The 119159-nt window shown below is 42.5% G+C and overlaps 1 protein-coding gene across 1 annotated transcript; it reads left to right on the top strand.

The window, feature by feature from the left end:
* The first annotated feature begins 39300 nt into the window (after window positions 1-39300).
* On the top strand, window positions 39301-115021 carry LOC143690475 (anoctamin-2). Its single transcript, XM_077168204.1, has 12 exons — window positions 39301-39327; window positions 41388-41462; window positions 51362-51557; window positions 69350-69461; window positions 71044-71101; window positions 71264-71364; window positions 82020-82165; window positions 100675-100827; window positions 101172-101224; window positions 103105-103286; window positions 112174-112279; window positions 114111-115021. The coding sequence occupies exons 1-12, from the start codon at window positions 39301-39303 to the stop codon at window positions 114378-114380; spliced, it is 1479 nt and encodes a 492-aa protein (XP_077024319.1). The 3' UTR covers window positions 114381-115021.
* The last annotated feature ends 4138 nt before the right edge of the window (window positions 115022-119159 follow it).

Raw genomic sequence — 119159 nt, 5'->3', positions numbered from 1 at the left:
TCCATTAATCTAGTGCGTATTATGCACTTAATAAATATTTGGGGAGGAAAAAAGGAATACAGGATGTTTATAGGAGGAGCTCTGGAAGTTCCTGCCATGGTACCCAGTTAGCACCACAAGGAGATGGGTGCATAAGAAAGATATTTTTTGATGCAGAAAATAAGGATAGTGGTCCTGTGGGAGTCAACAGATACAAAGAAGCTTTTCATTCCTTGGAAGTGAAGTGGGGAAGGCAGGAGGCAGCTCTGCCAGGGGAGGGGCAGGGAAGCTCTGCCTTTCCAGGGAGTGGCTCCAGGACTTGGTCCTGTGGGAATTTTCCCACCTGCTTGCTATGCAGAGGTTGTCCCTCCTCCTCTGGGGGACTGCCTGATACCAAAGCTGTCCCTTTTTAAAAAGGGATAGAATGATCTCTTCTGCTGCTTGAGGGGAGTGCTGCTCTAGGTGAAGGTCTAGGGAAATGGCTACCTCAGCAGTGGCCAGAACAGCCACTTCCAGCATGCCGTATATACTCTGTTGGACAGAGCGGGCAGTTGCTCTTCCCAGCCCTCAGTCCTCACCCTGTGGCCTCTTTTCTCTGTTCCCGTTGGATGGAGGTGGAACGGTGGGAGAGGGAAAGGAAATGAAGGAAATGCAATCTGGCCAGGAGGAGCGGGCTTCTCTGGACCCTGCTTGACCCTTCCTTCTCCATGTTCGTGGAGACTCAGGGCCATGCCAAGATTCTTGCTGGTACCCTAGAAGTCCCCCAATTTTTTGCCACTCTTCCCCAGTCCTCGGCTAAGGGAGACAGCTCCCAAACTTGACTACACTCAGCCAGGCCCTTCACCACAGTGGCTTAGCAAATACCTGAAACCTTCTTTGCTTGTCCTCCCACTGGCCAGTTCAGGAGTGGAGAGGGTTATATCCTGGATTAAATGTTCCTTAAGAGGAAGAGGGTATGCATTGCATTTCCCTGATATTTTTTAATTTAGAGATCTCTGCCAGTTCATCTATTTTTTTTTTTTTAAACATGGGCAGGCACCAGGAATCGAACCCGGGTCCTCGGGCATGGCAGGCAAGCATTCTTACCTGCTGAGCCACTGTGGCCCACCCTCATCTGTTTTTGAGGGTAGGAGAGAGACATTTGCATCTTTTCTCTGTTTCTTGAGTCCCCAATCTTATCCCCAATAAGATAATTTGGGTTCTTGCTTGAATTTCACTTTCCATCTCTAACCATGGGCCTCAGTAGAGAGAAGTACATGGAAGTTTTTTGATGATAATGGGGCAGGGGAAGGGCCATCTAGGGAGCCTCACAGTCCAGGAAGGGACATACTTGGGAAAAACACAGGGGTAGAGACCCAAGGGCAAAAGCATGTGAGAGCAGAGGCCACCCTTGGCAGTCATTGGGGACACTGGTAACACCTCCACAGCCCCCAGAGCTTACGGGGCGCTCTAGGGAAAGCATTCCTCTGGGCTGTCTCCCCAGCAGGTACAGAGGCCTCAGCATGGGAAAGAAAAAACATTGTCCTTTTGTCCCTCCATCTGCCTCAAAATGAGACCAAACTTCATCCATCCCACTCAGATGAATGTCTTTCTTATATGCTTGAAAATGATCTCAATCAGATTGTTAGTTTCTTGGAGGTGGAGAACTGGAGTCTATCATTTCATTCCTACCATATCTAGCACTGAGTTAGACACATAGCAGCAACTCAAGAAAGTCTTAATACATAGGGAAAGACTTTTATAGGCAACAGTTCTCTGTAGCCTGCTCCCATGTCTAACCGCTTTTACAGACACCAGGCCAGTGCCCAACACAGTGTTTGTTGACTTCCAAGACTTGGCCTGAGCTGGGGCAGGAAGTTCCCAGGACCTGAGAGCTGGGAAGCATATAAGGAGCTCTTAGCCCCATCCCCAGCCTGTGCCCCGGGCTGCCTTGAGCTCTGTTCTCTGCACTCAGACCACACCCCAAAAACTCATCCCCATCCTCACACTGACATTCAATATTCCCCCTTCTTTAGTCCTACCTTGTGAGAATAACTTGAGAGGGGAGAGGGAAAGAGAGAGAGAGAGGAGAGAATCAAGTCTTCAGTATTATTCTACCAGAAATATTCATCTATCTCTTAAAATCTCAGGCCATAATTTCCAGTGCACTTTTTGGCTCTGATGGGTATGGGAGTTGGGAAATTTTAAGAATCTAAAGCAGTGGGGTAGGAAACCTTGAAAGGGAAAGGCAGGTTTTAGGATGAAGAAGTTTAAGAACCATTCATCTAAATATCTCTCAATGTACCAGATTCCTCCCTTCTTCCTTAGAAAACAGCAAAGTCCATTGAAAAGAAAGATCTGAGATAATTTTTTTAAATTAGCTACTAAGTAAAGGAAGGATCCTCTTTTTCCATAATTTTCTCCAGTTATACCTCCCACCCCTCTAATTTCCAGCATGGTCTATGCTTAGTCTCTGGACCCATGATGAAAACTCTCCAAGACTGGCTGCTCTGCTGTCCTGGGGGCTTCACAAAGGGAAGGAGAGGTTTGTGTGCTGAGCAGGGAAATAAGCAGGAAGAAGGGCTTCAAGGACAGGATAGAAGAGCTTAATAAACAGCTTGTTGACTCAAAAAATAGCCACACAGGCCTGTAAGTAGTAGTGGGCTCCAGGGAGTAGGAAGAGGATAAGAAGCTGATAGGGATGGAAAAGTTTAGAAGTCGAGAGTCAGTTTCCTGGGTAGACGTGACCCCCAAGCAGTAGAACATTTGTTCCTTAACTTTTACTGGGACTTGCACTTTTAGCAATACTCCCAGGAATATGATGGGAAAACGAGCAAGGTCAGAGCTTATCAGCCATTGAGTCTTCTCTATGCCTGGCCCCCACTCCAAAAGCTGTCCTTAAAGCAATCCTCTGGGGACACCCTACTCTGCACTCATCCTTGTGGGAAATTAATTGAATACACCTCAGGCACTCTGCCTTGCACTCATTCTTTTGTCCAGTGACATTGGAGTCACTGAAGCGAAAGTCAGAAAATCCATACAATTCTTAGAAAATATGAAAGGGTAGAAGGCACCATCTTACTCCTCACCAGTCTTTCCCTCGCTGTACAGATGAGAACCTGGAGCTCAGATGGGGGAATGACATTATGAAATCACATGGCGGCAAGCTGACTCCACATCAAATCTTTTTCTGGTAGCTTTTAATTGTGGTAACATATATACAACTCTAAAATTCCCATCTTAACCACTTTCACGTGTACAATTCAATGATTTTAATAATATTCGCAATTTTGTGCTACCCTCCCCACTATCCATTACCAAAACACTTCCACCACACCAAACAGAAACTCTGTACCCATTAAGCAATAACGCCACCTTCCCTACTCCTACCTCAGCCCCTAATAACCTGCAATCTACTCTCTGTCTCTATGAATTTGCGTTCTCTAAGTATTTCATATAAGTGGAAACATAACACTCTGTCCTTTTTTGTCTGGTTTATTTCTCACAACTGATGTCTTCAGGGTTCATCCATAGTGTGTCATGTATTAGAATGTCATTCCATCTGACAGCTGAATTATATTCTATTGTACATATATATCCCATTTTGTTTATTCATCTGATGGATGCTTGGGTTGTTTCCACCTTTTGACTATTGTGAATAATACTGCTATGAACATTGGTGTACAAGTATTTTTTGTGTCCCTGCTTTCAATTCTTTGAGTATTTACCTAGGAATGGAATTGCAGGCTCATATGGTCATTCTGTGTTCAACTTTTTGAGGAACTGCCAAACTGTTTTACACAGTGACTATACCACTTTACATTCCCTCCAGAAGTGCATGAGGGCACCTATTTCTCCAAGTGCTGTCCATCACTTGCTACTGGGGTGCTGCTTGTTGTTCTGACCATGTTGGAGGTCTTTTTCCTACTTTTCTCTTTCCACATGGGGCAGAGGGCAGTGCTCTAGTGCAAAGCATTTTTGGGCAGTTTTTTGACAGGAACCACTAGCAGGGAGTGAGAGAAGCCACTACTGCTACTAGGACCTTGGAAAGGGACAAGTGACAAGGGTCTTCCTTCATTCTGGGCTTGCCTTACTGGAGCCTGGGCAGACGGCTCTGCCACTTTTCCCTGTGAAACATTTCTGTTTTTTGGAGGCTGGTGCTTAAAAGAGATTGACCCAGTCTGTCTCCTCTCTCCTTTTATCACCTGGGAATTCTCTCCCAGTAATATACCCATCACCAGAATTCCAGCAGGTGCCTACTCACACTTAGCCACAGCTTCTTGTCATTTGCAGGGATCTTATCTTTCACCATCAAATATCCCTGCATTTTTAGTCCCAGAGTTGGAGGGGACATTAAAGGGGATCCAGTGCAAAGGATATCTCTAGCAGGTGGCCATTTCATCACTGCTCACATTTTTCTGGGGGTACAAAATTCAGTACTTTCAAATGCAGTCTGTGCCCACTTTTGAGCAACAATTCCATAATTTCTACCAACGGGTCTTGGTGCTACCCTCTCGACCACACCAAAGAGGCCTGGCCACATTGCACATTTATTGGGTTTAAAGGCAACTTTCTTGCCTCACTTGAGTGTTTTCCATTCCTAGCAAAGCATTTGCATTTATTTCAACTGTTCCTCTCTTGACAATATTTCTAGAGCCTCTCCTATTCTGGCCACTTTCTCCCATCTATCACTGACCTTCTTCATAAGAAGGTCTCAGAGAAAAACTATAGAAGTGGTCTGACCAGGGTCAAGGTCAGTGGTATTTTTATTTTATTTTATTAATTAAAAAAATTAACTAATACAACATTTAGAAATCATTCCATTCTACATATGCAATCAGTAATTCTTAATATCATCACAGATGTATGATCATCATTTCTTAGTACATTTGCATCAATTTAGAAAAAGAAATAGCAAGACAACAGAAAAAGAAATAAAATGATAATATAGAGAAAAAAATAAAGATAAAAAATACAAAAATATATAAAAAACAAAAACAAAAAAAAGCACAATATTTTATTTATTTTAAATGTTACACATGTCGATGCAATCTAAGTTTTAGAGACTACATCACACTTCTGACTTATAGTAAACCCAGATTCAACAGAAACCCCTAATATTACTCATATGAGCTGCTTTTGACATGGCTTGCCTTTTCCCACGTGCTCTTCTCAACCTAGATGTTTAGGTGCTTACAGTTAGTTGTCAGGTACGAACTCAGCTTGTTAATTTCACCCAACCTTGTTAGGAAGGATTGCTAGGCAAGTCTAAATGGACTGTCATGCAGTATGCTAGCAACTTTTTCCAGATTGATGACATCTGCAGATTTTACAAGCTTGCCTACTCTGCCTTTATCAGAATCATCAATTAAAATGTTGACCAAAAAAGGCAAATGACAGTCTTTCATTATTTCATTAATCAAGACCCTTGGGTATAGTTACTCAACCATTTAGAAGGCCACCTAATTCCATGTAGTTCATAAGAGCCCCTCAGAGGGAATGATGTTCCACCCACCTCAGCAATGGGTTAGAGAAAATCCTTGGAACGTTCTAACTTCAACCCCCAGTGTTGGCCTTGATATGTCTCTTTACACAGGCTGTGGTCCACCCTGCCTGGACCTGCCAGCCGCTCCTTTGGCGGAGAGGGGTTTGATGATTTGGCTTCCTCACAGAGCCCAGAGATACCCCCACCACCCAGGTGGTGCCCTGATGATTTCAGTTCAAGCTTGAGCCTGCCTGGAGCCAACTCCTAGGCACCAGTCCAGCGCTCTAGTTGGACAGCCCTCCAGAATTCCTAGCATAAATTATCCTGTCACATCTGGTGGAGGATGGAAGGATAAGGATCCCAGCTCTGCAGCTTGTGTTCCAAACCAAGAGTCATTCTAAATTAGCATCAGGACATCTCCAAGGCCACCCTGGGAAACTAAATGTCAAAATCTGTCAGCTTCAATTACCTAAGAAGACACTTCCTTGGAACTGAGACTGAGAAGTAGAGCTTCTCAGGAGGCAGGCCCTATTCAGAGCCTGAGGAGTCTCATTGTCTAGGGAAGGGAAGGAGTATGTGCACGTTTTCACTTTCTTTGGGGTGGGTTTGCTTCCCTACTTATATCTGATCTTCACTCTTGCTTATCCAAATTCTCTTGATTTCTTTTCACTGCCTTTCCTTCCACGATGCTCACATGCCACTGATCTCTCTCCACTGCTTTCCCTCCATAATGTTCAGTGATGATGGACTGTGGGAGAAAGACCGTCATCTTGGGAGATTGTTACCCACCTGGAAGGGGGAACGCCAGAGAAGAGGACCCTATTTTCCATTGATGGTGCATGTGTTCTTTTTTCTTTCTGAGGCATGGAGTATCATTTGCAATGTGTGAATTTTAACTGGGGGTTATTGCCTTTCGTTAGGGGAGCTACATCTTCCCAGTGCTAGGAAAGCGCCTCCAATAGCCTAACAGGTGGTTCTGTGAGGGATGAAGTTGGGTGGCACTCTTTCTGACTTCTGCTCTCCACAGAAGGGAAGGCATAAGAAGTTCACCAACTCCTCCGGGGGCATGTAGGCAGCCCAGCAGAATCAGAATGTCCATTGCTCCCTGTCTGCAGTGTTGCCTTTTGCTGATGAGGGCAAAAAGGAGGGGCAGCAAGGATAATGGATGCTGTGAGCTTTCTCCTTCTTTGAAGAAGGGCCCCTGCCCCACATGGCAATTATATCTTTTTACTTTTTTAAACCTCCATACGTTAAGGACTGGATTCATATTCTCTTTACTTATATCCTGAACAGTGAGTGGCTCCATCCTCTTGGCTTTGAATGCTTACCCATGTGTATTTCCTATTTGTATTGTATACATATGGCTTCTGTATGAACATCAGTTGGCCCTGCAAGCCCGTTCTCCTTTCCAGTGAGTGCCAGGGGCCTTCTAGCACCACCCCACTCTTCCCTAAATGTTATTGACAGCGCCTTTTCCTTGTCTGGTATAATCCCCATAATCCTGAGATGCTTTCTTGGTCTCCCCTCTTGTGCCTAAAGCTCACATGTTTCCTTCTTTTTGGTTTGATTTCATCTTTGCATTAACTTTTTATATAGGCCGACCTTTTATTTTTAGCATTTTTACGTTCAAAATCTCAGGATGAAGGATATTTAAAAAGAGGTTATTAAATATTTTTTCTTTTTATAGAAAACAAAAAATTTTATTGCAGAAAAATGGAAACTACATATAAGTAAAAAAAATTGTGATGTGATCACTGTTAGCATTTTGGTATATTTATTTCTGAGCTTTGTGTGCTGTTTTGTGTTTCTCTGTGAGTAAATAAAATGGCATATACTGTATGTACATTTTGTGACCTGAGTTTTTTGCTGAATAATTGTTGTGAACAGGGAGCCATGCTTTGTCTTGCTTTGTGGCCTGGTGCTTCTGGAACCAACAGGGTGTGCTGTTCACCCCTGTCTAAAAAGCCTATTGTTGAGCCTGTTTGTTTCAAGTCCAAAAAACAGAATGCTCTTTTCCTTTCTCTCCATTTGTCCATGAGATCATCTTTCTATGCCTAGATGCCTTTCTAAAATTTATTTCTTCCTATGATAACAAGGTGCTTGAGTATCATCTTCTCCTTTCAAAGAGGTCTCTGGTGGCTCTTGCTAATGCCTCTTCTTCCCCCTCGCCCTCTTCAGCTTTGGAACTGGGAAAAGCATCGTGTCTGGTCCCCGGTGAGTATCTGGAGAAGTGGGTGAGGAATGAAGCAAGATGGTGCACAGAAGGGTTACCCTGGAAGATAGGATGTGGGTCCTGGCAGCCTGGGAGACCCCTGTCTTAAAGAGCTCCACTCCCTCCCCAGGGAGGGCTTCTTCTGGGAAGAGGTGGCCACTGCCACTGACAGAAGGCTGTGACCTGGGGAGGGAGGCTTGTGCCAGCCATTTTCTGTTTTTGAGACAATGCTGTTTGCTGCCAGAAGTGGTTAAGTTCCATCAATTCTGGTTAGCTGGGAGAGATTTTCCAGGGTTGTCTGTGGGAAGGGTTGACATGATTATATGGAGGCTGTGACTCCCTAAGGAAAGGGTGCTGGCTCCCTCAGGAAAGATTAGGATGACAACCTAGTTCACTCTTTGAGGGCTTGTGCTGAGATTCTCCTGTGGACCGGAAAAGACATATACCTTGCAGATTAATTTAGAATGTTACCAGCCCACAACAGTTGTGTTTTACTCTCCTTGTCTTTGCCCACTAGCTACTGCAAACTTACAGTTATCTACACTAGTAGTCAACATCCAAAGGCAACAGCTAATTCCCAGGAAGTTCTCCTCTACTTTTGGCATTTCTGTGTAAATATTGTTCTATCTTGCATGTGACTGGGGCAAATGCTCAAGAAATGTGACTTTGCTGAGGTCAGTGTGAACACAGGGCAGAGGACCTGTGGTTGGTGGGGAGACTCTGGGGGAAAGTGGGGGAAAATAGTTGTCCCTGGAGAAAACAGGAGATGGACAGTGAAGGCGGCACTGGGAAATTATATCTCGTTTCTTCTCCAAACCCTGCTTGGTCCTTTGACCTCCACCCTGCCTGCTCTTCCAGCTCAGCTCTATCAAGGGGCAGTTCTGAATATTGCCAGCAGATAACCATTAGGGCCTGGGTAATCCACAGGGCAAATATTGAATAAGAAGAAACTGTTGTTTCTGTTTTCCTGGCAGAAGAGTAGGACATCATCATTAGCCTAACAATGGCTTGTGCTACCACGGTGAACCTTTGAGGCCTGAATCGGGCCAGTTCCCGGTCTATTTACCATTAATCTCTTTAATCTAGTTTCCATTAAATTGAAATTTAGCAATCATTCAGATTCAACCGATACTTATTTTATGATGTGACCACTTCATGTGCCATGCATTGGGCTGGGGTTTTGCATAGTCATTTAAAGAGCCATGGGCTCAAAGTTTACCTTTGCATGTTCTATGGGGATGAGGTTTATTAAGCAAATGTGTGGTGTATGCAAGATTCTCAGGGGAGATTTTAAAGTTTTGAAGAGAATAAACTTCTTCCACCCTGCCAGAGTGTCAGAAATTCTCCCTTATGTGAGATTCTGGGTTTCTTAATCCAGGACACAGGGCAATACAGAGGAAAAGACCCAGGACAAAAAGTCAACAGAACTAGATTCCATTTCTGGTTCTGTGCTGGACTAGGCACTACATGGCCATCCAGGCCCAATTTTTCCACCTTGACCACAAAGAGAATACAAGCCCTCACCAAAAGCCTTGCTGAAGGTACTGAACAAGATATATAGGTTACCTCTCCTAGTGTGAAAAAGAGGAAAATGTGAATAAATATATAAGCATTTTTATTCAGATTATTCAAGCAATTAAGGCTATTTAGGCAGTTACCTATAGGGGTTGAGGAGCTAGGATGAGAATTGGGCAGTTGGGAGTCAGAGATGGGAAGGAGACTCCTCACCGTGGATATATTGTTCTTTTGGAACCATGTAAATGCATAGCCTATTTAAAAATTAAATTCATAAAACAAACCTTGCTGAAATTCAACCACAACATTATGTAGTGGTTCCGAACAGAAGGGAAGTCATAATGGCATGACCTGTTCTAAGATGATGTTGGCCCTTTCTGATCATTATTTCCCTAGGTGCTCCCAAATTAGCCTTAAAAATCTTAATTCTAGATTTTTGCCCAAGGTGGATGTTATTCCTCTCTGTGAGGTTAGTAGGCAGAGATTTTGATGAATTTGGGTCTTTGCTGCTTTCTTGAATTCCTCACCCCTGCGATCATGAGTGCACACAAGCACACTTTCTACTGAGAAATTATAACCTGAGCTGCAGGGCAACAATAGCATTTATTTGGGGTCAAACTGCAATTTGGGAGGCACAGATTCAGGTAGCAACCCACACTGCATCCCATCTTGGGACTTCCAAGCAAGGGTTTTTAAAGAGAGAGAAGATTAGTGTGATGGTTAGATTCATGTGTCAGCTTGGCCAGGTGATGGTGCCCAGTTGTCTGGTCAAGCAAGCAATGGCCTAACCATTACTGCAAGGACATTATGGAACTGGTTAATAAACCAGAAGGCTGGTTTATTAAATCATTAGACAGTTGATTGCATCTGTGGCTGATTGCATCTACGATCAACTAAGGAAGTGTCTTTGTCAATAAGAGAATCTAACCAGTGGGTTTTAATTCAATCAGTTGAAGACTTTTAAGGGAAAAGAAAGAACTTTCACTTCTTCTTTAGTTGGCCAGCCTTTCCTGTGTAATTCACTGACAACCTTCATTGGAGTTGCCAGTTAGTGGTCTGCCATATGGAATTTTGACTTGTACATCCCCATTTTGTGTAACTCACTTTATATAATCTCATATTTACAGATATCTCCTCTTGGTTCTGTTTCTCTAGAGAACCCAGATGAATACAGTTACATAAGTTGCTTATAAAGATTATGATGGTGCCTTGGGACTTTCCAAATGTCCTTCAACTTAGACAGTTTTCTGATTTCTTTATCTTGTGGTTGGTTCACGGTGACCTGATGTCCTCAGAAACATTGTTATTTTATATACCTTCGAAGCTTGTGATATCTGGCTGTGGCATGTGTAAGAGTAACTTCCTACATGTCCTCCCAACTCCATTTTAACTCTCTTAGCCATAGAAACTCCATTTGGCTTTGTTGCTTTTTTTAACACATAGGTGTGCATGACTCTACACCCCTTCCCTGCCACATTCCCACTCTTGTTGAGTGAGGAACCTCAAGGCGTCCTCCACCCTCCACCCAAACCTGACCTGAAAGAAAAGGAATCTAAGGCAATGCTTGTTCTAAGAACTTGATTCTTCAATTCAAGGACTTTACTTTACAGATCAAAGGTGTTCAGAAGGACTTCTGGGAAGATGGCAGAAAAGGATAGGCTGAGTTCATCCCTGCTACACAGAACAACTAGAGAAGTGACAGAAAAACTACTGGGACATCAGTTCCAGGGTGAAAGTGACCAGAGAGGGTCTTCTACACTATACAGGGAGGTCCTGGATGAAAACGTGGAGGAATTGGGGTAGAGAGAATGAGGTGAATGTGCTTGGTCATGACTGTACCAGGAACAAGAGTCAGTGTACAAGAAAGTGCCTGCCCCTACTAGGTTGAGAGATTAATCCCCTCAGCTCCAAAGCTAGGAGCTCCTGTGGGGAACCTGGAAGCCCGCAATTTTTTTTCCCTGAACACAAAAACTATCCAGATGGTGCCATAGAGCATACCGTTCTTCTTTCCATATGGAGGCCCTGAGCCCTCAGGACTGAATGAACAGGAAGACAGGGACAAGGAAATCAGCTGGACCCCCACCCTGTCCTCCACCCCACATCCTGCAGCATCCACACTGTGCCCTCCACCCTGTCCTCCACACTGTACCCTACAGCCTCCACACTGTACCATCATGCCCTGCCCCACATTGCCATGCCCTGAGCCACACATAGCCAGCAGGCATTTCCAAATTGGCTGTAGAAAAGGGTTGCTGAAATTCCCAGTCCCACAGCTCTAGGTCATTCCAAATAGGAGCCTGGCAACCACCAGATCTATTGGGTTCACAAGCAGAATCCTCACTAAGGTGCACACTGCGTATCCCCCATCCCCAGGGTTGATAGCTTTTAGCACACATTGAGACTGGATATTTTCAGCACACATCCAGTGCACCTGGCTGGAATTGCACCAGATCCTCTTCCAGCTTAGCCAGCTGCTGCAATCAGGGAGAGGTGGTCCCAAATGGAAGAAGAGGCCCAAGAGTGCCATCTTCTGGAAAAAAAATGGAAAGTGTAGTCTGGAAAACTGCTTATCTAGCTTCAAACAGATCCTTAAGTGGAGTTGCATCCCCTACATGAGGTCTGGGCCTTAGTTTGTCAGGAATTACTGACAAACCAAGTATAAAAGGAGACCTCCAATGCAAACACAAAACCTTAGGTGAGCAAGGGAAATTAACTTTCAAAATAACCCTATCAGGGTAACCACATGCCAATAGAAAATCACAAAGTATATAAAGATGCATGCAGAGGTGGCCTAGCTAAATGACCAAATTAGAACACCAGAGGAGACACAGAAGTTGGAATAACTACTCAAAGATGATCATACAAATCTCTGAAATGAATTCAGTAGATTGGCTAGTGACATAAAGCATGTCAAGAAGACACTAGAAGAGCATAAGGAAGAATTCAAAAGAATAAATAGAAAAATAGCAGATCTCACAGAGATGAAAGATATTTTAGAACAAATTAAAAATATCTAGAGATACAAAACAGCAGATTTGAAGAGGCAGAAGAAAGAATAAGCAAACTAGAGGACAGGACAACTGAATTTGAATGCAGAAAAGAAAAAAAATGGCCAAAAAAAAAAAAAAAACAGATGGGAAAATTGGAATTGGATCACAACATGAAATGCACAAATAAAAGAATCATCAGTGTCCCAGAAGGAGAAGAGAAGAATAAAGAGCTAGGAAGATTAGTTGAGGAGATAATGGGGGAAAACTTCCCAACCTTTATAAAAAGCTTACATATGCAAATAAAAGAATCCCAATGAAGCCCAAATAGAATAAATCCAAATAGGCATACTCCAAGACACAAACTAACCAGTCTGTCAAATGTTGAAGAGAAGCAGAAAGACCTGAAAGCAGCAAGAGAAAAATGACTCACTTTTTATGTAGGAAACCAGATAAGACTGAGTTCGAGAAGGCAGTGATACAATATATTTAAGATCCTGAAAGAGAAAGACTTCCAGCCAAGAATTCTGTACCCAGCCAAATTGTCCTTCAAAACTGAAGGAGAAATTAAAATTTTCACATACAGACAAAGGCTGAGAAAGTTTTTCAACAATAGTCTAGGCCTACAAGACATATTAAAGGAAGTTATGTCAGCTGAAAAAGAAAGACAACAGAGGGAGGTCTGGAGGATGGCATAGGACTGAAGAGTACCAGTACGTGTTATATAAAGGATAAATGATAGAAAGGAAAGAATATATATATCTGGCAAATAAAAGCCAAAGGATAAGATGGTCGATTCAAGAACTGCCTTTACAGTAAACTTTGAATGTTAATGGACTAAACCCACCAGTTAAAAGATACAGATTGGCACAACGGATTAAGAAATATGATCTATGTATGTGTTTCTTACAAGAGACTCATGTTATACCCAAGGATACAAAAATATTGAAAATAGAAGGATGGAAAAAGATGTTCCATGCAAGCTGTAATTAAAAGAAAACAGGAATAGCTATACTAATGTCAGACAGAATAGACTTTAAATATAAAGACATGATAAGAGATAAGTAAGGATACTACATGGTAATAAAAGAGACAATTCACCAAGAAGAAATAACAGTCAAATCTTTGATTTGATGTTTATGCTCCTAGAAAAGAGCTCCAAAGTACATGAGACAAACATTGGTCAAAACGAAGGGAGCAATAGATGTTTCAACAATAACAGTGGGAGACTTTGGTACACCACTATTGATAGAGATCAATAAGGAATAGAAAACTTACACAATTTGATAAATGAATTAAACCTAGCAGACATATATAGACCATTATACCCCAGAACACCAGGATATACATTCTGCTCTAGTGCCCATGGAGTGTTCTTCAGGATAGATTGTATGCTGGGGCACAAAACAGCTCTTTATAAGTTTAAAAAGATTGAAATTACTCAAAGCACTTTCTCTGATCACAGCAGAATGAATTTGGAAATCAATAACTAGCAAAGAACCAGAACTTTCGCAAATATATGGAGATTAAATAACACACTCTAAATAATCAGTGGGCCAAAGAAGAAATAGCTACAGAAACTGATAAGTATCTGGAGACAAAAGAAAATGAGAATGCAACATATCAGAACTTATGGGATGTGGCAAAAGCAGTGCTGAGAGGGAAATTTATTGCCATAAATGCCTATATTAAAAAGAAAGAGCAAAAATTGAGGACTTAACTGCTCACCTGGAGGAACTAAAGAAAGAATAGCAAACTAACCCCAGAGCAAATAGATGAGAAACAACAAAAATTAAAGCAGAAATAAATGAATTGGATAACAACAACAACAGCAAAACAATAGAATGAATAAAATCAAAAGTTTGTTCTTTGAGAAATCAGTAAAATCAATGAACCCATATCTAGGCTGACAAAGAGAAAAGGAGAGAGAATGCAAATAAACAAAATCAGAAATGAGAAGGGGATTAATATCATAGGACTCTGAAGAATTTAAAAAAATCATAAGAGGATACTATGAACAACTATATACACGCACATACTAGGCAGCTTAGATGAAATGGACAAATTCCCTAGAAACACAGAAACAGCTTACATGGACTCAAGAAGAAATAGAAGATTGCAACAAACCAATCACAAGGAAAGAGATCAATCAGTCATCAAAAATCTTCCTACAAAGTAAAACCCAGGGCCAGTTGGCTTCACAGGGGAATTTTGTCAAACATTCCAAAAGAACTAACACAAATCCTGCTCAAACTCTTCCAAAAATTTGAAGAACAAGGAACACTACCTACCTCATTCTATGAAGCTAACATCACTCTAATACCAGAATCAGATAAAGATGCTATAAGAAAGGAAAACTGCAGGACAATGTCCCTAATGCTTATAGATATAAAAATTCTCATCAAAATCCTAGCAAATCAAATCCAATGACACATTAAAAGAATTATACACTGTGGCCAAGTAGGGTTTATATCATGAATACAAGGTAGTTTAACACAAGAAAATCAATCAATGTAATACAACATATTAACAAATTAAAAGGGAAAAATCACATAATCATCTCAATTGATGCTGAAGAAGCATTCAATGAAATTCAGCATCCTTTTCTGATAAAAACACTTCAAAAGGTAGGAATTGAAGGAAACTTTCTCAGTAATATAAGAAAATAAGAAAAACCCATAGCCAGCATCATACTCAATGGTAAGAGACCGAAAACCTTCTCTCTAATATTGGGAATGAAACAAGGATGCCCTCTGTCACCAGTATTATTAAACATTGTACTAGAAGTTCTAGCTAAAGCAATAAGACAAGAAAAAGAAATAAAAGGCATCCAAATTGGAAAGAAAAAAGTAAAACTCTCATTATTTGCAGATGACATGATCCTATACTTGAAAATTCTGAGAAATCTATGACAAATCTTCTTTAGCTAAGAAACAAATCCTGCAAAGTGGTGGGATACAAGATTAATGTGCAAAAATCAGTAAATGTTTCTATACACAAGCAATGACCTGAGGAGACAATTAAGGGAAAAATCCTTTCAAAATAGCAACTAAAAGGATCAGAATAAACTTAACCAGGGATGTAAAGAACGTGTACACAGAAATCTGCAAAACATTGCTAAAAGAAATATCTAAATAGGTGGAAAGACATTCTTTGCTCATAGACAGGAAGGTTAAATGTAGTTAAGATGTTAATTCTACTCAAATTGATCTGCAGAGTCAAAGCAGTACCAATAAAATATCCAGCAACTTACTTTGAAGACTTGGAATAGCTAATTATCAAATTCATTGGGAAGGGAAAGAGACCTCCAACAGCTAAAATATCCTAAAAAAGAAGATTTTAAAACTTATTATAAAGCTGTAGTGGTCAAAACAGCGTAGTACTGGCACAAAGATAGAAGTACTGACCAATGGAATCAAATAGACAGTGCAGAGATAGACCACCAAATATATGGTCAACTGATTTTCAACAAGGCACCCAAATCTACTGAACTGGAACAGAATAGTCTCTTCAATAAGTGGACATGGAGAACTGGATATCAATAGCCAAAAGAATGAAAGAGCACCCTTACCTTACACCCTATATAAAAATTAACTCAAAGTGGATCAAAAACTTAAATATAAACACCAGTCCCATAAAACTCCTAGAAGAAAATATAGGGAAACTTCTTCAAGACCTAGTAATGGGAATTGGCTTCTTAAACTTGACACCCATAACACAAACATTAAAGACAAATAGATTAATAAGAACTCCTCAAAATCAAATGCTTCTGTGCCTCAAAGGACTTTGTTAAAAAGGTGAAGAGAAAGCCAACTTAATGGGAGAAAATATTTAGAAACCACATAACAAACAAAGGTTTGATAACTTATTTACCTAAAGAAATCATACAACTCAACAACAAAAGAACAACCAACCCAATTTAAAAAATATACGAAAAATATGAATAGACATTTTTCCAAAGAACAAATACAGATGGCTAAAAAGCACATGAAGAGATGCTCATCTTCATTAGCTATAAGGGAAATGCAAATCAAAATTACAGTGAGATATCACCTCACATCTGTAAGAATGGCTGCTATTAAAGAAATAGGAAACTACAAATATTAGAAAGGATGTGGAGAAATTAGAATACTTATTCACTACTGGTGGGAATAAGTACAGCTGCTGTGGAGAACAGTTTGGTGGCCCCTTAGAAAACTAAGTATCAAGTTGCCCTACAACCTCACAATACCTCTACTCATTATATACCTAGATAAGCTAAAAACAGTGGCACAAACAGACATTTGCACACCGATGTTCATAGTGGCATTATTCACAATTGCCAAAAGATGGAAACAACCCATGTGCCCATCAACAAACAAATGGGTAAACAAAATGTAGTATATACATACAATGGATTATTATACAGCAGTAAGATGAAATGAGATTCTGAAGCATATGACAACGTGGATGAGCCTTGAGGACATAATGCTGAGTGAAATAAGTCAGACACAAAAGAATGAATAGTGTATGATTTCACTGTTATGACCTTGGTAAAGATAAACTCAGAGGTTTATAATGTAGAGTATCTCTAGGGAACCTAGAAATACACAGAAGCTAGAGATGGGTGAACAGTTAACTAATGAATTTGAACTTAAATGTAAGGGAATGGATAGAAGTAAAGGCAGTTTATCAGTGGATTTATAAGTAATATTGCTATATTGAAGGTGAATATGATTGAAAGAGGTTGTGTAGAGCCATGTATCCCACGATTAACACTACAAATGTAAGTTCTTGCATGAACTACTTCAAAGGTATGAGTCTTGTGTACAAACTGTCAATAATAGAGGGATATGGGGGAAAACCACTATTGCATGCTATGGCCTATATTTAGCAGAAATGCTTCTACAGTATCACACAGCAATACCGGGGAAATAATTGGTGGGGAAGGACAAGAATGAAGGAGAGTTTTGGATTTTCTAATTGGTGAGGGTATATTTATCTGTTATTTTTCTCTTTGGAGCAGTGAAAATGGTCTAAAATTGAAGTGTTGATGATTATACAACTAAGTGAGGATAATGTGTGACATGCATTGTTTACTTTGGACGTTATCCATGATATCCAATAGATGGAGATGGCTGAAGGGTGCAAATACAAAGAAGCAGAATGGTGGACTGTGGTGCGTATGTATGATGGAATATCATGCAACTACAGAAAGGACTGAAGTTGTGAGGCATGCAATGTAGTCAGTGACCCTTGGGGACATTATGTGCTGTAAAATAAGCCAGAAATACGGAACAAATATTCTATGGTCTCTCTTAGAAAATACCTGTAAGACAATTGGGCCCTGGATTGTAGGCTCTCATAGCAGTCACACTTAGTCTGGAGCTGTAAATGTTATTTCTAGATCTTGAGATGCTGTACTGTATATATAGAACCTGGTATTTCCCTGAAACTTTGGGTACCAGTGTGACACCTAAGTCTCAGAGTTAGAGTTCTACACCTCTGAAAGTCAGCATTGCTACATATAGCTACTGTTAAAGAAACAGAAAAATAGATCAGGGTCTGATAAGAGATGAGAGTGAAACCAGTCTGGTTGGGACTAAGCTAAATCAGAGTACAGGGTAAAAATGATATTGCCTGTATTTCAGAGCTTTACCTACTGTATGAGACCAAAGAAAGAGAAATTTATTTTGTCCAAAATCTAAATTTTCTGTAGCACATAATCTAACTCAACCTGTCTTGATAGCTACTTTAGACAACCCAAACACATGGTGCCCAGAATGAGGGCTTATAATTCTGTACAGCTTAATGTAATACCTGGATACATCCCAGAGTATGTTCGGCAGATAATTAAAAAGTACTGGCAGAGTCCCTTGAGGGATTGGAGAAGAAATGTGGAACTATTAAACTTTCCCACTGCAGAAACTATTGATACCATCTCAAATATTAGGGATTTCTAAGCCAATAGGCCAAGCCTTTGATTTTGAGACTTGCTCTCATGAAAGTTACTTCTGTGGCAGAGAAGCTTAGTCTACCCATAATTATGCCTATGAATGGCTTCAGAAAACCTCTTACGTTGCTCAGATATGGCATCCCTTCTCTAAGCTCAACTCTGCATGTAAAATCATTACCTTCCCCACTATATGGAACAAGACATACAGGGGTGAAAATCTCCCTAGCAAAATGGGATGTGACTCCCAGGGATGAGCCTGGCCTTGGAACCCTGGGATTGGCAATGCTTTCCTGACCAAAAGGGGGAAAAGAAATGTAACAAAATAAGGTATCAGTGGCTAAGAAAGATCAAATAGACTGGAGAGACTATTTTGGAGGCTACTTTTATGCAAGCTTCAGCTAGATACTGCTAATTACCGTGTTGGGCCAAGCTCCAGCCAACACCATTCCTGTTAACCCTAAAGAATGAATACCTAAGGCTCTATCTGAGATTATAAAGAAGTCTCATGCACTAAGGTCATTTTCCAGAAACCTACAACCTCAGATGGTTCCTAGGCCAGATAAGTCCTGAAACCCAGAGGGGCCAGTCTCTTCACAAACATCAGTCAGTTCCATCCCCCTATCCCATATTGTCAATATCCTTATCCAACATGAAAATATCAGAATGAGCATAGCCCAAATACCACTAAAGATTGGGAGAAAGATCAAAGGAGAAGAAAGAGTTATAAGTAAGATTTAACAAATAAGTACGACTGCTGAATTATTATATTTATGCTTCTTTTAATATCCAGTGTCCTGGAGCAACTAGAAGGGAAAACCTGAAATTGGGGAATGGTAACCCATATCAAACTCTGAAATCTGTTCTATAACTAGTTATAATATGCTTTGAAATTTATTGCCTTTTGTATATATGTTACATTTCAAAATTAAAAATGTTAAAAAAAAAAAAAAGTGTTCAGAAACGCACAGACTGCAGTAAGTCTCATGGTCACCCCATCATCAGTGTGGCCTCCACTCACATGTGGCATGAACAGCCTCCCTGAGAATGCTCTGACAACACAACGTGCCTGCAAATGGACCACAATTATAGAGCTTGGCTTTGACTTTTTTCCAGTGTGTTAAAGTGGACATTTTTTTTGTATGTATATATTTTCTTGGGTCAGAGAATGGGGGCATGATTATGGGTTTAGCATTGACTCTCTGAGCACCTCCTGGCTCTGTGAAAAACCTAGAAAGCTATCAAGAATTTTGTGCAGTGGGAATCCAAGCATGGCCTGAAGAGTTCATTACTTAGAGACAGATGTAGAACTGAAGGGACAAGGTTTTCTAAAACCTTCAGGGGCTTCCCTTCTAGCTCCGGGCTGGCATGCAGCACTCAGAAGTGCCATGTGGAGGAAGTGTGGGGATATAGCATTTTGCACAATAGGCACCAGTGGGGGCATCTGAGGTTAGACAGGTGACTGCCAAGCTCTTTATGTCTTCTAGTTTGACCAACCAAAATGTTGCTGAAGGAGTTTGGTCCCACACTTAGAAAGCTAATGTGTGGGATGAGAAAACACAGTTCATTCGGAGACTTTCACAGAATGAGCAGGCTTGCAGCAATTAAAGTGGTGGAGCAGGAAACATTTCCAGGATAAGGGCTTTGGCAAAATATGTGCATAGTAAAGAAAATGGTTGACTCTGTTTCCAAGCTTTCGAGTACTGTTGATGTCCCTTGCTCTCTGTTTTTTTTCCTTTCAAGGGGTTATTTGCGGAATTGTATACATCCAGAGTTGAACTTCTAAACAAACACAAGCTGCAGCCATCACCAGAGAAGCTGGTGAGCATGTCCCTAGGGTGGCTTTGAGAAGTGTGACTCTCTTGCTCAGCTCTCTCTGACACACATATGCACACATATACACACACGAGTTCCTTCCTTTGCAATACAGAATGGTGACAGGTCTCCTTTCCACTCTAGAGCAACCCCTTTTGAGGATGAAGATGGCCTTGATGATCTTTTGGCTCTACATGTTCTTAATCAATTTAAAAATATTATTGTTAGTGGGCTAGAGGATGAGGCTGCGGGATAGGCCTGCACGATGTACACTTTCACATCCTTCTGCAGCACCTGCCCAGTGTCCCTGGGAACTCAGCAGATATACACAAATGTTGACAGTGACTTTGTATTTTTTTGGTGGAATGTGGAAAGGGTTCCCTGGCACAGGAGAAGAAGGGAGAGAGCTCTTCATAGCTTCCCTTCCTTGTAGTGATCCTCCTCCTCTGGAAGTGAACGTAGGCCTTCAAAGACCCCTTTCTGAGGGCAAGGGTTGTTCTGAGCAGGCAGGAACCAGCCACACATGACAGTGGTCTCCCCACAGTTGGGGAGCTGGGGTCAGTGTTGGAGATGGCATGGCAGTAGGAGACCCCAACCCCAGGCCACTGTCTGCCCCTATGGCATCCTATGGCATCCACAACACTTTGCCTTGATCTTAGTTTCCCATGGGTAAAGTAGGACAAGTAAAACTTGCCTTACATGGTTGATGGGGGAATTGTTTTAAACAATTTTTTTTACTTTGGAAAATTTCAAACATGCACAGAAATAGAGAAAAGAGTATAGTGAACCTTCATGTTCCCTCACCCAATGTCACTAATTATCAACCTATGGCCAGTCTTGTGCCATCTATACTTTGCCCATTCCTCCCTCCCTGTTATCCCCCTCTTCCCAATTCTGGACTATGGGAATTTAATGGAATGAGACCAGTATATGGAAGTGTACTTTCTGGAGTACCTAGTGCACAATAGATACCTAGAAACTGTATGGACTCCACTTGTGACTTTATAATAAAAAGTCACAAGTGACTTTTTATTATAAATAAACTTTTTTTTATAATAAAAAGTCACTTTTTTATAATAAAAAGTCACAATTATAAATAATATAATTATTTATAATTATAAATGTGAGTTTATAATAGTACTGAGCTTTATAACTATTACCTCTTGGTGCATCTGGGTGCTTTCTCTCTCTCCTACAGATAAGAAAACATAGTCTCAAGCCAAGTGACTTGTCTAAGGTCGCATGGTCACCAAGGAATGGAGCTGTGACTAGAGCCCGGGTCTCCCAATTCCCTCATGTGCGCTCTTACTTCTGTACTCTGTTGCCTCTGTGGAGGAATAGGAGACTTGGACAATATGGTGTGGGACCACAGTTGAAGGAGAACTTGTTTCTGGGCAGTAATTTCCATATATTCATGGATGCAACTTCCTGTAAAGGAGGAGCAAATCCAGTTCAATCCATCCAACACTTACTGCATTACTTTGCCCTTAACACCAGAAAGCAGAAGATGAGTAAGTTTCAACTGCTGCTCTCAGGGTACTCACCATCTTGGATGGTACCAAGACTGAGAAATGACTGAAGTGGAATGTGACGAGTTTATGGTGACACCGTGAACTGAGGGTATTTGGAGGAAGGTGGTTTGACTCCTATCTGCTGTCTCCATTAAAGATATCAATATTTTGCCAAAGTAGTTCTTGCATTTGTATAATTCTCAGAGTTGATTACTACATTTAAGTATATCTGTGTGATCTTTTCACAAAAGGAGAGTTCTCACTGGGTCAGTGAACAGATCGTAAGATTCAGGATGGTGATACCAGCAGAGGTACTGTCTACTAATCTACTAATCAATATTAACCACTAAGGAGCCTTCATTTAAGAATGTATCAGTGGTTAGCTTTTGGAGGCCATGGAGAGGAAAGGAGATGGTAGTAGTCACAAGTGGAGTTCAGAGAATCTTTTTTTTTTGAAGATAAAATCTGTTAATGAGAAATTTAAATAGTTTCCTGACTTGTGCAAGGTCACACTGCAAGCAGATTGTAAGGTTGAGTCTAGAACTGGGTTTCCAGAATGCTTCCTCTATGCAAATCAGGAGTGACACTCTTTTAACTGTAAGGTGGACTTCCCATAACTGCCTGATATTTTCTTCCCCAAACTCAAGAAGGGGTGAAAGAAGAGGACAGTGAAGACATTCCCTTTGGAGACAGCAAAATTTTAGGCTATTTTTTCTTCCCATCTGCCACTCTCTTCTCTCTTATCAGCTGTTACTGACTGCATAGGGAATAAAGATGGAAGGAAGGGAATGAAGGAGAGAGCAGGAGGGAGGGAAGTCTCCTCATTTCTACCAGGTATTTGTCATCCTGTAGTTTTTTCCCATCTGCTACTCTGCAGGGAAGTAATTTTCCTTTTTCTTTCCAAGCTTTGATCATCACTGTTCTGTCTCTGCATCAGATACAGTCAAAATGTACCACATCACCTACAATGTCTAATCTGACAGTGTGGGATCCCAGAGAGCCCTGGCTGCCCTTTGTCCAGGGCATAGGAACACATGTTGATGAAAGAAAGAAGGCAAGCTCTTGAGTTAAGCAAGGGATGCCATGGGGGCCAACTCCAGCCATTCCTGGGTATCAGTGTTTGGGATGACTTGAGCTCATTGGAAAAATCCCCTGGTGGAAAGTAACATGGAAGAAGGTGTCCCTGTCCCCTGCGGTGCAGAGCTGAAGCCTGGCTAGAGCAGCTGAGGCTGTAGATTCCTCAGTTGTCATCCCCCACAATGCAGTGAGCAGGGCCTGGAGTGCAAGGAGATAATGTATGGTGACTTCTTTGGGGGATGGGGGTCTTGGGCAGGCTGCCGAAGGGCTTACCCCAAGCAAACACACCACTCTGTCCCCCCTGCTCCAAGTGAGAAGAGGCAGGGCTTGGTCTCTTTTTGGGGCTCTGATTAGAACCCTTTCTGGGCACAGAGCTTCTCATGTCTGGGCTGGTCCTGCTAATGTGTCTGGTTTTTTCAGGAAGAGAAATATGAGAGGGAAGGTGTCTTACTTTTCCAGGGCTGCTGTAAAAAAAATCTCATGAATGAATAACAGAATAAAATAGGTTTATTGTCTCACAGTTCTGGAGGTCAGAAGTTTGAATCAAAGTGTCAGCAGGGCCATGTCCCCTTTGATGTCTCTAGGGCTCTGCAGTGACTGGCCATCCATGATATCATGATATCCCTTGGCTTGTGGTGTATTTCAATCTCTGCCTCCATCACATGGCTGTCTCTGACTCTCTCTTTCTGTTTTTGTTTATGTCTTACTGTTTCCAAATTTCCTTTGATGATGTGGACATAGTCATAAAGGATTAGGGTCCACCCTAATCTGGTTTGGCCTCATCTTTTCTGACCACATCTTCAAAGATCTTATTTACAAATAGGGTTGCATTCACAGGACTGGTGTTAGAACTTGGATGTATCTTTTTGGGGGACACGATTCAATTGATAACAGACACAAAAGGAAGAGGGAAACTAGAGAAATAATCATGGATGGCGATCCTTCTTGAGGCATAAGCTGGGGATTGAGAAATTGAGTGTAGAAAGCAAGGCTGCTGTCCTGATAGCCCAGCAGCAGAGACTGAGGTAGATGGTAATGGGCTAGAAGAGCCATGAAGATAAGTCCTCGCCTTGGGCCAGTAACAGTTTGAGAGTCAGAGTCAGGAGATAGGGTAAGTAGGTTCCAGCCGAACCCGCCCCCTCCCTGAAGCCTAATGAGTCTTGTACCCTCTGTGCATTATGAATATACTACATTCATGGAAAGAATAGAGGTGAAGGGCCTGTGGAAGGTCATCAATGAGAAGAATGATTGATTGGCTTATGGTTAAATCACCATTTGCTGACTGAAGAAAAAAATAATATCATAGGGAGCAGGAGAGGCTTCCAGTCCTGCTCAGAGGTAAAATGGGGTAAAGCAACTTTTCACAAACTGCAATGGAACTAGGTAATTTGCTACCAAAGAAATTCCATGATCAAATGAATTTATGAACGCTAGATTAAACAAAGATGGAGCAATCAATCTTGGATCACTACTTGAACTAGGCAGGATTGGTCCTCTGGGGCATGCCCAGACCACCAAGCATGTGTGTGTGCATGCATGCACTCACATGTACATACCTGCAAACACACCTGAATATTCCTGAACCTTTTTCAAAGATATAAAGTACTCCTCCACCATACTTCCATGGCATCCTGGGCCTGGCTATATCACAGCAATTTCTCACCTGCACTGTTCTGTTTAATTACTCATCTATCTTCTCATGACACCGAGAAGGTACAAAGACCACAGCATGGTCCCCAGGACACAGTAGATGCATATCTAACCATCATTAAATGCACAACTTCTAAAATGACTTGTCAGTACCTCTTCTCAATTGCCTGGGCTGGAGGTAGGAGGGCATGCATGTAGAACACACCACCACTGGCACCTGAGAGGCCTGACTCAACCAGACTATTAATGAATCTTAACTTTTCTTGAGTGTTAAACATAATTTCTCTGTGCTCAACACTCTCTAGGGAATAGAAAAGGGCTAAAGGCAAAGTCCATGGATGGAGAGTAAGATGAGATAAGTGAGAACCCAGCAACACAGTGGGTCTGTTGTCAGCCTCACAGGGTAGGAGTTTGGACTCTTGGTCTCAGGCCCCTGGTCCTTCTCTTCCTTGCCCATAAGATGGCAGGTCTGAGTAGGATTCATGGATTTGGTCCAACCCAACCTCCTATGCTGGACCTAAAAATGATGCTCCAAGTTCTCCCTCTGTGAGTACAGCCTTGTCCTGGGCCCTATGGGGTGATAAAAGAAAGAATGAAGCTGGGCAGAAACTACCTGGGTCTGCTGAGCTGATGCCCACACCTAGCCAAAGCTGAGCAGGTCAAGGACATAGACTTCTGCCATTATCCTTTGGCTCTGTCCAAGAGGCCCTCAGCAGAGCAGGACAAAGGTGACTCTTGGTCATAGAGAGTGCAAAAGCCAAAGAAAAGGCACAAAGGGTGGGGGCATGATCTCACTTAACCTGCATTCCAATCAAGAAGGAGTGATCCTTTTTATGGGTTATTTCATTTTTAAATTTCAGAACCAGTTGCTGAATAGTATGTGTTATGTTTTCTCTGGGTATGTCTACAGGAAGTGCCAGGGCCCAGCTTTGGAAATTATCTTATACTCCTGAAGCATAATTGAGAACTTCTCCTGTGACCCATGTTCCCAGGTTTGGGGAAGATCTAGGAAATGCTTCTCCACGTCTTATGTAATTTTCCTTGCTGGGCTTCCATCCCATTTGTTCTGGCCCATTGTTTTTAATGAAGAGGAAGAACAACTAACTTCTATTCTCTATTAGTTAACAAAATCTGAAACCAAACCAATAAATAAATAAATATCGCCTGCTAAGGGAGTTCATTGTTACCCAATGCCATGATGAGGGCTAACTTCAGTATCTTTTTGCCAGTTTATTGTTGTTACAAGTTGCTGAAAACGGTTTCTCATGGGTCCTAGTTCAAAGCAAGCATGATGTTAGTTGTATGCTGTGCATGGCGTCAGAGCCCATGCCATCTGTGGGTTGAGTCCAGAATGGGTGGTGGTTGTCAGCAGAACAGTGATCGATGTTCCTCTCCTTTTACTAGAACACATGGATATTGGCAAGAGATATTATTTATTCATTTGCATGGGAAATCTATTTCAGAGGCACAATCTTTAGATAAAATTTACCAACGCATTTCAAAGGGTCATTTTTTTTTCATATTGAGAAGCCTGCCACCTCTGCCTTTGAATGGAGGACAGTGGAGTGACCATCTCTTAGGGAGTAAAATTTAAATATTGTACCCTTTATAGTGCTCTAGAGGTAATGGGACATTTAAAAGCCCAATAAATTCGTGAAATGCAAGTTAACTGCATAAATTAAGCAAAATAATTAGATGATGTCTAGGTCTTCTCTGGCAAATGAAATAAATGGTGTGGAAATCAGACCTTCGGCTCTTGCCCTTCTTACCCCATGAGCTGCTGAGATAGTGCAGTGGATCTGAAATTCATCCCTGGAGTCAGTTTAATGAGTGTCTGCTCTAGCCCTATATTCAGCCGGAGGGTGGGGGGGCGGGGAGGAGAGGAAGTGTTGGCAGCTGACATGGCACATTCGGTGTTGACACTGTGCATGAGAATTGTCTCCAAGCTTGTTTCCACTCTGTGTGCTCCTCTCAGAGAATCTGTTCACACAGGGACAAGCCCCAGGAATATAGTCCTGGAACAAAAACAAGAGAGGGGTGAGTCCTGAGGAACAGTGTTTCCCAAATTGGGCTGATCTTTAGCATCTTCTGGGAGGCATTTTCACAAACAGATTTCTTCATACCCAAGATCCCAATTTAGTCTCTCTGGGGCAGGGCCAGCCAGCAATCTGTGCTTTTTAAAAGCCCCCTAAGCAGTACAGATTAGCAAGTGCAGAGACCAGCAGCATTGCCCTAGATATCCCTTCCAATCTCAACCTTCCACTGTGGCTGCCTCTGTTCTGTGGGGTCTCGACACCCATGGTGTGCTGAACTGCGTATCTCTTCTTTCCATTCTCTAGGACTTAGGACCTGCTTCCCCAGTCTCCCCTCCTACCCCTGATACAGTAAGGGGTCAGTATCCCCTTAGGAAGTCATCTTGGTTCAAAGGAGAATAGATTCCGAGAGGAGAGCAGAGTCACTGATTTCATGTTTATTTAGTAGGAAAAAGTTATGGAAAGTAGGAACACTGAGCTTGAAGAAAGAAGGAATAAGGGGATTTAATCTAGAACTTCAAGACTGTGCACAAATATTCTGCAGGGTGATTCTCCATTCTGTGGGCTAAAACATAAGGGCAGTATCCCCAAACTGAAGCTGGGGGCCTGCAGGTTAGACTAAGAAGTCATATGTGACCGAAAGGGATACAAACCACCAGTAGCAATTAACTGAGTATGGTTGCAAGATCTCTGTAACAGAGGTCTTCATAATTAGTACAGGACTGTTTGTGGGCTCCTTGTCTGGAGGGAGGAGGGTAGGTCCAAAGATGTCTGGGTACCACTCCCAGGCTAGCACACTTCCTTGTATCACTTTCTGTGAGACAAGCTATTCTTATTGGCACGTGCTTATGGGACCTTCATGTGAATGTTTTTTTTTTTTTCTTATGGTGTTGAATCTTCTGCATTTTCCTTATTCCCATTCTCACCCCCACACCTCCTGTCTGTTGGACTGGTGCCTACTGTGTGTAACCTGAGGTCATGGCACAAAATTGTTGTATGGGTTCTTCCTATGTGAAACTAGATTACCTGCCCAGGGATTGAATACTAGTTCCTAACAGTATGAGCATTGAGCGCAACTAAAATGAGCTGGGCTATCATTTCCAAACAGATATTCATCCACTGAGTTGTACATGCAAATGAATTCCATGGGCCAGGTTGATCAAAGCAGGGAGATTCAGTGGTGAATAAGACACAGACGCTTCTTGCTCTCACCCAGCTTGTGTTTTCCCAAAAGTGGTAAAGAGTAGATATATTTCAAGACCATTTCAGATAGTGATGAATGCTGTGACAGAATTGTAAGGGTTAGGGGATGGGCTATAGGAATTGGAAAAGATGTCATTGAAGGGGCAAAGCTTGGATTGAGACCTGAAGGATAAGGAAAGGATCCAAATGGTTAGAGAGGGAGGAAGGAGCCATACAAAGGTCTTGAGGTGGAAACTAGCTTGGTAGGGTCAAAGAAGAGCAAGAAAGCTGGTGAGGTTGAAATGGAGTAAGCAAGGGACTGAATGGTGGTAGACAAGGTCCCAGCCATAATTCTGCCAAGCCTTGGAGGCAATGGCCCAGTTTCCAAGTTATTCAGCTTAAGGTCTTTGTGCATGGTTCTAGATAAGGTTGTAAATCAGTGAGTCATTCATATCATACAGGAGGAGGATGCTGATGTCTTTCAGGCCAGCCTCCTCCTGGACTGAGGCCTGGAGAGTGTCAGTGTCTTGCCTGCTGAGGCTCTCACACCTTTTTTGTAGCAACCCATCTAAAGCTCATTTACTGCTACCACAATATAGAGGGGTTCCTCCACTGAGAAAGTGAGTGGAGAAGCACTGTCAATTCCAGCCAGTGGTACAGTAGAACAGTTGGGGTGAGGAATGGGAAAGAAGAGAGAGAAGCTCAGTCCAGTACTGGAGCCCAGGGAGGTCAAGGTAGCCAGCCAAGAAATAGGGTAAGTGAGGCAGCACACTAACTGGGGGGACAGAGAGAGAAGAGTAAGTGGCTGGACCTCAGGAGGGGAGAGGAAGCAGAGTCTATTTTTGTGTGTCCTGTTGGGAAACCCTAACAGTGGGAAAGATAAAGAATGTTCTCCATACCAGCCATAAATTCCACAGGATTCTGTCCTGGGCTTCGGGCTGCCTGTAGATTTAGCTACCTGAGTGGCCACCTGAGTACCCCATGCCATGTCTCTTTTCCAAGAGTCCCCTTCTAGACTGAGGCCCAATCCCTGAAAGGTTTTCTCTATCTCTGAAGGGCTCTGGGAGCCAGGTATGGGTAGCCCACAAGGCTGAGAGGCAGGGCACAGAGGCTTAGCCCTGGGCAGGCTGTGTGGGCTTGGGCTGTGGGACCACTTCCATTCTGGGGTCTGAGGTCATGGACATAGGGCATAAGCTCTGTGAAGAGTGGGATATGCATTCACATGCTGGTCTCACTCTTCTGATCAGGCCATGAAGGTTTCCTGGAGAAGGATATTTTAGGAGAGATAGAGAGAGAGAGAGTGAACAAGTCAGTAAAGGTTTCTGCACATAGGGTTTGTGAGAAGTCTTAGTAGGAACAGTCTGGCCCAGCAGAGGGAGGAGGGAGCATTGAGCAGCTGTGTCTGAGGGGAAAACAGAACCACAATGGTGGAAGGAGGTCAGGCAGGATGGTTGCATAGCTTTGGAGCAGGAAGAGCAGCATCTGGGTTTGGGCTGTAGGAATCATTGCCCAAAGAGTACTTGACGAGGAAACCTTATACGATGTATCTCAGTTAGGGTTACGGTCCCTGGTGATGGTAATGATAAATGATAAGGTTGATGATGATGGCAATGATGATGATGATACTAGGTAACAAGTATTGGATTGTGACTGTGTTGGGCACAGTTCTCAACATGTTATTTCATCTTCCTAGCAGCAATCTCCTACGGTTGGCACTTGTTTTCACTTGCCAAGGTTGCTGTAACAAAGTGCTACAGACTAGTTAGCTTAAACAGGTGTTTATTATCTGACAGTTCTGGAGGCTAGAAGTCCAAAATCAAGGTGTCATCAGGCTGTGCTTTCTCTGAAGCCTGTTGATTCAGATGGTGGCTTGACAGTGATCCTTAACTCAATCTCTGCCTCTTCCATCACATGGCTGTCTCTGTTTCTGCATTAGTCACCACTGTCTGCCCAAATATCCTCTCTATAAAGACACTGGTTAATCCTATTGGATTAGGACCCACCCTAATCCACTTTGGTTTCATCTTAACTAATAATATCTTGAAAGATCTTATTTACAAATGAGTTCACATTTGCAGGATCTGTGGCTAGGACACAATTCAATCCATGACACCACTATGTTTAACCCCTTTCTTTCTTTCTTTTTTTTTTGTTAACTTTTTTTATTAATTAAAAAAAAATTAACAAACAAAACATTTAAATATCATTCCATTCTACATATACAATCAGTAATTCTTAATATCATCACATAGTTGCATATTCATCATTTCTTAGTACATTTGCATCGATTTAGAAAAAGAAATAAAAAGACAACAGAAAAAGAAATAAAATGATAATAGAGAAAAAAAAGATTATACATACCATACCCCTTACCCCTCGCTTTCATTTACCACTATTTCAAACTGAATTTATTTTAACATTTGTTCCCCCTATTATTTATTTTTATTCCATATGTTCTACTCTTCTGTTGATATAGTAGCTAAAAGGAGCATCAGACATAAGGTTTTCACATTCACAGAGTCTCATTCTGAAAGCTATATCATTGTTCAATCATCATCAAGAAACATGGCTACTGGAACACAGCTCTACATTTTCAGGCAATTCCCTCCAGCCTCTCCACTACATCTTGAACAACAGGGTGATATCTACTTAATGCGTAAGAATAACCTCCAGGATAACCTCTTGACTCTGTTTGGAATCTCTCAGCCATTGACACTTTGTCTCATTTTACTCTTCCCCCTTTTGGTCCAGAAGGTTCTCTCAATCCCTTGATGTTAATTCTCAGCTCATTCTAGGGTTTTTCTCAGTCCTTTGATGCTGAGTCTCATCTCATTCCAGGATCTTTGTCCCATGTTGCCAGGAAGGTCCACACCCCTGGGAGTCATGTCCCAGGCAGAGAGGGGGAGGGTGGTGAGACTGTTCATCGTGTTGGCTGGAGAGAGAGGCCACATCTGAGCAACAAAAGAGGCTCTCTTGGGGGTGACTCTTAGGCCTAAATTTTAAGTAGACTTGACCTATCCTTTGTGGGGTTAAGTTTCATGTGAACAAACCCCAAGACTGGGGGCTCAGCCTATAGCTTTGGCTGTCCACACTGCTTGTGAGAATATCAAGAATTCAACTTGGGGAAGTTGAATTTCTCCCCACTCTCACCATTCCCCAAAGGGGGCTTGTAAATACTTTTTCATTCACTGATCAAATCATTCTGGGATTCATCGGGGAATCACTCTGGACAAACCAACAAAATGTCATGTGCTACCTGAGATTCCAAGTACTTATGACATTCAATCAAACTGTCTACATGAGTTATATTAGGAAATGCTCTAGTCAAAATCTAAATTTTGTAACAAATAAACATTTTTTGCTTTAGTCTCACACATAAGGTGACATTTTAAAGTATTAATTATCATCTTTTTCAGTACCCTGCAGTAATGACATTCCTTTGTTCTTCCTCATGCCAGAACATTTTTAAAATTTGTACATTGTACATTTCACTATTATTATACACTCTAGGCATTCCTAGATTATACCATCTCGATCTTTAACATCTATCTTTCTTTCTGATTTCATTTATGTCCCCATCCCTCCTCCCTCTATCATTCTCACATGCAGCTTCATTCAGTTTTAACCCCTTTCTTATAGATGAGGTGGCTGAGCAATGGAGAAGTTGGTCCCATGGCTGAGGTTGCAGAGTCAATGAGTATGTAAGTAGGGAATCAAACCAGTCTACTTCCTCCAGACTGGCCTGTGGGATACCCAGTCCTAGAAGAGAAGAAGGAAAAGGGAATGAGGAGAAGGATTGAAAGAAAATAAAGAGCAAATAATGTTTTCTCAAATGCAACTTTATGGCACCATTTCAAAAATTGCTGACCCCAACCCTTACTATTGTGCCCTTTTCCTTTGTTTTGTTTTTTTTACTTCCCCCCCACACAGAGGGCCAAGGTGGCCTGAAATCATGGGCCAAGAGTGAGCAATGTAACTCCCATCAGTTTATGGCTTTCATTCATCTTGTTGATAGCAGCCTGAATCCTCCTACCCATCTCTGTCCCCTAACACACACCATCCTGTGAGTGGCTAAATTTATGACATTGCCTGCCTGAGTTATTCATCTCTGCTTGAAACAGCACTGTGGTTTCCCTCACACCCAGGGCAATTTATGCATATGATGGGCCAGCTCATAAAAATGCATGAAGCTCATGAACCCAGAGACCCTCAGCCACAAATGAACAGACTTTCACCCCTTACCTTTTCTCAGAGCCCAGGAGCCCCTGGGATTTCCTTGATTCTGGTCCATGACAGGGTCCTAAGGACCTCTGATGGAAAAGTATTTTGCACATCTTCTCTTTGCCCCTCTCTTCCCAGTGTTCCATCCCTATTTAACCCACCCTTCTCCAAGTTTTCCTGATATTCATATTTCTTCCAACCATCATCACAGAGGCTTTCAGCTTAGGAACCTCAGGAGAAGTGCTTGGTCAACTTTAGATTCTCACAGAAGACATTGGGACAGACTTTTGCTATTTGACCCTTTCTCAGGCACAATTGAACCTGGGCCAAGACTTTTTTTAAAATCTTCTACCCAACCCCCTTTTAAGTCAATCTGTCAGTCTTACCCTTTCATGGAGCCCTTTGTCTGGGATCAACCCCACATCTGTGACACAGTGTAATCAGCCCTGGTTTACCAAAGTCATTGCTTGAAGGAGGTAGTCCCCCTAAGTGATTTCCTTCAGAAACCCCACAGACTTTGCCAGCCCTTCCAATTTCCAGTTCTCCCTGGTGTGTCACTGACCAAAGGGGTTTGGCTGCAGTCACCTCCTAGTCACAGAGGGCCTCCATCTGCTGCAGTAGTTGGATCCCTTACTCTAGGAAATCAAGGTAGACAGTGTATACCTGGCAACAGGCATGAAGAGCTGTCACTCTTATTCCCATATTAAGGTCTTAGCCTCAGTGAATTATCATGTGTTCAAATCATGCTTTCCTTGCCTCCTTGCAAGGAGGGGGATCCAAGTGAGGCTAGTTAAATGTCACCAAGATTGCTTCCAGAATTGAGTCCATGCTCCTGATAGGAGGCACATTAATTATACAAACATTTATTGAGCTTATACTATGTACCTGACACTGTTCTAGGTATCTGGGAAAAGAGATGCATAAAATATGACCTCTGTTCTCCAATAGCTAACAGTCGAATGAGCAGAAAAAGCTAGAAAATTTGTGGTTCCACAGACAGAAAAGTGTCTAGAAAGCTCAGGGCCTAGATGAAGATATCAGCAGGAAGAATGGAGAGGAGGGGCAGACTGAGAAGATGTTTAAGGAGGTAAACTCTATAGGCCTGTGGCTGATTGAAGAAGGTGAATATGTGGGAGGAAGGAACCTGAGTGAATACCTTGGTTTCAGGCTTTGCCTGCTCCAAGGATCATGGTTGAGTTCACTGAGTCAGCAGGTATGAGAGCAGTTTAAGGGTGAAAGATGATCCCTTCATTCAGGGATTTTTGAGCCTGCACATTTCACTGAAGACATCAGCTGGACAGTTGGACAAATGAGTTTGGAACTCAGAAGAGGTCTGGATTGGTGATGAGGATTTGAGGATCTTCAGCAGATGGGTAGTCACTATGATGTGAGCCAGGAAGAGGGCATGACATGGCAAGTGCTACTGTTCAACTCTGCTTCAACCCTGTGTCCCCTTCCTTCCTAAGAAAGCAGACTCTCCCCTCACTTCCAATTCACTTCCTTATCATCTTCTGTCTCGCTTTTGCTCCCATTATTTCTTTGAAACATCCTCACAGATGTCATGAGTGAGCTTAATGGAAAATTAAAGTAAATTTTAGGGGGCAAAGGAAGATGTTGAAATTCTCACATTATGATTCTGATTTTTCTCAATAAATAATGAAGTGAGGATGTATGATGATTGTGAGAGGAGAAGGAAGGAGGAGGCTTGTGAAGAGTAAGACCATTAGAAGACACTGCTTGGGATACAGTAGAGAAATGAGAAGTAAGGCCAAGTGGCTATGAGGGCACTACTGATGTTGCCAGTCATGAATATTTAGTGGCATCACCCTAGGCAGTGTGTCCTTTCCTCCAGCAGTTCTCAGCAGCCTGTATATACTCAGAGAGAAGTGGGATGGCTATCTTGATCCAATGCAAGGCATCATAGGAAGGGTCTGTTGGAAGAACTTAGACCCAGAGTTTGTGTGTGATGGTGAGGATAACCAGTGTGATAGGCCAGGAATCTGGGCTGGATCAAGCAGGAAACCTCCAGAAAGGAACTAACTGCTAGGAGAAAACAGAGTGGCCAAGGGCCTGGAAAGAAGAGCAGGACAGTGGTGGAAGCGTAGGAGGTAGAAAGATCTGGATGACTATGTCACTTAGGGCTTGTGAAGTAGGGTTGATGTTGAGGACATTAAAGATGAAGTAAGTGTTTGGGTCTGAGTTTTTTGGGATGGCAGCAGGAGTGGGGCTGGATAGAAAGGTGCTGAGTCTGGTGAAGTAGGGGACCTCTCAGAAGCTTTGCAGATAATATGCACAGGGAAGGTTGGGTGGTATGGCTGAATGACATGCACCTCAAATGAGTATCTTATCTAATAGACAGAAGAGCAGAGGCTTGGAAGTAATTGACAGAAACTAGACAGCATCTCAGCTTTTCTCCTCAAACAACATATGGATCTGAATGTAAATAAGCGGTTACTTTCAAACTTTACTACCATACGAATAAATCTGTTATGGTGTTCAAACATAATTAATGATTTACAGGCCTGTAAATATTATTTAGTATTAAATATCTACCAGCACAATGAGAAGGAGGGGTAAGGGTTATGGGATGTATGAGTTTTTTCTTTTTTCTTTTTTTTCCTTTTTCTGGAGTGATGCAAATGTTCTAAAAATGATCATGGTGATGAATACACAACTACATGCCGATACTGTGAACCATTAATTGTATACTGTGTATGGACTGTATGTGTTTGAAGATTTCTCAAGAAAAATATTTTTAAAAAATCTACCAGCAGGCCTTTATTATGCAATAATCAGCCAGCAGTAATCATGTCACTAGCTGAGAAGAAAAATCAGAGACCTGGTTTTAGCTATCTCTGGCCCAAATTAACTGACTAACCATGAGCAAGTCATCTTTTCTCATGCCTGAGGACTGATCTTGAAAATGAGAGACTGGAGTATTTGTTCTCTTAAGGTCCCTATCAGCCTAGCTATAGATGACTAACCCTCTGGCAACTGAAATCCTCATTGTGTTCTGATTTTTGGTTCTTCATGTGATGAGAGATGCGTTGTTAAGTCACCAAGTAGTCAGGAATTTGTGTTAACCTTCTTTCCTGCCTAGAATCCTATTGCTGTCTACAGACTCAACCTTCTTGCTACACAGAACCACTTGAAAGCTATACATTATATCTGTACGTTATTTATACATTATCCTATCTCAGCGCTTTTGCACATGGTACTTTCTCAAGAACACTCTCATCCCTCTTTTCAGCCTGGAAAACTCTTCCCAACCTTTAATCACAAATGCCTCCCTATCTTTGAGGTCTCCCCTGATTCCCCTAGGCAGGTAGTCACTCCCTCCTCAATACTCCCATGACATTTTGTGCATCACCTCATGTCATAACTTGTGTCCATCTGTCTCAATTTCTTCTACTAGTAGGGAGTTTCTCAAGGGCAAAGAATGTGAGCTATTCTTCTATATATCCCCAGCACCTGATGTTAGTACAAAGCTGGATACATGTTTGATGTTCAGTGACTGCTTCCTGTATAGAAGCAGGAGTAATAACAACTCACAATTATGCAGAACTTTATAATTTTTCCAAATACTTCATGGATGTGGCATACTCACAGAGCTCTCGGTAGGGTAGGTTTACAAATCTATTAGAGATGAAGATCGGAGCACGCAGAGAAATTAAATAGCAAATCTGAGGTTGCTTTATTAAAGAGGTAGAGACAGGGAATGTGAACCCCAATCCATTGTTTTTCCTTTCTTTGGCACTGGCTCTCAAATAAATATTTGGACATAGTCTCAACATATGACCATTCTACTAGAAGCCATTCTTCCCCTATGCGGTCCCTTTGGTTATTAGTTGGAGGTGGTGAGGCAAACGATCATGATGAAGCCACCTGTGTTGTTGACGATGCTTTGCTTCCAGCCCCTGTAGGCTTCTCAGAAGGAAGAGGACTGCAGCCTGCTTTCCTTTGAAACCCAAACCCAGTTTTGGCCCTAGGCATGATGCTTACTGAACACAAAGCATTTTTAATCTTCATGACCCTGTTCTCCTTAAGGCTCAGAGAATCTTCACTGACTTAGCATTGAGGTGACTGAGCATGTCTTCTCTATGTGACTGATCTAAGTAAATCCCAAATATAAAACTATGGGTTAAAAAACTAGGTGAATCTGTAAATATTGTCACCCTTTAAGGAGGTGGAGCATAACTTCCAACCCCTTAAATATGGTCTACACAAGAGTGATTTTTTTCCAAGCAATACAGGATGGAAAAGGCAGGGGTGGGGGTGGGGGGGCGGAAATAACCTTTACAGTGGGGAACCCAGGCAAACACAACCTGTACCAGATGACCAAGGTCAACTGCGTCAGTAGTAAGTCCTGTTGATAGTGTGTACCTTGATAACATGTGATAAAAATGATACTTTACCTCTGTGGTTCCTCCCCCAAACCCATGAGTCCCATCTAATCATGAGGAAAACTTCAGACAAGCCCATGTTGAGCACCTGACCAGTGTTCCTTAAAACGGACAAGGTCACCTCCAAGGAGGGAAATATGAGGTCTAGTGGAGGCTAAGGAGAACATTATAGGTGCAGGGTAGACAGGAAATCTCTGTAATGCTTTTGGAACTTTTCAGTAAATCCAGAATGTCTCAAACATAAAGTTTATTGAAGAAAAAAGAAAGAAACCAGAGGAAGGCACTCTCATGCTTTATTGGTGGAAATGCAAAATGGTACAGCCACTTTGGAAAATTATCTGACAGTTTCTTATACAGTTCAATATGACCCAACAGTTCTAGTAGGTATTTAACCAGGTGAGATGAAAACCTATGTTCACAACAAAATCAGTACACAAATGTTTGCAATAGCTTTACTCATAAATTGTCAAAACCAGAAACAATTCAAATGTCCTTCAAATAAAGAGTGGGTAAACAAACTCTAGTGCACCCACACAATGCACTACAGCTCATCAACAGAAAGGAACAAACCAATGATCCCGGCAATAACATGGATAGCTCTCAAGTGCGTTATGCTAACTGAAGGAACCAGAACTCATTCTGTGTGATTCCACTTATTTGACATTTTGTAAAAGGCAAAAAAAGAGATACAAACGACAGATCCTGCCAGAAGCTGGGAATGGGAGAAGATATGGACTACAAAGGGACATGGGGAAATTTGTGTGTGTGTGTGTGATGTAACTGTTCCTTATATTGATTGTGGTGGTGGATATGTGACTATATATGCTTATTAAAACTCACAGAGCTATATACTCATAAGAATGAAATTTATTGTACTTAAACTGTATGTTAATAAAAATAGAAACAAATGAATAAACTCTGGCATGATTGGCTACTTTGCAAAATTATTTTTCCAAGGAATTTGTTTAAATAGAATTCTTGCCTTTTGCATTTTCAGTAATTCCATTTCCAAATTTCAGTTTTCCAAAAGATTTTCAAGAGCATGTTTGTGGTTTGATATACTATCCCTGAACTACTTTCTGTTTGGAGACAGAGTCCAGGGACATGGACATGAGACAGCAGAGACAAAAAAGAAGCATATATAATAGGCAGCTCATGTCCTAATGGTGCAGACATTAGCCAAGGGCTTCATGATCACCCGCTTTTGATGTACTTGTGAAGCTGATTAGACCTGACTTTTAAGCGATGCCTTACAGCTCATACGCATTTACTTGCATGATCCGTGCAACACCTCTGCCAGGAAGGTGGGACAAGCATGGTCTCAGTTCTCTACTCTTTAAAAGGAGAGCAAGGTACTGCAGGATCCCTCCAACTTTTTTGTGCCAGGAACCCTCTTGGTGCTCTCCAGAGGTCGGCCACTGAATGCTCATGGTATCTTGCTGTGTTATACCTATTATGTGTATTTTCCAGATAAGAAATATACTTATTTTACAGATAAGGAAACTGAGCTTCTGGCAATTTCCCAAAGTCACATGCCTATTAAATACTAGAGCCAAGAGTTAAACTTAGCTGTTCAGATTATACTTCTCTTTCAGTTGCCCCATTTGCTGGTTATGTGACTTTTATGCAGTTTATTTAAATTAATTATATTTAGCCATGATCTTCATATCTTTAGCATACTAGTGAGCAGAAAGTTTTAATTGGCTTCCCTGCTGGATTCTTATAATCAAAGGCTGTGTTTGTTACTACTCACTGTCCTCTTTACTTGTAACTTTGGGAGCATGGAAGGGGATCTGTCATCTTTGTGTTTCTCCCTCAGCCTCTTGTATTTGGATAACGTCTGAACATAAGAAAACTGTGAGTTTGTTGGGAGCTATAACTTCTAGGAAAAATGACTCATCAATGCAAACAGGAGGGGACGTTTTTTCAACAAACATCAAAATTATTTTTCTTTAAAATAGTTGCTTTGAAAGGACATCCAATTCAGTTACTTTTCAATTATATTTTATTTTTATGCAAATTAGTAATGCTGCTCTTCTCATCACATTTAGCTCTGAAAAACTGTTCACTGTGTCCGTGGTGGCCTTCTTCTCACTGAGTCCCCAGAGTTGTCACTGCAGGTTGGTCCGAAGAGCACTCATCCCCCTTGATCTGGACAGAGGGAGCTGGACAGTGACCTGGCAGGAAACCTGAACCCAAACAATCTCAGATAGTCATCTGATATAATTGCACTTCTTTCCTTGAGACCCTTTCATCTTGTGCCATTTTCCTGCTCTTGGCTCATTCTTCCCTTCCCCTCTTTTCTTTCAGGATTGTCTAGTTCTGCTCGGAGGGCCACTCTGAGCCCGATCTCACCCTTCTGATTGCTATTTCTAAACCCCTCGCCTTGCTCTGTCCTCAGGGACTCCCACTGGAAAGGAACAACACATATGACCAGAGTTTTCTCTTCCCTACTCACCATGGATATTTCAGAACACACCTGATTTGCCAGAGTTTAGGGAAAAACCCACCTCTGGGCCAGAGAATAGGAAAAGAACCAGAGCGTCATCCATACCTTAACTGTAGTTTGAGAGGTCTCAGGAAGACCCCCCTGCAGCCAGGCAGCCCACACCCCTAACTGGGCATTTCTCATCCACCACCCACACATTTGCAGTTTTCTTCATCACAGTCTTACAGGAAAATGCCATTAGTGTGGGTGAAACTAAGAATGAAAACAAAGGAAATGTTACTCCCTCTTGGGGTTTGGCCTAATCTAGAAGAATATGAATGAGTCTTGTTCCAGTCCCATTAGACATGGATTTATATATTCCTAACTATTCCGAATGGTGACAACCTGGCATCCACATTGTTCTCATTCTAGGGTGGAAAATCTGCTGGGCTGGGAGTTTCAGGAACTGATCCTGCCACGAAAAAGTCCCTTGTTTACATCACCAGTAAATGAAAGTGCTAATGACTGAATGAATTCTACCTCCACGCTCAATTCCACCACCGCTTAGTATGCCAGCTCAACCCAGTGCTCAGCTCCAGGCATGCCATGAGAAAAATACATCCTTCCTTTCCTCAGTTCCCCACAGGCTAGAGATGGAGACACATAACCCTCCCTCCCAAACTGACGGGTGGTTCCTAAATCTTTGTGATGTGTGAGTGTCATCTCTGTCCCATTGGATGGGAGCCCCAAGGGCAGTGACCACAGCAACTTTCTTCCAGCTCCCCCCCATGCCTGGCACCAAGGTCTACACACAGTGGGGATAGAAGGTTTTTAGAAAGATGTTCCGCTGAATAAGGCCTGAAGCCTACAGTACAAGCTTTCAAAGGCTAGATGGCACTGTTGCTAGGGCCAAATCAGGTAGGTTCTGAAATATCAGTGGTGAAGAGAAGAAAATACGGGTGCCTGAGAGGTTCCCTCACTGATTCTTGATTCAGACACATTGCAGAAATGCAGGAGGACCCTACCTTCCACACATAGAGTGTGCTGCCATTTCCACAGCACTTTCACAAACATGGCTCTGAAGGGCTTCATGGCAGCCTTGTAAGGTAGGCAGGATCCCTTTTCAATCCTATTTTTATAGAATTGCAATTTGGAGAAATCAAGTGCCTGGACTAAAACTTTAAGGCAATTAGTTGACAGGGCCTTTTTTTTAAAAAAAACAAAACAAAACTTTTTTATTGCAAAATATAACAAATACACAGAAAAGTGAGAAATTTCAAAGTAGAGTTTAACAAGTAGTTATAAAGCAATTTCAAAGTATAGTATGGGTTGCAGTTCTACAATTTCAGATATTTCCTCTGGCTCTTCTAATACATTAGAAACTAAAAAGAAATATCCATATAGTGATTCAGTAGTCATATCATTTGTTATAAACCCTAAGTTCTCTATTACAACTCCTCCCTCTCATTTGATCATTCTCTCAATCTTCAGGGATATTTGGGCAATAACCCTTCAAATTTCATCATGTTGAAAAGGGGTGTTGATATTACAGGGTACGGAAATGCAACTGATTGACATTCTGGGAGTGACAGGTACCCCTAAGTTTCAGGGCTTATCTGGCATAGGAACAATTTGGAGGTTTTAAGTTTCTGAAAAATAAACTTAATAAGTAAAACTTTTATAAAGTCTTAGATAGAGCCCTGGATTTTCTTTAAGATTTTCAGGAATGCTATTGGTTGCACCTTGGCATATCATGGCAATTTGTAATATCTGGCTGAAGCTTACAGAAGAGTACCCTCCAAAATGACCTCTCTTCTCTATTTGAAACCTCTTAGCCACTGAAACCTTATTTTGTTACATTTCTTTTCCCCTTCTGGTCAATCCCATGATGCCAGGGACAGGCTCATCCCTGGGAGTTATGTCCCACCTTGCCAGGGAGACTTTCATCCCTGAAAGTCATGTCCCACATAGGGGGAGGATAATGAGTATATATGCAGGGTTGGGCTTATAGAGAGAGAGTTGGCAGAGATTTTAGCCACTGATACGTTGTTGGCATCACCTACCAATCAAGGGTTCTGAGTGCACGGGTAGTTCAGTGGTAGAATTCTCGCCTTCCATGCAGGAGATCCAGGTTCAATTCCCAGACCATGTATCTAAAAAAAAACCCAAACAAGGGTTCTCAGCACGCTGAAGGCTGAAGGAAGTTTTTGGTCAGTGACATGGCTCCCAGGAGAACTGCCTGGATGAAATGGACCCTGTCTGTGGCATGGTGGGGGAAATAGGTAGTGCCCTCTGCCAAAATAACTTAGTGTCGTTCACTTAACTTATGCCTCAAAATGCCTGCATTTGTGACAAGGAAAGCATGTACTTATTTTTGAGAAAACAAATGATACCACATGCAGGTTCTTTGAAAAACAGAAATCATGGGTAATTAATACAATTATTAGGATTTAAAATCAGTGGTTGATGTTTTATTTAAAGAATGATTTATTTATAAGACGCTGTTCTCTGGTTGGGTTGCATATGTCAGCTGCCTTTTGCTTTACCATGTTCACATGTTTCTTATTAAAACCAAACCAAATAAACAAAACTGTCCTGTGCAGTAGGCAGGGCAGGTGTCACTACTGGGTGCATTTTACAGATGAAAAAATTTAGGATCATAAATATTAAGAGATGCATCCACAATCACACAGCTGATAAGTGCTTGAACTAGAACTTCAGCCCAAAATGTCTTATCCTTTCACTATAGACTTTCCAGGCTATGTCAGTTTATCATGAACTCACAAAATTAGGAAGTATATTGCTGATTTGGAGGGTCAGGCATCAAAGACTAGAAAAATATCCATATAGAGTGACAGATGATTAACGATATGCAAATTTATGCAATGTTGATAGTAAATGAATAGGCAATATTGAGAACAGATGGATATCTGATATTTGTGCCCTCTGATTATCTCTTCTTTTCTGTTTCTCCCCAGGATGATGAAGATAAGCTGAACTGGAAAGATCGTTTCCCAGGCTACTTGATGAACTTCACCTCCATCTTGTTCATGGTAATTTCCTTGAGAGACCACCTGCCTGTGACTGTAGGCATGTAGATCCTATTGTGTGAATGCAGTGGGTGTTCTGGTCTCTTAAGCTATGACAATAAAGTGAGACCTATAAAGATGAGGTCACAGTTGTGTATAGAGGGGTAGGATCTTATCTGATGGGTTTTATGACACCATTGCTGGTGTCAGTCACCGGAAGAGAGGAATATGATTCCCTCCTACAGACCTTGAGATGTCAGTGACCTTCAATGAACTATAGAAAGGGGATCCATCTTTCCAGAAAGAATGGAGTAGAAGGGACTTCATCTTCTCAGCCTTGGCTACTGACATTTGAAGTTGGAATTTCTAGGGGATGGGTTATAAGATGTTTTGTTCCACATTGAGGGAGAAAAAAACTTGACCACTATCATCATCACTGTTAATTAAAGACAGGGACCGTGTCCTAGTCTGAAAAAAAAAAAGTCAAGGAAACTTAGACAGCATCTAATTCAACTCATTTTTACAGATGAAATGCAGAGTTTTGGGTACCTTGCCAGAATTTAGAAGTCTAAATTTGCTTTCCTCTCATTGCTTAACAAGACATGTAGAATTTATTCAAGAATATTTGGTGAATTAAGTGTGTCAAGCTGGAATGATGTGAAGTTTAATTAGCATTTCCAAGCCTCTTGAAATGTACATATTGTTCTCTCAGAACCAGTAGGAGGGTCAATTCATTCATTCAAGAAATATTTAATGAGTGTGCATTTGACACTATTTTTAGCACTGGAAAAACAGACCAGACAAAATAATAGTTTCCCTCAAGGAGTTTACAAACAATAGCTAGGTAAATAATCAAGTAAACTAGACTTCTACCTACACTAGTGGTGAGTTAGGACCTTAGACCACCCTGTCTTGCTGAAGAGAGCAAAAAATATTGGATAAGTTTATTTTTTCATTCTTCTTAAAGCTTCTTAAGGGAAAGTGGGAACCAAAGAAACAAGCATTAGTGCTGCTTTTACTTTGAGGGCACTTCCCATCTTGACAAATTTGGGCTTTGGTTTTGGTGGTTTTATGGGGGCAAGGAAGATAGAAATCAGGGTGGGGATTCTAACAACAAGTCCTCACCAAGTTAAATTGAGACTCCAGAGGCCTATATTCTCAGAATCAAGATGAAACAGAACTAAATCTACCTCCTCCTCACTTAGGGGACTGCAGAGAAAATTATTATGGTGCTAAGTAAAACAGGGAGAAAAAGGAAAAGAAAATACTGTCTCTGACAAGAAGTGACCACTGAATATTCCCCATTGTGGATTTATAGCTTGGCTCATTACATAAATGGATCAGAAAATCTCAAGCTGTGAAACTGGCCCAGGACTGTTAGTGCTTCCAAGCACACAGCAGAATATATACAAAATCTGTAGAAGGGCATATTTGTGCAATGTTTCAGAAATTCCCCCCAAATCATTTTTTTCAAGGGCAATGAAAAAGACACAGTCAAAAATAACAATTATACAAGAAGAGAAGGAACCTATGGGTATGTATAGCAAAGACTAAAGCATTGGAGCTCTCTCTCGTATCAGATTTGTAAAAGACCCAATAAATCCTCTAGAAATAAAATATGCATATAAATGGATATGTTTCACGATAAATTAGACACAGATGAAGAGGGAATTTGTGAACTGCAATACAGGTTAGAAGAAATGATCTGTAATACAATACATAAAATGTAAAAGATCGGAAATGTGGAGGAGAAATGAAGAGATTGGGAAATAGAGTGAAAAGATTTATTATATGCTTAATTGCATTACTGGTAAGAAAAGAAAGAGATTAGGTAGTGAATAACAGATAAATGACTGATAGTGAAAAAACTCAAAAGTATCTAGAAATTAAAAAACAAAAACCTTCGATAGAAAGGCGGTTAGAATGATAATTGATTTCTCATAGTACATTTGTAGTCAGAATGCAGTGAAATATTGTCTTCATTTGCAAAAAAGAAAGTAATTGCTAGCCCAGAATTCTGTACTCAAGAAAAGTATCATGTAGAAGTCAGGATAAAAGTAAAGATATTTATAGACAATTTACTGTTAACTGAATTGCTCACTAAAGGAAATTCTAAGGGTTTACTTCAGAAGTGATCCCTTATGGAAGATCATAGTTTTAGGAAGGAATGAGGAGCAATTCAAGTGGTAAATGTGTGGGAAAACCTGTATCAACCATGTATCAACCTGTGGAAACAATAATGGTACTGTCTCATGCAGTTAAAAGGTAAGATAGAGTTAAAATATATATGACAATAACAATATAAACTACATGAGCAAAAAATGGAGTTAAGGCGTTCTAAGGTCCTTATAATGTCCATTGGATAAGCTGATTCTAAAATTCACATGGAAATGCAAGGCCAAGAAGGTCAAGATTCTCTGTAAGAATAATGAGGGGTACTAAGTGGCTTTACCAAATATAAACTTATTATAAAGCTATAAAAGTAGGACAATGTGGTAAATTGTGGAAATAGATAATTAGGCCAATGGAACAGAATAGAAAACCAAGGATCAAAATCAGTGGCACTGCATATAAGTGGAGAAAAAGATGAACTTCTCAATCAATTTTTCTGGGGTAGTTGAGTGTCCATATAGAAAATAACGAACCTGGATCCTGTTTCACGCCATTCAGAAACATCGGTTCTAGGTGTGTGTTTGTGTGTGTGTGTGTGTGTCTACAGAATCCGGGAATTGAACCTGGGTCTCCTGTATGGAAGGTGAGCATTCTACTGCTGAACCACCAGTACACCCTTTCTAGGTGTGTTTTAAAGATCAGAATAATAGGCAAAAAAAAATAAAATGAACTTTTAAAATACTTAAGAAAAATATTTTATGACCTTGGGGTAAGGAAGAATTTCTAAAATAAGACACAGAAATGACAAACATAACAAAAGATTGGTACATTTGATCATATTAAAATTCAGAGTTTATGTTCATAAAAAAATGAGATAAAGACTGTGGGAGGATAAGTTGTCAGTGGTAGAATATATTTGTAACACCTATAACTTACAGAGGATTTGTATTAAAATTTATAAAGGACTACATACCAATGGAAAAAGACAGACAACCCAATAAAAAATAGGCATAAAAAACTTTCAAGCAATTCACAAAAGAAAAAATTCACATGGCCAATAAATCTGTGAAGAAGAACATGGTATCATTAGTAATCAAAGAAATTCTAAATTAAACCTCAATGAAATACCATTATACACCCAACAGATAGGCTGTAATTACAAAGTCTCTCAATCCCAAGCATTGATAAAGATGTAAATCAGAATAAACTCTCATACAGTTCTGGTGGGAGTGTAAATTGGAAAAAAAAAACACTTTGCAAACAGTTTGGCATTGTCTAATAAAACTGTAGGATTTTATTATTAAATAGTTTTGTCAGAAAAGTCCTTGTTAAGGAAATGGCATTTTAGGCAGGATCTGGAGGAGGTAAAGGAGCGCATCACTTTCTAGGGGGAACATTCTAGGCAGAAGGAATAGCAGGTGAAAAGGTCTTGACATTCTGGGATAGGTGGTGCCTGGTGTATTAGAGGAAAGGGAGCAGGTACAGTGTGGCTTGAGCATGAGGAAGAGGACGTAAGGTCAGAGATATATTGGGAAGCCAGTTTGTAGGACCTTAGAGGCCACTGGGTAAGGTAATTACCCCTGGTAGTGAGTTTTGAAGAGGAGTGACATGAACAGATATACATTTTAAAGGGATCATTCTGGCTGTAGTAGTGAGGGAGCGCTGGGTGCAAAGTAGGCATGGAAAGAGGGAGATCACACGCTTGTGCAATAACACGAGGTTAGAAGTGGTGATGGCTTGGGCCTGATGATAGTAAAAAGTGGCCAGATGCTGGTTCTGGTTTAAAGATGGATCTGAAAGCATCTGATATGTGGGGTAAAACAGAGGGAAGTCACCTATGACTCTAAGGCTTTTAGCTGGAGCAACCAAAGTAAGCTATCACTTACGAAGATGGGGAGGAATTCTGGAGTTGTCTCTATGATGGATATGAATCGAGTTCAGGGGAGAGACACAGGCTGGAGACCTATTCTCATAAAGAAGGCGTATGAAGTCATGAGATTGCATGAGATTGCTAACAGGGAACAGAGAGAGAAAAGGTCTAAGGACTGATCCCTGAGATACTCAAATGTGAAAGACTGGGAGGAAGAGAAGAAACCAGAAAGAAAGAGAGTGGGGCATCCTGGAAGCCAGGAAAGTATCCCAAATGGGGAGGGCTATCAATTCTGTGAGATGCCGTCAATAGGGCAGGTAGGGTGAGCACTGAAAACAGAAGCTTCTTTATTGTTTGAGATAAGTTATATCATCATCATCAATATCACCATCATCATCAACAAACAGATCACTAGACCACTACTGGATAAATTCCGGAAACTGGGTCAGTGATTCTGTTGACAATTTTTTTTTTAATTCCCTGGATACCTAAGATGAGACGAGAGGGTGGAATTTTTAAAATATTGTTTATAAATAACAGGTAATTATTTCTTCCCTTTTCTGATCTTTTCCAACCTTAATTCACCTCAAATTTTGAATTGCAAGGTTTTGTATAAGATCCAAAAACTGATTGACTCGTTTCACTATGTCTGGACTCCCTGACTGTAAGCAAAAGTACAGGGAACTAGAATGAGTGAGTCAGGACCTAGGAACAGGGTGGCAGAATGGGACAGAGACCTTTTTAAGTGAGTGTGTGGCTGGGAAGTCAAAGCAACTCCTGGATTAAGCTTGTTGACCTGGGGTAATTTTTAATAGCACCCATTTTTACTCTCAAAAGTATTCCTGATTGGATAATAAATTATATGTCTCCCTTACCTATTAGATTTTTAAAATTCTTTATTTTACATGAACTTTTCCCCATTTTTTTTCCATTTTTTAAAAAGGCATGGTTTCCTAATGGGCTTCAAGGGTAGTTCAGTGGTAGAATTTTCATCTGCCATGTGGGAGTCCAGGGTTCGATTCCCAGTCCATGCATTCCCTTCCAAAAAAAATTTAGCAAATGGTGTTGTAATAACGGGATACTCACATAGGAATAAAATGAAATGTGACCCCCACCACACAGCATACAAAAAAATAAATAGATAAAGGCAAGTTTCTTAAAGGAAAGGGTTGTCATTGGCATTATCTTAGAACAAGGTGTGCAGCACGAGATAAAGGGGTCAGGGCAGTTTTTCTGAGAGTATATTTTTGTCATGAAGTTAGGGTCCTTACTGCAACAAAATGAGAACCTCTCATCTCATTCCCTCCTCCACCCGCTGTGATTAAGGTCAGGCAGAAGGTGCCAGGAGTACAGGCATTAAGAGGGTTTTAGGAATGTTGGAGTGCCCGAACATTTAGGGAGGTTTTCTATGTTTTCATGAGAGCAAAGAAATGTCCCAGAATTGTTTTCAACTGCCCCACCTGTGAGAGAGGCCAAGATGGACCCCAAAGAACTCTGTTTTTAAACCTAGTGTTGAGCCAAAATTTCTTTTCTTTTTTAGTTAACTTTCTTTCTGTTGTTTGTTTTTTTTTAATAAGGACGAGGGTTATCAGAGGCAAATCCTTCCTCTAGGGCTCGGTATCTGTGCTTTCTTCTCACGTCCAAGACAGTAATTTACTCACTCTTGTATATTGGGAAATATACAATATATTCCATCTACCCACCCCCACTCCCAGATTCCAAAAACCATCTTAGCCTGCCACAAAAGGTTCTCAACCTCACCAACATACCACAACTTTGGACATCCAACATGGTCCCCTGCCCCTTCCCCATTCATGATCTTTTGTAACTCGGTTCCTTCCCTGTTCACTTTTGTTCAGAACATTGTTTGTGACATGAAAGAACAAGGAGTGTGCTGGTCAGAGGAACACGCTCCAGATTGTTTCCACATCTTCTGACCTCTGATGTCCTGGAGTGAAGCAGGATTTCATTCCTGAGTTCTCTCTCTTCCATCTCTGAAGCTTTCTATGTCTCAAGCAATTCCTACCTTCTGCTTGATAAGCAGAATGATTTAGCATTCAGTACACAGACCGTATGACTTCTCTGCACTCATTTTGTTGTTAATTTTCTCCAACTTCATGCTTGATTACTACTAAATTTCTACCTCTCATCTAGACCTCTACCCTGCACAGCAGACTTATGTAACCACTTGGATGTCTCTTAAATGCCTCATAGTTAACAAACCCCAAACTCTACCCCTGATGTCCCCTCTAAACAGGCTCCTCCCTTGGTCTTACTTGTCTCTATTGATGGTCATTGTATCCTTCCAGAACTTGTAGCCAAAAATCTGGGTGTCACCCTTGACTCCTTTCCCTTCCCATTTCATTCCAATCTGTTAGCAAGTCCTGTTGATGCTGCCTTCAAAGTATATCCAGAATCCAACAATTTCTCACCATTTCCACTACTCCCACCCTGCTCCAAGCCACCATCAGCTCCACCTGGGTTATTGCAATAGCCTCCTAACTCATCTCCCTGCTTGTACACTGGCCCCTACAGATCATCAACATATAGATCTTTTTAAAACCTAAATCGAATCATGTCACTCTTCTGCTCAAAACTCTAATGGTGTTCCATCTCATGAGGTGTTGAAGCCAGTTCCTTACCCTACAATGCTTACCTTCCTTCTCTCTGTGCACCTGCTTCTCCACCTTCTAGGTCTCCCCTTGCTCGTTAGCCTCTCCAATTCCCTTCTGATTTCCTCTGTCAACTTCTCAACCAGGCCTTTCCTGCTAGTCTTGTTTTAAATTACAACCTACTTCCTATTTTCCTTTTTAGCCTTCTTTGTTACCACATTTCTTATCACATATGATATACTGTCTGTTTCACCTATTTATTAGTTTATTGTCTCTCTCCCGGCACTAGAAGATCAACTCCAAGAGGGCAGGAATTTCTATATTGTTCATTACATGTCTGACAATAGAATTGTGACTGGCACACCAGTACATCATCAACATATATTTTATGACTGATGGAATGAGGACATTAATTAAACAAATGCCAGAGACAGCTTATTATGCCAGTGATAAAGTCTGTAGGGTGTGTTTTGAATTGACCTACTGTTATGCCCTAGACTGGGCACCATCCCACCCATTCAGCAGAGGTTGCTTCTGCCTTGTGCATTTCTACTTGCTCCTCCTCTCTTTCTTGCAAAGTTCTTCCTCCTCTGGAGTCTTTGCTCCAAGCCTTTCCCATAGAAAAAGTCCCAATGTTTCTCCCTGCTCTCTGTTCAAAGCCTACCAGAAGTTCATGAACTGATGCCTGTGGGCCCATCAAGCTATTACTGTCCTTGTGTGTGTGATAGTTTTCGCAACTACTCTGTCCCTCCAGGACTTCATTGCCTCTCTATCTCTCTCATAGTGTCACATGGGATTCTGGACTCCAGACTGGCTTATATGGCTGTTGATGTTGTTATCACTATTGTTATCTCAGTTCTGTCATGCCTCCTCCAGACCTTTGGCTAACCACGTTGTTGCCTCTTTAGACCTCAATTTCCTTATCCCTAAGACAAAAGGCTGGATGTGTATGATTCCTAAAGGTGACAATTCTTTGATTCCTACCATGATCCTGGAGATGGATTATAGTCCATGCTCTGTGACCTTGAGCAGACCACTTAATTTTTCCATGCATGCTTCCTCATCTGCAAAGTGGGCATGGGGCTGGGTTGGTGTTCTCCAAGCTCTCCCAGCCTGAAAATTTTGTGACTCTTGAAGTGCTTGTGGGAAACACCAAAAGAGACTTTCAGAAGCTATAATCAAGACTAGAGAAAATAAGATTGCAAAGAGCAGCATTAGAGGGCCAGAGAAGGTTGTGTGGGATGTGACACCAGTGGGGGAAAGAGGACGAAAGAAAAAGGGGCTTTCCTGAGTGAGCAGAGCAGTGTTTCTTGAACTTGAATGGGAATCTTGTTAAAATGCAGTTTCTGAGCAGGTCTGGAGTCATGCTCATGCTTGAGATTCTGTGTTTCCAGCAAGTGCCTAATTGGAGCAGCCAGTCCCTGAACCACACTTTGTGTAGCAAGGAAGGGTGTTCTTTCTCCCCTGGTTTAGTAACTGGACCTTTAACAGAAGGACAATATGAGCTGATCTCCTCCCTACTCATTCCTCTGTGCCCCACCTCCAAGGTCCCAAAGCAAAGGATGTTTTTGCCATTGTTGTTTCCCCCTACCCCAAGTCCTCCCCCTACCCCAACTCACATACACACACACACACACACACACACACACACACACACACACACTCTTTAACGCCTAACCTCCCAGCCTCATCAATGCTTCTATCATTGGCCTTCACTGCAAAAGTGATTTTGGGGGAAAAGAATCTCACACCACATTTTCCAGGCCCATACTGTCTGGCAGTGACAATCCCAGAGGAATGCGAAGTGAAAATGTCTACACTGTTGGAGAATGGTGATGTCATGTCCAGGCTTTCCTACTTGGGGTAGTCGTTCCTCCTCAGTCTTGGAAGCTGTTGTTTCAGGGCTCCCTGCCCCCGCTCTGCCTCCCACACAGAGTTTTTCCCTATGACCTCTTCTCCATCCTGACACACACACACACATATATCCACCTTCTACCTAGAGAAGCTGCCTTCCTGCCTCCCTCACCGAGTGCTTCTTTTTCACACCATGGCTCACTGAGAAAATATGAATAGTTAAAAAGCACATCTCTAGCCTTCAGCGCCCCCACGCACTCCCCAGCGGTCTGAAGATGTCTGTACCTTGACACATCTGTAAGCAATTCACAGTCCACCAGAGCATCGTTCACACTGCTCGGGATGCGCTGCCCAAGCCCGACCCCTCTCCTTCCTCTCCTCCTCTCCTCTCCCCTCCCCTCCCCTCCTCTTCCCTACTCCTCTCCTTTCTGCTGTCCTTTTGGGAATGTCCATCCAGGACAATTTATCTTTTTCAGAGGGAACCTTACCACCTGCCATTTTCTCTCCCCGAATTTTCCATGAAGTCCTCCACCCCAGAGGGGAGCAAGCAGACCTGGGGTACTCAGGGAATACTTTGCGGAGACAGTGGAATTTAAACTGGACCTTCTATGAGAAGAAATGGGGAGCCACTGAGGGTGTTTGAGCACAAAAAGGGATGGAGTTAGAATTTGGTGGGGTGGAGGAGGAAAAGTTGCCCAAAGGAGAAAAATGGGAGAGAAATCAGGAGTGAGACTTTCAGACTCTCAATCCTCAGACTAAACAAAGATCACTCTCAGATTTTTCTATCAGATTACTTGAAATGGAGAATTTGGTTTATCATTGGATACCTAAATCCCTTGCTGCTGTGTTCAAAGGGGAAGTTTAGAGCTACTTGACCTCTAGGGTCCCCACTTCCCTGTTTTATAGAACCTGATAATAATAAGGCACTCTCCCTGACCGGGCCACCAGTCCCTCCTCTCCTACACCCCCTGTTTTTCCTCCTCTCCCCATTTCAACAAGGAAGGTCATTTCCACGAAGCATAAGGATGTTGTAAGAAGAAAGTGGCAGAGTAAAGACTCTTGGAAGGGGCGGAGGGATGATAGAGGACTGATGAGTGTATGACCTACTCAGAGCAAAATTCTAATTTGTTTCAGTCAACTGAGTCTTCTTTATTAGGCCTCTTTCTCTGAGTTCCTTCAACACCTGTCCTCTCCATCAGCATTTAATAATACACTCCCCAGTATTACTTACCATGGTCTAATGAGAGTTCATCTTATCTCCACAGTAAAGGAAAAGCTTCGGAGTGAAAGGAACTCCTTCCTGGGTGTTTGTATACTTCCGCATGAGATTTCAGATGGTTTGGGGATCCTTTAAGGCACACTGATGAACTCCAGATGAGTACTACCTGATGTAGCAAGAGGTGCTATTGACGAGTGAGTAGTAGGAGCTCAATAATTGCCCGCTGACATGAGCTCTTCCTGTCTTTCCTGAACAGATTGCCCTGACATTCTCGATTGTCTTTGGGGTGATTGTGTATCGAATCACAACCGCAGCTGCTCTGTCCCTCAACAAGGCCACACGCTCCAATGTCCGGGCGACGGTGACAGCCACGGCGGTCATCATCAACCTCGTGGTCATCCTCATCCTAGACGAGATCTACGGTGCTGTGGCCAAATGGCTCACCAAAATTGGTACACGCTTGACCTGGGCCCCTGTGAAAGTGGTCAATTCAATGAATGCAAGGTTTTTGATGGTCATGACCCAAAATGAAAAAAGGGAGGGAGACGGGATGCTCTGTGTCTTGCATTTAATTGGAGGAAGTGCAGTGGTTTTGTACTTGGAGGGTCTCCAAGGGCCTCTCCTTGAGGCTAAAATCCTTTCTGCAACAATCTTGATCAATAGTCATGGTCCCTGTGGGTGCATAGTACTGGGGAAATCCACTCTCCCCTAAGGATAATCCATGGCATCTATTCTTTTTAGCCTAACACAGAAACAAGGCAGATTGAACACTTCCTGTTAAAAATGCAAGTATTTTGACTCTTCTCGTTTTCCCAGCAGCATTTATAAAGTTTAGAAAAGCCTCTTGACACATGAGCCCAAGAGGGTCTTATCTATCTCCGCCAGAAGCCCCAGAAAATCTACACATTCCCCATGAAGGAACAGACTTCAAAGAGGCATATCAGACTTCCCAAGCTTCCAGCCAGTGAGAAACATTCTGTAGCCTCAATACTCAGACATGACATTTGAGCTGCAACCTGCTGTTGCCTGAGCACCATTTCTTGGCAGTTGTGCTCATTAGAGGACTGAGAAGCAAGACCCTTTCTTCATCATATTTAGTCTGGGTGGCCTGGATGTGTTCCTTGCCCCTCTTTGAATTTCAGCCTCTGGACCTAGGGAAAGGAGCCCACCTTCTCATCAACCACAGAGGGAAGGTGAATTAATGATATGATGCCTTTAGTTCACTGGCCAGATAGAAGCTAAACACTGGATAGGCTAAATTCCTTCTTAAGAAATCCTTCCCAGAGGATTCCAGAGAGACTTCACTAATTCCAGTTGCTGCTTCTGTGGTTTCTTCCAGCTTAGGCTCTACTCTTATACTATGCACAAGGACATTTACCTTCTATTTCTGTGCTGCTGTAGGCAGTGTGCCATCTGTAGTCGTGTCTCTGCTCTCTTTTGGTTGTGTGCATATTTGTTAGTGTTATCTGTATTACTTCATAAGCTTCTTGAAAAAAAATAAGCAATGTATTTAGTGATATATGGAATTCTTTGGAAGCCTTTAGAAGGAGCTCCTAACACTCTTAGGGACTCAGGGAAGCCTTCTTGGAGGTAGAGGTATCTGATTAGAGATCTCAGAAATGAGTATATGCATGCAGGCACTGGCATGAGAGGAGGGAGTAGGCAAAGGAGCAGAAGTTTCCCTGCAGAAGAAATAGAGTGAGAGACACTGCACTGAAGAGAGGGATTTGATCCGTCAGGAGCAGGAAAGACACAGAATAGGCACGTGGACTGGGCTTGGATTGATGAATAGAAATTTGGGTCTAAATGCTGGAGGAGCAGAAGGAGTCCAACTCAGCAGAATGGAAGACAGAATACTTGAAGCATGTCTAGGATGCCAGAGAAGCCCAGTTTGGTGGTTCTTCCAGAGACTGTTGCATGTCCAGGGCACAGGGTAGTGGTGAACTGGGCTCAGACAGAGTTGTTGACACCTGTTTTTAAGGCCGAAGACTTTGGATGCCAGGGCAAGGACCCTGTGCTTATTGTCATAGACAATGGAAAAGTGTTTAGTGGAGTTCAAAAGGGCACCCAATATTTTAGTTTGTCAAACTGCCAGAATGCAATATACCAGAAATGGATCAGCTTTTATAAAGGGGATTTATTCAGTTGCAAGTTCACTGTTCTAAGGCTGAGAAAATGTCCAAACTAAGGCACCCATAAGAGTTTGCCTTAATTTAAGAAAAGCTCATGCTGTCCGGAACAGCTCTGTCAGCTGGGAAGGCATATGGCTGGCATCTGCTGGTCCCTTGCTCCTGGGCTCCATTGCTTTCAGTCTCTGTTTCCTTTGGGGGTTCCTTTTAAAGGACTCTGGTAAACTAATCAAGACCCATCCTGAATGGGTTAATCAAAAGGCCACCCCCACAATTGGGCACACCACATATTCACAGAGATAATCTAATCAAAAGGGTTTCCATCCTACAATATTGAATCAGGATTAAAGGACATGACTTTTCTGGGGTACACAACATTTTCAAAATGGCACACACAGTAAATAGTACCTGTCTTCCTCTCCTGATTACTGAGCCAGTTGAAAAATAAGACAAAGGCAGAAGCAGACAGAAGCCAAAATATTCCCTTTAAAAATGAAAAAAGAGGCCACATTGGAGGATATAGCTTTGTAGGAGAGCCAGGTAGACTTCCTAAGACCAAATCCCAGACAGCTTTGCTCTCCACATTGCAGGAGCAGTCGACAGGGAAGGCCTGCAAGGCTTGTAACTTGGAGTAGTAAAGTACACCTGCATCCCTTGAGGGCAAAGGAGGGGTAGATAAGGAATGCCAGTTTGCCTTCAGATTTAGCAGTGCGATAAGTTATTCCCCCATCTCTCACCCAAGAGGAGAAATGAAGGGATGGGAGAATGTACCAGGACATTTCTATGACCTGTACTCCATTCACGTGGAAGAAGCATCAGGAGTAGAGGGAAATGTCCCATGTCCCTCCCTCCCACTCCAACACCACTTTGGATCTTCTGAAGGGAGCAATCTGATGGGAGCTATGTTTGCCAGGTTGCTCAAGCAGGAATGTAGGGTGCTGTTCTACTTTGCTAGCTGCTGGAATGCAATATACCAGAAACAGAATGACTTTTAAAAAAGGGAATTTAATAAATTGCTAGTTTACAGTTCCAAGGCCAAGAAAATGTCCCAATTAAAACAAGTCTATAGAAATGTCCAATCTAAGGCATCCAAGGAAAGATACCTTGGTTCAAGAAGGCTGATGAAGTTCATGGTTTCTCTCTCAAGTGGAAGGGCACATGGTGAACACAGTCAGAGTTTCTCTCTCATCTGGAAAGGCACATGGTGAACACAGCATCATCTGCTAGTTTCTTCTGACTTCTTGCTTCATGAAGCTCCTTGGGAGGCATTTTCCTTCTTCATCTCCAAAGGTTCCTGGCTGGTGGACTCTGCTTCTCATGGCTATGTCATTCTGCTCTGCTCTCTCTGAATCTCTCATTCTTCCAAAATGTTTCCTCTTTTATAGGATTTCAGAAAGTAATCAAGACCCACCCAAATGGGTGGAGACACCCCTCTACCTAATCCAGCTTAACAACCACTCTTGATTAAATCACATCTCCAGGGAGATGATCTAATTACAGTTTCAAATATACAATGCTGAATAGGGATTAGAAGAAACAGCTGCCTTTACAAAATGGCTTTAGGATTAAAACATGGCTTTTCTAAGGTACACACATCATTTCAAACCAGCACAGGTACCACAGAGCAAGGAAAGATGTGGAAATTTAATGCAAAATTTTATGCAAAATAAGTTGAGTGAATAGATAGGAAGTAGGGAAGGAAGGAACAAGAAGTCAGTGATAATGCAGAAATTTCTTCTTGCTGTCCATTTGTGTTACTTTATTTTACTTTTCTTGCCTGATTACAGAAGTGGTAAAATCAGAAGATAACTCGAGTGGTTAAGAATGGAAAATTCATTAACTAGTCCTCAGTGGGCACTTCCCATGAGCAAGACTGGGGAGATTCTCTTTGCATTGGGCCACAGAATAGTTTTCATGCTACAAAGCCATATCCACTGCTTCTTATAATACTCCTCTCCTCCCACAAAAAGTTCAGACTCACTCTAGGTGATTATTAGAGCAATTCATGAGAAAGTCTGTGCCCTGAGAAGGAAATGAAATTCTGACAAGTACCTTTTGTTCTTAGTGATAGTGATACCTGGAAAAAGTTTTTAAACTTAAGAAAAAATCTGTCATCCCATTTCATCTCCACCTAAACTACGTGTGGTCTGCAAGGGACATATGATATCATATCCTCATTTGACGAAGTTTCATAGTCAGATTTTACCTCTAAAATACAAATATTGTTTGTACCATTTTGATGCCAGTATCTTACTGTTGATGTTGGAATGGTATGTTTGGTCTCTAGTCAATATCCCTTGTAGTTATTGCTTGGGTTGTTGCTTTCCTCTGTCTCAGACTGTACATTTCCAGAGGGCTTTTAGAGGTACTGTGATGTAGTGCAATGACCATGCAATTCGGCAATCCAGTGGGGAGTAGGTGGGAACATCTGTGAGTTCTAGCCCTGGCTCCATCTCTTCCCACCTTCAACTGTATGGCATTACACAACAGGAAACTTCGCTGGATCAAGCTTTTTGAACTGTCCTTCATCATTTTCATCCTTCCTCTCTGGTGGTCACCAATCCCTGCCGTATTGTTTTCCGAGACTCATGATTAAACTCTTGCTTTTGTCTTGGGGCTCATTCCATGGGCCTCTATTTAGGGAATCCCCAGCCAGTAAATCCTTTCTAAAGCAGTGGGTTTGGGGCATTTGTCCCAGTTAGCCCCCTCAGGGATATTAACCCCAGCATTTGCGACTCTTCCTGCCATTGTTCTCCACCCCATCCCCTTCAACTCACGGTTGCCCCAGACCACCTCACGTGTTCCTGCCTGGGTGCCTTGCTCAGGCCTCTGTGACCACTTGGAGTGACCCTGTGTGCTGGTTTGAAAGGATGCATGTACCCTAAAAAAGCCATGTTTTAATCCTAATCCCATTTTGTAAAGGCAGTCATTTATTCTAATCCCAATTCAGTACTTTATGTTTGAAACTGTAATTAGATCATCTCTCTGGAGATGCAACTCAATCAAGAGTGGTTGTTAAACTGGATTAGGTGGAGCTATATCTCCATCCATTCAGGTGGGTTTTGATTAGTTTACTGGGCTCCTATAAAAGAGGAAACATTTTGGAGAAAGGGAGATTCGGAAAGAGCAGAGAATGCTGCAGCACCACGAAGCAGAGCTTCCACCAGCCAACGACCTTTGGAGATGAAGAAGGAAAACACCTCCCAGGGAGCTTCATGAAACAGGAAGCCAGGAGAGAAAGCTAACAGATGACTCTGTGCTTGCCATGTGCCCTTCCAACTGAGACAGAAGTCCTGACTATGTTCGCCATGTGCCTTCTCACTTGAGAGAGAAACCCTGAACTTCATCGGCCTTTTTGAAACAAGCTAGCAAACTAGAACACCCTGTAATGACCCTTTCTTTAAAAGCCTGCTTCCTCTATGAAGACTTTTATGAACAGTAAGCACCCAGTGATTTTTCTCCTCCCTCTGGACTCCTGTGGTGCTGATCATTTATTCATTTATTCATCCATCAGATGTTTATTGAGTGCCACCTTTGTGCCAGGAACAATTCTAGGGACACAGCATTAAACAAGAGTGATGAGACCCCTGCTCTCATTGGTCTTACACGATAAACCACAAACAAGATAACTTCAAAAGCAGTAAGCAAATAAGAAAGGAAAACAGGGTGGTGCATCACAGAGAAGTTTGGAGATTGTGTATGTCTGCATTGGGGGTCAGGAGAGCCTATCTGAGGGGCTGATGGTACAGCTGAGATACAAATGACAAGAGGAGTGAAACACACAGAGTTTGGGAGGAAGAACTCTAGGAAGAGGGAACAATAAGGATAAAGGCTGTGAGATGGGGATAAGCTTGAATCATCCATACCACTCATTGGATGTTTATGATGCACTGTTATATGTTACTGCTCATATTTCTGTTTAGTGTTTCCCAGTATTAGTTAGAGTAGTCTAAATCTAAATCTGGGTTGCATAACATAAAATTGTAGGGTTTTTTCCTCTCTGCTCAGACTATATGTCTAGTGTGAACTGTCAGGGGTCTCTGCTTCACACAGTTGCTCAAAGACCCAGACTGATGGAGGCTGCCATGGATACCATGTCAAGGGAAGAGAACTGGAGGGTCACAGAGAAGCTGTTTAATGCTTCTGTCTGTCATCCATCACTTCTGCTCAAGCTCACTGGCCAGAACCAGCCTAATCATAAAGAAACTGGAAAATGTAAGAAGCATGTGATGGTCTTTCCATGAGCAGGAAAAGTCTCTGCCACTGGCTCCAACCAGGCTACCAGGTTCATGAGAGTGGTGACTCTGCCTTATGTTTCTTTTTATCGCCCACACAGTGCCTGGCTCCTAGAAGAGTCCTGGCCCATGTTTGTAGATGTAATTTTTGGTGAAATACCATTTATTCAAAATAATTTTTGAAGAAAGCTGTAGGTGACATCCAACTTACAGATATGCTGGCCAAGCAAGGTAGGACTTGAGCATCCCTCCCCCAAGGTCTCCATGGGGGCACAAAGCTGTGACTAATACAACCTAATAGGGTGAGGATTCTGCCAGGCTGAGGGCTATCCTTTGTCATTCTCACATGAGGTTTGAAACCCAGCTCCACCCATTCCGAGGTCCATTCATGCCACAAATATTTATAACAAAAGACAGAATTTGTTAAATGCCCTGAGAGTGATCAATTCTGCAGCAATAGATAAAGATAGTCATTGTTTCCTGGGCTGCCATAACAATAATGTTATTGGGCTTGAGTGTAAGATGGGCTGTAATCTGGGGGATCATGGCACTGGTGAGGCAGGGACTGAGCTAAAACCTGGGCGATTGATATAGGGGTGCCATGGAAAGGAAGGAAGCGTTGCAGCTTGGTTCATGTGGAGCCTGGCTGGCTAAGGCATAGTGTACTAAGTGGGTAGCCAGGTGCAGCAACACCTCAATGCTTGATGTTTGCATGCATGCAGGGCAGGATTCCAATTAATGGATGGGATAAGGTCTCTCTTGGAAGCCAAAGACTTGCTCATTTCTAGAGGGATTACTGGTGGAAGCTACAGAGAGAGGATCCAATCCTGTGGGGAGGAAGCACAGGATGTCAGAGCCTCAGACAAACAGGCAAGCTGGATGGATCTCAGTCACACAGGAGGACTAACATAGGAAGGAATACAGCTAGGGTAACCAAAGAGACCAATTCAAGACATGCCTCCTCCCTGGGTTAGGGCTGAAGGCTGGTCTGTACCTCCGGGACAATGGGCTTCTGAGCTTCCATCTTGGGAGCAGGATGTCTAGTGCCTCTGAAAACTTTAGGCTGTAACCCTGCCTGATGTGGGCATGGGCCAGACTTGGCCAGTAAGTGGGGCTGGTCCCAACTCTAGCTTTGCAGAATTCATCTAGTTGGAGGCAAGGCTGATCCCAAGCTTCCAGGCTGAATAATTGTTCTGCTATTGGCTTGCACTTAGCAGTATCCCTCCCCAGCTCCTCCTCCCCCCTTCCTCTTCCTCTCCCTTTCAAAACCACATGCACAGTGCTAAATTGTGGGCTATTCGTTCTTCTCTCACCATCAGAAAAATTCACCTTACAGGGTTGGGCTTGTAGAATAGAGTTGAATCAAATCCTTCATTTGTTAAGAAAATGACTGTTTGTGAGTTGTTTGATTGTCTGACAGCCAACCCTCTGAGTCTCACTGCCCAGCGCTACTGAAGTACAGGCTGGGAAATGAACAAAAGGAGAGTCAGGAAAGAGCCTGGTTTTTACTGAGCTTCCCCCCAGCCTTGCAGTAGGCACTGTTGTGTATGTACATTGACTCGTGATCTTCCAACAACTCTGGGATTACCTACATCTCACTTTAAGAGCAGGTTGAAGAGGCTTAGGAACTTGACCAAGGCACACAGGTAATTGTGATGTGCCCACCACCCCACACACATGTGCACACATGCATGCATATATTCATATACACCCACATACCCATGTGCACGCGCACACATGTGCGCACACGCAGGCACGTATGGGCAGACACATGCAAACACATGAACACACACATATACCAAACACTTCATCCTCAAAACAACTCCAGTGGGGTAGATCATCTTAACATTCCCATTTTAGAGATGAGAAGATGGTATAGGGTCACATAGCCCAGTAAGTGTGTCTTGACTCTGTTCATGCTAATGATGAAGATGCTCTGATGCCTTCTGCATGCAGCTCTCCTTGTTTTCTAGGAAACTTTAAGTTTGTTGGGAAAGCAGAAGAAAACATAAAAAAGACTCCATAATATTTAAAATACAATGTACCTACATGTGTGAGTGACAGGTGGTGGGTGTGCCTGGGGAGAGGGACAAGTACATGGGTCAGATGTTACCAAAGGGGAGGATGCCATGGGAGCAAGCCCTGAGCATACATGACCCTATGTGTCTGCCCTGTAAGCCCCCATGGGAGTCATCAGTAGGCTCACAGACTTTAGGGTTTCACATGCTTTGCTAAATTAAAAAAATATATTAAAAAAATTGAAGTGTCACCAGAAAGTCCTGAGTTTAAAAAATTCTACATCCAGTTCTAAGTTATCCTCAGAAAAAGGCAATATATTACTAATGAGAAGAGAGGGGAGAAAGAAAAAAAGGAGGAAAAAAATCAGAACCAAAGGCACAAGTAGTCACAGGGCATCCAAATCTTTTTAAAGAAGAGTATTTAGGACATCTATGAATAGATTTGACTTTCCATCCAATGTAGACGATGTCTGTTTTTGGAATAGAGGGTGAAAGTGTTGGCTTTACTGTACTCGGCATATGGGACACAGGGGTCAGACTCACTGTAGTGTGAACCTGATCAAGACAACGTTCAGAGCGAGCACATGTGTGGACAGGTGGGGGGCCTTTTGCCCATGGTGTGGATAAATTGAAACTGGACCTGTGACTCTGGTCTCCTGGGTATATTCCTTGCTCTGCCCCCAACTCCTGACTCACTAGATGGCACTGGGAAGATGGAAAGGAAAAGCCTTCTGCCTGCCTAGTCTTACAGGACCACAGTGAGGGCATGGCAGGCATGCCTTCTACCATTGTCCAAGACCCCCCAGTGATCTTGACTTAAATTGTTTGTATGAGAAGGGAGAGGATGATGAGAAACTGTTGCTATTAATAAAAAAGATGTGATTATGGTTATAGCCCAAATTTGTGGAGCAGTTCCTACCGATTACACATTAAATGTTTATTAGTAATACTGCTACTTAACCTAGTTGAGTATAACTGGTGTGAACTGCTGCCCAACTATATTAGCTAGGGTTCTCTAGAGAAACAGAATCAGCAGGAGATATCTGTAAATATAAAATTTATAAAAGTATCTCACATAAATGTGGGAATGTAGAGCCCAAGGTCTGTAGGGCTGGCCACAAACTGGCAGTTCCAATGAAGATCCTCAGTGAACTCTCAGGAGAGGCTGGCTGGGCAACAGTGGGGATATAAGAGTCCAAGACCTGAGGGGCAGGCCACAAGCTGGCAGCTCTGGTGAAGGTCCTCAATGAATTCTCAAGAGAGGCTGGCTAAAGCAGAAAGAGTGACTATCTCTTCTGAATCCTCCTTAAAAGTCTTCCCATGATTAGATTAAGCATCATTCATTGCAGAAGACACTCCCCTTAGCTGATTACAAATGCAATCAGCTGTGGATGCAGCCAGCTTGATCATGATTTAAGTCCATGAACTGTCCTCATAGCAACAGACAGGCCAGTACTTGCTTGACCAGACAACTGGCACCACCACATGGCCAAGTTGACTCATGAACCTGACTGTGACACCAACCTTGAGCCATAATCATGACCATGCCTCATTTATTTTTTCAGTTACTCACTGAAGCACCCATATTTTCTATTAGCAAGAAGTAGGATATATTTCTTTTGAGGTTTCGCTCCCTCTTTGACTGTTCTAAGAACCCAGTGACATAAGCCATCTGAAAGAGAAACAATAGGGTGTGCAGTGGTTAGTCTCTGTTTGCCACCTCCTCTCTCCAGTTCCTTTCTCTGCTTTTCTTTATTCTGTTCTGTGCCCTGAGGTTGAGGCTAGAATGGAGATTGTATCACCCAGGTTCCAGTTGGGTCATCCAATTGGGGACACTAGGAATAGATTAGAGGGCAGAAGAAGAGGAAACTGGGGAATTTCTTCTCTGGCATAACTGCAACCCTGCAGGGCAAGCCTCTTCAATGGTCCTTAATGGGTTCCTGTAATGCCCTTTCCTCTCCTTGTCCCTTCATTGTGATAAGTTATGCCCACCGATAGGAACTCACTTTCCTTCTGGGATCCTGATTAAAAGAGGGGCAAGCCAACATCCACACTTAAACAGCAGAACAGCTGGAGGATGACCAGCCCATCACTCCTTCAGGTCTCATTGCTCTACAGTTTTGCTATTGGAGGCTAGCCCTGTCCTGTCTGATGGAAGAGACTAGAACTCTGCTGAGATGGTACCTCCCTACTGTCCTGGACAGGCCACTGGGGTGATTCAGAGAAGACCATCCTATCCTTCAGACTAAGCTCAGTTGCAGAGCTGCAATTGTCAGGAATCCCCATTTTCTGGGCCCATCCACTTCCACCCCATCCCCAAGATGTCATCTCCTGCATAGACCCAGAACCGATGACACCCTTTCTCTTCCTAGAAATCCATCCTAGAAGCAAACAGCTTGACTTTTTAAACCTTCAAAACACATTAGATCTGATGATAACCTATTTCACCTCAATTCTAAGGGAGGCTACCCTCAGTGACACCACACCACTCCAAATGATGCCAAAACACCTTCTAAGAGTATGCTAATAGGAATTTTAAGATAACTTACTGTCACCTCCATCACTAAAGAAAAGGAAGCAAATATCAAAATGAAATCTTTACTACACTATAATAATAAAATGAATGAGATATATTATATATAAATAATAATGCAAACAATAATAAAGCACATGCCTATATATGCTTGGTACTTTCCAACTTTCCATTCATCCTTTACTTGGTCTTCCCAACAAATAGTCAAGGAAGGTGTTGTCATAGGAGGGTACCATTTTAGGAAATAGAATGAGATGGCTCAGAGTTCAATTAATTTATCTGGGCACATTCAGTCAGAAAGATCTTCTGATTTTCATTCTGAGGTTTGCCTCTATATTTCGGTTATAGCCTTGTGAATTGCACCATAAAACACAGAAAACAGACATGGGAAGGACTTAAGAAATCACCCAGTCCAACCTGGACATTGAGGCTTTACCCTGCTGGAAGTTCTGATGACTTGAAGCTGGCCAGGTACTTTGAAGGATGGTTCTCAGTTCATGCAATGATCTACTCTTTCAGGACTCAACTAGAGAAGTACACAAGCCCAAGGGGCCAAATATTTAACATGTCCAGCTTTGAGCTCTTGATCTCCACCCCCTCAACTTCTTACCTTTCATCCATTCTTCCCATCTCAGTAAATGGCACCACCATCTGCTGAAATGCTCAAATCAAAACCTGGCCATCTTCCTGGATGTGGTGGTTTGAAGTTGTATATGGACCCCAGAACACCTTGTGATGAGGTCACTTCAGTTAAGGTGTGGCCCATTTCATTCAGGATGGTCTTGAGCCTTGTTCTGGAGTCCTTTATAAATGGAATGAATGCAGAGAGAAAGAGAAAGAGAGACAAGAGAGAGACGAGCCACGGAAGCAAGAAGCTGAAAGTAACGAAACCTGGAAGAGAGGGGAGAGACCAGTAGACACTGCCATGTGCTCTGCCAAGTGGCAGAAGAGCCAAGAATCACTGGCAGTGAGTCTTTGGGAAGAAAACATTGCCTTGATAATGTCTTGATTTAGACGTTTTCTCGGCCTCAAATTGTAAGCTAATAAATCCCATTGTTAAAGCCAAACCTTCCATGGTATATGCTTTAAGCAGCCTAGGAAACTAAAACACTCGGTCTCTCATTTTCTCACTCCTAGAATCCAGTCTGTTGGCAAATCTTGTTCAATCCACCTTCAGACATATCCCAGATCTGATCATATTTTACAAGTTCCATCCTAATAGTGGTCACCTCTTGCCTAGGCAACTATAACACACACCTAACTTGTCTCTCTGCTTCCACTTCTTCCCATCCCCCTATCCCCACAGTGATTCATTAAAATTTTAGTCTCCCCTATCCCTTTCCTGCTTCCAACCCATTCTAAACACTCCACATTAGCTGCCCCTTGCCTTCCTCTCTCACTTTACCCTCAATAAGTTCTCCTTGATCAGAATACGCTAGCCCCTGTTTGTTTTTTGTGCATCCCTGGGTCTTCCCTGCCCTCTTCCTTTTGTCCTTTGCCCTTATTGTCACCACTCCAGAGGATATTCCTCACCTTCCCCCAGTACTGGCACCTCTGCTTCCTGAGGCCACTGCCTCAAAGGACTTTCCGGACTACTGTGGTTAAAACAGGCTTCTAGTCACCCTTTTCTTCTCTTCTGCATCCCCCCAGCATATTTCTTTAATACACATTACTCTCTGAAATGATCCTATCTGCCAGTGACTCCTAGATGGCAGGTTTTGTGGTGACAGGGAAATGTTAGGCTGGTCCACCCTGTAATCCCCTGCCTGATGCCTGGCTTGCAGCAGCCACATGATAGACCTTAGCTGAATTGGATAGAATAAGATGATGGTGGAAAAGGTAAGACACAGCTAAGTATATTCCCTTTGCCTCCTTTTCCCAGGAGTGAGGATGAAATTACTCCATTCTTTCTCACTGGGGACTTGGTTTCCAGATTTGGGTGTACATTTGTGAGATGACCTAGTAGTGTCAAGGAGCATCTGTGACTATGAATGAAGCACATTCACCTGTCCCTCTCTCCCATCCTTCCCATGGGGAGAAGACCATCTTAGGGAAGTTGTGACAATCAAGTGGGAAGCCAGACAAAGTGCCTGTACAGTGCCTGGCACATAAGGACACTGGCTTTGGGGTTCTTATTATTGCCCCATAACAGAACACTGTGCTTGTTCTCTCTCTGTCCAGGTGTCCCCTCCTGGGTGTCTCTTTTTTCCTTAAAACTAAATGCCCCAGGAGCACTCTCATCCTGGGCTAGGCTGCTAGGCAGTACAGTAGGACTCATGCCCCCCTGTCCGGAGGCAAGAGGTACCTTCCTGACTCTAGGCAAGGTTTCCTTTATGTGTAAAAGCTCTTTGGGGCCACCAAGGTATCTCGGGAACACCCACCCTATCCATGATCTCCAGTTCTAGTGCTCCCATAGACATGTGCTGGCTGCCTCATCACACAGTTGCTGGCCCCTCCTAGGGTGACTCCCTCTTCATGGCACAGACAAGGCAACAACATCACACCAGAGGCTGATACAACCACCTCCTTCTCAAACACACACACACACACACACACACACACACGGAGGGAAGACCAGAGGGCTGTGATGTCAGAAAGTGCTGTTGTTTGCAAAGGTTTGATCTGCCCTGTGGGAGAGGTGGGGAGAGGAGCGGGTGCCTGTGCCTTCCGACTCAGAAGCCCAGGTCCAGGCTCTCTCTTCCTCCTTCTGCCCTGAGGGTGCCAGGGCTGATGCTGGGACAAATGTACATCTAGCATCTCCTCATTTGGGCTTTTCACCTCATTATGTATCTGCTGCCTGGGTCACTGGGGATACCGGTTAGAAGGAGCTGCTTCTCCAAAATTCAGATTCTGCAGCTGGCATCCTCTTGCTGGCCATACTGTTTCCATATGATTAGGAAGGAGCTCCGGGGACTCCGAGGCCTCAGCTGGCCCCCTGGGATTTACTCAGGCTTTCACTCTAATTATTTTCCAAGGCAGTTTGCAGCTGGGTCATTTGCACTCATATTTTTTCATGACACAATGCACCAGAGGTTTAAAACAAAAGAAAGGGGGGTGGGAAATGGCTCTGCATGGGAACTCCACCTGATTGTCCTTCCTAGCCCATGATGGAGTCTGTCCTAATCTGGCCCAGCAGGTTAGGAGCAGAGGAAATCCTCAGGTGCCCTCTGATCCCTCTGGGAAGCTTTAGGGAGACGTGGGATTTTGGGAGCACATGACTGGTGCATGAGGGGTTATCTGTTTACCTGCTCAAACTCTCTCCATGTGGGCTTTCCTCCTTTACCACTGCTTAGCAATTGAAATCTAAGGGCATTTTATTTGGAATTTTATGAAGTATGTGGCTGGACCGTGTTCTCCTGGAGCTGAAGTTCAGGCTTATGTAGAGGTCTTTGTCTTGAAACCATGTCCTCCCTGAAGCCTGCGATGCAGAATAGGCCCACCTGTCCTGTAGATATCAGCTCCCCTCCCCCAAGTGGACTCCAGGAGAATGAGGAAGATCCTTTTCCATTTCTTCAGTCATAGGAGTCTCTGTCACAGGCAGGTGAGGCTCCCTGTGTTGGCTGCTGAAGGAGATCTAAAAGTGGAGCTCCAGAGCTTCCTCCATTCTCTCCCTCACTGTGGGGAGCTCCTGAGACTCCCCCCTTCCCTAAAAGGCTCAGCAAAGCACACAGCCTGGCCATAGAACATCTCTGCAGTGTGGGCACCCAGCTGATTTAGTGGGCTATCAAGTGCATTTGGATTGTTTACTGGAAATGCACATTATTTATGGTGGCTCATGGCCCCAAATAGCACAGACACAGGCTGTTTTCAGAAATAAAACTAATAAATAATAATCAGGCCTCTGATTTATGTGTTTGGAGGAAGGGAGCCACTCAGTTCCAGTCGGAGGAAAGCACTCTGAAAGGAGTAGATTCTCTTTTCAGAGAACTTTGAGGAAATCCCAGCAGGAATTGGAAGATCCCAGCACAAACAGTTCAGAGGGGGTTATAAAAGAAAATCAAAGACACATGCCACCCCATATCTCATCTCGAATCCCCTTCTAGCCACCTTTACAAGATCAGTTTTCCAAATTTTCAGATACTATGACCTGATTACTCATTTTTAGGTGGTATTGTTGTTGTTTTAATTTTCTTACTCCCAAGACATTTAAAGGCAAGAGACAAGTTATGGTTAAGTTACAGTTAAATTGGATGCTCAAACCACAGAGGGTGGAAGCTCAAATTCCTATCGCAAACTTTTCTCTTCCTCCCTCCCTCCCACCCTCCTTCCCCCCTCCTCCTTCCTCCTTCCTTCCCTTCCTCCTTTTCTGTCCCTCTACCTGCTTCCCGACCTCCTCCTCCTCCCCCACCTTCTTTCTCTCTCTGGCCCTGATGTCTCTCATTTGTAAGGCAGATATGATAGGGTGCTTCAGGCAATCTCCGTCCTCACCCCCGTGCCCACCTAGAGGTAGGACTCAATCCTTAAGCATTTTCCCCCAGAGCAAATCCGTATTCTCCAAACACGGGTACAGAAAGCAGGTTTTAATGGTCTCTACAGAAGATCTGTGAGTTTAGAGGGCCCACACTGCAAACTAGACAGCAGCAGTTAATGGACATTTCCATTGGGCGGCTCTGCTTCTACACCCCCAACCCCACTCCTACTACCTGACACACACATTTCTTCTTTGGCTACAGCCACCCCATCTCTGTCTCTGCCCTCCCTCTCTTCCATCGCACTGGCCCCAACCGTTTTGGGGTCCTGCATCTAACCCCACACCCCACCTCTTTGTCTTAAGTAAGGAAGTTTACTCTGTTGACTGCTCCTCCCATCTTTACTCCACAATTTCGAGGAGGGATTCGCCCTCCTTGGAGAGTGATAGAATTGTTAAAAAATAACAAATGTGCTTTCACCGTTGCAAATAATGTTCCCTTTCCCTATCATTCACACATTCATTGATTCATTTGTTCAGTGTGCATTGTGAAGTACATCTGGCAACAGCTACTGTCTGCCCAGAAGATGCATTTCTCTGACCTTGCTCATTGTAAAAATCCATCAGACTATTTGTGGGGAGGGGAGGGTGGGGGCGGGGATGTTCAGAATTATGAGACCTTAAAACTGAAAGTGACCTTAGAAACCGATGGCTTGTATTTCCACCTGGGACTCAGAGTTGGTTCCTGTTGTCAAGGGGACTGAGAATCAGGTCTCAGAAAGGAGGGCCCAACAGGCATAAATCAGTGAGATGGGGAGGCACTGCCTTTTTTGTTGGAGCAAGATTTGTAGAAGGGAGGAGAAAGGCCATTAGGGGTTAAAGGCCTGTGAGGCTTTTGCTAATATACCTAAACTAAAGAAGAAATAGCAGAAATGGCAGGGTTAATGTTAAATGATGAGCATGAAGTGCCAGCCAGTGGATTATCTGGTGAGACAGTGCCATGGAACTGGGATCTGCCCTAGGCCAAGTGGCCTGAGTCTATATCTCCTGGGCTGTGTGTGTGTGTGTGGCCAGAAGGAGAAAACCACAAAATTGTCTACCAACTGAGGGAGAGCACCGTAGACATATCCCACCTTCATTTCCTCTAGAACTACAATGTCTTCAGATACTGTAGCAGTCAATGCTACTACCTCAGGAATAGGGAAGGGGGCTGTGTTAACTCAACTTCTCAAGGTGTGCCAGCAGGGTCTTCTCCCAGCCGTACCTACCATCGATTAGCAGAGCATGATCAATAGTTGTTTTAGTTTCCTAGGGTTGCTGTAACAAAGTACCACACATTTGGTGGTTTAAAACAATACTGTCTCAGTTCTGGAGTCTATAAGTCTGAAGTCAAGGTGTTGATACAGCCATGCTTCCTCTCAAGACCTAGGAAAGAACCTCTTCCATGTCTCTCTCCCGGTTCCTGGTGGTAGCCAGCAATCCTTGGCATTCCTTAACTATTGGCAGAATCACTTCAATCTCTGCCTCCATCTTCACGTGCTGTCTTGCTTCTGTGTCTCTCTGTGCTTCTTCTCCCCTTCCTATGAAGACATCAGTCATATTGGATTAGGGCCCACCCTACAGCTTGGCCTCATGTAACTAATCACATCTTCAAACCCCTATATCCAAATATGTCACATTCATGGGACCAGGAGTTAGGACTTGAACATGTCAACTACGATCCATGTTATGTAATCCATTAACAGTAGTCAATCTTGAAATGATACCCAGAGCTTCAGGGGTTAGACTTGTGCACAAACATCTGGCCAAAGATGGCTCCACTCTGCTGTTGGTAGAGGGGCTGCTGGATTTCAAAATGAAGATGGTGACATTTAGGACAATAGGGGATACCATTTAATGTAGTCTACCATGTACCAGTATGAGGCTCAGAGCTCCGTAAGCATCCCTGTCCTGTCTTCAGGCAAGCCCTCTGAGGCCGGCAGCCTCATTCCCCTCTCATGTAAGTTCTCTCCTCTCATTACGTTCTGTATCTGAACTCAAGCATCTCTGATGCTCAAGTTTGTCTCTACAGGCATCCTCTGTAGCAAAACAGAACAAGCAAATAACCAGTTACCTCAGCACACAACCAAGCCACAAATGGAGAAATTCAGTGCTCTAGGATTGCTTCAGCATGGCTTGCCAGGGCTCTAGGATTGCTCACCCACAATTAGGGAATTACAGGATGGGTTTTGGGATAGAGGGGAGGTATTGAGAGTGAATCAGTTATCAGTACTGTTTGATACAACACACTGGGACGATGACCTGTGAGTTTGAGGCGTTAGGCTCAGGCTGGGTTTGTGTTCCACTCATCTCATCTGACAATCCTTCATCATTTGAGTGAGCGAAAACCTGATGCCACAGCCGCCTGAGGATATAGGGATGGATATTTTCTCATGAAAAATGAAGGAGGAGAGAAAGTGGAAGAACAGTACCCCATTCCCCAGGACACATCTTTGGTGCCTCTTGATTCTAGTTCAGTCAGATACCTTTGTTCAAGCAAAATCTCATGGAAGTGGCAGCCAATTATATAGGTAAAAGCTTAATTTGTCTTGACGAACTAGGAGTAGTGGTGGGAAGCTCTACTCATTCAGCTCCGAGGAGCTCAGTGAGAAACCACTGCCGAAGTGAACAAGAGGAGAGACCTGGAAGGAGAATGAGGATGATCAGAAGCACCTTTGTCTTCTGTAGCTTTGTGTTACCTGATACGCAATTTAGAGCCTCCCAGATAAATTCAATACTAATGTGCCAGAGAGATGGAGCTCTTTGTTTTTCCTCTAAAGGGGGTGACCTGAGAGACAGTGGCTCATGTCACAGGGTCAAAACTCCCAAGAGGTGAGAAATCTGTCTCTCAGTCTCATCAACCTTTTACTCTTCTCTTGCAGAGGTTCCAAAAACAGAACAGACTTTTGAAGAGCGCTTGATACTCAAGGCTTTCTTGCTCAAGTTTGTGAATGCCTACTCTCCTATCTTCTATGTGGCCTTTTTCAAGGGGAGGTGAGTATAATGGTGTCACCCAGGGAAGACCAATTTGTCCCTGAATCTGGGTCCTCCTCTGTCAAGACAAGTTGCCATCTCCATGTCAACTCACAGCCTCAGTCACCTTCTCCCCCTCCATCGCCACCTGGCTGCTCATCCCAGCAGGGCCATTAGCACTTAAACATTTTGAGTTACTATCTTTGGATTCTCATAGCTAGGGCAATCCTGGAGGGATTCAGCTTTGGGCTCTGAAGGGGGCATCACAGAAGGATTCGTGCCCTCAACTTTGTGGAGGCGGCAGGAGGGAATTTCACACTATTCAGTGACTCTTAGGTCTGGAAATAAAATCACTTCTGATAAATATTGTTCATGGTGGAGTCAGTTGGCTACACATACGGAGATTTCCCTGGAGATATCTACTAACTATACCAGGAAAGTTTTCCTAGATCTGAAAGATTAGCAAGCAAGTATTGACAGCAGACCGTCATTTGGTAATTTCCTATAGATGTGTGTATGATCCAAACCCTTCCCAGGGTTTCTGCCTTTGACTATCATGAAATTTTAGTAGCAGAGAAACTGTCCATATTAATGACTATATACTTCATTGTTGCCTTTTATGTAGATTTACTGTTGATGGCAAATCACACATGTATGCTATTCCAGGCCAAAACAAAAGAGAGTCATTACAGTGAAGTAAACTCATACTATATTGGAAGACTAATTTTGGCAATAGCACACTGTAATCTGCAATAAGTGCTGTAATAAGTGGTGCAAATAAAGTGTTCAGGGAACACTTAACTATAAATGAAGACAACAAGAAGTTGCCAAAGAGAAGGAAAGATTTAAAGCAAACCTTTAGTGGATGAATAGGATTTCAACAGATGGAAAGGGGATGATGTTTCAAGGAAGTAAGAGTCTTCCAACTACCTGGCTGCTTTCATTATTGGCTTTTACTTCTCTGCTTCTTCCACTTGCCTAGTCTTATCATCCCCCCACCCTCTTCCCAGTAAAACAGGCCCTCCATGGAAGAAGAATGAAGCAGCCTTCTTTCACTCCTTTGAAACTTTTCATTAAGAAGTCAAGACATTTGTTCTCATCCTGAGAATCTCTACTTCTCAACTTTAGTCAATCTTGCCATTCATTTCCTGGGAAACTGAAAGTTCTCCCTAAGGAGTTCCAATCAGAACTAGGTTCCTGACACTAGCTGAGGGAAGAGGGTGCACACACACTACACTATAGATAAGCTAGACTTTACTGTGTTTAGACTCAGAAGTTGTCACTCATATGTGTGCATACATACACATGTGCATACACATATGTGTGCACACACATTCACTGTGACCTTCCCAATCCTAAAACAGACCCAGCTTCAGCTCCTATCTCCTGGGATTTGACCAGGTGAAGAAGTGAACTCTAGGTGTTATAGGTGATTGCTGTCTGGTAAGAGGATGTGGAATCTTGTCTATGGGTGACATAACACGCACTCTGGTCAGTACTGCCAAGGGGCCGAGGGGTAATTATTCCACTCAGAAAACCTGCCTACAGGTATCCCTGGAATTCTTCCCCTTTCCCTAATTCTTCCCTCACTTTTTGCTTTTAGGTTTGTGGGCAGGCCTGGAAGCTATGTCTATGTGTTCGATGGTTATCGCATGGAAGAGGCAAGTACAGCTACTAGTGTTTCATGCCTGGCTAGTGGTTCGTAGGTGACTCCCCCTCCTGCCCCATCCTTGTCCCCATCTCAGCATGGTTTAACTTGCATCCTTGCTTTCTGTGTTCCACCTGGTCTAACCACTACTCCCTTTATCTTCTCCTGCCCACAGTGTGCCCCAGGGGGCTGCCTCATGGAGCTCTGCATCCAGCTCAGCATCATCATGTTGGGGAAGCAGCTGATCCAGAACAACATCTTTGAGATTGGGGTCCCGTATGTAAAGAACTCTTCTTATCTCTCTCCTTGTCACTGGGGCCTAGTCTAATAACGGCAAGATTTCCATGGCCTCTCCTCTTATAAGATAGCTTAGTTACTCACCCCTCTCCAATTGTCAACAACTTTGTCCATGGGGCAGGCTCTTTCCCACAGGCTTAGCCAGTGTGGTTTGGGTGTTTGGGGCTCAGAAAGTTTAACCCCTTGTTTAAGTATACGTACTTAGTAAGTGGCACCAGATGTCTCTAACTTCTAAGTATATAATATTTTTAATGCTTTATATCTCCCAGTGAATAAGTAAAAGAGACTTTCAATTTAATGGATTGATGAATATGGAAGTTTGGAGCATAATAGATCATTTAGAAAAGTCTCTGAGAAGAAATTGTGAAATCTATAGCCTTAGAAGAAGAAGGATGAATGGTTGGTCAAACACAGAGTGGGTTGTCTGCATATGGATTCTCCCTTCCCCCCCTCCCCCATGGCTCTATACAGATTTTATAGATGGACCTCTTTCAATCAGATTTTATATTAAAAGTCATGAAACAAACCCTGACTCACAGTCACTGGGCCTCAGAGAAAAGAGCATGGAACAAGTGAAAATCTGATAATAGATCAAAGTAACTATGTAGCTCCCTCCACCATTCCTTTCTATTGCCTTTAAGTTTTAAGGAGACTCTGTTACAGGGTGTTTTAAGCCAGGTTGACATCAGTGATCCAGAGAATGGCAGAGGTGATCAGGGGTAATTCTCATAGGCTGAGACATTTCTGATTAGGAGGACAGATGGACAATTAGTTCCAGGCCTGGGGTTCTTTGCAAACCACTTGTAAGATTGACCATTCTGGGATGTAATTGTCAGACAGTCTCTATCGGGCTAGGTGAAGATACTGCCATGCACTCAAGCTCCCTCTTGGAGATTCTGTAAGCACCTTACATTAATGATCTTGGGAAGTATTGCAATAAAAAAAACTTGTTTAATCTTTTTATTTTCTGATCATTTTATTGACAAGGGTTCTAGAATCCACCCTGGCTAGTTTAAGCAGTAAAGGCATTTATTTAAAAGTATTAAGTGACTAATGGAATATTCTTTATGATTGAGAGAGCCAGGCTGTGTAGCTGACATCCAGGAATAATAATTTCCACACTGTGGGAGGCCATGCAGGGGACATCCTTGCCTCCACCTCTGGTTCATAGGACTCTAGTCCTCCAAGATGGGAATTGCACACCAAAGAGCCACACTTACAAACATTGCAGTCTGAATATAGCAAGCATGTATGGCTTTTTCTTTAAACCTATGCATGGATTTGTGTGCAATTAAATACAGAAAAAAATATCTGTGAAAAGGCTCTCATTTACCAAAGCTTAGATTTTTACTTTGGGAGACAAAATGGACTTCGTGTAACTGGATGCTCTCTGTGTGGTACAAATTTTGTCAGAATTCAGAGTAAGTCAAGGTCAGGCATTCTGGAGCAGTCAAAGAAGCCTTCGTTAACAGAGAAATTCCTTCTAGGGTATGTCTGTGTCATAAAAAGATGCTGCCATTGTCACATGTCAAGAAATGGACTGCCATTATTCTGTTTAAAGACAAAATTTCCCATATGAATGATGTCTTTTCCAAAAAATACAGCAACAGATTGACTTTGTTCTTACCACAAACACCTCATGACCCAGGTGTTAGTACATAGGGAGAAGGTGAGGAACAAAGAGATGGCAGTTCCCTGACCAAGATCTTGGGGCAGGTCAAGGACATGGTAAGAGCAAGAACCCAGAATCCCTTTGAAATTAGCTTTTGGACATTGCTGAGTCTTATTTGGAGATTCCTTGGACAGGATAGAGGCCTAAAGGATATATAGTTCAACCCCCTTCTCTGTGTGAGATTACACCAGAAGCACCTAGTTCTGGGGGGAACTGTAAAAGACTGAAAGGTCTCAAGGAAAGCCATTCTTTGGTCTTCCTCAGAAATATCTTTACACCACTGTAAAGTTATGATGGAGACAATTTTGGTTACCTGGATAGAAACCCCTTTTTAATGAGAGCTCTACTTCAAGGAATGAGAATGCTCAACTTCTTCTCATAGCACTTTGTCATTCCAGTCCTTAGAAAAGGTCTCACCATCATTCACCACTTCTCAAGCTGAATACTTAGGGTGTTTTCTGCCCACCCATTAGGACAACCTCAGGTGACACTTGGGCACCTGCTTTTGTTGGAAGAAGATTGGCAGGTATGTTCATATCTGGGTGCTTCATTCTGTCTCCCTGCTTAAACCAGCCTTGATATGTCAGACAGGAAATCATCAATCTCGAGAAATTCAGCCCTCTGAAATTTTTCCTCATCCCTGCTTACTGACTGAAAGTCATTTTACGATAGTCAAGCAAACCTAGTGAAATAGATGGTGCCGATTCTTTAAGAACTTACTAACTTGGGGAGAAAACATTTGTTATGGGCAAACATCCAAAGACTATACAGATGATACCAAAGCCACATCTGGCCCCTTTGAAGCCCTGAGACCAGCCCATCCACTTCTGCTACAAAGGAAAGTCCTCATTGCCCTTCAAACATCTGGGAAAGATACCTGCCCTTCCACAACGTTGTTCTTCTACTCTAGATGGAATTGTACATAGCTTAAAGGCATAAAAGGCCCATTTTCCCATCCCTGGACATTTGCTCTACCAACTCAGTCCATTCACCCAAGACCCAGAAGCCTTTTATAGAGTGTCAGAGAGGCAAGTATTCAGGCATGTGTTTGGACAGTGTGTTGGCACATTCACCACCCATGAACTCCTTCAGCTCCATGACAGATGAAACTAACACATCGTTGTTTGCTTGGAAGGCTCAATTTTCTTGTTTATCCTTGATGTGTGCTTAATTTACCACACTTTAATTGATGGCCATTGCATAGTAATTCATAAAGCTGTGGGCAAGTCAATTCTCTAAGCCTCTAGATGAAAACAATGGAATTTTAATTATCTCCAAGTTGCCTTTTAGCTCCAGGATTTTAGGGGTTTCTGATCTTTTGAGTGAAGCTGTTATTGTCCGTTCCAAATTCAAGTCGCTACTGTTTCAAAAGCCATTTCCTAATTTCAATTTCTAGTCTGATAGAAGACATATGTGGCGTATGTGACTTCATACTTGTGAATTTCTTATTATGAAATTAAATTCAGGAATAGAGAATAAAATTTCTTCCACCAAATCCTAATATTCCTTATTGCCAAAGTTCTTTCTAATTCTACAGATTGTGTTTTGAATCTGTTCCTGTGAAAATATTATGATTCAGATTACTGGCTCTTCCGCTCCCTGTCCAATCTAGAGTTCAAGCACCTGACAGTCTCTTCATGCATGACAATGTTGAGAAACATAAAATAAGCTAAAAAAAAAAAAAAGAAACACTTTTTCAGAATCAAAAGAGAAGTGACAATAGAGTCTGACAGTGAAGAAGGAGTCATGTAAATTTCAAAAATCAAGTGATTTTCAACTCTTCAATGTAGAGAGTACATCACTCTAGGGCAGAGATTTGGTGGTATAACAGATATGGATTAAAATACAGGCTTTTCAAGATGCTCACTGTGTGGTCTTAGGAAAGTTGTTATAGAAAGATTTCCATCCAACATGGTTACATAAAACACCATCCTGAGTAAATTGCCAGCTATCCAGAAAACGTGGTCATATGAGGAAGGAAGAACAATTCTCTGGGGCTTCCAGGTAGCCAAGGTTTTACTGAGTGCCATTGGCTTCTGTGTTTACAAGTGAGGCTTCGCCAGCATTGCAAATCCAGGGGGTGAGATTGAAAAGACCAAATCAGGAACATTATTTCTTGCTTCTGTTCACTGGCTTTAGTTCCCAGTGAAGCTCATGTACTTCCAGAGCCTACCACACATTCTTTTCCCCAGGGGAGAGAAATATTAATCTTTGAGGCATGATTTGATTTTCAAAAGCAGAAGCAAGTCTGAGGAGTTATGTTGGTGATCATGCTACATAAAAATCTTTGGGGTAAAAAATATCTTAAAAATATAAGATTGATCATCTTTGGCTCATCCTCTGCCTCTGAAATCAATTTTTTGAGATTCTTCCAAAGACAAATTAAAGTGTTAAAGACTTTTTAAGTGCCCCTTATTCGTAAGCCAGGTAGTCACACTGAGGGGTAAAGTTCTCATTAGATTCTGGGTGTGGGTGTTGGTAGGGGGGTTTGGTGAGAGGAGTGGGTGACGAGATGGGTGTATGTTACAAGCAGTAACACACAATTTTGATGACCCTGAGAACCTTACAATCCAACAGCCTTCTTGCCTTAGAACTTTTATTTCCCAATCTTCAGGTATTTGTGAAACAACCTTTTAATCCTCCTCCCATATTTACCTAAACAGTTACTTGCATATTAATCTCTTCTAAACCAACTCACTTTAAAGTTAAGTTCATAGAACTTTTAAAAATGGAAAACTAACAATATCGGTTACTATTGAATGGCAAGTGATGGAAAAATAAACAGCACATATTATTAAACAGTCATTGACACTTCTTCCTATCCTGGGCTTTTAGCCTGAGATCTGCATTCTCTTTGTTAAAAAGGGGCCTGTGCAAGCATGGGGGGTTGTTGGAGCATACCATGGCAGCGTGGGGTTTTCTCCTTGCCTGTAATTAGAGGGAATGAAAGAGGGTAAAACAGGAAACGAGTCTTTCCCCTGCTCTACTGAGGTGGAAGGGCAAGCATAGAGACCGTCCGAAGGCATCATGTGAGCTTCTAGTGTAACATGTCTTTTGCTTAGGAGACATTGGTTCAGAAGAATATTATTGCCTCTTCATCCCACAGGTCTCCGTGAGGCAGTTGCGGATTCAGGCATGTTTGGGAATGCTGGAAAATTGACAGGATTAAAGGATCCTTGGATATATTTCACCAGCTCTCAGACTCCCCTTCTTGCTACTTCAAAATCCATTGGGAGTCCCAGACAGGGACAGTCTGGAAGCACCACTCTCTGCCAGCACCTTCCACCGTGCTGCAGGCACTCTACCTTCACCAAGCCTGTTTAGGGACCCTGGAGAAAGCAGATGACATTTTTGACTGGGGATAGAAAAACAAAGTGCTTCAAAGGGAGGCAGTAAAACTGAGGGCATTAAGCTTTTTAAAGGCAGCCCTATGGCTAATGAGGACACGATAATAGATACAACTTGGTTGCGAGGTCTGGCCTTGGACTATACCCACTCACGCAACCTCTGGCACCTCCGGCTGACACAGCTGTGATAGATGCTTTCCAGAGAGACGCCAGAGAGTTGTAAACATTATGGGCCCCAGAACGAAGCACACTGGCAGCCCCTTCTGAGATGACTTCAGGCCTGGCAGGCAGCATGGCAGAATCTGATCTTGTGCTATTTATTATCAAAGTCTGGTGGGGGGGGGGGTCCTCCATTGCCCCTCCAGATATCCCACCCTTCCCATATGTGTTGTACAAAATAGGCATGCCCCTAAAAGATGTCCTACTTCATCCCAACCCTCCATTATAATCTTATCCTAAACTTGGCTCCAGTATTTGTTTAAGCAAAGTTGAAAATTTGGGGTCTTCTATTACTTGGAGTGCTGGATTTTTGGGTGAATGAGGACATGCCATCCTTTTCATATATTAGATTTTTTCCTGGGCAAACTTTGGAACAGACTGATATTTCCACTAGCAAAATGTGCCCCATCCCTATTTTCACTAAAAGCACCAGATCACATCCCAAAATAGCTGTCCTATACCTCTGAACAGAGATAGTAAGATTTCATAAACTTTCTGCTTCCTTTTTGGAAATGTGATAAATATTACATTTCAAGACATAAAACAGTCTCTCTTTAAAGCCATCATAGGCAAAAAAAGAAAAAGAAAAAAAAAGGAGTTATGTGTTCTCTTTAAATGCAGTGGAAACTGGCCATGAGTCAGAAGTTTAAGAAACAAATTTGAACCTTGTCAGGTGTCAAGAAAAGGAATATATAGCCCAGAGGTTGATATGTTCCCAAGGAATATATAGCCCAGAGGTTGATATGTTCCCCTTCTCTGACGCCACTGGGGCTTGGTCCTGCCTTCTTTAATGTGGCTAGAGGCATGGGGAGCCAGGGTCTATGGGGATCTGCCTCGGCCCCAATTCCTGCAGCGGGAGTCCCAGGTGTGACAAGCACCATGTTCTTGGTCTAAGCCCCTGGGGCATAGCAGAGGATAAGCTCTCAGCCTTCCGGAGAGAGTTTCTGAGACTTGTCATTAAAAAGGGATGGAAAAATAGCAGATGAAAAGGACAAGGGGGTTAACTTCAAAGGATTTATTTTAATGAGCAAGTGCATCATACGGTCGGAATCATAATCTGAAGTTTTCCAAATGGCCCATCTGTATGTTATACAACTTGCAGGGTTTCTGCTAAATCCTGCTTTAGAAGGACTTTATTATTAATTTTTCCAATGGCCACTAAGATCTTCAAGAAGGAAACTTCTGGGAATGAAGAAAGGTTCATAAGAATTTTTGTGGATTTATTTTTTTCCTCCTCTTTTTTTTTTTAACCTATCTACAACATATTATGCCATTGAGCACACATCTTAAAGCTCCTTCTCTGGCCTTCTTTGGCACGCAGTCACACAATTGGCCTTCTGTCCTTTACAGGCTCCTTTCCCTCTATACATGCCTTTATGTTATTATTCCTTAGGACTCCTTCCTGCCCTTCTGCTTTGTGCTCTACCCATAGGTGTTGAGGTTCTTTGCTTGGCTTCACTTGCTGTCTCCATGACAACTCTTAGATCCCTGTCTCCAGCCTAGACTTCTTTTCAGAGCTCTGGACGCATATGCAATTGCCTACCAAACCTCTCTACATCTCAAGAACTCTTCTATCTCAACATGCCTAAAACTCCTCCTCTTCATCATCATCAAAACTACCTCTTATCTAAATGTGTCCTATCCTAGCAAACCACACCAACATCCACACAAGGGTCTAGGGAATTTGGAAATCATCCTTGGTTTGTTCCTCATTCTTCTTCACCTCCCATGTACAATCCACCACCAAATTCTTAATTCTACCCCCTAAGCATATCTATCCACTTCTCCTCATGCCCACTGCTATCAACTTGGACTCTGCTGCCATCACCTCTCACCTGAACCACTGCATGTAATGGCTTACAGGGCCTTCAATGCCATGAGTGCAGCCTGCCACTTAAGTCCATCTTTTATCACTCTCTCTTATGCTCTATGGTCGGAGCATTTTGAGCTCCTTTCATCCCTTCTATGAGCCATTCTCACATTGGCCTTGACTTTTGGGCAAAGTCAAACTAGAGCACTTCTTCATTCCTCATTCCACTGTCTGTTTTCCCACTTCTTCTATCATCTTCCATCATTTAGTCTTGGTTTATACATATTTCTGAGGGAGAACTTATCCCTATCTTAGGCCACATTAGGTTTTTCTGTCTTCCATCCTAGTATTCATTACACATTTTTTAGTAACATCTGTTTAAGTGTTTGCTTTCCCAGCTAGATACATCGTCAAACACATCAGATATCTCATTAGTCACCATTGTTTTTTTCCTGGAGAGAGTCTTATAGGAACCTTTCATTTTCCTATTCTATCCAGAACCATTTGCTTACTAGGCCTTCTATAAATCTAGCAATTTGTGTTACATATAGCACCTCCTTTTTTTGATAGATTCCCAGTTTGTTGAATTCCATAGTGTTTTCTTTCTTGCTTGCTTTGCATCTTTGGTTAGTGAAATTTATCCTCCAGGAACTTTCTGACAATGGGTGCATAAAAGGTTAACTTTGTTGAAACCTTGCATTTTTGCAAGTCTTCATTCTGACTTACATTTGATGTACCCTTTGGCTGGACGTATAATCCTGCACCAAAAATCATTTGTCTTCTGAATGTTAAATAAGTAGAATCTCCTACTGTCAAGGATTAATGTTGAGTATCAAGAAATATTTTTAATTTCCAGTAATTTTTGGAGGGTCTATGTTTGTCCCTCTGTGTCTGGAAGCTTTTAAAATCCCTTTCATTATCCCTAGAGTTCTGAAATCTCATGATGATGTATTTTGGTAGAGACCTTTCTTTTTTTCATCATTATAGGGCATTTGGTATGTCTTCCTGTTAGAAAACATATGTCTTTTACTTCTGAGACATTTTCTTATATTTCTTTTGTATTTTCCTCCCTTCTATTTTCTGTATCCTCTCTTTCTAATTAAATGTTGGCATTCCTAGACTGATCCCCTAATTTTCTTATCATTACTTTCTTACTATCCAGTTCTTTATCTTTTGTTATATTTTTTTCTGGGACAGTTGATTGACTTTATCTTCTTATTATTGAATTTGTTTCAGATCTGTAATTTCCCAGGCTCAGGTTCATTTTTTTTCTCAGAATAAACTTCTTGCCCCTGCTGGTTTTAGGAAGTGGTGGTCACCTGGGCAACAGGTGTGAACAATGACAGTAGGGTCTCCATTCCTTAAACAGAACGTTGACAAATCTCTACCCCTGTCTTTCATGGTACCTGATACTTCCAATCTCTGAGCCTTTCTGAGGTTTTCTAGTTTGACTTGGCTGGCTTCTTACCACCATCTTCCACTGATATTGATATTAATCCTTCACAGCTTTTCTAACTCCTTCATCCACTGTCCATTTTCCAAGATATTCTCCAGCCTCTTTCATCCACTACCATCTTCATGACTATTTCCTTTAACCTTATGGTTTCATAGCTTTTCCATTTCTTCACTGTCATTTTAATGCATTTCAGAAGCAGATAGAGATATGTGAATGTGTTCAATTTTCCATGTTTAAGCCAAATCACTAATTATTTTTTATTAAGGATTTGGTCAAGTGTTCTGATTACTGATACTTGGAGGTAAAGCCCCAGTCTAAACTCTATTTCTAGACCTCTGCTCCATCTCCCTTCTTCTTCTGTTCTTCCCTATCTTTTTCTTTCACTCTCTCCTTTATTTTTTTCTTTCTCCTCTTTTTCTATCCTAAGTCACTGTCTATTTCATAGGTCTCAGCCAGTCCACACTATTTTCCTTTCAGAATCTTTTGGCTTTCTCTGGTTTTTCTCAATTTTTCAATTGCTACAATTATTGTTTACTATGTTATTATGAAAAATTTGTTACTTCTGCTTCTATGAATTTCTTAATTTATTTAAAAAAATTCCATGGTGATAAAGATGATGATGATGACAGGGGCAATGAAAGAAATATTTATTGAATTCTTAGCAAGTCTGAAGCTCTAAGTTTAGCACCTTACATAGATTATCTCATTTAACCAACCTAGTTAATACTTATTTCCTCATTATATAGATAAGAAAACTAAAGCTTATAGTGTTAATTGCATGTCCAAAGAATGGCTGGAGTGAGTTATGAAACTGTAATTTTTTAATGTTTTTCTTATTGTAAAAAATAACATATATACAAAAAAAGAAATAAATTTCCAAGTACGTTTTAACAAATAGTTGTACAACAGGTTTTAAAGTTTGGTATGGGTTATAGTTCCACGATCTTTCACTTTTTTCTTCTAACTGCTCCAAGACACTGGAGACCAAAAGAAATATGAATATATTGATTCATCAGTCATATTCATTTGTGAAATTTGGCTTGAAACAACTATTTCTAACAATAAAATTAGACTTTTACCCACTATATTACGATATGTTCTATTGATGGCAAATGATATTAGGCAAGACACTGATCAAAACCTTATTTTGAACTGTTAGATTTCCACTGACTGTTAGGAAGCATTTTCTAACAATAAAATGAAATGCCTAGTAATACCACTTGTACTTCATTGGAAGGGTCTATACAGGGGTTAGATGACCTTGTAGCAGGAATACGGTGGGAAGTTTCCTGTGTCTAGATGGAGGATGAGCTTCAAAATCCCTTTGAAGACTTCAAGTCTTTTATTCTGACTGTTCTGAAGTTAATTCTCTTCCCAACTATCTCCTAGAAATCATCTTAGATTGATTAATCAAGTTGGCACCTTGCTTCTTCACCTATTTTCATTGTCTATGTATTGTGTAGCAATGCAATGTGTTAAACAGCTACCTGTCAGGCATATTTTAACAATTAATATTAATAATAACAATAATAGCAATCATCTATTAGGATGCAGAAACTATGTGAAGAACTATATAACATTATTTCATTTGATCCTCCCACCAAACATGAGAGGCTGAACCATTATTATCTTATCATTTCGAAACAAGAAAATCCTGAATGTAGACGACAAAGTTTAGATTGTATTTAACTGGGAAAATGATTCCATTTATGTGATGAAAATCAGAAAGTGTTGACCTGGGAAGGGAGCATCTTCCCACTAGTTTCCAAACATCCCTTCTCCTCTGTATGAAGAAGATGGATAAATCACCAGTTTGATAATAGGATTAGTTCCATCTTAGCATCTGGTAGGAAGGGCCAACTATGTTGCTTTTCACACATCAGAAAGAAGACAAAATTTCTTTGGGTTTGAAGCAAACTGATCTTTTGTGGGGGAGAGGAGACTTTTTCTTTTATCCTGAGAAAGAATCATCTTTGGTGGTCTTTAGGAGAAAAGTAATCCCCTTGGTAGCCTCTCTATCTATTCTTGCATCAGAGATGGTGTCAAAACTTAGTTTTTTTCCTCCTTTATGCCTGTGCAACTAACCCTGTTCCTCAGAAGCTTTTGGTAACAGGCTTATTTCTTTTCCAGGAAGCTAAAAAAACTATTTCGGAAGTTGAAAGATGAGACAGAACCTGGAGAAACTGACTCCACACATTCAAAACATCCAGAGCAGTGGGACCTAGATTTCAGCTTGGAGCCTTATACTGGACTGACTCCAGAGTACATGGAAATGAGTAAGAGCCCAAGATCCTTCCTTCCTTACCTTTGTTGGGGGCAGGTTGAAACAAGGGATCTGTTTGGGTTTGTGGGGAAGTGGGGGCTGGGGGCTGGAGTAAATGACTGGGGAAGGCTTTGTCCCCTCATGAGCTTCTTGGCTACCCAATGTAACCTTCAGTACCCCATGTGAGTTGAGGAAGGTGAGACAGAAGGAACCTGGAAAGAGAACCAGGGGCAACTTTGCCATCCACTTGATGAATGACAGTGAGATAATGCCTTCTTTTTGTTGGCCTTCTCTCCTCATCTATGAAATGGGAAATTTGATCATTCAGTCCCTTCCCATGGTTCCCATGATTAATAAAGCTAAAATTTCAGAATACAATTTCCATGAATGAAGGATAAATTACTCCTATGATACTTGGGTCAAGGTACAATCTTAGTTTGCCAAGGCTGCTACAAATGCCACGCAATGGGTTGGCTTAAACAGCAAGAGTTTATTGTCTTGTGGTTTCAGACTAGAAGTCCAAAATCCAGGTGTCAATTTTACCATGTTTTCTTCCCAAAGTCTGTAATGTTCTGGTACTGGCTTGTTACAATCCTTGGAGTTCTTTGGCTTTGCATCTCTGCCTCATGCCACATAGTTGTCTCTCTCTCCATGTGTGTGTTCTTCTGATTTCCACTAACTCTGGCTTCTGGTTCTTCTTTATAAGACCTCCAGTGAAACAGATTAAGACTCATTGTATTCAGTTGGCCATAACTTTACTAATAACATCTTCAAAAGATCCTATTTCCAAATGGATTCAAACCCACAGGAACACAGATTTAAATTAAGAACATGGCTTTTGTTGGGGTACATGATTCAATCTATCATAGATATGTAGAACAGAGGAGAATCCCCTACTCTGATCAGGAAGGGCTGGATAAGATGTCAGCTCTTCTCCAAAAAATAAATTGGGGATGCTTTATATAGGGGGTGAGAGGAAGGTTTCCAGAGCCTTTGGATGTTCTTGGATAAGGCTGAAGACAGATGCACATGTCAGTATAAACTAACATAACATGGTCATTTCAGATGTGGTTTCCAAGTGGTGAGTTTTCCATTATGGGCTGGGCCCCACTTAGGTCAGCTACCGTCACACTCTTAGATGCTTGTGAAAAAGTGTGATCTTCAATTAGGATGGATGTTTGAGAAGCCTCTTTCTACCACTTGAAACTGATGTATTAAAGGCATATTGTGCCTGCCCATGCAAAAAAGAAATGTATATTATATCATATACCAAGAAGCTAGATATATATCTGAAGTGTTACTCAACCTAGAGATCATGGAGAAACATCAATTGGATCCAACAAAGGTCACTCAATATTTAATTCAATATTTAGTAGCCTTGAATTGTGTTTTGTTTGCATAATGACTCCTGCCTGCTCTGGTTAACCACTTTTAACTGGGAGAGAGACACCAAGACCTCTCTGTATACCAGATGTCCTATCCCTTATTTCTAATTCATATTTCCCTTGTTATGTTTTTAAGAAGGTGTACATGTGTATATTAGGAGTGAAGAGATGGGCAGGGTCTAGCTTAGATGGCCAGAGAAGGCCGGGTCTAGTCTGGGATGTCTAAAATTCTAGGCAAAGCCTGAGCTTTGAAATCTGAATAACTCACCAGAGAAGAAACGATCATTTTGTCTGCTATAGAAACAATAGGTAAAAAGAATATCAAGACCTTGTTTAGGGAAATACATAGTTCCCTTAAGCCTTTCACCTTCAGCTAAGTGCTACTTCTAATTCCTCTTCAATGCTGAGCCTGTTGTTGACTTCAGAGCCCAATGCTCATATTTCATAAGCCATTCTGTCTGTCATCCTCTTGCTCAGAAAGAATGAAATTTTTGCCAGAGATTGAGCCTTCCATTTGAGAAGGGGTTTACGTTAGAAATCCTTGAGCTCTGGCTCTTTCCCACCACTTTCCAACCCAAGTACCTTACCCCCACCACCTAGTTATTTGTATAGGGATTTCATGCCTGCCTCGTTGGCTATTTCAAAGCTTTCTCTTTCAAGTGATTGAATTGAGACTCTTGAACAGTCCTGTCTGGGTTCAAATCCCAACTCTGTCCCTGAGTAGCTGTATAACCTTGGGTTAGTGGTTATCCTTATACATTTCAATTTGCTTAGCTGTAAAAAAAAAGTTAATAAAATAACTATCTCGAAGTTGTTGCATTTAATGAACGAATATCTGTGAAGTGCTTAGAACACTGTCTAGCACATATTTAAAGCTATGTTAAGTATCAAGTGTTGTTGTTTCTCCTAATGATCTTGAGGCCCTAGGAAGGCAGAGTGTATGGAAATTTGTTCCATTTTGTCAGCTGCCACATGTGTTGAATAGACACCCATTATGTGCTCAAACCTGGGCACGTGTAAAGTAATGAGAAGGAAAAAATAAAGAACTAGGAGAAGACAGAAGACCTGGTTACTTCTGGAAAAAATTCATGCCCACGTTGTAGAGAGTGAAATCAATATAAAATTACTTACAAGTTATAAATGAATAAAATGACTACGTAGCAGAAAAAGGAAGGAAAACATCTTCCCAAACTTCTTTCATTCCTGCTCAACTTTTACTATCTTTTTTGGGCCATTTCCTAGAACCTTTTTGCTATGTGCATGATTTTTGCAATAAAGTTGTGATCAAACTCACAGCTGCTTCTTTTTCATTTAGTATTATGTCAACAAATATCTCTATGTTGTTACATAATATTCAAAATAGCTGAATGGTGGTCCCTCTACTAAATGTACCATAGTGATTTACCTATCTTCCAATGAAAGGCATAGATGTTTCTTTTCCAGTACTACTTTATTTTATTTTTATTTTATCCAATGCTCCTTTATTTTAATGCTCTAATATACACTATCTTATGCATATAATCTTTTCTACTTCTGGTAGTATTTCCTCAAGATAGATTCCCACAGGTGTGATTACTAGATTTAAGGTATGACCATTGTAGAGGTCTTGATTCATTTTGCCAAATTGGTTTCTGAAAAGACTGGGCCAATTTACCTAGCCATAGGCTATATATAAGTAAAATTATTCAGTATTCTGAAGTTATATGTTATGAAAGAATCTTCAGTGTAGAGTGAGCTTGAGATTCTCAGCTCCCTATGCCCATCGCATTCTACCTTGTTGACCTGAATACTTTAACTCACACTTTAAGACTTAGCTTTTCCCAGTGCTTCCTCTGAGGAGCCTTCCCTGACCATGCCACCTGTTCCTCCAGAGAAGAATCATTAACCATTTGCTCTCCTGTCCTTGCGTTGCACCTGGTACACACACTGATGATGTGTCTTACTTACTATAATATTCTCACATGTCTCTTCTTCATCTGACCCAGTCTATTAGCACCTAAAGAGCAATGGGATCATGGCTTATTCACCTTTGTTTCCTTGAGGGCCTGGCACATAATAGGTGCTCAATATGTCTGATAAACGAATAAGAAGGAATGAATGAATTTATTAATGAGAGAAAGTTTCTTAATGGATGTGAGCTTGTAATAACTTTAAGAATAAAAGAAAGGCTCATTTTCAAAGCAGCGCTTGGTTGATGGTGATCATAGATGTTCTGAAGACATTTACAGCTCTAGGTAAGAGATGGAACTAGGTGATCCCCAATGTTCCTTCTGAGGGTTCTGAAGGTCTAGATTTCACTGATAAGAGCAGAGAAGAGTGTTCCAAGGAAAAGGATTGGTAAGTGAGAAGAGCTTCATGACCATAACTTAACCAAGGAAAGCAAATGGTGGTTTTGAGCAGAAAGGGTCAGATAGAAGCATGGGGTTAGCAGAACACCTTGAAGACCAGAAATAAGTTTGTACTTCAAATCAGGCCATAGGGAGCAATTGTAAAATCTTTGCCAATGCGGTGACTATGTGTGAACTCTTCACTTCCCTTGAGGAAATAGGAAGCAACTACAAGAGAGGGATAGCAAAGCTAAGCAAGGGATAAGAAAAGACAAATGGATTTGTCCTTTCTCCATCCCTTCTCCCCTCCCTCCCTCCTTTCTTCTTTGCTTCCTTCCTTTTCTCATATATTAAGCATCTGGAAGGAGGAACACATTTGAAGACCAGGGCAGCCGCTTCAACAATTCAGGTCACTATAGAGGCAGTCTTGTCTGGAAGTGACAGCTTGGATCACACATGGGTTTCCAAACTTTGTTCCATAGAAGCTAACTACTAGGATTCTTTAGGCCATTTTTGCTAAGACCCTCAATTGATTTAGAGAACTTACTATTTTATTTCTTATTTTACATAAATGCAAGGACACCATTTCTGAGTTAGGTTTCTTTCATTCCTTTTTTTCTGTGGACTAAACTCTTTTCCCTTTAAGGGAATACTTGTGCTTATGTACAATCAAAGACTGGGTTGCAGAATACACTTTACAAAACAACTATGTCATCAAGCCAAATAGATTAGGTGTGGTTTAAAGATTGGGCCCCAATCTAAACCCTGCTGTGAGCTGTCTGTGAGTGAGTGGTATGATGCTTATAGTCAGGCAGACCCAATTTCCTCATCTATAAAATGAGTTTGATGATAATAGCACCTGCCTCCTAGGATTGCTCTGTGAATGTGGTGATGAAAATAGAGTAGTTTAAAAACTAGATGGTGATGCAGTGAATATCACCTGCCATTACAATTGTCATGAGTCCAATTTCTCTCTCTTGAACCTAGAAATTCTTTGACTGAAAATAGTTTGAAGCCCTGCATATAGTAAGTTCTAGAATTTCTGCCCATTCCATTGTCATAGATTTGAGCAGTATGTTTACAGAACTACGACACGTCTCCAAGGCAAATCTAAGAATCACACTCAAAAGTCTGAGACATGAGCATTCCTGAGATGTTCATCTATTCAGAGAACTCTAAACCCTTAGGGCTCGATTTGACAAGTCTGGAATCTCAAATGGGCTCTTTATGTCATTTGTTTATCTAAAATCCATAAGCTTTGTTCCTGTATTCGTCAAAAATACTTTCTATTGTCTTTCTGCCTCAGGATGTCAGTTATCCTTCCTTGCAGCCTTCCTCTTGCTTCTTAAACACAGTCCAAGCTTTGAGGCCCCCGAGCCATTAATATGGGTGATGAGATGAATTTCTTCTGTCTTTCACACTGTCATTAGAGAAATTTCATTTTTCTTTGTCATGAGCTTACATCCTGTCAAGCTACACCTGTAGAAAAGGGGGTGAACAGGTGATTGTGTATTTACTTATTCATATATTTAGAATGAAAGCCAGATAATTATTTTGAAGGGCCAAGGGCTCCATCTCTCCTGCTCTCTGGGTATATCCTTCCTTGTAAAGAAGCATCCAGTGGATGGATGTGCTTGCAACAGGACCACCTCAGAACCAAGGGTGTCAGAGTCCTTGAAGCTGTTATCTGAGGTGTCTCAAAAGTTGCCAAGTTTGAACTTCTGGTTTCAGGGGGAATGTCTGGTAGTTGTCTTATTCTTCATGACTTATTCTCCCTTCTGCCCTTGCATCAGCTATGTATGGCTGGGGAGAGACTATTCAGTATGATCCTCACTGAGTCTTTCTCAGTCATGTCTCCTTATCCCAAATGATTTTGCTTCTATGGAGAATTTTGGATTCCTCAGTAAGCCCTTATCATTTCTCCTTTGAATGATTGCAAATGCGTCCTAACTTGTTTCCCCTCTACCTTTTACACTCCCCCCTACTATCTTTCCTTCTCATTTTTTAGAACACATTTTCTAAAATGCAAACCAGAGCATATTGGTTTTTCTCCTTATTATCTGCCCATGCTACTGACCTCCTTTAAGATCAAGTTCAAATCCCTCAGCATGGCAAAGAAGGGAATTCATGAGTTGCCTACTGGTCTGTGGTCCCTTTGCAGTCACAGCTGGATTTATCTGGCTATCTCCCATCTGCCTAGAACAAGTCCTTGCAGAGTTGTTCAGGTTCAAACACATCTCCTCTTGGAAGCATTTTCTGATTTTCCCTCGCATTCTGAGTTTCTCTCCACCTCTCTTTTCCAGTACCCTTTCTAGAATGTGAGTGTTTTGAGCCTCTCTCCCAAGTCATAATGCTCAGCATAGTTCCTGGCATGAAGTAGGAGCTCAATAAAATATTACTTGAATGAATGGCTCTTTAACTCCCTTTCCTTTGGCAGTGAAGAAATGGAGGGCCCACTCACTTTTTCCATGATAACTGGGTCTTTTTCTTCACCATGAACATATTAATTTATTTCTTTATATGCAGCACTTTTCATCTCTCAAAACCAAAGTGAACTGTGTTTACATCAAGGTTTCCCTCAAAGAAAAGTCATTTCTGGTTCTAATTTACTCCTTACCCTTCAGGGATCAAGTCATTAGCAGAAGTGGACAGAGTGGAATGCTCTCCTTTGGACTTGGATTTATCTGAATTCCAATCTCACATCTTTCCCCGTACAGCTCTCCAGCCATCCCCCAAACAGCACCAAGGGCATTACTATGCCAGAACCTGGGCCAGGCGCTGGGCCAAAAAGACAAATAGACATGGTCCTCCAGAAATGGTAGAGATAGATCAGCAAACAGACAGTTACCAGAAAGGGTAGGAAGAAAGTCCACCTAACTGTGCTAGGTCTTTGCAGCTTCCCTTTGCAGAGCAAAGATATGTTTCAGGTAATTGCCAGTTCTCCTCTTCCTTCTTGCATATAACTGCCCACTCATTAAACATCCTCAGGTTTTAGAAACTGCCCGCTGAGGTAAAACCAAGCCTGCACTGAAAACAGTTAGCTTATCTTTCAGTTGCTACCTCAGTTTGTCTTGAGGCTTCAAACAAGTCAGGTAAGGGACAGGAAAAGAATCCATCACAAGGAAGCATTTCAAAGCTGTTCTGCTAAGAAAACCTAGTTCCCTCGACCATTCTCCTGAATTCTCTACCATGTCACCATCCTGCAGACTCCAGGCTATGGAAACTCAGCATCGCCATTTATTCACTCATCCTCTGCACATATTCCCTGCTCCAGCCCCGCCCTGTCCAGAGGGTTTGCAGCCCCTCAGATGATTCCATTGGAGTATCTTTGGAAGCTGCTCCTTCTGGTCATCTTCTATTCCTGCTACATCCAGTGCTTATCCCACTGCTTTCTCACCCTCATCTTACTACCACCCTATTCATTCTTTCTAAGGTGCAGCCTTGATCTATTAACCTCTCCGTTGTTGAAAAACCTTCAGGGTTCCCATAGTCCTTAACCAGGACTTTATGGGCTATATTTTGATTTATCTAAACCTGTGTCCTCTTATACATTTTGTAGCCCAGCCAAAATGAATCACAGACCTTTTCCCACCCACTCCATACATTTGCTCCTTTTGTGCCTAACCTTGTGTGTTCCTCTTGCCTTGGAATTCCCTGTGCCTTCCCATTCACATGTCCAAACCCAGCTCTATGTTACCTCCTCCCCAAAGTATCCCTGCCTTCTTCTCTCCTCCTTCCCCTTCTCCAGAATTTTACGCTCTCAGGCACAGGGTTTCCTACAAGCTGTCTGGCCAGATTGTGGGGCCTATTGGTACCCAACTCCCCAAGGGCAGGGTCCTCCTAAACTGCAGAACCTTGTACCGCACCCACCACACAGCACGGTCACTAAAGACTTATTGTAGAGGATATTGAGGGTATCAGTCTATTTGTCTTTAGTTTCCTCTTATTCAGGCTGAAACACCCTCACTTTCTAGTAATGCTCAGGTCAAATCTCATTTATTTATTGGCTGACAATACAATGAGTGGTCACAAACGGTGTTGACCCTTTTTCACTTACTCTGCCTCCTCCTTTGGGTTCTTTCCCTCTCCTTCTCCTTCATGCCTCCCCCACCCCCCCACTCCCCCGCCACAGGCCTGTTATGTCTTCCTTTCCAAGAATGAGCCAGGGAAATAAGAGAAGGTGAAACATGAACCTACCCATGCCGCTCATAGATGGCAGTTCTGGGAAATAACTTGGTGGGAGGGAAGACTGAAGCCCACAGAAAATGTCACAACTTCATTAGAGACCATATTTCCTGATATCCCTGTGGATAACTGAGACTTAGTGATAGTAACACAGCACTACCTCTTATTTCTCTGGCTCCCTGTTTTCAAAGTGAAACCCCCTTCATGACTATCACCTTCTTTTGCTTCAGACAGGCTACTATAGGGCAGGGCAAGCACCCTTCCTCCTTGTCAGGTTCCCAGGGTGTCGGTTGAGACTTGGGTCTCTGTTCTGCCTCTAATTAGCAGGGTAGCCTTGGGCATGTCACATCCCACTGGGATTCACTCCCTTCCTTGACGTTATAGAAATTGGGCCAGGTAAGGAGTTGTTCCCTGCATTGAAGCAGTCTTCTAGCCTGTGGTCACGGCCATTTGGGCTGTGTGTCCCTGGTAATGAACTCCTAACTCATGGGTCAGTTTAAAGCTATGAGGCAACACAGAGCTGGTGCCGCCCCACTTCCTCACATTTCTAAATGCTTTTTGGAGTAAGAGAGCAAGGAAGGTTTTGGCATGCACAGAACCTGGTTATACCAATGGAAGGGAGTGGTGCACATCAAATCGCTAGACCAGGTGACCTTCAGGTTCCTTCCAGTGCAGGCATCCTAACTCATCTATGCCAAAGAAGCCTCAGAGATGATGTGACTTGTGTAAGGTCACTCCAAGAGTCATTAGTGGAATTGAAACTAGACCCTTTTTCAGAGTATTCGATGAGGGTATTTCATCAGGACCTATAGGAAGTTGGGCTCCCATCGCAGGAGAGGTGGAGTGAGGTTTCTCTTTCCTTCCCCATAAACTAGACCTCCCCAGTTCCAGAAAGGCCCTTGTCTAAGAGCAGTGAAACCAAAGCTGCCCGCTCCCTCTGGTGTGGGAAGATTCCAGCTCCTGCTCTCAGCTGCCGGCTCCCTTTCTCGTGACCCCCAGGACCACCCATGCAGACAGGAAGTGTGTGGGGTTCTCGGAGCCTGTCAGTTGTGATGGCAGGGCAGGTCATCAGTTGGGGAGGACAGCAGGAGAGATGTATTATATTTACCTTTTTCTAAATTGAGCAGAAACTAGGACTTAGGATCTAGCAGGCAGCAGGGAGAGACCACGAGGTGAAGTGGAAGCTGGAAGTAGTGGGGAAGGCTGGAAATCTGCCTGAGGAGGGGACACCAGGGTAGGGAGCTGCCTCTGGGCGGGATTGGTGGTGGGGATAGGCTGACCCCAGACAAAGAGAAACCTGAGAATGAGGGATTAAGCTGGAAAAACCTGTGAGGAAACAGCAAGCTTTCGAGGGAATCTCCAATATCAAACCCTTTTCTTGAAGAGCTTACTGAGAAGGACTTCAAGTGTAGCCTCTCATCCTCCCCTCCCTGGGGGAGGAAAGAATGCTGGCCCAGGAGCAGGCTGTGACATTAATCATCACTGTCCCTGACCCCAAAAAGGTGCTTCAAATCTCCTTTGCTGCAGGGCACTCACAGCCCAGTCAAGGGGTTTTCCTCAGGGTCTGAGGAGAGGAAATTCTTCGGTTGCTGTAAGAGTTGCAGGCCAAGTTCTCTAGACTCGTGTAGTTTGACATTTCCTACAAAGTGGAATTTGGCATGGAAAAAAGTAGGCCTGAATTTAATTCTGTAAGAGGAATTTAATGACAAGTTCCAAAAGAGTTTCTTAGTAAAGTTTTATGGTCATTTTATCCAGATAAATAAATGATGCAATTCACCTGAAGAAAAATGGCCTCGCTTCAAGGTTTTCACTAAATTGTGAGATTTGTGTCTTATTCGTTCACAATACCTAACCACAGGGTCTAATAGTAGGTGCTCGATAAATGTTTGCTGAAGAAGGAAGGAAGATGAATAAAGAATGGATGAGGTAGTGTTATAGAGATGAACTTGAAGACAAAGTAACAGTTGGCCTCTACAGATATCACCTTTCATCAAAGCTCTCTAGGCACCCTTGATGAACTGATTAAGCTGGGATAGTCTAACCCATCTCTGGAGGCACCAAAACTTCTTATTTTGAAGTACGTACTATTACAGAATGTTATTCTCCTTAGATCAGGTCTCCTGTGGCATTAAAAAAATTGATAGGCTTGTAAAATTATCTGGGTAGTTCAGGAAAAAAATTCCTCATTTGTTAGTTAGCCATTGTTGTGATGATGCTTTATAACAAATATCACACGAATCTCACTGACAACAGTGACAAAGAATTCAGAGCAATGGAAAGGGCTCAGGAGATAATGAGTTTCCCACCCTGGAAATGATCAAATAAAAATGACCACCTATCAAATAAGAGGTAGAAGGGACTGAGATTTCAGATAGAGGGATGGTTTAGATGATACCTAATATTTCTTTCAACTCTGACTTTATTTGGTATGGATGTTAGAAACCACACTGGGTAATTTCTAAGTTGTCAAAGGAGGCAGGATGTATAAAACTATTCCCAAGGGTGCCTTAGCTAAAGGTGATTAAATATTCCAGAATACTGGCAAAACCATTCATGCTGAAGCTGGTGTATTCTGTTCCACAGAATGGCCACAGAATGGCCAATGGCCCAAATAACCAGGAAATTCCTTTCCTTGAGCCATCCTGTTTATACAAACTGAGTCATCCCACTGGATATTCACACCCCTGCCACCTTCTCCAGAGCTATTTAAACACAGTTCAGGCAGCACCCATGGTCTCTTTCCAGTACTTCTGGGAAGTGGAGTGAGCCCCAGGTCATTTATCTCCTTTTGCTTCTGAGGAGTACATTCCTTGGCATTATTTGAATTAGAGACTCTTCCCTCCATAAATACTTACATAAAAAAAGAACGAATATATCTTTGCTTTCAAGAGTGCTTGAGTCAGTGCTTGAAAAATGAATGAATGAATGGCAATCTCTTAGTTTAGTACTTACTAAATACTGTACGGCTTTCCCAATTCTTTTCTTGCCCCGATAAACAGGAAACTCAGAGTGAACTTTTTAGACCAATGATAGTAATTTGTCTGGCCCCAGCATTCAAGAGTCTGTTTCACCCTTTTTGCTGTGCACTTTATTTACTTTTGCATTTGTTTTTAAATTACATAAACCTAATTGTATTTTCCTATTGTTGATGGTCAATAAAGCAAACAAATGTCCATGGTAATATTTGTTGCTAGGGAATTTCCTTCCAATTAGGACTAATTTTACTGTCCTTATATCACTTTGACTGCATTGCAACAGCCCAAATGACTGGCTAAAGAAGGAGTGGATAGAAGATGAATGGATGGGTGGATGGATAGATGGAAAAGTGAATGAATAACTGGCCTTTGCATTCCCTTCTTCCATGTGGATAAAGTTAGCAAGAGTGAACCTGCCAGGTCATACATGTTCATTCAGTAAACATTTACTGGGAATTCACCAGGCCATGCTCTGCAAATAAGAAATGAATCAGTAGATCTCACAACTCCATTCTCTCTGGTTTTAAGAAGCTGAACTAGATCCACTACTGTAAGGCTTTTACGGTGGTGCAGAATCCAGACAGGGACAGTGACACAGAACAGCCACAGTGTGTCAGGCACAGAGGACATGAACATGTCAATGAAGGTATTTTGGAGAGTAAAATTATCTGTAAAGATCAGCTGACACAGATATTTATAAGAGTTAATTCTCCAACAAGAAGACTGGAGACCAAGTTGAAGAAGATCCAATAGAGAAAACCTCAGCTGCATGAGGGTCTTTTGAAGGGTAAGGAAGGCTGTTGCAGTAAAGCATTGGCTGTTTTTGTGTGTGTGAAAGGACACTGAATTTGGTTGGCATCAGAAACTATCTTTGTTTGTTTCCAAACTTCATCAATTACTAGCTGTATGGTTCTGGTAAAGTCATTTCACTTCTCTGTGACCTAGTTTTAGTATCTGCAGAATGGAGTTGATAATATTTAATGCTAATAACTTTTATGTGAAAAAAGAGAGTATTTATGGAAATACTTAGGAAGTAATGATTGAAGCTCTATGACATTCAAGGGTTTAATTTAGGGTTTTGCTCAGAGGACATGGAAAGGGAGCAATGGGTAGACTCTTCCAGAAGACAACAATGTCCATGTGTCTGTACCTTTAAGCCCCTCTGTGGTGGAGAGCCACAGTCTCCTGCCCTTTTCTATTGTTTTTAGTAGAGCTCACCTCTGAAGGCTTCCATGATCCCAGCATCTGTTCCCAAAGCAGAGAATAGGGCTGAATATGAACTGTTGTATCACATCATCAACTTGAGATCCACTATTATTATAACTAGGTTTTGACTTCTTAGAGCAGTAAAACTCTAAGGACGTCATTGGTTCTTCTCCTGACATCTAAATAAGCTAATATTTTACCATTGATGTGCAGGTAGGGAAAAGGTGGGGACAGAGTCTCCCATTATCATGAGGAAATGAAGAAAATTCAGAGCCAAACGTGTCTTGCTGATCTGTTCCTGTGGTTCACTGATTGGCATGCAGTAAACTCTTAATACTTTGGCTGTTCCTTCAAGCCTGTCCCTTCCTCTTATGACTTCCTAGGGTTTCTGAACTGAGCTTGATCCATTGTACAAACCCCAGGTGACTCCTTGCAGTTTGAAAGGGAATTCCACTTATTGTCTTTATTTCCTAAATAGTTTGTCAAGTTGGATCAGTAGATTTGCAGGAAAGATTTTAACTATCAACCATATACCAAACCTTTGTGTACCTCTTTTTTTTGTTCTTCAAGTCAAAACCTCTTTAATTCATTCCTTAAGTCAGGCCCAATGGTCGTTAACTGTGAAGTTTTTCTGATCCACAGAGCTCTGTTAACGCAGCAATTATAGCTCTAACTCCATGACATTGTCGAGGTTTGTTTCATGTCCATCTTCCCCTCTGAACCCTGAGCTCTTTGAAGGATGGAACAGAAATGTATTCATCTTTGTTTCCCAGCAATAAGCATGGAGCCCAGTATATAGAATGTCCTCAATAAATGCTCGATGAATGAAAGAATGGATGAATGGTTCATGATGGATGCTGAGAATCCTCTTATATTTCTGGCAAGGGTTCTGCTCTTTCCCTAAGCTACAAAGCCCCTTGCTGAGAATTTAGCTTGGGTTCATTCTTCTCACTATCTCTTCCTGTTTACACAGTCAATCAAATATTTTTACACCCAGCATTCTCACTGCTGAGCTCAGTTGTCTTCCTTGCTTGTAGGAGAAAGGGACTGATGGGCACAGCCTTGAAATATGGGCTGATGAAATAAATTGTGATGACTTTCCCTTGCTGTGTGTTTATACAAGCATTCACATTAATGGACTGTTTCTGGCTGATTCTTTTCAATCACTTTCTCCTGAGTGACAGGAGACAAACTCACAGGGATGTGGACTTCAATTATCCCCTTACCTTACTCATTGGAGGATCATGAACGCGAAGATTCTTAAGCCCCTTAAAAACTAAAAGGTTTTTAATCCCTTTGAGTAGACTGTGCTACTGTTACTAAACTACAGAAAGTATTTTTTTTTAAAAGCTGTGATCATTTTCATTAGATCTGGACTCCCTTAACCAACCGTTTTTACTCCAACTTTCTTTGAAGTCTTCTGTGCAGATTGCAGTAATGAGAACTGCTGTGTGGAAGTGCTAACACTTCCTGCCCCATCTCTCCTTACCATTGTTTAATGCAGTGTTTCCAATTTGCACATTTTAGTTTTCAGCCACTTTTTGGATTTGTTTCAGTTTAACAGATACCCTTTGAGCATCTGCTATGCGCAAGACATCAAATAAGATAAGGAAGACTGACTCAGAAAAGAATAAAATATGGCCCCTGTCCTCAAGGGGATTATTATCTAGGGATCAAGACAAACAGGCAAAGAACAGAGTGATGTGCAAGGCACTGTGAGAGTGAAGGTAGAGATTCCTGTGACACCTGATTCTGGCTGAGTGAGTGACGGGAGGTGGTAGGGAAGGTGGGGGTGAGTTTCCAGAGAGAAGATCAGGTTTAAGTTGTAACTCACCTGGAAGGGAAGAGATGGAAAATTATAGGCAGTAATGCTATGTCCAAAGGTTCCGAGATGTGGAGAACATGGTGACTTTGGGGAAGTACAAATGATTTTGGAATGGCTGGAAAATAGGCAGAGTTGATAGCCAAGCACACCCACTAAATATTAGCCCTGAGAGTGGGCAGGGGGCCAATGAACCTGGAAACATAAGTAGAGTCAGATTGCAAAGGGCCTTGAATGTCAGACCAAGGATCTGGGCTTAATGGTGTATGTGGCAGGAGTGGATATTAGGAGAGGAACAAGGAGAGGATTTTCTTCACTGGAAAATTTTAAATAAATGAGGGAAGAAATTGGCTAGATGTTTCATCAGGAGTGTTTGCACCAGTCCTGGCCTGACCATTCTCTTCTAAAATATACATTTTATTTTCTCTTGGCAGAATGCTCTAGAATGCCCTTAGCTGGATGCCGTCTTGTTTGATTTAACCCACTCCTTCTTGTTATTTTAACCTGAGTCCAGGTAGTCAAGCTCATGATTTTAATTGTCTCCAGCTTTAGGCAGTGTAGGGCTGGTGGCTATTTTTAAAGGTCCTCTCTGCTGGAGCCTACAAGAGAAACCCAATGGTAACTGTGCCTAAGATTCTCTCCAACTTTGTGCTTTTCACTCAGCATTTCTGGAGCACTTTAAAGCAAGCTCTGTTAAGATTTAGTTAAAAATCAACTTATGAATTCTCATCTGCCTTGCAGAAGACCTGGGTTCGATTCCCGGCCCATGCACTTCCCCTCAATCCCCACCAAAAAAGAAAAAAAAAAAATCAACGAATGGTGCTGCAATAACGGGATGCTCACATGGAAAAAGAATGAAATGTAACCCCCACCACACAGCATACACACACAAAAAATCAACCTATGGATTCCTCCCTAATCGGCTTGGCCAGGTTTAATCTGTTACTGGTCAAGTCAAGCTGGCTTCTATTATGCAGCACACTGAGGATTTCCGGCGTGGCTCTTATCCTAAAGGCAGGCCTGCTGTTTTTAGAAGCAAATCTTGTTGTTGGTGAAGGCCTGTCTCAGTGTGTCCTCTGAAGTGAACCCAGAAGGACTTCCATCTGATACAGCATTTTAGACATTTGGCTGAAAAGAGCAAAGCTTAGATTTGGCATTTGCGTACTGGAGGGCTATGGTTTCTATTTTGTTTTCTTCCCAAGATAAAACGAAGCTCCCTATTTGTTTCTGCCTCTTTGGGTTGGTTTCTGGAAATGCTCAGGGTGCTCAATCGGAGCAGGCAGCAACTGCAGCAATGGACACATCTACAGAGAGGAAAGTGGCTTCTCTTTGCCCAGAATAACCTGGAGTGGCATCCCAGAAGGGGCAAGCGTGTCCGCTCACTACAGGCCCAGCATCTCTGACCTTTACTGAGCCCACTCTCTTAAGGTGGTCCAGTGATGGCCACATTGTCTGACATGGCAGGCAGGAAGGAAAAGAAATCTTTTGTCATAAAGAACAGGAGTCAAGATAATATATGGGAATTATTAGAGAGCATGTAGCTAGCCTCAGAAATTGTTTGGGTTGAATAAGAGGGACAAAAAGAGCCCATGTCTGGAGAGTTTGTGAAGGTAAAAGAGCAAACCATTAGGCCAAGCCCGGAGGAGATGTCTGCCTCTGGGACTCATGGGAAAGAGAGAAGAGTAAGTGGAGTGTCACATTTTTCCTATAATCCTGGAAGGTCAATGGATTTCCAAGTGCCATTTCCTTGAGTGTGGCAAGGGCAGGTTGTATGCATTTGCAGTCACCGAGAAGTACAGTGTCTCTTTCCCTGTCCACCACTCCTCTTGCCATGGCCTTGTGTCTGCACACTTCTGCTGTGTATGATAAGAAGAGCATTTGCCCTGTAGAAATGTGCACATCAGATTCATGAAGACAACTGAAAACTCCGTAAAACAAGATATATTCATACATGTACTTAAATACAGACATACATTTTACAGGTTTTAGAGAACGCGTCTAACATCTGTTTTGCTTTCCGGGTTAATTCCTCCCCCCACCCCCAGTCTGCAGTCCCCTCCCCCGCCCCTGCCCCCAAGTGAATTCCTTTAGCAAAGCTGTGTTTAAAAAGATGCGATGGACCCTGCATTTTGAACTGGCTCCCAGAGCCTGGTTTTGAAGATTTCCGCACCGCACCCCCTCAGCCAGCCAGCTAGGCAGTCAGCCATTCCAAGGGCTCAACCTTGACAAATCTACGCCTACTGGTGCTAGTGTCTTGCCACAGACTGGCACCTGCCAGTCTCCTAGGACCTGCCAAGAATCCGTTGGGCATCAAGGACTATGGCAGTGGACAGGGTTGTAACAGCAAGGTCAGTGACCCGCAACTCTGGGCCCAGGGAAACTGCCAAATCAAAAGCAGTTGTGCTGGGTAAATTTCCATGCATGGTCTTTTTCTGGAAACTTCTACTGCATTAGGTTTATCTCTGTGAAATTGCATTTCGTTTTATCTTTTTAATTTGGGTCTTGGATTTTCATTATTTACTTGAATAGCTAAGAATCTTAAATCTTGTCCAAGGGAATGAGAGTCATAGCATCACTGCAAATCAAACCCTAAGGGATTTTAAACCAGTCCCTTCCTTTTATCAATGAGAATGCTGATGCCCATTGAAACAAAAAGAATTGCCCAAGGGTATATAGCTAATTGGAAACATATGCAGGGCTAGAAATCAGGAATCCAGACTCTCTGTGCCTAAACTCAGTTCTCTTCTTGTTTAAATTTGTGCCTGTTTAGTATATAAATATACAGTATGCATTGCAGCCGTCTGTACATGTTGATATTTATTACAATAAGAATAAAATTACATGTAATAGTAATATTTATAGAACAATTAAGGGTCAGACATCATTCTAAGCTCTTTAGGTATGCAATATCATTTAACCTTAAAACAACCCTATTAAGCAGGTATTAATATCCTCAATTTACAGATGAAGTATCTGAAAATGTAAATAACTTGCCTTCGGTATTTAGGGAAGTCCTATTAGATGGTGACCTCCCTGAAATGCAGGTCTGTGTTTCTATCAGTGAATGTGCACTGAGCCTATAGAATGGACAGAGCCCCTGGCTTTCTAATGGGGAAGAAAGACACGAGTAGATAGATCTCAGCAGCACACCGTGATGGCCACAACAGAAGTGTGGGCAATGGGTGCTGGGGACTCAGAAGAGGAATGACAGGCTTCCCCAAGGAGGTGGCATTTGAATGATCTTGGGGATGCATAGGACTTTGCCAATTGAAGAATGGGTGCTTGTGTATAAATGAAAGAAAGGGCCTCATGTGTTCAGGGGACAGAAAGGAGAGTGAGAAGTTCAGAGGGCTAGAAGGCAGGAGCATAGTGGTTGTGGGGAAATGTGGGAAGACGTTAGAGAGGCAGGCTGAGAACAGATTGTGACGCACCTGTATTCCAAGAGGATGCATCCAAGGGGCATTGGAAAACAGGCGGATGCCAATGGAAACATTTAGAGTAGATCAGTTTCAGTATTCGATTACTGGAGACTTTGCAATGGTTAGACCAGGGGAGCTGGGGAGACTGGTGACAAGGAATCCAGGTAGAAAATTGTTGCAGTTGTCCGGGTGAGAAATAATGAGAGCCACCCAAGTGGCATAGGCTACCTCCCTCCCTACATTCACATGACACCCTGGCTTGGAATGTTCTCTTTAACCCAATGTTTCCAGAAACTGCAGATGCATCTTTCACTACTGACTTTAGATGCTGCTTGGTGAGATTTTCCTGAGTCCTTACCCTAAACAGAATTGTGCCCTTATGCCTTTGGGCCTCCTCTATCTCTGGCACATTCTTCTTTCTCTCCAGGAGAGAAGAATACACATAAAGCCTTGATGCATGTCTTTGTGTACATTTCTCTCTTCCCCTCTACACCCAGCTCCTTGAAGGCAGGACCAACTTTGGCCTCCTTAAATCCTTGGCACAGCATCTGAGGTTTAGTGAGCTCAATAAATCTGTGATGAATGAATCAACTTTCTAAATAAAGGCAGTGACCATGGATATAGAAAGAAGAGGCCAAATTTGGGAGTTTTTTCTTTTTTTTTTTTTTTAGTTAGATTAGGATTGGCAAACTATGGCCCACAGGCAAATCTGGCCCCCTGCCTGCTTTTGTAAATAAAGTTTTATTGGGACACAGCCAAGTCCATTTGTTTGCGTATTGTCTATGACTGCTTTTACTCTACAACGGCAGAGTCGAATAGCTATGACAAGACCATATGGCCCATGCATCTAAAAGCATTATTTATCTGTCCCTTTACAGGAAAAGTTTGCCAATTTTTTAACTAGAAGAACAGATTAGTGACTAAAGGTGAACGTTAAGCGAAGGAAAAGAGTCAAGACGTTTTCTGTATTCATTTCCCCACAGTGTCTAATTCAGAACTTTGCCCCAAAGTGATGGTATTGACCAATAGACCTTCAGGTATCGAGAAAGACACCTGTGACTGTGGCATAGGAAGAAAAGGGACCCTAAGACACAGATGTGGAAAAGGGCTCCCAGTAAGAAAAGACATGGGGCCAGAGCCACAACAGAGAATTTATCCAAATTGCACTTCTCCCCACTGAAACCTCTCCTACCTTTCTCCTAGTCATCCAGTTTGGTTTTGTCACCCTCTTTGTGGCTTCCTTTCCTCTGGCACCTGTGTTTGCCCTTCTCAACAATGTCATTGAAGTGCGGCTAGATGCAAAGAAGTTTGTTACGGAGCTGAGACGGCCAGATGCTGTGAGAACCAAAGATATTGGTATGGCAAGCCCATGTCCCTCCGTTCCTACCCTCTGTCTTCTCCTACTAACCCCTCAACCATGCCAAGAATCAAGAGGTTGAGGAAGTCCTTGCCCCTTCACCCCTTGAGGTCCTTATCCTCACATTCTCAGGTGCTGGAAGTCTATTCCAGGCCTTTGTGATCTATCCCCATTCATTCTCCCAGCCTCCAGACAAGGGGGGCACCTAAGCCGTTCCAGATAAGCCCATTCCTCAGGCAAACTTCCCTAGGTAACCCACTTGCTAAACATCACCCTGAGCTTCAGTGTTGTCATCACTGGGCCAAGGGTGGGAGTGAGCCAAACACCATCTTCTGTCTTACAGGAATCTGGTTTGATATTCTCTCTGGAATTGGCAAGTTCTCTGTGATCATCAACGTAAGTGTTTACATCTTGTGACACCCTAGCTCTGTCAAAAGGGCCATCCAGAGGAGCTGAGGTCTTTGAAGCAGGAAAGAAGCACTTGTTACCTTACCTCCCACCCATCTCCATTTGGTTGATAGTGCATACATGCCTGGTTAATAGTGTATGCATGCTTCCAACTCATCATCCTGATACCAGAGCTGTGCAGTTATTTTTTTTAATTTCCCTAAGTGAAAGAAAGACAATTGTCCATCAGAATATATGCCTTGGCCTTAAGAATCCAAATTAGGTCTTTCCTCAGAGCCAAAACTAATGAGGAAAGAATTCCACGTATCTATCCACCTCTTTCTTGTCTTTTTCTGCTCCTGAGTTAAACAATACCTGGAACATTGCCCATGCTGCAATTCCTAATTATGGTTTCTCCAAATTGTCTATGTCAAGTTTTAATTATCCCCATGGACTCTGGCACCGTGTGAGATAAGATAGGACATAGAAGAAAAGAAGTCCTAACTGTTGTGACTACCTTAACTGCTTGGCCAGACATGCTGGGTCCCAGCCAGTAGTTCCCTTTTGCTTCTGCATTCTACCCCTATGGTGCCAGTCAGGGCCTCCTATTCTACTTCCAAGGAAATATCAGCAGAAAACCACAGCCCTTTTCCTCTTGTGAGAAAAACAGCGATTCTGGCTCTAACCTGGTTCCCTATTCAGATCACCTAAAGTGACTGGAGAGATATGACAAGAGACACAGACAATCAGTCTATTCCACATTGAATCCTGTTATTCATGCTGTCATAAATTGATACAAATTTAGAAATCAAGTACGATTTGGAAAATAGATAGTAGCTACTTTGGCATTATGTCTACTGGAAAAGAGGCCTTGAACATTATATTAACCACTTTCCACTCCAAGTTTTAATTTCCCTGGCCTAAGATTTATTTACTTGCCCATAGATGGAAGATAATAATAGTACCCAACAAAGGGAATTGTGCTGGAAATTAAATGGTGTGATAAACAGACATAAAGTAAAAGCTCAGCAAATTGAAGTTACAATTACAGTAAATACGTTATTCATCCTCAGAAAGGGCTATGGCCATCACACTTACTTATACATTTAGAAAACAATTTCTAAACTAGATTTTTAAAAGATTTTCAGTTGTTGGTGCAAAATAGAGTATAAACACCTGCCAAGGTACCCCCACATTCAAACATGCAATTATTCATTTGCTATTTGCTTTGCTCTGTAGACATTTATAGAGTGCTTAGATATGCTTGATGCTATGGTGAGTATTTGCAGTTCCATCTAGCAGGATCCACTCCTTCCCTCTCTCTGTCTCATTTCCCTTACAAAAAAGTGAACAAAAGAACAATGTCCATAAGAAGATGTACTAAAAAGTGGCAAAGATAATGGTCATAGTGGAAGAACTGTGGACTCATTGGTACTCCTGGCTTTCTGGCATCACCCAGGAGCAGATATACATTGCCATCCAATTTCCTTGCCCATTGCACTTAATGACATTCTCACCACTGTAGGTGAGTTTCTCAGAAAATCTTCCACTCCATTTTGACCGGGCCAACACCAGTGTCAATCCAAATATCTCACACTTGATCAGATGATCCAAAGTGGCTTAGCACCCTTTGCTGCAGTGGCTGCAACTCACTCTCTCAACAGTGGTTCTCTGGTGGATTCACTTACACATACCAAAGCTGGGAAAACCAGCAAGTCACTGCATGCCCTCAGGGACAAGGATTCTGGGCTGGACACCATGCTTCCAAGTCAGCCAAAGTCACATCTCTAGATGGAGAACCCAAGAGGGCATGATCCCTGAGGTAGATGGACCATGTACACAGCCACCACCCTGGCCCATCCTCAAGTGCCTGTGGTTCTTTCCCTCAGGCTTTTGTCATCGCCGTCACCTCTGACTTTATTCCCCGCCTTGTGTACCAGTACTCCTACAGTCACAATGGGACTCTGCATGGTTTTGTCAATCACACGCTCTCCTTCTTCAACGTCAGCCAGCTGAAGGAGGGAACACAGCCAGAAAACTCACACTTTGACCAAGATGTTCAGTTCTGCAGGTAAAGTAATCAGGAGGAGGGTGGCTGAGGACCAGGAGCAACAAATCAGCCTCAGGAGGCCACCAAATAATTACCTGGATGTCCTAGAATTGGGGTATCCTCCTTGCCCTTCCCACCACTCCACTGCCAAATTGTTATAAACCAATTTCAATGAGTCAGTAAATATTTTTTGAGTACCTTTTGCTAGATACTATGGTACAGACAAAAGTAATATAGAAGCTTGTCCTCATCCTCAAGGGATGCATGGTCTTGTCAAAAAGAAAGCAAACAGAAGAGATAGGAAATAGCAGGTCATTCAGTGCTTGTTACGTGGCACGAACCATGAGCATTCTGGGTGTTCAGAGAAGAGCGAGGTAAGTGGGGGCTAAGATAGAAAGTACGAGCTTCCTGAAGGGGCCACTAGGAATTGTAGGACATAAAGGGAGAGCATTCTAGATGGGAGCTTCACATGAGCCATGTCATGAAGGTGGGAATGAAATTTGCAATCTTAGATAAACACTTTGGGGTTAGACAATGCCGTTAGCAAAGAGAGTATTTGGAAGCTAATAATAGGGAATTGTATTGAAAATGCAGTATATGTAGAAACTCTGAAGATAGTAAAGCTAATATGTTATTGAATTTTTTTTACATATTTTTTATTTAAGAAAGCAAACAAGATACTTAGAGCCACCAACAGTGGATATCTTAGTTAGCTTAACCACAGGCATATTTAAATAAAATATCCATATAATCATTGTAAAGCCTGTGTTTGCACAGTAAGTTTTATAAGCCAATTTAAAATTAAGGCAACAAGGAAAAAAATCTACATATTTGGATAACAAAGTTCTTAAATTCTAAGTATTAAAAACTAATTTAGATGCCATTTGATCAGCTGTCAAAGTTGTGAATGTTATCAAAATTTCAAGTAGAATGTTCTTACAAATATCTGCATTGCTATAGTAATGACCTATGTTATTAAATATTTTCCTTATTTCAAGAAAATATGAAGATACAAATATTTTTACAGTTAACATATGGAAATATTAACCACCTAAAATGGATATCTTAATTAGTTTATCCATAGGTATGTTAAAAAAAATAATAAGTAAATCATCAGAAAGCCTATTTGTACAATACGTTTCATAAAGCAGTTTAAAATTAAAACAAGGAAGTAAAAAAATCTGTAAATACAGATATCAGAGTTACTTGAATTCTAAATATTAAACAGTATCTTAAATACCATTTGATTAACCATCCAAACTGTGTACATTCTATATGTTATTGAATTTTAATAGATAGGATGGAGTAGGTAATGGTACATCCTAAAACTGGGCAGGAGTTGAATGTGATATGATAGGAAGATCATCTTTTTCGTGCCATGAAATAAGATAAAGGGCAGGTCTAGGGAAATTGCAGAAGATGGACCAGAACTGGGCTGATGCGGGGAGAACTATTGAACTGCTACATCATTCAGGTGGGAGCCAGGGTGGGCATATCCCGGTTGATGGGTCCATTGACAGGGAAAGAGAAAAATGATAATTTCAATCACTTTGCATTTAAAGTGATGATAGGAAATCTAAGGGCCGGTGTTCACCTAACTCACAGACCTACTAAACTGGAATTCCAGAGAGGTCCATGTTATAGTCATGATAGAAAGTCACTGACACAGAGATCACTGAAACTGAGAAACAGGTATTTTCCCAATATTTACCCAAGTAAAGAGAAAAGAGAAAAAAGCAGGGGGAATCAATGCTTTAACCCCTATGTACCTTCAGCGAAATCATAGTTCCTATAAAGGACTTGGTCAAATATCATATCTTGTGTGTATTTTAAAATGTAACAAAAACTATAACAATATCAATAGCAGAAACTCAGGAAAAGCTGTTGCAGGCCCAATGCTAAATAAGGGCTAGATGTGCCCTGACCACCCCTGGCAGTGTCTGCTGTAAAGATGCCTATGCCTCTACATAAGAAACCATGCTTCCAGTTGTGTTTGCAGCAGGGATGACTCTGGGCCTGTCTGCCACGTTTTCCCACCTGGGACACCTGGGAAGCCAAGGTCAGCTATTTGTAAGGTAGCTTTTTGATTTGTATTCACAGTCCCAGACCACAATGGGGAACAAACTAATTGGTCTTCCTAACCCAGATAGCTGAGTTAAGCATTCTCACCGGTATGTGATTTAACAAGAGGGATATTCTGATCCCAGGGGCAATAACTTTAGGGCTTAACCTTAGCTAACCAAGAAAAGATGCAAAATCAGAAAACAGCCTCAAGAATGGAAGAATGAAATTCATACATAAATATACATTTATATCAGGGTAGATGTTTCAGGTACATTCAGATCTGGGGTTATATAGAGTCTGACTTCTGAGTGAAGCCAATAAAGCATGCTGTGCCCAGGGGCCACTCCTCCACAGGGCTGGGGGACTGGACAGTCTGTCCATAGTGCTGGATTCGGGTCTCCAGATCCGAAAGACATAGTTCCCCTGTACAGAGGGTCTGGACCAGCTCCAGGCCTTTTACAGTAAATTCCAGGTCAAATCCAATAGACTCCACATCAGTCAAAAGCTTTGAGAAAATTATTTTTATAACTGGAAGGAGTCATATAAGTTATCTTGTTGAAACCCTCCTTCTACATAAAAAAAGGAACTGAGGCTTAGAAAATTGAAGAACTTCTGAAGATTGCACAGATTTTTAGGGGAAATTTCCGTCTAGTCAAGCAGCTAGGTCTCAACCCTGAGTGTAGGGGAGAGGAGCTTCACTGTGTGGGAAGCGAGGCGAACCCGCTCTGTTTCTTTAGCTGATCTAGAATTACATTTCTATCACAGACTACCTGGGGTCTGTGGCCCTGCCTCTGACCATCAGAACTTCTAGAAACTTCTAATGACATATCTGGATTATGCTTCCCAAATATATAAGCAGTTCTTATTTTAGGCCAGACTTGATTTGATCAGTGGTGCCCAAACCTAACAACAGGTGGCTCTTGATTGTATTTTCAAGTCCCATATGACTGCCAGCAGCTACAGGCCAATATCATACTGGTTTCACATGCAATCGGAAAAAAGCCAATACCTATTTCCCAATGACCCAGTAAAAGTCTCCTTGTGGTTTATTTGCTAGGATCAGTGTACATGCCCTACCCTAAACCAGCCACTGTAGCCAGAGAAATATGCTGTCAATGGCCAGGCCTGAAGCTTTTGGAATTGGGACTTTGGGGCTGAAGTTATTTTCATCTGAAGGACATGATCTTCCAGTAGGAGGTAGTACCCTAGTGAAAAGTCAAGGTAAATGGACACTTCACAGCCAAAAGGACACATGTCCAGGATACCAGGTATTATTAGTACATACGGATCAGAGTAGGTTTTCTTGTATCTGTATCCAGAGTCACTGGATTTTTCAGCCAGCTGCAAAACCCTGGTGATCTTCTCTTCATTGCTTCCAGGCAAGTCAGTGAGATCATGGCTTATCTGTGGCCCATTACTTTTTTAAACTGCCACTAAGAGGACAGAATTATCAGTGAGTGCCTACTCAGGAAGTCTATTTTAATTTTTTGTTCTGCCAAGAAAATATTTTGGACTAATGGTCATTCATAAACAAACTGAAATACTTTTCACTTATTATTTGTTATTACTTTCAGTACTGGTGAGGCTCTCAGATTCACTATGCAAATATATATATATATATTTTTTTACATGGGCAGGCACTGGGAATCAAACCCGGGTCCTCTGGCATGGCAGGCAAGCATTCTTGCCTGCTGAGCCACCGTGGCCCACCCAGCTATGCAAATATTTTTGAGACCCCCATTATAAGCTTGGCATTGGTTATATAATAGACATCAAGACACAGTGCCTTTCCCAGGTAGCCTAGCTGGAAGAGATAAATAAGCAAACAATCAATTAGACTGTAGTTTAACAAATTAGAATATAGTTTAATACAAGTTATAACAAGCAGGGAGCTACCAGAGTCCTTAGAAGGAGGACCGTTAACCTAACCCAGATCTAAGTGTGCAGGGGAACTTTCGAGAGAGAAGAGGCCTGAAGCATGTATAATGTATGAATGGCCATAGAGAGAATCTTGTTGAAACTGCACACTCAATGACTAAGTCAGCCTGAGTGGTAAAGGAGGATAGGAGGGGTGGTGGTGGGAGGTAGGACAGTAAGTGGGTGGCAATTGGTGAAGAAGATCTAAGAAAAGAAGGGTGAGGGTATGCTCATGCCCTTAGTCTAAAAGAGGTGGATTCCTTGGGTGTAGCCATAGGTAGATCAGTTGGGCCTAGAGAGGAAGAAACTATGGGAGATGAGCCTGGAAGCAAAAGCAATAGCCAGACCAAGCAGGGCATGGGGGGAATATTGACAGTGCCTGGAGTCCTGCTTAGGGCAGTGGTGAACCGCTGATGAGGTTTGTGAGAACAGTGACGAGGTCAAGCATTTGCTTTGGTGGGAGCTCTCTGACCACAGTGTAAAGACTAGGGATTATTGAGAGTTACATTAAAATGAAGAGAAGCCTTACTCTATAGCATAGGCAGATGTCTAGACACTAGGAACGGCTTGTGATCTAGATATGACATTCAATAGCTGTGCTCTGGGGACTGTGTTTCTTAGAGCAATATGAACTATACACGAAATTCTGTACTTCAGTGGATCCCCCTCATGCATGCTAAGGGGCTCACCAAATTCTCTGGAGATTAAGAAAGTTGAGATATAACCTACTGATGCCTTTCTAAGCCAGAGACTGTCTGTGGCTATAAGAAATGGACAGAGAGAGACAGAGAGCAGCTCAGAAGGAGAAGTTGAGACCAGGGAACACTGTGAGAAACAAGGCTCAAAGGCAGAGCCAGGCGAATTCTCTGCAGCTAGCCCTCGAGTCCTGCTCCTGTGACAGGAAATGAAAAGTTTATCCTGATTTTCTGGCAAATAATGTTGGGAACTTGGTGACCCTTCTTATTCTTAGTGTTCAGTGACCTCCAGAGATAAATGTGGTCAAATAAAACCGAGGTCTTGGGCTCCAACCCAGCCTCGCCAGGGATAGAGGTATCTTAAAAATAGCAATAAAAGTTAGGAAAAGTCTCTGGCTGCCCATTTGAGATGCATTCCCAGCATTTTTGGAGCAATGCTTGCCACAGCCATCTCACTGCGCTGGCAGGGCTGCTCCATAAACAGTGCCATGACGTCAGTCGACAGGCGTGATTAGTGGCCGTTTGACATGGTGGAAGGGCCACCGAGTCCTGGAGATGGATGGTGGATTGAGCTGCTGGCTCAGTGGGCAGGAACCAGCCACTGACCCAGGCCCAGGGTGGCTTCTTGGACACTGTCTACCTGGTGGGTATGTCTGGAGGTGCTGAGCCATCCTCGCGTGGTTCCTGCTAAGTTTTTCTGCAGGGCCCAAGTCCTTCCATATTCCCAGATCCTGCGAAGAGCCTCTAAGGGGCATGTTCCCCTCCAGCTAGAGCTGCCTCTCATCTGTTCCTCCTGGAGACCAGAGGTCGTCCGCTTTTCCGGGATTGCCTTTCCTGGTCTTTATCAGCCACCAGTTCCACATGGTTCTCATTAGTTCCTAATTGCCTGGGCTGTTTCCCCTTGTTAAAGGCCGATTTCAGAAGGCAGTATTAAGTAGCTCAGATGGTATGAAAATATTGTGTGTAATTATGTTCACCATTAATATGACAATTTCCATGGGCTTTTTTTTTTTAAGATTCCACTGTTTGGAGTTGAAAAATTCATTAAGTAAATGAGGCATAACTAAAACCTCATTAAAAAAAGAAAAGACTTGACTGCTGGTTTATGACCAACTCCTCAGTTTGTTATTCCTGTACCCTTCCTGCCCATGGTGATTTTGTGTCATGACAGGTTGTAGGGGTGTCACTGATCACCCCCACCCCGAAACCGCTGCGAATGAGGCCAGATGGGGAGACACGGCTCTCTCCACACCTCGACTACCCCATCTTTAAAAATAGGGGCTTGACATAGATACTCTCCAAAGATTCTTTTCTGCATTAAAAATAATATTTAATGATTCATGTACTATAGTAATATAGTTACAAAGTTTTTGAACATTTCAGACATGTCTGAAGCCCTTTAACCATTCTAGGTCTGGTGGAATTCAAACCCCATTTGCCCAACTCGAAAGCCCATGCTTTTTCAGAGCTGTGCACTAGGCTTCAAGGCAAAACAAAGCACCTGAATGATGCCATGATGGCAGACACTAAGTCCATTAGCCACTCCATCTTTTGTGAACACTTCTAGTCTTAAAGCTAATTATCTTTGTTTAGAGTCTTCTAGTTACTTAGTGAAAATACCTGTTAAGCTTGATTTCTTAGGCTGAAATGAAAATAAAAAAGGAAATCTGAACTTACATTGGAATGTAAACTGTTCATTTACCTGCTGGTAGAGACTTACTAGAATCAGTGTTTTTTCACACGGTGTCGTGGTTCATTAGTGGCTCTGGAATTATTTTAGGTGGTCATGGTCAGCATGTAAAATGAATGGAATAGAAGAGTGGGAAAACAGTGCATTGCACACAGCACACGCTGATATTACTCAAAACACAATATGTTTTGAGTAATTTTTATTTCAGCAACATATACGTATGTGTGCACCAGTGTAAAATGTATTTCTTACTGTAGGTCACAGTTCTAAAAAAAAGTTAGCTTTGGAAAGCAAAATGTGAACAGATGCACAGTGCATTAAATTGGTCGTTGTTCTTTTCTGTGGCATGGATTACCCTGAAGTTCATACGGAGCCACGCTTCGCCCATTGGCAGAGGGGTGTTTGCAAGTAGAGCTTTTGGACGTGTCTGGGTGCTCATCTTTCCCCAGAGCCGAGGGATGTGGCTGCTAGATTCAAAACATGTTTTGGACTTTGAGGGAGAGCAAAGTAACATTTCCAAAAGCTGTGGTGAGTTAGTAGCAGAAGTGGGACCAGAATTAGATTATTTATGGATTCTTCTGAGACTGGAAAAAAGAAGAGTGAGCAGAAGCTCTCATACCGAGGTCAGTAAACAGCTGTTCCTGCATAGATGGTGATAGAGCCCAAGAGAAATGGCCTTTCACTGCAGCAGGAGGGATTTGAGCTAGACCTTGGGGAGGGGTGCTGTTTCTCCAAGGTAAGGAGTGAGTTTGTGTGTGTGTGCGGACATGAGTGGCACCCCTCCTCTGGAGGTTTTGAAAAGGGGTGTCAGCCGGGGGATGGGTGAGTCTGGGTGTTTTCTCACCCCAAGATGCCCATATTTACTTAGCCATACTCTCCCTCTCTCCCAGTGCAAGGATAATCTGGGGCCGGCCATGATTCTGTCCTTAGCCATGGATGGATAAGATGACTCCTTATCTTATCCATAGTACAGTTCTGTGAGGCTGTACTTAGCTTTGCTTTTCATCCGATGTCAAACCAAGCTTACAACAGCTGTGATCAGCTGTTGGAAGAGGGGGAGCTGGGGCAGGGAGGGGCCAGCTTCTGGCCTCTTGCCAACCCTTAGTGAAGTGTCCATCTCTCAGTATGTCTCCTCCTGCTTCTGATTCTAGTGCTGAGTCTTTTTCCATCTCTGTGGGCATGTGTCTCTTCTCTTCCTCTCTTTCTTTCTCTTCTTTCTGCATCCCTCCTTGGGCCTTTGGAAACCTCCAGGCTTTTCTATTGATCTTTTAGAGCAACTGGTCCATCTGAGACGGAGCCAGGACATAAGAGCACCCATTTCTGAATCTCTCCATCCCAGACTGGCTCTAAGTGAGGAGGTTCCTGACGATGGGGGAAAGCTGGAATTTGACCAGACTTGGATTCTTATCTTGACTTTACTTCTTAGTGGCCATAAGACCTAGACTGAGTCAGTTGACCTCTCTGAGCCTCAGTTTCCTTCTGGGTCATAGGGGGAGACGATGTCTGCCTGAGGATGTTGCTGTAAAGATTAAATGAGGAAGTGCCCACAGAGCCTCTTGCTAGGAATTGGCCCACAGTACCTATTCACTCCGTATCAGTGTTCCTTCTAGCCCCTCCCTGGGCAGTCACTACCCTGCCTTCCTTGGCAGCCTTTCATCCCCCTGCCTTCAGCCCCGTGCTTGTTTTGCTTTTATTGAGCATCAAACATTTGTTGAATTCCATGGAGAAAACTGTTCCATGAAGGGCCATAGGGCTTCTGGTACCAGCTTTTGTCATTTTTCCAGATAAAAGGCTTAGAAAAATATGGGTCTGAGAAAACGAGCCAGTTTGTTATAACATGTGCCATCCCAGAATGGTGGTGAAAGGCAAAATTTAGGGAATGTCCCAGCCTTCTCTATGGGTCTGAGAAAGAGGCACCGGCATATGTCATGCACTGATGCTTTGTTTCTTAAACAAAGGCCTCTCCAGAGGTCAACATGGATAGACTATGCAGATGCCTAGTAAAACAGGATACTGACCAACCATGACTGTCACCGCCTCCTCCATCCCAAATTCACTCAGCCTTCAGCATAAATGGAATCAGCCTTCCTTGGTTCAAGAACATGGCCATCCAGCAAGCCCAGCACCTCTCATGGCTGCAGGGAAGCCCAGGTTGTCTGCTGGCACCTGCACCTCCAGTGAACAGAGCTGAAGGCTGCAGAGAATGGTTGCAGGCACCTGGGGGTTCTTTGCTCTGTGGCCTGACTATTCCTATTATTCCTGGGTGCTTCTGGGAGGAGAACCCTGACATAAAATAGAAAACTTTCTGGCATGCTGGAGGAAGATCAGTAAAAGGATATTTCTAGGCTGATATTAGCTTTTGTGGACTTGAGTCTTTTTATTCCATATGTATTTGTTGATGGGGCCCTGGATCTCCCTACCCTGGCCCCACCCACTTCCCAACCGCTTGCTGGTTGCTTTCACTCTTGAGGTTTCAGCCAGGGAAGGTCTGCCTTTTCCTCCATCTCCTCCTAATCCTAATACCACCTTTCTCTTTGGGCAGGTTTAAAGATTACCGTGAGCCACCATGGGCCCCAAACCCATACGAGTTTTCCAAACAGTACTGGTCTGTTCTGTCTGCCCGTCTGGCATTTGTCATAATCTTCCAGGTGAGTTGCTCAGATAATGAAGAGCCAATTAGAACTGAGTCCACAATTGGCTGCCTGCACTGCCCCACTCCAGGTTTTATGGTACTCTATGACCTCTGGAGAGGGCTTCCTTTAATGAATGGTCTTTGTAGAAAGAGAATAAAGCATAGAATGAGGTTACCAGAAAGAGGTAGATGGAGTGAAGTGAAGGTGGAAAGAGATTCCCACTTAAACCTAAGACAAGGAAAGCAAAGGGAGATGGGTGAATGAAACCAGAGTTTCCGGGTTTCTGCAAACAAAGAGCCTCACCACCTCATTGTAGCCCCCCAAGAATGGGCCTGAATCTTTCTAATCTTGGCTCCTTTCTTTGTTAATGTGGCTTTAGCCCCTGAGACATCTGTGAGTAGGGCCCCCAGAGCCCTCTTGCCATCCTGAATGAATAGCACACTGGATCCTGTGATGCTATTTCAGACAATAGCCACAGCTCCAATTGCATTGCAGTGATTCTCAAGTCCCCAATTCCCACTGAGGGACCTGCCAGACTTCAAGCAGAGTCAAAATGCAAACCCAGATCCTTTTCTCCAACAGCCCCCTCTGGCTTTTGTATTCCCTGAAGGCACCTCTCTGGGGGGCTCTAAAGTATCCTCCCTCTCAGACCCTGGCCCGGGAAGTGGGGAAGCCCATGGGTTAGACTTTCATCTGAAGTAGACAGCCTTTCTTCCATCAGAAAGATGGGGCAATATATTTAAAGAATTGCTCAGGTGTCCTCCTGCTGCCCCACCTGACAGTCTCCTCATTTTACCATCTGTCACTTTTGTCATTTCACCTCTGAGGAGCTGCTTTAAAGGAAGAGTGTATCATTGATGGAGCAATTCTAGGGCACCTAAGCTCCCAGGAGCTCTAGAAGCTGTAGTTGGCCCCCCAAAGTCTTCACCCAAGCCCCTGTGAGCACGTAGGATTCAAGGTGAAGACTGGAAGTTGGGGATAGATTTCAAGCATGGAAGACAACAGTGCTCCGATTACCAAGAGCTTAGTCATGGTCCTCCAGATCTCAGAGAGGAGAGGAAAAGACATGTTTAATTGGCAGCTAGAGAGGAATACCTCAATAGGAGGACAGTATTGGGGGAGACTGGGTGAAGGGAGTCTTGGGGAATGGATGGGAATCAGATTACAAAAATAAATCCCATTTATTGGGCCATGCTAGGCACTATTTTCATGAATTCATTCACTTAATAAGAGAATGCTTTTAGAAAGAGGTGGTCTTATCAGACCTTTGTATCCAAGGGAAGATGTGTGGCTCAGCAGGCAGAAGGAAGGTGGTTCCAAGCATACACAAAAGCTTAGGATAAAGGAGAGGTGTATGCAGGGGTCCCAGACAGGCTGTTTGAACTAGAGGGGCTGTCATGGAAGGGAGAATGGTATAAGGTGTGAGTGAGCACTGAATGAGTTGGAGATCAAGAAACATGAACAGAACATGGGAGAAAACTCCAAGGATGGGTTGGAGGAGGGGAAGCTATGAGTTCTGTAGAAGGGAAGAAGTCATAGCTAACACTTCTGGAGGCTTGCTGGGTGTGAGGGGCTGCAGTAAGTGTTTTCTGAGTATGAATTCAGGTGGTCCTTGCAACACCTCCATGAGATAGGTGCTTTTACCATCCTCATTTTATGATGAGGACACTGAGGTTCAATGCTGGCTCACTGGTGGGGCCAGGATTGACATGAGGCAGTCCACCCCAGGTCACTGCTGAAGTCTTCCAGGGGGCCCTGCTGGGCAGTGGCCGACATGCCCCACCTATGCCCAAGTGCCACCTGGCCAGATGAGGCCTCCCTCACCCCTCTCCCTGGCTTTTGGCAGAACCTTGTGATGCTCCTGAGCGTTCTCGTGGACTGGATGATCCCGGACATCCCCACCGACATCAGCGACCAGATCAAGAAAGAGAAGAGCCTGTTGGTGGATTTCTTCCTGAAGGAGGAACATGAGAAGCTGAAGCTGCTGGAAGGACCGGCCCCAACTAGCCGAGGGGCACATCAGAGCAGGCAGAGCCGGGCGGCCAGCTCAGCACCCTCGGGCCACAGTCAGCCCGGCAGCCTGGCGTCCTCGGGGTCCCAGCACACCAACGTGTGAGCATCCGGCCCGCGGGAGCGAGACACATGTGCACCCCTACGCCCATGCCCACATTCGTTTGAGCAACCGGGTGTGGGGTCTGGCAAGCTCGATCTGCCTGAGGGCATCTTAAAAAGGGAATAAGAATAAAAAGGGAGAGAAAGAAAGAATTCAAGAGAGAAGTGCAGGAAGGAAGAGAAATTATGCTGCATCTCAAAAAGTTGTAGATCCTCTTTTGAGCAGAATGCTTTTGGGGATTGGTTACCCCATTTGGATTTAATCAGTGAGGGAGTTGGAGCTTCTCTATCCCTGGGTTCTCAGGGACCAGGAGCCTTCTCTACATTCCCTGCCGGGCCCTCTCAGGCTCACCATCATTTCCAGTGACCTCTGGGCCATGCGAGAAGCATAGGCAGGGCCCTGTCCTTGCCCCCAGCGTAAGAGATCACTGGTCCCCTGCCCACTGTCACCTGAGAAAACTGCTCCCGGACACTTACAGCTGGGATGGTCACAGTCTCAGCAGATACAAAGTTACAGGGCTCATTGCTGTGGTCTCTGGACCCTATCACAAGTAACCAAGGTCCAAACTTGATCTTTTCCCCAGATCACATCACTGGGCTGCTTTGAACTAAAGGTAGCTAACCATTCTTTTATGCAGGTGCAGATTTAAAATAATAAAATAAATGGAAACTTTCTTTATAAAAGATGCATCTCGTCTTTTGTGCCCTCTGTTCCTCTTCTTTCCTCCCTCTTCTCCTGCTCCCCTCCTTCCCTCCTACCCTCCCTCCCTCTGTTCCATCTTTCCTTCCTTCTTTCTTTCTACCATGTGTCAGCCTTTGAATTCAGACTAGAAATAAAGCAAAGGACAAAGCATACAGAAATCTCTGCATTGTGGAATTTACATTCTGGGGGCAGATGAACAATAAACAAACATGTAGTGTTTTACACACTAATAAGTGCCATGGGAGTAGATAAAGGGAGACAGAGAGGGAACAGTTGAGGGTTTACCATTTTATATATGAGTTAATGAAACTCCAAGATGGCGAAGAGGCTGCATCTTACAATGCTAAGGTACATATTCAATTGATAGCAGCTGCCTGGGGCTCTATGTGAGGAAATTTTCAAGTACAATTAGAAGGACCAAGTGCCATTCATCATTGGCTTTCACACCCTCAGCCTCAACTGCTTCCCGGAAACCAGTTATGGGATCCCCTCCTTCTGGGTCTGCCCCTTCTCCTTGTAGGGCAGCTTAAAGAGAGTTAGCGTATAAGTGGAAGCTGCAAGGAGGGTTATACTCCAGAAGTGAAATGAAAGCTACTATTCTGAAGTTTCAACATGCCCAGTTATGTGGGGGCCCAGGGGTGCTGTGCTGATCACCAGGGTTTTGGTTTCCTCCTGGGCACATGGCAGGGTTGCACTGCCCCATGACGTTTGTCCCAGGAAGCAGCCCCTTCTTGGTAAGAGCAGTAGGCAGTCATGCCCCAGGCCACTCATGCACAAGTAAGCCTGTAATTAATTTTAATTATGGCACGCCTTAATATTTTAAATTATTGTTTGAGCCCAGATTCAAACTACATTAGTATAAAAACATTGCTTCCTCTCCTTCAAACTAGCTTTAAATCTTCAAATTAGCTTCAGCTAATTTGGAGAGAGGTAAGGTGGCCAAAGAGAAAAAAAAAAAAAAGCACTTCCAAGAGACATTTGCTTGGAGATTCCAGGCCCATAAAAAGGGGGATGCCCAACTGGTGTGGGTGGGTGTGGATATTTCCAGGAAGCAGTGATGGTCCATAGTCAAGGGTGGCCCCATCACTAAGACACCCACTTTGCCACAGCCGAGCCCTACACAGAGCCATTTAACTGCCCACAGCTGGTATGAGACCCACCTCTTCTTCTTCCTTTTCTTTCCATCGAAAGGAATATTTTTATATGATCCTAAAGGTAAAACATGGACAGCAAGAAAGACTCAGATGGTCCAAAAAGCAGAAAGTAAAAATCACCCACAATTTCAAAACCCACAGACAATCAAGATTGACAATTACCGTGTTTTCTTCAAGACTCTCATTCTCTCACACACACACTTGTTTTTTAATTACAGTATGCTATAGCTGCTGTCCGGTTACCTTTTTTTCACTTCTTGTATCAACAGTCCTTTTCTCCCAATAAATGTAGATTCATTCGTTCAGATGCACATGCTAAATTCCTACTATGTTGCCAAGGTCTGTATTAGGATACATCACCCAAACAAAGGTGTGGAGTTCACACCTGTCAGTGGGCCAGAGAGACAGATAATGAACAGCAAAAGTAAATTATAAAAAAAAAAGAAGTAAATTATATACTATGTTAGAGGGTGACAGTGCAATGAAAAAAAAAGAAAAAAACAGAGAAAAGTAAAGGGGATGGCTAATGGGGTAGGGGCTCCATTTTATTTCCATTGCATGGCTGGGCCTTTTTGCCTTGTTTTGTCTTGCCCATAGGGTTAAAACTGACTAAGAATAGACCCCTGTGGTGGTCACAGAATGCACCCTTGGGCCCAGGTCAGTCAGAGAGAACCACCTTGGGAGGTTTAGATGACATGAAGAAGGGAAATTTAATCTGGCCATTTACAAGGTTCCACCCAGGCAGGACCCCACTTTCTCCCTCCTCTCCCATGGGTCCTGTTCTGATACATACAATTCTGTAGGTTCACTACAGCATGAGGAAGTTAAGGGCATGGGTCATTGTTGATGACTCGGTCCTATCTTCCATGTTGCCATCCTGCTCTTCTTCCACAGTCCCAGCCCGGGTTATCAGTGTTTCAGATATCCTAACCCAAATGAGCCAGGTAAGTGCTGCCCATGACTTTCACTTTTGCCCACACCCTCTGTACTTAGTGTCTGATCTGCTCAGCTATTACAGAGGGTGCCAGAAAGTAAACCCAGCCTTCAGGCTTAGCCATAAGTTCTGGGAAGCAAAGGAGCTGTTTTCTCAGAATGTGTCTATATTTGCTCATCTTGCTAGCCTCCTTCTCCCCTTGCTCTCCTGTCCTGTTCCCCTCCATAGCAGTGAAGGGCACTGCCCCCAGGAACATAACCTTTCAGAATCAGGCTAGAAGATCTTCTCTTGAGGAATCTCACTCGGGCACTTAGGAACCCACGTATTCTGACCTTCCCATGCCTCATGCAACTTCGTCTCCAGAAAAGAAGTGCACCACAAAAGCTAAAGGGGCATTCAAAAAGCTCTACATATGAGTTCAGAAAATGTTGTGTTTCATTGCCCCACCTTTCTCTTACTTACTGTCGACTGAACAGAGCAAGGAGTCTAAGACTGAGGCTTCCAAACCAGGATGCCTTCCTCAAGTAGGGGAATGAAGCCAGACCCTAAGAGAAAAAGACATTCTTTTGACATGGATCCTGCATCATAAGCTGCTCCTTGTTTTCTCTCTGCATGATGGACTCTGGCGGGCCTGTGTTTAGTTCTTCAGAGAATATGTATCAACTTCTATCAAGAACCATATCTGCTTGGTGTGAGGAAGTCTACTGGTTGAGAAACAGAAGGTGAGGGCCCTAAAATAGCCTCTTCATCCCTTTTCCACTGGCCTTTCAGAAACTTTTCCATGCCCTGCCTTATCAACTTCAAACCTGGTTTTCTTAACTGCCAGCTCCAGACTTTACTGTATTCTGCTTACCTCTTTTGATTCTTTTTTTTTCCCCTCCATTTATTGTCCACTGTCTTTCCACAAGGCAATGAAAAATTCCCTTTATCTGTCTGCCCAGTGGCCCCTCTCTCCTTCTAGAAACCCTTCCAAAGCACCCTTGATGTAGAAGGACAGCATTTATCTGTCCATATATGGACAGACACTTTTTAATGCATTATGCCTTGCAATAAAATTCAAAAGTAGCTAGAGGTGCTAATATGGACACATCCTGGTTTTGTGGGGCCAGAATCTTCTATGATTTTGGAATCCTCTTTAAGAAAAAGCACACAAAAGTATGAATAAAATTAGGTACAAAGGCAGATATTTATTTTAGAATGAAAGCAGAAATCACAAGAAAATAAGCTAATACTACATTTTAAAGATCCATTAAAATATTTTTATTACTTAATTGGTATACTTTTATAGTATTTTAATACTTTTGTCCTCACATCTCTGGATGCATGCTGTTTGATTACCTTTTCATAACAAGGTAAGAAGTAAAGAGAATAGAAAAGTAATTCAGTCTTTTCTATAATGAGTTTGATCAGCAGTTGATTTTTATTCCCAATAGAAAATTGGTATAGTTTCATTTTGCTCCACAACTGTTTCTTGGTACTTTCATGTAAATTTTAAGATTATTGTCAAATTTTGGAAAACCTCTACAAGTTTCTTTCATATATTAGTTCTAAGATTTGGAATAATTCTCCATATATTTCAAAAGTTGTTTCTCTTCCACTGTTCAATTAGCTTTGTAGCACTGGGCATCCTGAAAGGAGTCTTGAAACTTAAGCTGTACTAGCTTCACTGTAATTTTACTTCTCACCATCAGCCCTGTTTCAACAGATCTCAAAACTGAGCCTGGAGGAGTTAAGTGCCTTACCAAACTGGGGTTTACTTCAGCCCTCAACAAACTCTCAGGAGATGCTGGCTGGTTGAAGCAGGAAGCTTCAGTAATTATATCAATTACTGGAAAACGTTCATGTCCAATGTAAGACACATTGTCTCTCCTGAATCTTTCTTAAAAGCCTTCCAGTGATTAGATTAAGCATCATTCATTGCAGAAGACATTCCCCTTACTGATTGCAAATGCAATCAGCTGTGGATGCAGCCTATGTGGTCATGATTTAAGT

This window comes from Tamandua tetradactyla, chromosome 7 (assembly GCF_023851605.1).
Source record: "Tamandua tetradactyla isolate mTamTet1 chromosome 7, mTamTet1.pri, whole genome shotgun sequence".
NCBI lineage: Eukaryota > Metazoa > Chordata > Mammalia > Pilosa > Myrmecophagidae > Tamandua > Tamandua tetradactyla.
This window is presented reverse-complemented; position numbering and strand designations above follow the sequence as displayed.

Excerpts from the sequence above, each read along its gene's own strand:
- LOC143690475 (XM_077168204.1), top strand. The coding sequence starts at position 39,301 with ATGGCACTGTTGCTAGGGCCAAATCAG. Across the intron at positions 39,328-41,387 it reads TGTTGCTAGGGCCAAATCAG|GATGATGAAGATAAGCTGAA; the intron begins GTAGGTTCTGAA and ends GTTTCTCCCCAG. Across the intron at positions 101,225-103,104 it reads AGTTCTCTGTGATCATCAAC|GCTTTTGTCATCGCCGTCAC; the intron begins GTAAGTGTTTAC and ends TCTTTCCCTCAG.